Source organism: Melanerpes formicivorus, unplaced genomic scaffold (assembly GCF_026170545.1).
Source record: "Melanerpes formicivorus ecotype bairdi unplaced genomic scaffold, bMelFor1.0.p_v2 SCAF_3, whole genome shotgun sequence".
NCBI lineage: Eukaryota > Metazoa > Chordata > Aves > Piciformes > Picidae > Melanerpes > Melanerpes formicivorus.
Window position 1 is genome coordinate 42655505 of NW_027142355.1, and position 123657 is coordinate 42779161.

General features: G+C 48.8%; 1 protein-coding gene across 9 annotated transcripts; it reads right to left on the bottom strand.

Moving 5' to 3' along the window:
- Positions 1–2078: 2078 nt before the first annotated feature.
- Positions 2079–105132, bottom strand: PPFIBP1 (PPFIA binding protein 1). 9 transcript variants are annotated; one of them, XM_068170861.1, is made up of 30 exons: positions 105031–105132; positions 63138–63236; positions 60450–60655; positions 45428–45514; positions 43689–43802; positions 42984–43115; positions 39213–39305; positions 38315–38407; positions 36537–36651; positions 33951–33983; positions 32670–32731; positions 31530–31614; positions 30578–30735; positions 28951–29015; positions 26265–26318; positions 24500–24560; positions 23123–23152; positions 20768–20936; positions 19387–19419; positions 16330–16471; positions 15265–15393; positions 14289–14439; positions 11423–11534; positions 11202–11290; positions 9579–9701; positions 8667–8792; positions 7185–7373; positions 6036–6215; positions 5674–5739; positions 2079–4907 (listed from the first exon to the last, which is right to left on the bottom strand). In XM_068170861.1, the coding sequence occupies exons 2-30, from the start codon at positions 63199–63201 to the stop codon at positions 4821–4823; spliced, it is 3048 nt and encodes a 1015-aa protein (XP_068026962.1). In that variant the 5' UTR covers positions 63202–63236; positions 105031–105132; the 3' UTR covers positions 2079–4820. The 9 variants fall into 9 exon arrangements, with proteins under 9 accessions (XP_068026962.1, XP_068026953.1, XP_068026963.1 ...); XM_068170852.1 differs by having other exon boundaries at positions 28951–29081; XM_068170862.1 differs by lacking the exon at positions 38315–38407 and having other exon boundaries at positions 28951–29081.
- Between the last annotated feature and the right edge of the window lie 18525 nt (positions 105133–123657).

Consider the following 123657-nt stretch of genomic DNA (forward strand, 5'->3'; position numbering starts at 1 on the left):
CTCTTGACCCCCTGGCCCCGCTCCCTTTGATGCAGCCCAGGGTATGGTTTGCCTTCTGGGCTTCTTGCCCCCCCTTACCCCTCAAGTCCTTTTCTGCAGGGCTTCTCTCAATTTCAGCATCCCTCACAGCATGTATCAGTACTGAGAATTGCCTTGATCCAGGTGCAGGTCCTGGGAGGGGTGAGGAACAAGGCTGCAAATGAAGGGTGAGGCAAAAAAGTTACTGAGTACTACCTCAGCCTTCTCCTCTGCTGACACCAGCTCTGCATTCTCTCCCCTCAGAGGGGAAAAGCTTTCTTTAACCTTCCTTTGCTGGTTGGTGTACCTGTAGAAGTCTCTGTTATTCTTTCTATCCCTTGCCAGGTTCAGCACCAGCCATGCCTTGGCCTTCCTCACCTCATCCCTACACAACCAGGCACTGTTCCTACACTACTCCCAGGGTATCTGTCCCTGCTTCCACTGTCTGTGCAGTTCCCTCTTGCTCTTTATTTCACCAGCAGGTCCTGACATGCCCTGGTCTCTTCCCTTCCTTGCCTGGGGATCAAGAGCTCTTGTGCTCTATGGAAAGCATCCTTGAAGACCTGCCAGCTCTGCCCTCCTGTTTCTGAGGATCCTTTCCCGGGGGGGCACTGACTAACTCCTTGCAGAACTGGAAGTTTGCTTTCCTTAAATTCAGAGTCCTGCCTATACTCCCTGTCTGTCCTGTATCCCTTAGGACTGCAAGCTCCACCAGTGCATGATCACTGCAGCCCAGGCTGCCCCCAGTCGACATCACTGATGAGCTCATTTACATCCATGAGCATCAGGGCCCGTACTGCATCTCCTTGGGCAGGGCTATTACCCAGCCAAAGAAGTTAGTTATAATTGAAGCACTGCAGGAGTCCCCTCGATTGCCTAAACCTCACTGTCAGTGATGTCAGGGTGGTTGAAGTTCCCCAGCAGGACAAGAGACTGTGAGTGTGAAGCCTCCTGTAGCTGAAGCAGGAAAGCTTCACCAGTAGGATCCCCTTGATCAGGCAGCCTGTAGCAGAGCTGAACCATGGCAATGCACTTGGACTAAAGTAGAGTTTTGTCTCAATGGAGAAGTTCAAGCTGTTGCTGCCTGTAACTGGATTATCTCAGGGGAGCTTGGACAGTACCACCATGGATGACTGTCACCTAACCTTACAAAACCCAGCTTCCCTAGCTGCAAAAGCTGAACTGCATTGGTCCTGCTGCAGTGCGAGCCAGCCCTGCTTAAGCTCTGGATGCTGCTGGTGCCAAATGTTGCTGGCTCCACTACGGCTGCTCCACTGGCCCAGGATCTCTCCAAGCTGGGCCCCGTGCTCTTTAACATCTTCATTGATGATCTGCATGAGGGCATTGAGTCCATCAGCAGTAAATTTGCAGATGGCACCAAGCTGGGGGCAGGAGTTGATCTGCTGGAGGGTAGAGAGGCTCATCACTGTCAATAGACAACAGAAGTTTATTACACTCTAGGATTCAAAGTGTTTGTCCTTAGTGTCCCCACTGAAATGCTGAGCTAATGAACACCCCCCTAGAAATTAAGGTCATGAGACAGAAGTTCTGCATTTTCCAGTCTGTTCTGTATGCTACACTTGGCCAAACATGGTTCATCATTTGTAGCTGCACCCCAGCAATATGCAGTGTGGGGAAACTCAGCTCCTGTGGGCAAAGCAGCTGCAACTCTGAGGGCTGGGAGAGCACAGGGAGGGCAGTGACCTAAGACCAAAGAGAGCAAGAAGGGCTAGAGGGGGTCCTTCCTTCAGCAGACTGGGAGGACTCCCAGGGAGGGACACACTGAGCTGCAAGGAAGGGCTCTGTCATCACACCACACTGAGCAACCCAAGATGCTTCAACTCTGGGTTCCAGAAGGAAGTTTAAAAAACCTGGGAGGCAGATGATGGCTTAGCTGTTAACCAAGTCCTTCTGCAGGCTCTGATGATCCAGTCAGCCTCCACAAAACCACCCAAGTGCAATCTCCACCCCCTTCTCCCTGTTCAATAAACCAAACCAAGCTTCCCAGGAAAACCAAAAGGGGAGGGGGATGTTACACAGGACTCATCTGCAGCAGCACCGGCGTTTTCCACAGGCTTTATTGACTTGTATGTGGCAATACACAGAGGAGTTACACTGCCCTCTTCCAACACACACCACTCTGAATGCCCCCAGGCCACCAGCTGTGTGCACGTTGGCCTCCTTACCTCATCACTTGCTTTCATACTGCACCCCATAAAGTGACCCAGGTTCAGGTGAGAGGCAGGTTTAAGGGGATGAGCTGGCTTTCAAGCGGGGCAGAACGCTGCTTACACAGCACCTGAATGAACCATCCCCTGCCATTGTTGGTATGCTTGCTAAAAGCACTGGGGTGAAGTGAAACTGGAGAGTATTTGTGCCTGTTTCAGCCCACACTGTCTCACTAGCAGCCATTCCTCTCCCCTCTGTGAGCATCCAGCTGTGTTCACTAGCCAGCCTCTAGTGAAAGCCCATCTGGAGGTGCTCAGATGCCTGCACCATTTCTTCCCAGCGCTTCTGCAGCATGTGGGGCAAGCAGGGTCTTCTGCTCAACTTTCATGTCTTTAATGAGCATACTGCAAAGTACTCACAGAAAGCAAGCCCTGAATTCATATCCCAAGCACCTGCCTCGTAAAGCTGATGGCAGGTGTTACAAAATAGTATTCTGGCCTGGCTAAAGGAGCTCAGGCAGGCCCAAGGCCGTGGAAGAAGAAACCACACACAGGAAATCATCTGTGGACAGGAAGTAGTCAGGAATACTGGAGACACATCAGCTGTGATCTGTCTGTAGCCAAATGGGAAGCAGCACAAACGGTTTATGCACACATCATGGATTGCTTGCCTGGTTCCAGTTGCTGAAAAGAAAGCAGCAGTGCTTGATACTATGTGGAATGCAACCACAACACATTTTCCATCTTGGTACAGAAACCACAGCCTACGCTGCACAGCCTTCACAGAAGCAGGCAGGTAACAGCTTATGAGGTTACACCAAGAGAATGAAGGAATGTGACTCCAGCCTACCCCAGCATCTGGTGGGATTCCCCTGAAGCCTCTGGAATAAGCTTCCTCTCCTACCTTTGTTAATAGTGTTTCAGAGGTGCCCCCAGAGTCAGCACAGGTCTCACATCCCTTGTGCCACGCTCCAGCAAGGTGTCAGAAACAGTCTCACTTCCAGCAAGGAGAGTGATGAAAGCAGTGACAAAGGCTTTGTGAAGCAACACAGCACCACAAGGAACAATCCCAGCTGTGCAGGCTTTGCTTTGCGAAGCACAGAAGCTTCGTGCCACTCTGCTGAAATCCAGGCAACGTCCAACACCAAGTGAACAACCACCACAAGCAGCAGGAATGACTTCTGTTTGGCTGCGACCCCTCCGACACAATGAGTTCCACTGGCTGTCAGGACTTGTGAGCTGTGATGGTCTTCACAAGCAGAGCAGCTGTGCTGTCAGGAGGTAAAACGCTGAGCAACAGACCGGACACCTGAATTGCAGAGAAGTCCCACTTCCTCTTTACTGTTATGAAACCATCCAGTTCCTGTACATTTCTCTACAGAACTCTTTTGTTCTGCTTTTCCAGCTGCACCACCTTGCCTCCAGGCACAGCACAGAAACACACGTTCCATATGCAGGGAGCACTCTCACCTTTTGAACTCACAGAATTGTCAGGGTGAGCAGGGACCTCAAGGATCATCCAGTTTCAACCCCCCTGCCATGGGCAGGGGCAGCTCACACTAGATCAGGTTGCTCAGGGCCACATCCAGCCTGGTCTTTTAAAGAGCTGCAGGGATGGGGCTGCTACCAGCTCCCTGGGCAGCCTGATCCAGTGTCTCACCACCCTCGTGTCACAGACGTTTGATGCCCATCACCTTGTTTGAGTGCTACGACTGCACCACTGCTGGCAAGCAGAAAGAAGAGGTTTTGCAGATATGCAGTTTCCACATGAGTCACCAGCAGAAGAAAGATGCTTCCTAATGGTCTCATCCCAAGAGGAAGGTTATCAAACTGTGCACTGGGTCAAGAGCAGTAAGAGCAAACAGTTCCCAAGGTCAGCCTGCCTTTCCCGGTAACCAGCTGGCATGCGAGCTGGAATGTTTCTGTTGTTGTTTGTCTGTTTTTCACAACCCTCTCCCCTTCACCCACACTCCCCAGCACTCAGAACTCCTTTTGCATGTACTTCATACACTGCTGCTTTAGTTCTTTATTTTATTTTTGAACTTTAAATATAAGAGTATGAAAACAAGAGCAACAGCCAAGAGCTCCTGGACCTGCAGGCAGGGCACGGATGGCTGAACTCCTGCACTGGGTAACACAGGAAGGGCAGAATTGGTATTTGTGCTGCACAAATGCACTTGGAAAGAAATAAAAAGGACTAACTTTGTGTTTTTCTTCAGCTGAGAGCACAGAGAAAGCTGATTGCACAACATCCACAACCCAATACTGCTACCTAACACCTCCTGTTACTTCAAAACAGGATAAAGCATTATCTGAGGTCACGAGCAAGCAAGAGGAGCAGTATCATACCAGGCACATTTAAATGCAACACTCTTGAAACATATCACCAATTTGTACATGAAATATAGATAAACCCCCACAATTACCACTCACCAGTGTCCAGGTGTTCCTTATGGCAATTTTAGAGTAGGCACCTTGTTTTGTTTGTTAACTCTGCCCCCCAGCCCCCAGTATTACTTCTATCTAACAGAAGCAAGAGCAGTGTAATGTACATAACCTGCTGCCTGTCACTGATAATGATGACTCTTCCTGCACGCAGCAAAGCGAGCCTCGGCCAGCGTCTGGGGCTTGCTGTCACACATTGGAGTCCTCATCTGTTACACTGGTGCTAGGAGAGTGAGCTGCAAAGTCTTTAAACATCTCATCTTCCTTCAACATGTGCTAGAAAGAAAAGGAGGGAGGAGTCAAGGCTCTGCCCCTCACAGCTGAAGTCAGGCACCTGGGCTGCTCCAGCCCTGTGCCTGGCGGCAAACACTGCCAGCAGCCACCGCTTTGCTCATTCAGGAAGAATCAGCTCACTGCTACTTGCTGGCCCAAGCAGCTCAGGCAGCACAGCCTGGGGCTGAGCTTCCATCCAGAAAATGGGATGCAATCCTCACCTGGTAACTCGTTGCCCAAGGGCAACCTGCTAGCCTGCTGCCCTCCCTGGAGGACGGGGAATCAGTGAGAACTGGTGACCACTCCCTGTCAGGATGGGTGTGGTGGGTTGAAATTATCCCCAGAACAGAACTGCTAGACCAGCTCAGCTGGAGCTATATTTACAAGCAGACTAAAATCTCCTCAACCACCCATTTATCTTTTCCCCTCTCCCTGTACAAAACCCAAAGGACCCCAACTGACACCTAGTTTTGATGAGGCATCATAATGCCCATAGTGTGCACAGTATTTTACATGCTTTAGCTCTCAGACACCAGTGGTGCTTCACTTCATCCAAAGACTAGGTCCCACTACATGCTGAAATCAAAGCAATGGTTCCCAACATGACAAAACCCAGCTGCTTGACGGAGCCAGGAACAGCAAGAAAAAGTACTTAGTGTATTTGTATTAAATAGGCTCACACTAGCTACCACTGGTGACTGTCCAGGGGTTTATACCCATCCTACAGAAACAGAGACCTCCTTTCACAGACCCCACTCTTCAGCCTTACTGTTAAGTTGTTGATGCCTTCAGAAAATGCTCCTATTTGCCTCACTGTCCCTTCTGAATCTTCCATCTACAAAAAAACCAAACAGATAATGAATAATGAATCAGGAATACATTCCTTGTGTGTCATGACAGAGTGGCAATTAAGTGTGGCACATAACGTTCCTGAGGATTCCAACCAACAAAGCCGAGCAAGGGAGGATGCCCTGTCGGCAGGGGTGGTCCTAAGAGGTGATGCGTTCACAGCTTGAACCTCTGTGGGCCAAGTGCCAGGAGTCAGGCCCTTCACAGGCCAAAGCAAAAGGAAGGTTTTCCACTCAACCTGACGGCAGAGGCAAGGACTCCCAATCGCTAAAGCTCGCTCACCTGCTCCAGCCTGTCCAGATCGTCATCGTCGTACACTCTGAGATCCAGGCCGGGTTTGAAACCCTTCTTCGAGCCACTTCCAGGCGCACGGCCCAGCTCCATAGGGCACACATACTCCTCTACATCATCTTGCTTCTTCTTCCTCAGGCTCCCAAAATTGCTGAAAGTCAGCTTCTTTGGCTTGCAAGGGAAGAGAAGTTTGACAGGAAGTCGGAGTCAGGAAAGAACGAACAGATCTCTTATGCTTGCTGAGCGCTGAAGGGTCAAAGCCCCACGGCTCTGCTAGACAAAGATCCTCTCTGCTTCACGCTCACTGCTTCCTCAGGAACAAGTCTCCCTTTATTCTACCATGGCTAAGGCAACACCATTTAAAGGATCCCAAATGAGACCAGAATCGCAGTGCATGATGACAGTCTCCCTGCCCGAACTCTTACAGTAGAGACAACACAACCTCTTGTCTGCATGAGAGGCAGAGAGATGGCCTTCATGGCAGACATCACAGGATATTAGGGGTTGGAAGGGACCTCCAAAGATTGAATCCAACCCCCTTGCCAGAGCAGGACCATAGAATCTAGCACAGGTCACACAGGAATGCATCCAGATGGGTCTTGAAAGTCTCCAGAGAAGGAGACTCCCCAACCCCCCATGGGGAGGCTGTTCTAAGTACTCTCTGACCCTCACAGTGAAGAAATTCCTCCTCATGCTGAGGTGGAGCCTCCTGTGCTGTAGTTTATATCCATTGCTCCTTGTCCTATCCCAGGGAGCAAATGAGCAGAGCCTGTCCCCTCTCTTGACCCCCAGCCCTCAGATATTTACATTTATTAAATCTCCTCTCAGTCTTTTCCTCTCCAGACTAAACAGCCCCAGGGCTCTCAGCCTCTCCTCACAGGGCAGTGCTCCAGTCCCTTAATCATCCTTGTGGCTCTCTGTTGGACTCTCTCCAGTAGATCCCTGTCCCTCTTGAACTGGGGATGCCAAAACTGGACACAATATTCCAGGTGTGGCCTCAAACATTTCAAATCCAAATCTGCTGAGTGCTGTTCTCATGCTGCTTTCATTAGCAGCCAGAGCCTTTCCTCAGACCTCACTGAACTATCCCCCCACAGACAGGCCAGAGCAGCACGCCGGGGATCTCTCTGTCTGGACTACCTTGACTTTGGCAGTTGCTGTTAAAAGGACATAGTCTGAGGCCTCCATGGCTTCCCGTTTCTGCTGCTGGGCCTCCTGCCCAATGAGGAGGTTGAAATGCGTGGCCAAGTGCCGCCTCAGTAGCGTCTTGTTGGGTGGGATGTTCAGCAGCTGTGCCATGGTTTCCACATTGAAACGAGGCTCCAAAACCTGCTCACCAAATCACAAAGAAGTCAGCTGAAGCCAGCAGCATGTGGTGAGGTCTCAATGACACAGGCATGCTTAGCTTGGTCATTTCACAAGCCAAAATCCAAAGGCAGCCTTATATTTTAGAGGAAACATACATCAAAGAAGGCAAAAAAAGAGTTAACTAGTTGAAGGATCAATAAAATGCCACCCCCAGGCTTTCCTCCTTCAGTTACACAGTATTCACAGTACATTAGAGGTTGGAAGGGACCTGCAGACATCACTGAGTCCAGCTTGCTCTGCCAAAGCAAGATCACCCAGGGTAGCCTGCACAGGCATACATCCAGACAGGTTTTGAATGTGTTCAGAGGGGACTCCACCACCTCTCTGGGCAGCCTGTTCAGTGCTCTGTCACCCTCACTGTGAAGAAGTTTCTCCTCACGCTGAGGTGAAATCTTCCATGTTCAAGCTTGTACCTGTTGATCCTTCTCTTATTATTGCATGCCACTGAAACAGAGATTGGCCACGTGACACCCACCCCTCAGACATTTATAGACATTGATGAGATCCCCTTCAGTCTTCTGTTCTCAAGACTAAACAGCCCCAATAGAAAACTGAATACAAGTAGAGAGCTGTCAGGAAAGACGAAGGAACAGATGAATCCACTTGTGTAATGTGTGAAGCTGGCACAAAATGCTCACCCACCATCCTCTTTAATTCTGGATAATGTGTCCAGGGGAATGATGGAAAACAGCTGTAAAACCTCTTAGTCACCACAACAAACTTCTGCAGTCTCCTGCCTGCAGTATCTGATGCTGGAGTAAATAAAAGCAGTCCCAGACTGACACTGAAATCACCAGTTTGACAGAAGCGACAAGCCTTCCTCACAACAGAAAAGCACATGCGAGGCCAGGAAGGAAGAGGGTGGCTGTTCAGCACCGTGACAGCAGCATACAGCGTCACAGGACAGGAGGTGGAGAATATCACACCTACTTAAATTGCAAGGGGAATGTGGATTGCTGAATCCATTACTGCCCACACTAATTCTGCCCAAGACATCCGTGTCCTTTGGACTACAGAATCACAAAAGTATTTTGATTGGGAAAGACCTTTAAGATCAGAGTCCAGCCAAGCCTGGTGCTAAACCACGTCCCTCAGCAGAACAGTTGCAGGGTAACAGATTTCAAGAGTGACTTCTTATCAAGCAGAATAAGAAGGTAAGGTGTGGGCAGCGAAGATAATATCAGAACTCTGTTCTAGCAATTCTCAAGGCTATTTTCTTTAAATCAACTAGAAGCAGGCAGCCTAAGACCTCACCATCAGTCCCCCGTGCACACCGCTGCCCCGCAGGTTAGGTGCGTACTCCGCCAGATCAACGGAGCGCAGCCACTCCATCACACGGTGATTGGTCCACAGGGTGACCTCAGAAGGTGTGATGTTATTCTGTGAACAGGAGGGAGGAATGGGCAAGTTAAGAAGACTTCCCAACTGAGTTGTTTCAGCCCTAGTCTTTACTGAAACAGTTCTCTCCTGCCCCTAAAGAATGCAAGCTCACTTTGCACTTGAGAAAAACCCCTTTTGGGATGGCTATCTTGCAGCAGCACCAGTGTGGAGATGTGTCTGCACTGCAGGCATGTCTGTATCATGCTTCAGGTCATTTGATTATTCTCCTATGCACTTGCAATACCTACCAGTAGAACAGAAAATTTCTCTAGGTCCACATTGTGACTCTAAATCCAAGGCTCTGTGTTGCTCCATTATCTGCTGCCCTAACCAGCACGAATCGCCTCCAAAACAGCTAATGGCACTCCCCTGTGTGGTAGCAGGGCTAAACTCCTTTTACACAGAAAATTTTGACACAGTCATCAATTTTCCAGGGAGTTACACAAGACTCAGGGCAGCAGTCCACCGAGTTCAAGCTGATTTATGTTCCAGAGAAGGCATTAGAGATTAGCCACAGCAACCAGCTGCTGGCTGGGAAGAGATGCAGGAGATTTGGTAAAGGGAACAAGGCAGGTGGAGGAATGAAAGTGGTGTCTCAGGTAGTGATGGCAGAGTAGGAGACTGGAAGAACAATGTAAGAAAATGGAAACCAAAACTGAAACAGAATGAAATAGAAAGGAGGAGGCAGGAGAAGAGAGCAGAACAGGAATAGACAGAAACAGCAGGGAAGACACCAAACCAAACCACTACAGAATCCCTCTTGCCAGCTTCACTTTACAGCAGTACCTCATCAGATGGCCTTCTGCGCAGGCAGTTGGGTTCAAAGTTGTTTATTCTCAAAATCTGAATGGCTCTCTTGATGCTAAGATGGTGGAGGACACTGACAACTTTCAAGGACAGCAAGTCATCCTGTTGAGGAGGAAGAGGGAGTTAATAAACATAAATGCACTTATTGGTGGAGCTGGCACCTGACTGGAGAAGACTGCCTCAGATCCTGGCTTAAAATGCAAATCTGACAGGTTCTGAGGTAAGACTTTAACAGATGCTAGATGTGACTGACTACCAACCATCCTTCCCAAGACAAAAGCTTCCTGTTGTGCTGTATTAGCTCCAGGGGGATGCTCTTCGCAAGGGGTACAGAGCTTACTACAAGAAACTCGGGGCTACGAGCAGAAAGGAGGGTCTGATGGCACAACCTCAGCAATCTGATCAGAGGCAGGAGAGCCTTGCAAACAGTGCAGACTCCCCTGACCTTTGCATTTAATTCTGCAATAAAGGTTTTGATGTGACAGAGATCAAAAGAAGTTTCACTGGCTCCCACCAGTGCCCATGGAAAGTGTCAGGCATCTCTCAAGACAGTTTGTGCCAAGCCAAAGAATGAGATGGTGCCTGAGAGGCTGTGCCCCTCTATCTGCCTTGACCACAGGGCACAGACAACTGCTTTTGGCTGGACAGGCAGTTCTCAGATGTCAAGAGTCAGGCAATGACTTTGGGTTTTCTTCACCTAAGCATCCACATGAACAGGGAAGTACATCAAATGTTTGCTCAGAGCATTCTGAATATCCTTTTAGTGGTAGCAATGGCTCTGACACGCTGATGTCCCTCAGCTTTCTCCCTACAATCATGTAGACAGCACAAAGACCTGATCTATGAACCACTCAGCAGCTCTGAAACCATTGTCAGGAAGCCCCATGAGACATGCAAGATCTCAGGCTGTGGGAGGGAAGTCTGCTTTTGGTAGGCTGCTTGTGCATAGGTGGAGCCTCTGCCAAGACACAAAAGCAAGTAAGAGGAAGCTCCCCCTTTAGCTTCACAGAATCAAGGAATGGTAGGGGTTGGAAGGGACCTCTGAAGATCATTTAGTCCAACCCCCCTGCTGCAGCAGAATCACCCAGAGTAGATCACACAGAAGCATGTCCAGATGGGTTTGGAATGTCTCCAGAGATGAAGTCTCCACAACCTCTCTGGGCAGGCTGCTCCAGTGCTCTGACACCTTCAAACTGAAGGATTTTTCTCCTCCTGTTTATGTGGAACCTCCTGTGTTCCAATAGATTCAGTTATATGGGGGCAAAACTCCTATGTGGAGGCAGTGACCATGTAGCACCTCTCCAAAACCTCTAACACAGGCCCAGAGCAATGCAGAGATATTCTCTGCTGGTCTCCAGAGAGGCACAACATTCTGCTCTAGGAAGCTACAAGGCAGATCACTGTGATCCAGCTCTCTGGCTCCTTGTGGACAGAGCCTGCTAGGGCATGGCTCTTGTGCTGTGGGGTATAAAAGCAGCTTGCTGTCTCTGGTTGTGGTGGGTCTCTCCAAGACTCTCTACCTCCATAATGCCTGGAGGTGCTAAAAGGGGAGAAACCAGGACCATGAGAAAGATGTGAGGAAAAGAAGAGCCATTAGCTTACCATGCTCATGTAGTGGAGCATTCGGCCATCCACCTTTCCTTCATCAAACTGAGTCTTATACTGGGGCAGGCCAATGTCATCCAGCCACCCTAAGGCAGAGACAGACACTCATGTTAGTGGGGCAGCCAAGTTACCTAGCACCACTTAGTGGTGTTCTCATTCTTGCACCCCCAAATTAGCCATCATCAGGCCCCCCTGTGGTGCTTCAGCTTGTAACTCACTGGTAACCCAGTGGTAATCCAGTTTTCCATGATTGTTTTCCTCTTCAGATCCAAGTGCTTGCAAAGCAAGCTGCAGCTTCTTCCGATGCAGTGGGTGCTTTATCCCAAGCTCCTGTGAAAGAAAGGAAAGCAGCAAACCTAGAGACAACACTCTGCTATTTCTGCCTCTGCTAAATCACAAATGGTTTCATAGTTACATTCAGCACAGCATTTCCCAGTGGCCTGGCAGGTGCATCTGCCATGTGCCTAACACCAGCATCACTTCAGCACATGTGCAGCACAGTGGGGGAATAATTTCAGAAGGCAGTGGAATTCCAAGCTGTATTAAAATGTTCATAGAATCATAGAATGTTAGAGGTTGGAAGGGACCTCCAGAGATCACTGAGTCCAACCCCATGCCAAAGCAGGATCACCTAGGGTAGTCTGCACAGGTTTTGAACGTGTCCAGACAAGGAGACTCCACCACCTCCCTGGGCAGCCTGTTCAGCGCTCTGTCACCCTCACTGTAAAAAGTTTCTCCTCGTGTTGAGATGAAATCTTCTATGTTCAAGCTTCTTGTTGTCCTTGTCTTATTATTGTGCACCACAGAAAAGAGATTGCCCCCTCCACTTGACACCCACCCCTCAGATATTTATAGACAGTGATCAGATCCCCTCTCAGTCTTCTCTTCTCAAGACTAAACAGCCCCAGGGCTCTCAGTCTCTCTTCACAGGGGAGATGCTCAAGTCCCCTAATCATCCTTGTGGCTCTCTGTTGGATTCTCTCCAGCAGGTCTCTGTCTCTCTTGAACTGGGGAGCCCAAAACTGGACACAGCATTCCAAGTGTGGTCTCAGCAGGACAGAGTAGAGGGGGAGAAGATCCTCCCTAGACCTGCAGGACACACTTCTCTTGATGCACCCCAGGATACCATTGGCCCTCTTGGCCACAAGGACACATTGCTGTCCCATGCAGAACTTGCTGTCCACTAGGATTCCAAGGTCTCTATCCATGGAGGTGCTCTCCAGCAGGCAGCCCCTAACCTGTACTGGTGCCTGGTGTATTTCCTCCTCAGATGCAGGGCCCTGCTCTTGTCCTCATTGAATTTCCTGAGGTTTGCCTTCCCCAGCTCTCAGCCTGTCCAGATCTTGTCAGACGGCAGCACAGCCTGACAGGTGTCAGCCACCCCCCAGTTTGTATCATCAGTGAACTCAGTGAGGGTACTCTCAATCCCCTCACCCAGGTCATTAATAAACATGCTGAACAAATCTGGGCCTGGTACTGATCAAAATACTTGATGGGACTGGATAATGGTCTAAGATCTTAGAGGTCTTTTCCAGACAAAAGGATTTTGTGTTTCTGGAATGACTTCCCTCTCACTTAGGCAGGTAAGGGTAAAAGAATTACGTAGTTCAGAGCATGTGAAGGTCCCAGGAACTTACTGACATTCAGTGATAATTCCAAATGCATGACATCTTCCCCAGTTTCCTTGCAAGTGCAGCTATTCTAGGATCCCTTGATCCCACACACACTGTCACCAAGGCTTGCTAGCTAGTGTTACCTCTGTTACACACTACAAGCCATTACACCATGCCACTACTGCACTACTAAAAGCCATTATGATCAAATCACACTTTTCTTATTCCAGTTGAAGTGTGAACACAACTTTGAATTAGCTCACTGCCTAACTGAGCAAACAGGCTTGCTGTGCAGTGATGAGAGTGACTTTTTTAGCTCAACATGCAAACATTGGCAAATACTGGGGATCCAAAGTCAAGCTGAATCTTTTCCTTCCCCACCTCCTTCTAGCTGTAGGAAAAAAATACCACAACAAATTCTGTAACAATTCAAGACAAAGAGACTGATCATAGATGCCAGTTTTGGGCACCTCAATACAAGAGAGATTGTTCAGCCTGGAGAAGAGGAGGCTCAGGGGAGACCTCATTGCTCTCTACAACTACCTGAAGGGAGGTTGTAGCCAGGAGGAGGTTGGTCTCTTCTCCCAGGCAACCAGCGCCAGAACAAGAGGACACAGTCTCAAGCTGTGCCAGGGGAAGTTTAGGCTGGAGGTGAGGAGAAAGTTCTTCACTGAGAGAGTCATTGGTCATTGGAATGTGCTGCCCAGGGAGGTGGTGGAGTCCCCATCCCTGGAGGTGTTCCAGAGGGGATTGGATGTGGCACTTGGTGCCATGGTCTAGTCATGAGGTCTGTGGTGACAGGTTGGACTGGATGATCTCTGAGGTGTCTTCCAACCTTGGTGATACTGTGAGGTGCCAGAGCAAGTGCAGAGGAGGTCAATGAAGCTGGGGAAGGGCCTGGAGAATAAATCTTATGAGGAGTGCCTGAGGGAGCTGGGGCTGTGCAGTTTGAAAGAGGCTGAGGGGAGACCTCACTGCTGTCTACAATCACCTGAAAGGACACTGTAGAGAGGCTAGTGCTGGTCTCTTCTCACAGGTGGTAAGTGATAGAACAAGAGGGAGCAGTCTCAAGCTGCATCAGGGTAGGTTTAGACTGGACATTAGGAACATTTTTTTCCCATCAAGAGTGGTCAGGCACTGGAATGTGCTGCCCAGGGAGGTGGCTGAGTCACCAGCCCTGGCTGTGTAAGCATTGTTTGGATGTGGTGCCTGGGTATCAGAACCAAGAATTCTATGGATCAAACCAATTCTGTGATTCTGTTCTATGACCACTGTAATAAATCCCCCTCCTTCTCTGAGTGAAATGGCCAGAAAGCACAACCAGTCCAAGCCAGCAGGCTTTTTCCACACACTCCCCACATGCATAAAGTAACTGTGCCACACAGGAGTGCTGAGGAATCAGCTGTGACTGCACAGAGACAGCAGCTTCTCTGCACTCCTAACTGAGAGCACTGCTGCCAGCATTTCCTACCTTTTCCAGATCTTGCTGTGAAGCCTGCAGAAGTGTTTGTCCAGACAGTATCCAGTGTTTGCCATTATTGATGTAAGAGCCTAGCCCCTGGTCCTGGAGCCAATTGCAAACCTGCTCCTTCGTCCACTTTGCAAATGGCATGTCCAGCTCACTGCAGGAGAGTTCAGGGGAAGAAAAGGAGACTGATAAATCCTGCCTCAAATCTCCCATTCTCATACACAACAACAGACTCAAAACCTAAGCCTACTTTAGGAGTATTTTGTGGGAGTGGGGACAATCTCTGGGGAAGAATGTGGATCACAATCAGCTGTTAGGTGAGCCTAGTGAGGAAGAGAGTGTCAGCACCATGAAGTGCTGATTGCTTCTGATCTCATGCCTCTAATCACAGCAAACATGGTCTATTAACACTACTGAAAACAATCTCTTCTGCTGCCTAGTGTTGGTTAAAACAGTGGCCCAGGCTGCCCAGGGTAACAGTGGAGTCACCATCCCTGGAGGTGTTCAAAAGCCTTGCAGATGTGGCACTTTGGGACATGGTTTGTGGGTATGGTAGCACTGAGTTGATGGTTGGACTTGATGATCTTAGAGGTCTTTTCCAACCTTAATGATGCTGTAATAACCTGAAGTGAGACCATAACGTTTCACCTTAGCCTTTAATCCCCAGAAGTGCATGCAGCAGGAAACATACCAGAGGAGTATCTGTCATTGCCACAGGAGGACTCACACCTTGTGTCACACAGCCTGACAGCTGCACTCCTGTGAAGCCCCATGAACTCAGCAGCAGGACTCCACCACCCACCCAACCTCGAACCTACTAAAGCCATCTCTCAAAGGAGCAATCTGCCTGGATCTGCTCATTTCCATTTGCCAGGAGAGGGGACATTTCATGTTGGCACTGCATGTCTTCTGTGGACTCATGCTCAACCTCAGCTGCTGAGAAAGCAAATCCCAGCACACTTGGTACCACTTGTCTTACTTGTGAGACTGCCCCAGGTCTCGAGACCAGCCCAGTCGTGGCCCTGCAGTTGCTCTTGTCCCTCCTCTCTTGAACTCCGTCTCAGACAAGTCATCTGGGTTGAAGGTGGTAGACTGACTCCTTTTAAGCCTAGTTTAAAGGAAGAAAATGTACTCATTTTTGGCTAAGGGTAGTAGCATGCTGCTACTACTGCAACCAAGACCTCCTACAGGGTTTGTAGCTCTTTCTCTACCTGCCATGCTGTGATGGTTTGGCCCGCCAGCATTAACAAAAGCTCATCTCACTCAGTCGATGGAGCACGAGACTCTCAATCTCAGGGTCTGAGCCCCATGTTTGGCACCAATTACTTTGTGTAATGTAATGGTTTGGGACTATACCACTACATTAACAAAAGCTTGGCACACTCAGTTGGGGAAAGCAAATGGAAGCTACATTTACAAGCAAAACTACACTCTACAGTGGAATGCAATGAATATGTACAGATATACAGTATTCAGTATTAGACAGGCATTTACAGGCAGAAACCAGCACAGAAACCCCCCTGAAGGGGGAAAAAACACCCCACTCCCCCCCTAACCTTCCCCCCTCCCTTTTCATCTGTTTAAGTAGAAGAAAATAGCAAAGAGATGTTAGAGAGTCAGAGCTCTTATCTCAAGGTTAGCTGATAAGGTTCTCCCAGTGAAGCAGAGCAGAAAGCAGCATGCCAGTGAAGGAAGGAAGGAAGGAAGGAAGGAAGGAGTGTGGGAAACGAGCCTGCTAAGGTCCCCTTCCACACATCTAGCCAATGAAACTCCTTCAGAATAATCTCTTCTTTCCCTTTTTACACCCAACTGTGGATTTCTTTGTATTTCTCCACTCTTCTGCTCGAAAATCTCAGCTAACTTTTAAAGGCATAGCCTGAAACTGCCACACACCCACCTACGGTGAGCGCTCTCACATGCCACTCTGGCTCTTCCTCTCGAGACACTAAACCATGGAGCCACATGTTGAAGGTGGAAAGAGGAGAAGCAGCATTCCCAGCAAAGCCCTGCTCTAGGGAACAGTCACTGATCATCTTTCACTTACTTTCCAAACAACTTCTTGATCCCTCTGGCCTTTTTCTTTGAGTCCAGAGAAGGTGGCATCATCTGTAGACTATCCATTTCTTTCGGGCGAGGGGGCAAGCCAGCCAGATCCAAGTGGTCTGCAGATCCCTTCTCTGTTTCAGCTATCAGAAAACAAAAGCCTCATCAAAACCTGTTTGTACAGGACAGTACAGATACACTCCTGAACTTGGGACCAACTCTTGCTACAATTATTGATGGCCACCATGTTAAGGATATGGGGCAAAGAAGGCTGGGAAAACACAGGAGAAACAGCACGTGTTCCTCCTTCATGGGCCTGACTGCAAACACTTCAAGGCAATGCTCTGCAGCAGCTAAATGCCTTATGTTCAAGGTGGACAAGAAAAACCCTCATAAATCAAATCACTCAATTAAATCCCAAGTTTCTTTTTCCTCAAGGCATGCTCCCCTACAGTCTTCTCAGACAGAGTGAAGGCATGTGGTGACCTCAAAACAATGCAGTGCCCTTGCAGAGAACCAAACCAGGAGTCTCCAAAGCACAGCAAAATAAGGCATTTCTGTGCAGGCATCTTTCCTAATAACCTGCAGTCTTCCTGAAGTTCCTCATCCAAGCAACTGCATCAAGAAGCAGCTCCTGTCCCAGAAGCAGAGGGGCCCTAGCCCTCTCTCTTCTGCAGACTGGAATATTTCTTCCCTTGCAGAGAAACACCATGGAGCTAAGAGAAACACCACTGAGTTTAAGCTCTGCCTGAACCAGATCTCCTGAATGATGCACAAAGCATCTCTGATAAGAGATCCTGCACATTACCACCCACTCTAAAACCATTACATCTTCATCTCTAGCTGATGCTTTCTGTGACAACAAACCTGAGGATTCCTGCACCCAAAAGGGAAGTTTTCACAAAAAGCTAAACAAGCAAAGAGGACAACCATTTAAAGACCATTTTAAAACACAATGAAAAGGATTGCAGTAGCTACTAGGCTACATAAGCAGAGGTGTGCCAGCAAGTGTCAGACAGCTGAATGAAACTACCACATGGAGTTTTATGCCATTTACTAGCTGGGGAAGAGTGACAGCATGAACTTGTACAGGTGAAGCAGCCACGTCAAGGCAGCCTGCAGCAGGCCGATACTCAGACCTGTAACCACTTTTACCATCTGGTTTGACCCAGTAGTTTGGAAGAAACAACTCTGTGCCTCTGTGAGCTTTTAACATAGCTGTGTTATGAGATGACCATCACTTATTTTCCAAATAGACTCTCAGACTTCCAGAAAACAACCAAACCAAAACCCAACAAGCTACATGTGTCAGGGTAGAGCATGCTGAGGAACAGGGTCTTCGAGTCCCAGAGTTTATGCTGAAGTGGCCACAACGTGGCACGAAGAGTGACAAACCACAGACTTGCCCAGTGTCTCTTTCTGCTGAGCTAACTTTTGATGACTCAGCCAGGACACATTTGAATGTGTTCCATTTTGCACCAATGCTTTAGGTGTTAAACCTTGCAGAGATGCCACAAGGTCACAAAAAGAATTGCTTCTGGGCACTCCGGTTGACCGTACTAAAGACGAGGATCCTGCCAGTAAGAATCAGCACTCATGTCAAACCAGGCTTTTGCATTTGTGGTTTTTGGTTTATTTGTGTAAGAAAAGTGCTAGCTTGGAACAAACCAACACATCTTAACAGCAGGCCAAGGTTGGGTGCATTAGTAGCAGAGATTTGCAGGTGTCGCCAAGTTTGCTTCTCGTGCTCCGCTCCCTGCCATAGCCACGGAGAACAGCTGACATGTAGGGGGCCACATGGGGAGCAGAGAACTTGGTCTCTTCTTCTGCAAGGGGCACACAGGGTGACTTGTACAACCACCCTGACTGACATAGCTCTGCCTGCTACAGCAGAACCCTGGAGGTCTTACCTGCCCTTTGCAGAGCCACCCAGGGAATGCCTACATCACAAGACTGGTTTTTACTATGGGACTGCCTCCATCCCCATCTGCCCCACTTAGGTCTTATTCATTTACTGTATCATTAATGTTGTAGAAAAGGAATTATGGATCTTTCCCCCCAGGAATTCCCTTAATGAATGCCTGGGAAATATACCTCATTCTCTGCTTCATAAAATCATGGAATAATTTTGGTTGGAAAAGGCTTTGGAGATCATCAGGTCCATCTATTGTCTAACTCTTCCAAGTCTGGTGCTAAACTGTGACACTCAGCACCACATCCCTGCCTCTTTTAAACACCTGCAGGGTTGGGGATTTAACCACCCCCCTGGGGAGCTTATTCCAGTGTTTAAGAATCCTTTGAAGACATTTCTTCTAATAACTAACCTAAATTGCTCCTGGTGCAGCTTGAGGCCAAGTTCCTCTTGTCCTATCACTTGTTACTAGGGAGAAGAGACCAGCATTCACCTTGCTCCAACCTCCTTTCAAGGAGTTGTAGAGAGTGAGAAGGTCTCCCCAGTTCCAGCTGCAACTCACCAGACTTGTTCTCCTGCCCCCTCACGAGCTTCCTTGTCCTTCTCTGGACATGCTCCAGCACCTCAATGTCTTTCCTGCAGTAAGGGCCCCAAACCTGAACCCAGTACTCAAGGTGTGGCCTCACCAAATAGGAGCATGGAGGGACAATATCACCTCCCTGGGCCTGCTCGTCACACTATTTCTACTACAAGCCAGGATACTGTTGGCCACCTGGGCACAGTGCTGGCTCATAGTCATCCACCCTTTAGGCAATTCCAGGTGCTCCAGAAGAGATGACAGGACAAAGGCGTGTGTGGTATTTAAACATCCCTGATTCTCACCTGCTGCTGTGGGTAACTCTGTGCTCAGAAGGTACAGCAAAGTCTCTGCAAGTGAACCCAGCATCCCTCTCATCTGTAGCAGTTACTGAGAAGTAGCACGGCTGGCTGCTAGCAGAGAGCAGATGTTACATGAAACTCCTCTTTCGTGAGGGGTGCAAGCGCTCTGGTGTCCAGCCCTTGTTTGGAAAGTGTGTGGCCATAACCAGCTGTTAGCAGCAGTCACAAGACAGCACTGGTGGGGGCAGGCATGCAGGAGTACTATACCTAAGGTAGGTGCACTTGCACTTCGACTGCGATCTTCAGATATCCAAACAACGCACAAACCCACACGCAGCACGACGGGAGAGAACACGCAAAGGGACAAGGTAAAACACAGTTCAAAATGTACATCAGCAAAACACAAGACAAAGGGAGGGAGGTACATGAGACATGCACCACATGCAACACTGAATTCACACAGAGATTAGGACTGCCGCTCCACCCTTCATCCCCTGCTCACAAAAAAGGAAAGGCAGTAAACTGCAGGATGGAGAGGCTAAAACACCACCACAGGCACTTTGGTGCAGGGAGGTGACTTGCTCCTGACACACTGGACAGGTGACTCAACATGGGCTCCTGTGAGGTGACCAGTACCTAGACACAGCTCTACAGATGGAAGCAGTGCAGTCTGGATACCATGGACAATTTACACAGACTCACAGGACTTTGCTCTAGATGGCACATCTTCCAGCTCTTCAGGAGAGCCACAAGTGTAAAACTGGGTACCTGCTCCACGTAAGCCAGCACGTTCCTGTGCTCTATGTCAAAGCTAAACATGGGCAATGGATAACAAATGGGTAGGAGTGTTCTTTTGAACAAAAGTCTAGACTTGTCTTGAAGTAGGGAGAGGAGACTCCTGCTGAACAAAGTAGAAGCTATCCCCCTTCAGCCTTCTGAAAAGCAAAGCTAAGTTCCATAATCTCGTGCATGCCAAAAACTTGCAGTGGATCCAATGCACAGACTCACTTGATGCTTGAACTGGAACAGCAGAAAGACTTCCAAAGGAGAGCAGGGAATGGGACTAGGATTTCAGTTGGTGGCAATAGCAACTTCTGCATTAAGCAGAACATTTTGGTTATGTCTTTGTCATGTGCAAACCCCATCAAATTACGACACCAAAAACTCCCTCTCCATTACAGGTCCAAAAATCAACATGAGGTTGAATAACTTGTCAATCCTGATCCTGTTGTCACCATCTCCTTGGCAAAACTCCTTAGATGCTCATAAAATAGAGAGAAAGACTAAGTGCTGCTGGCTTCTTTCTGTGCATCTGAAAAACCTTACAGAAGATCACCTGAGGATGGAGCCAGGGGAACAAAGAGGCCACAAGTCTCACCTGTGAACTACTATCTAACAACTAGCATCCCCATCTGTGAACTGCTCTCAGACAACTAGCATTTCAAAACAGCAGCAATCCACTACAAGGTCCCAGGGAGGACCACAGCAGAGGCTGAAACAGATCAAATGCTTCATTACAGCAGTAAAGGCTCTTCTTGGGGTTTTCTGTTGCTGTTTGATACTTTCCAAACATTCTACTGAGGCAAGTGCCACCAAGTGACAGGTACAGATGCTGTTGAGTCCCTTGGTGCAGGTGCATGGTACCTACCCAGATTGGGGGCACTTGCAGTCCTCTTGTTGTTTTTCATCTTGAAGAAGCCTCGTCCAAACGAAGATCTGGCTTTACGGGAACCAAAGCTGTCCTCCTCGCCCGCGCCACCGTGAGGAGGAGACTTTGGAGGGAGAGTTGCAAAGTTACCTTCCACAGGAGCTTTAGCCTGCTCAAATTAGGGAAACACACACTCAGTATTGGGTAATCACAACAGGCCTCTTGAGAGAGACTTCAAAGTGACCACTGACAGATCATCCAAAGAGTCCTTCTCATTGGATGTCAGGAAGAAGTTCTTTACCATGATGGTAGTGGAACACTGGAAGAGGTTGCCTGGGAAGGTGGTGGGGGCCCCATCCCTGGAAATATTCAAGATGAGGCTCTACAGGGCTCTGGGCAACCTGATCTAGTTGAGGGTGTCCCTGCTTACTGCAGAGGGGCTTGGACTAGATGACCTTTGGAGGTCCCTTCCAACCCAGACCACTCTGTGATTCATGACTACAAGAAATCAGAATGTAAAAGCCATAAAGAAAAATGTAAACAAGGTCTCAACTGAGTAAGTGGCCAGGCTGCTCTAGTGTGGGGTGTCCCTGCCCATGGCAGGGGGGGTGGAACTAGATGATCCTTGTGGCCCCTTCCAACCCTGACTGATCCTATGATACTAAGTGCAGGACCCAAGATTACTGGCACTACCTTCTAAGAGTAACGTGTCTTCTTGAAGATGTTTCTCAGTTTCTGCAAGGCTGGCTTAAAGGCATGGACAAGGTCAAATCACATTTCAGGAGCACCTTGAACTTTTCCAGCTTTCCCTCACTGGTAACTGTAGGTGCAGCAGGAAGCAGAGAGAGCAGAGGCCCTCACAGTGTATTAGTTCTCTGCCAAGTGTCAGACAGCTTTTTTTGTCTGTCACTCTTCTGCTATTTCAAAACAAATGAATTAGTTGACTACATCCACTGCCAGAGCTGCAAGGAAATTCACCATCCAGCATGGAGTGTACGTGCCCAGACAGGCATCAGACAAACCAGTTAACCAAGATGAAGCAGTCAGTACTTTGAAACTTGCCCACTGTTTCACTGTCTCCTTAAAGGAGGAAACTGATTGACAATTCAAACGACCACACTCCTTTGGACTTTGTTGAATTGATAGAGCAATCACATAGAATAGAGTAGAATAGAATAGACCAGACCAGACGAGACCTTCAAGATCATTGTGTCCAACCTATCACCCAACACCACCTAATCAACTAACCCATGGCACCAAGCACCCCATCAAGTCTCCTCCTGAACACCTCCAGTGATGGTGACTCCACCACCTCCCCAGGCAGCCCATTCCAATGGGCAATCACTCTCCCTGTGTAGAACTTCCTCCTAACCTCCAGCCTAAACCTCCCCTGGCACAGCTTGAGACTGTGTCCTCTTGTTCTGGTGCTGGCTGCCTGGGAGAAGAGACCAACCTCTGCCTGTCTACAACCTCCCTTAGGGCAGTTGTAGAGAGCAATAAGGTCACCCCTGAGTCTCCTCTTCTCCAGGCTAAGCAACCCCAGCTCTCTCAGCCGCTCCTCACAGGGCTGTGTTCCAACCCCCTCCCCAGCTTTGTTGCCCTTCTCTGGACACATTCCAGCAAGTCAACCTCCTTCCTAAACTGAGGGGCCCAGAACTGGACACAGGACTCAAGGTGTGACACAGTACTCAAGGTTGTGGTCTGAGGTATGTAATTTCTGCCCAGTCTTCCTATAGGAAATAACTGTTGCATTCAAAGAATGGCTGTATGGAACCACAGAGTGACTGCTGTGCAATGGTCTAAGTCTTTATAGGAACACAGGTGCTGCTCACAGTAAACAAACTGGAAAGCCAAAGGTTTTTGAAGAGGCAAAGGCAATTACAGAGTCAGTATAATATGTAAGGCTCATTTTGCTCATTGTCTAGTGGTAGAGTATGCTTGGGAAACCTTAGCTTAGATGGCAACCTAATGCTCAACCAGATGGAGAGAAAATCTACATGTGAGAAGACAAGAACGTGCAAGACACTGAAAGCCTTGCCCTGAAGTGCTGGTGACAGCCAGCATATACTCCTTGCTATCTTACATCATATACTCCTTGCTATCTTACATCATATACTCCTTGCTATCTTACATCATATACTCCTTGCTATCTTACATCATATACTCCTTGCTATCTATCTTACATCATATACTCCTTGCTATCTTACATCATATACTCCTTGCTATCTTATCTGCAGGTTTTGCTATTCTCCCTCTGGACTGCATGCCATACTTTCACACAACTCAGCCTTTCAACACCTGCTCACTGTCTGTGTTCCCCCATGTACAGGTGTGAGTTGCACACACAGACATTACCTCTGTTGTCTTCTGTGCAGAGTCTCTGTCCTGTTTGGGAAAGGCAAAAAAAGAGATTTTAAAAGTCATGGTTTTTAGCCAGCATTCTATTAATTAAGGTTACCCTAAATACCCTTGTCTGTTTTGCCTTTCCCCAAACACACATTTCTTCAGAGCTGCATTTCACACATTAATTCCTGCTTCCTTTGAAGTCAGTGAGCTGACATGCAAATACAGTTGCTTTGGTCTACTTTGTAAAGGATTAGCTGTGTACATTAGTGACATGCAATCTGCAAGACACTAATGGGAATGGCTGGTTGAGGGCACCCAAGGCAGGGACACCTCACACTACATCAGGTTGCTCAGAGCCACATCCATCCTGGCCTTAAAAACCTCTAGGGACGGGGCTTCTACCACCTCCCTGGGCAACCTGTGCCAGTGTCTCACCACCCCCACAGTGAAGAATTTCTTCCTAACATCCAATCTGAATCTACCCATTTCTATTTTTGTTTCATTCCCCCTGGTGCTATCATTATCTGACACCTGAAAAAGTCCCTCCCCAGCTTTCTTGCAGGCCCCCTTCAGATAGTGGAAGGCTACAATAAGGTCTCCTCAGAGCCTTCTCTTCTCCAGACTGATAGCCCCAACTCTCTCAATAGCAGAGGAGCTCCAGCCCACTGATCATCCAAGCCAAGTAGACAAAATGTCCACAGCTTCCACTCCATGGCTGTCCAAACATCCCCTAACCCATGAACTCTAGCTCTCATCACCAAACCCTGGTTACATTCTCTGTCCTGTCAACATCCCTCCTGAGCTGTAAGGTACAGCATGGGTATCAGGGAGCCCAGAAGAGAGCAGAGGAATTGCCCTGATGTGATGACACTGTTAGAGGCTAGCTGCTTTTTGTCTCTTCAAAAGAGGCCTAGGGTTCATAGGTATCACCAGATCTACAAAGGCACCTAGAACATACAGGCATTCCAGACTGTATTTTATAATGCATCAATTACATGGCCTTCAAAACTTATTCACCTTAAGACCAGGTAGGAAGTGTCAGTGGGAATTAACTTGCTGCTTGTACTGTATCAGAAAAGCATATCAACCAAAAAACCCAAACCAACAAACAAGCAAAACCAACAAACAACCCTGCCCCCCAAAAGCCCCAACCCAAACCACAAAGCTATCCCATCTGAGGCAAGACACAGCAAGGAGAGTCTCAGGTGAGACAATCTGAAAGATGCCAGGTGCATGTCACCATGGTCAGCACACGGCATGGGAAGCCCTGCCCTGACTCAGAGTTTCTCAGAAGGCAGTAACAGATGTTCCAGAGGGTCAGTGCCACAGCACAAACATCACCTCCCGTTTCTAAGGGGGTGGGAGGAAACAAGAGGCCAAACCAACCGCTTCAGATGTCTCTCTTCTCAAACTGCTCAGGCTGCTGGACTTCTGCAGGGAAGAAATTCTGAAACAGCAACATAAAAACCAAGCCAAGTTACCGAGTTATGTTTGCTGGGATAAACACATTCTAAGTATAAGCTTTAAAGAAGGAGTTCTAATACATGATGAGATTACTAAATCAAGGATGTTTTGAATTAAGGCAATGAATGCCCTGTTGGAGCCCATGCAGGTTTGATGAGATGCAGTAAGAACCTCCATATCACAATTACTGATGGCAGTGCTTCAGTGACATGATTACCTTAGGCTTCTTAATGCTGTGTTTTCAGAACCACAAGCAGAAGTGTCACATTAAGGATAATGTCAGAGAGCCCAGGACTCTTACTGTGACTATTTGCCTCTCTTTCAGATGCTTTCATAAGGGCTTGCTCTGACACAACTCAGAAAGTTAAAACAATCAGATGGTTTAATTGTTCAAAGCAACAGATAGGACAGATGTGTGTTTGCTAGTGATAAATGCAGCAGGTTAGTAAATGATAGGTAACATCTGACAAAGTCCGAGATGCAGACCTTTGCAATAGCTCTGATACAGAGTGGAAATGCAGCCAAAGTTCATCCAGATACTGGAGGCACAGTTCTCACCAAGAAAGGTGTCTCTGTCTTGGATGGAGGAAGAGAAGCACAGCCTGTCCTTGTCTCTCTCTTTCCCTCCCAGACGCTGGCCCATGCTGCAACCCACTACTGGCACTGTTACCGGTGCCCCCAGTGTGTGGGGTTGGAAGGAACCTCCAGAGGTCATCCAGCCCAACCCTCCTGTAGGTGTCCCTCTTGTAAGTTTTATACCTTAGCCCAGGCTGTCCCTGACTTCCAGGTGAGGTTCAACATGGTTTTGATGGGAAAGCTGAGTAACATAGTTGTATATGTTTAGCATGTACACAATTTTCCACATTAGCATATTGAGGGCTGTCAACTTTAACATTAAAATAGCAGTTCATCAGGCAAAGGTCTTTGCCCAGGCACCCTGGCCCTCAGAACCTGCTTTGAAGTTGGCTGGTTACATTATATGAGCCCTGCCTCATCAGTTTTAGTCAAGAGAGCCATCTTACCTCCATAAGACTCCCTCCTTCAGCTCTTTTCCAGGCCAGATTCACAGATCCTCATCTAACACAAACAGCTGCTGAGTGGAAATCACTTTGGTCCCAAAGCTACTAAATCAACTTGCCTCCCTGTCCCATAGTAAGCTAGGTGGTCTTACCACAAGAAGCCACACAGACAAATGAAGTGATATAAGCAAAAGCTATGAAAAAACAGGAATCTGAGCCATAGGCTTCTGACCAACTTCATCCTCAAAGAAGCCAAATGTTTTAAGTTACATGTGTGTATTAGTGTTTTATTTTCAGTTCTATTTTCCCTTTCAGACCAGTTATCCTCCCACTTCTGGTGGGCTTTCCAGTCTGGACTGAAGTCTGGATGAAGAGAGGCTTTCCCACAACCAGGTATACATTAAAGAGTCACTGCACTGAAGTTTACAAAGTTATGTATTTTAGTATCAGCATAACAAGAGGTGCAGAATTTGTGTTTGGGAATATCCTCATAGCACTAAGTCACTCAAAATAAACACACCTGCTGAGCCTCACACTTGTCTCAGCTAGAATTAGCTGGTATATTTGAGTGTGTGTGGAAAATGTGTGTGTGCATCTGTGCTGGGGGGGCTTCAAGTCAACAGTCACATACAAATAAGTTTCCTACCCATTTTGATGGTGATACTTACACTGGGCATTCAGAGAGATGAGTTTCTGGAGAGGAACCTGTTGATCTTCCTTCACTGTAAAACAAACAAAAGGTAGGATCCCATCCACAAACCCTGTCATTTCAGCCTGCTTCAAGTCTGGTTTCACTTCTCCTTTCACAGTACAAACACATGGTAAATTTTCCCTTCTCCAGTGGCGACTCATGTAAAGGACAGAGGACACTGCTGAGCTGAAGAGCCCCAGGACAGAGAATGTGCACAGCAAGTTGAAGACAATAATGCACTGTTCATCTTGGATAAATGCAGAAGCTACAGCATGTGCAGTGTGCAGCAGCACCAAGCAGTGCAGGTCACTGCCTTTCTGTCAGTGCATTTTGTTGCAGTTTAGTGCTCGCTTTGTTGGGCTTGTCCCCAAGATGGGACCACAGATGAAATCCCTGCTGCTACTGGTTAGAGTTGCATAAGGTATAGCACAGCAGAAGGCAAGGAAAGCCAGTCTTCTGGATAGGAACTAGAGAAATCTCACATCAAATTGTGCTGGCACTGCTGGCACATCAAGACCAATGATGGTTTTGAGATAACAAGACTGACTTACCTCTGGATTCTTAGCATTGGACACTCACTTAGATAAAGCCAGGAATTTGGACAGAGAATAAAAAAGCCTAGCACAGGGACCATCTAGCTGAAAGCTTTGTGTGCTTTTTAGGAGTCACTGATTCACACAATGGATTGGATTGGAAGGGACTCTGAAGATCATCTAGCTCCAGCCCCCCTGACATGGGCAGGGACACCTTCCACTAGACCTGGTTGCTCAAGGCTTCATTGAACCTGCAGTGCCAGTCCAGATCTGCAGGGCTGGGGTTAGAATCATAGAACTGTTATTAGTTGGAAATAAACCTTTAACATCATACAGCCACTGTCTAGCTCTACCAAGTCTGGTGCTAAACCACGGCCCTCAGTACCACATTTCTCCATCTTTTAAACAGCCCAGGCATGAGTATTCAACCACCTTTCTGGGGAGCCCATTCCAGTGTTTCCTCAACTGGACAAGGAGGGTGCAGACTGAGAAAACTGGAAGAAGCTGACTGTCGTTTCTCACCCAGGAGACTGCCAGTGGGTTCAAGCAAGGGTTCCCCTGGGTGCCACTGATCAGCCAGGGCCCTGGGGTGCAGCAACATCTCTCTATGTTGTGTTCCCTGGGACACTGTGCCTATAAATATTTTTCAGTTTTCAAAGCCTAAGGCACAGCTCTCGTAGGAGTGAGCATTTCATCATGCCAAAGGACAGCAGCAGGCCTCTTTCTGTGATCTCCTGAAATATTGCCTGCCTGCCCTGCGTTTCTTTGGGTTCCATTAATAGCTCAAGATCAGCTGTGGACAGTCCTTTTGTTGCAGTTTTGGCAGTGTCTTACAGCAATCTTTTAGCAGCTTTGGAAAATGTCCCAGTTGCAAATCATCAGGAATGCAGCATTTGTGCTACTGCAACCAATGCTATTTCAGCTAGACATACACACCCTACTCAGCCTTTCCCCTTCTCATAGGATTTAGCCAGCTGAATCTGAGGATGAGTATTCAAACCCATGCTGACCTCATGCCACCTTTGAAACAGAAGTGCTGGCTGGAGCAAAGTATCATGAGGCTTGGAGGTCAGATTGTAACACAAGAGGCTGCCTGTTCCACTTGCTGCTTCTGGTTTCCAGTTTTGGGTGGTTGGTCTCTTCTGCTGGGCTGGCTGTAGGCTTGGGAGGTTGTTTTGTCATTGGCTCCTGCTGCCACTTCTGCTTTTGTTGTGATTTTCAGCAAAACAGGCTAAGGTAATTGTACAGTGTGCTGTCTTAAACCAGTACACCCCTGTACTCAGCACTGAGGCTACACCTTGAGTATTGGGTTCAGTTTTGGGGCCCCATTACGAGAAAAACATTGAGGTGCTGGAACATGTCCAGAGAAGGGCAATAAAACTGGTGAAGGGTCTGGAGAACAGGGCTGGTGAGTTGCAGCTGAGGGAACTGGGGTTGCTTAGTCTGGAGAAAAGAAGGCTGAGGGGAGACCTTCTTGCTCTCTACAACTCCTTGAGGAGTGAGCTATTAGCCTCCTCTCCCTAGTAACAAGTGAGAAGGTGAGAGGAGACAGCCTCAGGTTGGATATTAGAAGAAACTTCTTCACTGAAAGGGTTCTCAAACACTGTAGGCTCTGCATGGAGTTGGCTGAACCCCTGTCCCTGTTTTTGGATGATAGGTTGGACACGATGATCTTGAAGGTCTCTTCCAACCTGGTTTATTCTATTCTAAAAGAGGCAGAGATGTGGTGCTGAGGGACACAGTGTAGCACAGACTTGGCAGAGTTGGAGAGTGCTTGGATTCAGTAATCTTAAAGGTCTTATCCAACTGAAAAAATGCTATGATTCTATGATGTAAACCTAGATAAAAATAAAGCTTTTGTGTCCTTCATTAGTCCAGTTTTTCCCTTCCTCCTGTTAATTTCTTGCACAGCACAGAGTGGTGCTACAAGCAAGAGCAACTAAACTGATGCTTGCTGAAAGTGCAGTGGAGTTCATGAGCATGAGCTCAGCTCACTCTAGCTAGGCAAGTGAAGGCTAGCCCTTTTTACCTGACTGACTTGACAATGCAGTAAATGAGGAGATCAGTACTCTTGTTGAACACCACAGGCTGTTTGATTTACAACTGAAAGATACATGGGAGCAGCAATACCTCATTTCACTTGCAGGATCTGGCCGTGGCTGGGGTTTCACTTTCTCGGCAGCGGCTTCCGAGCTCTTGGATGTCGATGAAAAAGAAGGGATTGAAATCTGTAAAATACTGGTGTGGATCTGCAGGGAATTCTAAAACCAATAAAGAACATATTGAACTATTCTGAGCTGAAATTAAGCAGTCATAGATGAAAAACAAAAGTCACAGATGAACTGTGGAAAGAAGGATCTGCAATAAGATGATTTTTTTAACTGAGTTTTTGACTTCTCTTGTGCAGACAGTGAGTTAGTACTTGAGAGGCAGCACTGAAGATAAAACGTGACTCACTGCACAGAAGCTCCAGCACAGACAAAAGTCTCACAACTCTCCTAAAGCTGCCTGCTAAATCTGCCTGCTAAATTCCCCCTGTACACTGCACTGGTTAGGCCACACCTCGAGTCCTGTGTCCAGTTCTGGGCCCCTCAGGTTAGGAAGGAGGTTGACTTGCTGGAAGGAGTCCAGAGAAGGGCAACAAAGCTGGGGAGAGGTTTGGAACACAGCCCTGTGAGGAGAGGCTGAGGGAGCTGGGGTTGCTTAGCCTGGAGAAGAGGAGACTCAGGGGTGACCTTCTTGCTCTCTACAACTACCTGAAGGGAGGTTGTAGACAGGCAGAGGTTGGTCTCCTCTCCCAGGCAACCAGCACCAGAACAAGAGGACATAGTCTCAGGCTGTGCCAGGGGAGGTTTAGGCTGGAGGTTAGGAAGAAGTTCTACACAGAGAGAGTGATTGCCCATTGGAATGGGCTGCCTGGGGAGGTGGTGGAGTCACCATCACTGGAGGTGTTCAGGAGGAGACTTGCTGGGGTGCTTGGTGCCATGGGTTAGTTGATTAGGTGGTGTTGGATGATAGGTTGGACACAATGATCTTGAAGGTCTCTTCCAACCTGGTCTATTCTATTCCATTCCATTCCATTCCGTTCTATTTTATCTTATTTCTATCACAGACCCCATGATGATTAAGCTGACTTTTCAAGTTTACTCCTGTCCTCAGCCACTCACAAAACATGAAGAAGCTGTTAAACATTTGATGCAGTTTTCTTCCTCGTGTGGTCTTAGTGTTTAGTTCAGTAAGTGGAATCCCGGCTTTGACGTGAGAGATTTGAGAGATCTGCAATGTTATTACTGGAAAATGTGATTGCAGACATCACAGCCTGGCCCACGACCTGCTTATCATTTAACTGAATGGATGTCACAATGGTTGCATTCTTTTAAATATGACAGGATATAGTACGTAAGTCATAGTATCATAGTATCACTCAGGGCTGGAAGTCCAACACGTTTGCTGCAATCTTCTGACAAATTAAATGCCTGTGTTTCTTATGAAGAGTAACTTCTATGTTTGACAGTAAAGTAGGTTAGACCCATCCCCATGGCAAATACAGCTACTGCTGACTCCTGAGACCCCATCTGATGTTTAAAGACTGGTAAATTTAACTGAATTCCAATGAAAATCTCAGCAGCTTTCACTACACTCTTCCAAAGGGGATGGGCCATTACTGTGTCACCCAGAAAAAGTCCTTCTCAGATACTCGTGTTCGGACATCTGCAGTATGAATCCAGCACGAGCAATAAGGAACAAACCCAAATACCTCTTCATGAATATTCATGTTAAACTCATCATGGACTGGAGATGCTGTTACTGGGGTTGGGGATGGGCTTTTCTCTGGGTCTGTCAGGCTTGGTGTGTCCAATAAAACTGTGGAAACAGACCCTGAATTCAAGAAGTCTTCACCGTCGCTTTCCTTGCCTGAAGGAAGAGAAGATGGAAACTTGTTGATTTTCCTTCTGCATAGATGGTGACCTACTCAAGGCACAGGCAGCATGCTCATTTAGGGGCCAAAAAATGGAAGAGGCAAGGATTATTAATTTTCCAGGACAGACTACACTGAGGAAGAGAAGTCATTTCCAAATGTCACTTCCTAATTCAACCACCATAAGGCAGCATGGTTGGAGCATAGGTAGGACATAGTTTGTGCATGTAGTGGTTTGTGAAGGCTTCACTACAGCATGCCAAAGACATGGTGTGCCATGACAACCCAGTCCTGGCAGCACATCCATTTTGCTACAGATATTTTTGCAGGATTGCCAATACAGTGTGTGCAGACCTGGGGTGGTGCTGGTTTGACTTGTAGGAATGTGCATGTTCAGCCACTGCTCTCCTCAGCTACCAACCCCTCCCCAAGAACACATGCAAGAGAGGGGCACAGCCTATTTTAGCTGTGGTAGCAGCCAGCCCTGAAAGGCAGTTCAGAGAGTTATGGCAAGAGCCTGACAGATGATCACATTCAAAGCAATTTTATAAAGAACAAGTAGGCAACAGGACAGTAACAGTTTCTACTGGGAGATGGTAAATTACACAGCACCCAAATGTCCAGCTGCCTGAAGTGAAAAGGCAGTTTATCAGTTCACACCAGTTGAAGAAGTGGCTCTTGCTCTACTCAAGACATGCCTCCACAGACACTAAGTCTGAGAATTGATACAACACTACTACAGTGCACCCAGAGTTTAACTGAGAGTAGAGTTTTTGTGATGGTACAATACCTTTTTTACCTTGGGCCAGTATCACCATGTCTTGAACCTTCTTGTACCTGTTCAGAGACTGCCGGAGCTCTTCTATCTTCTGATCCTAAAATAAAGGGCAGTGTTGACTGTGCTTCCTTCTCTCAGCAAATAAAAAACACTAGATATTCTTCAGTTTAACTGGTTGCAAGACTAAAAGAAACTGGAAGCATGGATGGGGACAGGGCCCAGAACTCTGAGAGGCTTTGAAACAGCAAAACTTGTATTTAACAAACCCCACAACCCAGGTAATCATCAGAATTGCCCAGCCTCGAAGAGGACTTGGGCTCCCTCATTAAGTCAAAGGTAGAGTATAATTCATTTGACACGTTCAAAGAAAGCAGCAATCAAAGGGTGCAGGGCTTTGGGGATCAAAAGAAAACATCCCACAAAATGCACATGCATATGAATGCTCAAAATCATACATGGACACAATTCTCCTTTACAGAAACCCCTTTTGGAAGCAGCCTGTGGTACTTCACAGGGCTTGTACGCAGCTCTTCACATGCTCAGAAGATGGTGGCAATTGCAGTTGCACCAAATTGAATGACACAACAGTTTAAGGACTCTCTGTACATGCAACAGAGCTCATAATGCTTAATTATAGTCCCTTGAGTGCCTCTAACTAGAGTGAATCACTCCAGTTCATATCTGAAGGAGACCTACAAGAAAGCTGGTAAGGGACTTTTTAGGATGTCAGGTATCACAGTATCGCTAAGGTTGGAAGAGACCTCAAAGACCATCAAGTCCAACCTGTCATAAGACTAGGGGGAATGGATCCAAGCTAGAGGAGGGGAGGTTTAGATTAGATGCTAGGAATTCTTCACCATAAAGGTGGTGAGACACTGGCACAGGTTGCCCAGGAAGGTGGTGGAAGCCTCATCCCTGGAAGTTTCTGAGGTCAGGCTGGATGTGGTTCTGGGCACCCTGATCTGGTGGAAAGTGTCCCTGCTCAGGGGAGGGGGCTTGGAACTAGATGATCCTCAGGGTCCCTTCCAACGCTGAAAATTCTGTGGTTCTTACATATCTGATTTCTGTAACTGAATTGTGACAAGTTCATATGCAAAGATTTCCTTAGGTTTCATCTGAGGGATGGTTACCGAAAAAAAAAGACTTTGCTACCTTTTCTTCATTTGCTGCCATTAGAGATTCTACAGCCTTCTTCATTTTCTGTACCTCTGTATCTAGAAACACAACACAGTTCTCCAAGTCAATTTACCTACCAGTGTAAGGAAGCCAGACCAAAAACCCCCAAGAAGTTACTTGGTGATATACAAAAGTAAATTCACAACTTAAAAGACAAAACATTAGCCACTTGAGTTCCCTTTTGGGTGGAAATACACAGAAGAAATCTCTTTCCATCAAACCCTTTTTTCTGACATTTCTATCAAAGAAATGATGAAAGTCACAACATTGCCTTACAGCCTTAGGAAACCTGCAAAGACAGGGGTAGAACTACTGCTTGACTTTCACTATCCCCACCTTTCAAATAATCAAGTGATTGCAAAACATCAGATACTCCATTTGGAGTGCACCAAACCCCATCCTCATGACAACAGCCAACAAACAGCCCACATGGCATCTCAAAACCCCACCACACAAAGCAACACCATCGATGGACATGATGAGGAAAGTTTTGTGCAGTGATGCTTAGTCTTAATTCAGGATGGATATAGAAATGGGGACAGCACAGTGCAATGATACAAATACTTGCTGTGATGAGCAGTCATGCTAGAATGTAGTTTAGGCTTGGAAAAGGTCCCTGTCACAGAGAGCAGTGTTCTGTGCTTCATCTATAACCCTTACTTACAAAAGAGTGTAAATGCCTGAAAACATCTCTGTTTTAACAGCCCAAAAGAATGGAAACAGTTTCCATCTTTGCTAGAAATTTGCCTTGGCTAAACAGAACAGACTTTGCACTTCATTACAAACAGTCAGGTGGCCAAACCCACAGGCACATTATCTTCTTGTGACTTTCTGACAGAAGACAGAGTGGGCAGAACATTTTCCTCCTTAATGAAACACAAGAAAATAAGCTTCCTGGCTGGCTTTCTTAGATGAAAGATACTTAGACACAGTGGGCTGAAACAGCACCTGATCCAGTTCCAATGATTGTCACTGAGTTGTATTAACTGCAAATCTGGTTTACAGGAGTGTAACTGCATTTGTTTGGTGAGTCTCCAGGAGACCAAATCTGTCTTTGGCTACCTGCTTTTCTTCAGGAAACTCTGTATTCCAATCCCCACCCTTACTCTCAAATTGGACTCTTAAGTGTAACTAAGAGTTACAGATGATGCAAACTACCAATGTTTGTCAAAGCAGTCTTACAAATGCATGCAAAAAGCCACTCTGGAAAGCACTTCTGAAATGCAAAGGCTTGTGGCAAGACAGGAGCAACCTTACGTTTATCTTTGAGCTTCTTTTTACAATTCTCATCTGTGCAGGAAAATCCATTGGATTTGAAATTAGCATGAGGGTTATCACATCAAATAACCTTTAAGACAACACTGCTACTTAGGGAGTCAACCATTCCTTGTGTATTATTCATTGCAGAAGCAAGCAATCCCCCGCTTCAACCTGCACTCCCCCGATGCTCACGGTTTTGATGACTGGTCTCATACACAGCTCCCTGTCTTGAAGATATCTTCTTCAACTCTGCCAACAGATTACTCTCTAATCCTTTACAGCCAAAAGCCAGCCCAGTAACAGTCTGTGCTAATGGGGCAGAAAACCTGTATAATCTGCCAGCAGCATTAACATTGGGCCCAGGCAGTAAGGACATGATTCAACATGGTGGATCTCCTGCTGAGCTACACTGTACACTAAAGCTCAAAAACAGAGGGTAATGGGAGCTTGATGGACATAACAGCCCCCAGGAAGCAAAGCTCTGGAGGAGTAGTAGCCAATGCAATGAACACAGACCTTGTTCAATCTCCATGTTCTAGAAAAAAAAAGCCAAGGAACCACAGTTCCATGTGAGCACTTTCAGTGACCTTCATAGAATCATTAAGGTGGGAGAAGACCTCTAGGATCAAGTCTAACCTTCTACCAAACCCCTCCATGACCAAGAGACCATGTCCCAAAGTGCCACAAGTTTTGAACACCTCCAGGGATGGTGACTCCAACACCTCCCAGGGCAGCCTGTTCCAATGCCCTACCACTCTGTCAGTAATGAAATTCTTCCTAATCTCCTATTCTCTTCTCTTCTAAATGTGACAGCCATCTACAAGAAAGGCCAGAAGGAGGATCCAGGATATTACAGGCCTGTCAGCCTGACCTTGGTGGCAGGCCTTCATTCAGCAGATCATCTTGAGTGCCATCACACATGGGGCAACAAGATGATGTGGTCCAATCAACAGGGGTTTATGAGGGGCAAGCCCTGTTTGGCCAATCTGATCTCCTTCTGTAACAAGGTGACCCTCCTGTTGGATGAGGGACAGGCTGTCGATGTTATCTACCTTGACTTTAGTAAGGCCTGCGAGTTTCCCACAGCATCCTCCTGGAGAAACTGTCTGCTCATGGTTTGGACTGACTCAGGCTTTGTTGGGTAAAATACTGCCTGAATGGATGGGCCCAAGGAGTGCTGCAAAATGGAGTTAAATCCAGTGGAGAAGGATATGGAGGCCGTTGATTGACAGCCAGCTGAACACAAGCCAGCAGTGTGCTCAGGTGGCCAAGGTCAATGGCATCTTGGCTTGCATCAGGAATGCTGTGGCCAGCAGGTCTAGGGATGTGATTGTCCCCCTCTGCTTGGCACTGGTGAGGCCACACCTCAAATACTGTGTTCAGTTTGAGACCCCTCACTAAAGGAACAACAGTGAGGTGCTGAAGTGTGTCCAAAGAGCAACCAAGCTGGTGAAGAACCTTGAGTCCAAGTCTTATGAGGAACAACTGAGGGAACTAGAGTTGTCCAGTCTTTAGAAGAGAAGGCTGAAGGGACACCTCATGGCTCTCTACAGCCATCTGGAAAGAGCTTGTAGTGAGGTGGGAGTTGGTCACTTCTCCCATGCAACAAGTGACAGGAAAAGAGGAAACAGACTCAAACTGTGCCAGTGGAGGTTCAGGTTGGGTATGAGGGAAAATTTTTTCACAGAAAGGGTTACCAAGCATTGGAACAGGCTGATGGGGGAGTCACTATCACTGGAGGGAATTAAAAGATGTGTGGAGGTGGTGCTTAGGGACCTTGTTTAGTGATGCTGGCTTGGGATTGCGAGCTCCAGGTGAGCAGTTGCAGGCAACGATCTCAGAAGTCTCTTCCAACCTCAACACTTCTATGACTCTATGCAACAGGTCAAGAAAGCCTGTGGAAATCTCTTTGTGAGGCTTTAAAGGAAAAAAGTCTACTTTTAACTATGTTCCCAAATCTAAACTTTCCCAAAATAAATACTGATTTTGCTGCTTCTTTGGAAGCAAATAAAAGAGCTACCTGCCATGTGAAATTCCTGTACTAATTCAAGCTCAACTAAGCTTTAGACTTAACCAGTGCACAAATCTGAAACCAGTCCTCAGTTTCACCTACTTAGGTGGTGAGGACCACAATGAAGTTTTGCTGGTACACATCATACTTCAGTTGGCAGTGTCATTTTTCTCTTTCATTACCTGTAAGGAGGGCACAAGCAAAGCCCAGTATAGATACCCAGACAGAAAGTTTTCTTCTCAATATAATCTTTTGGGGCCACTTGTTGAAATGACCTTAACATTTTCTTTGTCAATATAAACTGTCTTTTGAGGCACCATGCAATCTGTGGAAAGAACTAACTAGGGATTACTTAGGCTACTGTAATGTTGATCAAGAACTTGCTATGGCAGCAGGTTCAGCAGCTGCATCATGAACACCCACTGAATGTATTAGTAGTAGTAAACACACAGGCAGGAGTGCATGAAAATGGAGGCTTTGATCTGTTATTACCTGTACAACCATTTATGGAAATATAACCTCAGATGAGCTGCCTGAGGAGGACATGGTGAAAGAGCCTCCCTTCTTCTTACCTCTGTCCAGTATTTCAACTCCTTCTCCTTTCAGCTTGCAAACCAATTTTTCTTGCAACCTTTTTACCTCAGCTTCCTTCTGCTCTAGTTTCTCTTTCAAGGCTGTTAGCTCATCCTGCAACAGACAAAGAATCACTCAGTGACAGCTTCCACATACATCTGAGATGTTGCCAACATTTTCCCACGAGGCACAGTGGATGGCTCCTCAAGTGGTGTAAATGACTGAAGGCCCCCTGACACGTGCACGGGCTGAAAGTACACCCACCAGACTGACTGCGACCGCCACAACAGACCACACGATGGAACGAAAACAGGGGGCATACGGTCCAGCTGTCACTCCCATATAAAATTAAAAGAGATTTTACACCTAAATTTAAAGAGTAAAGCAAAACAAAAAAGCAAACAAACAAACAGAAAGAAACCCCAAACACCCCAAACAAAATAGCCCAACCCCCCCCAACACTCACAAAACCAACCAAGCAAAACAAACCAAACCAACCCCAAAAAGAAAGAAACAAACAAAAAAAGCAGGTTTCTTTTCTTTAACCTCACAGGGACAGAAAAAGGCCCTCTGAGGAAGCTGAATACCACAATTTCCAAACACTTATTTTGTTAATTATGGGGCATTCTGAATGTTCAAAGCTGGACAGCTTTTGAGCTGTGCTTACAGCAGGACGAGGACAGCTTCAGGAATAACCACTGCCTCTAAGACAGAAAAGTCACTCACAACACCATCAAGCACAGAAACACATACTGGAAAGTGGAAATGTGGTACCTCTGCCAAAGTCTGGGTTTGCTGATCGAGCATCAGGAAAGGAACCTCAGAGCTGAGATTCATGGGAACAAGACAGATGGTGTTTGGGGGAGTTGGGGTGTATAGATAAATGCTGTGGAATTTTAACTTAGATCTAACCATCTGCACTAGCAAGTGACTGGCAAGGCTCCAAGCATTTAGATTTTAAAACTCTGAGTCAAATCCTACCCAGGATGCCTTTGATGTCCAAGGATACCTTGTGCAACAGCCTCATCAAGGCAGGACCCTCAGTGTATAGGTAGCAAGCACGTAGAGTTTCATTTGTTCAGCTTGTGAGGAGCACAAAACCAGTCAAGACTTGTAATTTGGGCATGTACGGCTATGGGCCATAGAACTGAGGGTCTTGACATTGGTTCCCAGTGCTCTAAAGCATCATTGAAAGACAGACCAAACCTAAAAATTGCCAAGAAACCAAATTTCCTTCCAGAAGAATGGTTGGGCAACACCATCCTCCAGTGCTCTAACCTGATACTGATTTTGAGGAGATTTCTGCCAGTTTAAGAGCCATGTTTCTCCTAAACAAGATACATCTTGGTCACTGGAGAAACTGCTGTTATACCCATGGGCAACTGGAGTGGCACAGAGCCTTTTATATGTGTTTCTTACCCTGAATTTGGATCACAGCATGTCAATTTACATGTGGGCGAGGGGACAAAGCAACAATTGCACTGTTTGCTAGCTAGTTTGCAGGAATAAATGATCTCTCTCAAAGTAAGGAAAAAAGTCTCTTTAAATAACAGAGACAAGCTACAGAAAAGGCTTCCCTTGGAAGGGGGATGATTTCAAGCCATCCAATAGAAAAGCTGTTCACAGGGAAGAGCTTTACACTAACCTAGGGGGCAGGGGCACACACAGCAATTAACGGAGAACAGAGCAGGACAGCACGATGCGAGACGTCATGACACACCGGCGCGACGCGAAGGATGGCGAAACGAGCCCCAGCGTGACCCAGAGACTACTACACCTTCAACATTTGGCTTTTCTGCTCCATCCGCTGCTTTTCATACTGCATCTGACCCACTTTGATTTTCATGCTAGAAAGTTTGGCCATTAAAGACTGGTAACAGAGACAGAGGAGTGAGAGAAAACTAAAGATAGAAAAGAGACAAGGCTAAATGGCAAAGAGCAGTTAGGCACAGAAACAGGCTGCTAGAACTCAGGAGCTGAAGGCCTTCTCTTCTGAAGTGGCTCACTTTCAGCACATTTAAGAGAAAAGAAATGCTCAGCTCTGGTGTCACCTATGATACACACCTCACATGCTGCAACTGTTGTTTCTTGACACACATATGAAACAAAAGTCTAAGCAGGTAATAAATTTACTGTTAACAGCCAGCTGCAGGGTTCACCTCTCTCGACAGCTCCCTGAAAGAAGACTTCTCCCAAGTCTCTTCTTGCAATCAACAAGTGATATGGCAAGAGGGAATGGCCCTAAGGTCACACACCAGGGGAGGTTTAAATTGGGTATTAGGAAAAACTGATTTACTGCAAGTGTGGTGTGGCACTGGAACAGCCTGCCAAGGGAGGTGGTGGAGTTGGCATCCTGGAGGCGTTAAAATAAACAACATGTAGACATGGCACTTTGTGACATAGTTCAGTGGGCATGGTGGTGTTGGACTGATGCTTGGGCTCAATGATCCTAAAGGTCTTTTCCAAACAAAACAGTTCTGATTCATCCTTCATAAAAAGTCTGTCTCAAGATCTGAAAATCAGAGCCTGAAAATCAGAAATCACTTAGCTTGTTGCTAAGCGAGTGCTATAAAATTCTGGGGTGCTGGGATTCTGCAGGGTGCAGGCAAGGCTTGGGGCAAGGAGACCAAACTCCTCAAGTCCCATTTCTGCTGCTTCTCCTTAGTTCCACTTACTTTGGTAGTTTTCAGTTTTTTTTCATACTGGAGTCTCTCATTGTCCATTTCTCCAACTCTCAACCGCAACTCATTTATTTCCTGGACCAAATCCTGATTGAGGGGAAAAAAACACAAGACCAGAAGCAAGAAAATCAGCAAATAAAGCAAAACAGTTGCCCAGCAACAATATGCACTGCTCATGATTGGTTACTGCTTCTGTGGTTATCTACCTCCACAAGCAGTCACTCGGACATCTGGACCATGTTTTATTGTGTGCTGATTTGACACAGTTCACTTCTCGGTCACATCTGGAACACCCGGCTGGTGTCCCGAAGGGATGGACAACAGAACACAGCAGTCTGTAATGTTTGACACACTGACTTGTGCCAAAAGGGTTTAAATAAAGACCTTTGTTACTTAGAAAAAAAAGGCACGAGACTCTCAGGCTGACTCCTGAAGCCTCACCTATGGGTGAGACACACCATGTAGGACTTTCCTAGTTACCTAGGATCTCCCAGGGTCAGCTGCTGAGGGGCTTCCCAGCTGGAGTGCAAACCTTTTGGTGGTTTTTTTTGAGGTGGTAATTGGTGATGTATCCTTTTCTTAATCACAGTACCACAGTATCACCAAGGTTGGAAGAGCCCTCAAAGATCACCGAGTCCAACCTGTCACCACAGACCTCACTGTACTACTTGACAGTAATGATCTGGTGCATTGCTGTTTTGCTTCTCTTTCCTTTGTGATTATTACTGATATCTGTATAAAAGTACCTATGTATTAAACCCTTAAAACCTATTAATTGATTACACTGGAGTCTGTGTTTTCACTTGAAACACTGCTGCTGAGCAAAACAAACCTGAAGCTGCCCACCTTGCTTATGACCTGAACTGCTCTGGGAGCAGTGTGACGCTTGAGGTGCACACGTCTGTGTGGCACTCAGGGTGCTGTACAGGTTCATCAGGATCTGAGACCAGACCAAAAACCTCCTGAGTTCCCTAGCTGACCTGAGTGAATCAGAAGTAAAACCACAGGGTAGCTAGTGCATGGCATCTGCTTTGCTTGCATTTAATATACCTCCTCTTTGGGCACACAAATGGGTTGAAATACCTGCCACAGGCATAACATGCTACTGTCTTAAAAAACCTGCACAACAGGAAGGAGCTATGAAATGGTCCTCTCCTGATTCAGAGTCAGATTCCTCCACACAAACACTCAACAGCTGGTCCTTGCAACGATCCATGAATGGATCTGCATACAGACCAATATTTCTCAGTGCCCTTTCCTTCCCCACCCATAGCACTGGAGGCTCCTCATAGCAGGGCTAGGGATGCACAAAAAAAGCAATGACAACTTTAAACTTTGAGGGTCAGAGGCTTCCTTAGTGGCATCAGAAACACAAACTGCTTTGCTGCACTCAAACTCAACTGCAGAAAGAAGACTGATGGTATTTAGATTATGAAGGATTCCCCGTGAGTGAGACAGTTTACCTTCTGGCTGCTGCTTCAAAGACCATGTTTAGTTATGGACTCCTCCCTAAATAAACTCCCTTGTAGGATATTTCCTTATATAAACTCAGCCCAACTCAGTCCACCTGTGCTCCTTAAGAAAAATAATACTGGTGCCTCCTGAGAAAGCAGAAAGACTGGAATAATTTCAAGAAGCACACATCTCTATTAACCATGCAATTAGCTATGAAAAACCTAGGTCCTTGTGAGCATCTAGACAGTAAAGTCCCAGAGCACAAAGGGAAAAAAGCCTACAGATCTAAGGAAGTGTCTGTCTTGAGAAGAATGGGGAGTATGAGAAACCCACTAGGCTGGAATGGGAAGCTTCAATAACAGACATAAATGAAAAGTGTGTAACATGAAGGATTTAAGCTGAATGGAAATTCTGTAGGAGACAGCAGCTCCACAAGAATTGTTTTAAGATGTCAATGGTTGCATTTTTTTCTTTCCCTTTCCTTTTCCCTAAACAAAACAAAACAGGGATCAGTGTTGGGCCCCATCCTCTTTAACATCTTCAGTGATGATCTGGATGAGGGCATTGAGTCAGTCATCAGCAGATTTGCAGATGACAACAGGTTAGGAGCAGATGTTGGTCAGTGCTCTGCAGAGGGACCTCGGCCGACTGGACAGATGGGCAGAGGCCAACAGGATGGCATTCAACAAGTCCAAGTGCTGGGTGCTGCACTTTGGCCACAACAACCCCATGCAGAGCTACAGGCTGGGGTCAGAGTGGCTGAGAGCTGCCAAACAGAGAGAGACCTGGGGGTGCTGATTGACAGCTGCCTAAACATGAGCCAGCAGTGTGCCCAGGTGGCCAAGAAGGCCAATGGCATCCTGGCCTGCATCAGGAACAGTGTGGCCAGCAGGAGCAGGGAAGTGATTGTGCCCCTGGACTCTGCACTGGTTAGGCCACACCTTGAGTCCTGTGTCCAGTTCTGGGCCCCTCAGTTTAGGAAGGACATCGAGACTCGATGATCTTTGAGGTCTCTTCCAACCTTAGTGATACTCTGATAAATACAAATAGAAGCAATTCTTGTTTTTCTCTGTCTCAATTTGGATCTATTTTTCCCTTTTGAACACTGCATATAAAGACCATGATGGGTTTTTACATTACAGCATTTTAAACACTCCTTTAAAGAGTTGGCTCTGCTGAATTAATTGCCCATCTACTAATTTAAACAGGAACATAGCTGGATCAACACTGAATAAAACATTGTGTCATTCTGAATCACTACTGCCTCCAAAATACCTGTGGGGAGATTCTGCATGGCTGAGACCCTCACAACTAGTTAACCGTTCATTTGTCCACTGAACAACAATGGAAGTTAAGACTCATTAGCCCTTGATGCTTGCAATAGGTATGAGGAACAACATTTCACTGGAGAAATACATAGGAAACTGGAAAGAAGTTGGTAAATCACTGATTGAAGTAGGAAGGGAACATTTTGCCTCCTGTGATGACATTACGGCTTCTTTTCTTCTGGAGATTAATGATACTTGGAACATGCATAACACAAACATCTGACTCACTTATGACCCCAGAACTGACCATTTTGTTCTGCTTCCTCAGCAGACTCCAAGGTATTTCTGATAGGGAGTATATATCAACACTGGCAGCAAAGCTCAGCCTGATCCTTGGAGCCTCCTGGGAAAACTGGGTTTGCCCAACTGCTTTCAAACATGAGCAAGGCTCAGCTGCACAGATCTGTGGCACCCAAAGAAGGGGGTGCAGAGCCCCAGGAGAGCAGTGTGAGGAGATGGCAGCCCCTCCTGGCACTGTGTAAAACTGGATTTGAAGCCAGGCAGAGATAAGTAACTACTGGTCTTTCAGTGCTGGGCTTTGAACTGAGGCTTCAGGCTGCCCTCACACAGAGTCACCTCATCCTCTTCATTACTGAAACCAGAAGTTATATGTTTTAGTGTGCTGTTTCTTTGCATGTGTGTGCTCTTTGTACTTGCAATAGGCTTAAGCATTTGCCTCAGACATGCCTTTCTAAGTCAGAAGACAACAGTTTCAGGTTGGGACAGGAGAGTGCAGCCTGTTCATGACTTTATTTGAATCCTTCCTAAATGCTATCCTTCTCAAGGTGTGATGGCAAGAATCAAAAAATGGTGAACCCAAGAGTTTACCAAAGAGCATGCTTTGTGCTTTAAGAGATACAAGTTTTAACCTTCAAGATGAGTTCCCCTCTCAAAAAAACCAAGGACAGGAAATTCACAGAAACTTTTCAGTTTTTCAGGTAATGTGAAGCCTCCACAATTTCTTCAGTTGGCTTTTACTCACCTCGGTGTCTCTGAATCTGTCTTCATAGTCCAGTCTATCCTTCTCCACAGATGTAAGCTTTAACTTCAGAGTGGAAATCTCTGCCATAAGATCCAGTTTCTGAGTTTCAAGGGTTGTTCTGCTTAAAAGCTCCTGATTGAAGATAAAAAGAGAACAGACTTATTCATCCAAGGGAAAGAAATCACTAATGTACTTCTACAGCTAAAGGCCTCTTTGGTGGAGAAAAGCATCACCCTCTTCCTTGCACTATCCAAAGCCCTGGGACAGAGCTATTGCCCATCTCTGACAGACTCCTAGACACCTAGGATCCATCTGACATCGTGGGTGCATTATCATGGGTTAGGTGCCAAGACAAGACAAAAAGCTTCTCTGTCATCACAGTTGCTCTGGGAAGCAAGGAGCTTTGAGGGAATCCACCCATCTTGCCAGAGGCTTCAATGCAAGTCTCTCTGAAGCTTTTTGAAGTTCAGGAAAGGCTCAAATAAGAGCAGAACTAGATTCCTACAGTGTAAAGCAGCACTGACATTACTGAGCATGACGACTTTAAAGCAGACAGGGTGGAAAGTTATCACTTGGTTAAGAGACATCAAGGGGTGCAACACCTTGAGGTGCACTGCTGTCCCCAAAGCAAAACCTCAGTCATTAAGATGGCACAAAGACAGACAGGAAGACAGACAGCAAGACAGACATGGGGCTGTGAAATACCTGCTGCAGCATCTCTTCTGTGGCATTCAGTTTCTCCCTGTGCTCCTCTAGACAGAACTCCAGATCCCGAATTTTTTCTCCCTGGGCCTCCACCTGGTCTGTAAGCACACTTACCTGCACAGCAGAGGAAAAAAAACAGCTAGACATTTAGTCCCCTGTAACTCTGCCATATGTCTCACCTGAAGAACTGTGTATGAGTAACAGTGCCAGACGGGCCAAAGATTAAAGGGGACCATAGAGAGAGGAGGAGGAGCCATGGAGGAGCTATGCAGTGGACACAAGGCACGGAGAGAAAGCTCTCTCCTCACACTTACTGGAATTTCAGCCAAAGTTCTGGTGGACACATTGCAATTCTGTGCCTTACCTCCTGACTTGTCCTGGGAGCGTTCACAAGGGGTGCCTGCTGCATTTTACAGCCAATAATTATGCCTTTGCTGTGACACTACACTAACCAAAACCCTCTGGCTGCTGCTGAAACAACCAAAGGGCTAAACCTCACTGTCTAGAATTTATTTTCCTTTCCAAGTGATTGCACACAGTGTACCACAGCACACAGCTTCTCCTTCTCAGCTCAGAAGAAGCAAAGGAAGTTAAAAGACACATGCAAGCCCAAGACAAGACCTTTGAGACAGCAGAACGACACTTCTGCTTCCAACAGACTCTTCCAAGGAAGTCTGCTGCACTGCTGGGAAAGAGGACAGGCTGCCTAGAGCGGTGCTCACTACTGTCACAGCTCTTTGGCCAAGTCCACATCAGAGGATGGCAGGGTGCCTTTGTTTAAAGAGCAAACAGGTATCATTTTACTCCCCCCACAAGTGTAAAATAAAACACTCTTGTTGAATTGGAAACACAGAAACTGTATTCAAAAACACACCTAATAGGTATTCCAAAACCTACAGGACACCTCCCCAAAACCTTCCCCCCAGCCAGATTCAACCAAAAGCCCCAGTGCTCCTTTCCTCCCTGCCACTGCCTCCCTTCCACGAGGCCTGAACAGGCCCAGGCTGCCCAGGACAAGTGAGTCAGGCCTCTGAAGGCCACAAACCAGCCTGAGACTCCCCTCCCATGTTACCAGATAAGGGCTCCTGCCAGAGGGCAGAAAGCAGGGAGAAAAGAGACAGACACTAACTCTGCAGCCAAGTTCCCAGGGATGGAGGGATTCTGGGAACGGAATGACATAATTTCCTGGGCCCACCCAAGGCACAGGACTCTCCTGACCTCCTGAAGGTCTGTAACTTGATGGTTCTTTAAAGCACCCATGTCAAACCAGGACACAGGATGCCTGGGCAGACCAAGAGGTGCCAGGTAGCCTCAACTCCAATGGCAAGAGTAAGGCAGCTGGTAGGCTGATCCAGCCCACCTCAGCAGCAGATGAGCTCCAAGGAGCTGCTTGTCTCCAACCATCCTCTGGCCAGTCTTGCAGCTTTGGTCACCTTTCATAAGGGCAGGACATATGCCACCTGATGTAGACAGCAGGTCATGGAAAATGCCAGTCTTAAGGACATACATGAATCTGAAAGCCTGCTCATCTAACAGGATGCAAAAAGAAAGCCCTTTAGATGTTTCCTATCACCTAATTTCACACCTGTTCTTCATCTGGGTTAACTCTCAGGTACTAGCAAGCCTTCTGAACTCTGCCCACAGTGACAGATTTGCAAATAAATCCCCAGAGTTTTATCACATATCACCAGAACACTTTGTGAATGCAAGAGCAAAAATTAATTAGAGCAAACACTCACTTGCAGAACAAGAGATTCCTTATCATTTTCCAGACGAGCCAGCCTTTCTTGATACACATCTCCATTCCCAGGTATGTGTCCATTAGTCTGAAAAAGACAGCAAATACTATCACAGTATCAGTCAGGGTTGGAAGGGACCACAAGGATCAGCCAGTTCCAACCCCCCTGCCATGGGCAGGGACACCCCACACTAGATCAGCCTGGCCAGAGCCTCAGCCAGCCTGGGCTTAAACACCTCCAGGGATGGCACCCCAACCACCTCCCTGGACAACCCATTCCAGGGCTTCACCACTCCAGCTGTTGTGTCATAAAAGTTATTCAATGTTAGCAACACACTTCAGGAGTATTTTTAGTCTGCCTAGCTCAAGAACACATTTGAAGTATTCTCTAGTCCCCAAAGGGTTACAAATCAGACTGTCAAGAAAGGACATGTGACCACCATTCAGGAGAAGGATTGTTCAGGGGCTTAAAGAGGAGAAAGGAAGAACCTTCCAGTGACCCAGTTCTGTGAAATTCACTTACTGTGTATTCAGCATTTTGCTCACACAAACATGGCCTCAGTGGTGCCCTATGCTAAGCCACACTTGCAAACAAATGCCCTGAGACACTCAGCAAGCGATAAAACATCAGCCACAAGATGTGTATTATGCTGCTCTCAAGTCAAAGGGTTTTTTTCCTGAACACACAGTAAGAGGCATTCGTTCAGATGGGGCACAATCTGCTGGGTATGGGTGAACATCTGCACTCCAGACACATCTCTTTGTAAGGCTGCCTGAGGCTAAAGTGAAACAAGAATGCATGCTAATGCTATCAGAGAGTTCAGAGGAATCAGCAACTTTCTTTTTCCATAATAACTCCAATGCTCTTGAGCAGCAAGGAGGATTTTACTCTATCCATATTCAAAGCTGTCTCAAAGCACTTTTGTGATGGATGCCACAATCATATCTAGGCTCTGAAAATACATTCTTCTTGCCATCATGGCTTAAATCACTCAGAGGAGGCTGAGAAGCTGCTCTGAAATCCAGGGTGCTCAACAGAGACTTCCACCAAGGTTGAGCAGCTTTGATTTCCTTCTCAATATGTGATGGGGAAAAGAAAAGAAGAAAAAGGCAACTGATCCTCAAGTCCCTGTGAGTCTGCAGCACAGCCCTGCCTTGACAGGCCACCACCACTTAGAAGCTGCAGGCCTCAGGCTCCTCCTTTGAATCTCCCTTTCAAGCAGCTCATCTCCCCCCATAGCAAAGGATGCCTCAGGAAACCTGCTGGCTAAAAACTCCTTTACTAAGTTACATGTCTGACCTCTCTGAGGCAGGGGAAACTGCCTCATTTGAAATGGAAAGAATAAGACTCCCATCAGCACCACTGAAAGGTTAGACACAAAGCAAACAGAAGGGTACACAGTATCTGACCCCACCTTAGTGCTCTCGAGAAATCAGGCTGTGTCCTGTTAGCTTTTAAAACAGTATTAAAAGAGGCAGAGATGTGGTGTTGAGAGACAGGGTTTAGCACCACCAGACTTGGTAGAGTTAGAAAATGGTTGGACTAAATCATAGTATCATAGTATCAGTCAGGGTTGGAAGGCACCACAAGGATCAGCCGGTTCCAACCCCCCTGCCATGGGCAGGGACACCCCACACTACATTAGGCTGGCCAGAGCCTCATCCAGCCTGGGCTTAAACACCTCCAGGGACAGGGCCCCAACCACCCCCTGGACAACCCATTCCAGGGCTTCACCACTCTCATGGGGAAGAACTTCCTCCTCCCCTCCAGCCTGAATCTCCCCACCTCCAGCTTCATCCCATTCCCCCTACTCCTGTCACTCCCTGAGCAGCAGTAAATCACTAGGCCTTCTGACCATCCAGACACTAAGCACCAAGGCAGGAGTACTCTAAACTTCTGAATTTGCCCTGGTTTTCCCCTGACCTCTATCACCATTTAGTTCATGTCACAGGATTTCCAGTGGAGACCAGTGAGATTTTAAGCTCTGTAATGCTTTAATTTAGGTGAAAGAAGTTGAAGAGCTTCCGAAGCAAACACATTAGCTGCTCAATTAGCAGATGATGCTTGGAATTTTGTAACTTGACTCGGATGTGAAGCACAAAGCCAAGGCTTTTGCATACGTTTGTTATTATTTTCTCATTTTAAGTGATCCAGTACATCTCAGGCACTCACTCAGCCTCCAGAAGAAGTGTCTGCATTTTGCAACATAAACCACGTTATCAATCCAGCATGTGTGTCTGATACAGGAAAGCTATGTTCATCCCTCATTACAAGCAGGCTGCCAAGGTGCAAAGACATCCCCCTACCCTGCCAGGGCCAACAGGAAAGTCCTTGTCAAAGCACAGACTCAACTTCCCAACTCCCACCCCCTACATCAGCACCCTAACCACTGAACTGTCTGATACCTCTATTCAGCTGAATCAGACACAAATGAGCTAAAACCAAAGACTGCATGAAGAAAATGTGAGGAAGTCAGTACTGGTTTCACAGCACAACAAAAATAGCTTTACTGTGCTGTGAAAAGCAGCAAGGTGTTAAAGCAGAACGTTAGTCACCGCACGCAGCACCACAAAGACACGTTTGTTGTTAAACTCGGGTCACATCTCTCAAAGCATTCCTTACTCTGCTCAGCACAGCATACTTGGCCTTAAAACAGAAGCATTTAGTGAGAGTTAGGGCCACAGCTGCATATTGAAAGAGGGAGAAGGTGACAGGAATCCCAAAAAGGACCCTAGTAAGAGTAGCTCTCCCACAAATCTAACTACACAGATGTCTTTGCTGGCTGTTGCCAGAAATACTGTGTAAAATCAGCACAAAGGGAGAGGGAAGATGCCCAAACACTGGATATGGGAAAGCAGTGCATCAGGAGGTTGGTCTCTTCTCCCAGGCAGCCAGCACCTGAACAAGAGGACACAATCTCAGGCTGTGCCAGGGGAGGTTTAGGCTGGAGGTAAGGAAGAAGTTCTACACAGAGAGAGTGATTGCCCATTGGAATGGGCTGCCTGGGGAGGTGGTGGAGTCACCATCACTGGAGGTGTTCAGGAGGAGACTTGATGGGGTGCTTGGTGCCATGGTTTAGTTGTTTAGGTGGGTTGGATTGGTTGATGGGTTGGACATGATGATCTTGAAGGTCTCTTCCAACCTGGTCTGGTCTATTCTATTCTATTCTGGAGATAAGGTGCAGGGAACCCCAGTGGGAGGCTGCAAGGAGGTCTGAAAGATGCCAGGAGACCTGGTGTGTGCAAACCCAGGTGAGCAACACCCAGTGTGTTCTTCAGGAAGAGTTTCTCTCCATCTGAGGACTCACAGCCTCTCCTGTGGTCTGGCAACTACTCACCCTGAAGAGGAATGGCTCTGATTTGAAAAACAAGAAACAGAAACAAACCAACCAACCAAAAAAAGGGAAAACAAAACACAAAGGAAAAGTATCTGATCCAACAGCAACTGCCAGCATATCTGGGGCACTTGGCAGTTCTTCATCCAATTTGTACCATCAGAGTCAATACAGGATTAACACACTTTACTAGCTAGGTATGACAAGTGCTGCCATTTTCCAAAGAGGGCTTTTTTTCATCAGCAAACTAAAATCTCTCTTCAGTTGAGCAGTTAGACTTTGTATGTGGTTTAAGGGCTTAACTGCAAAGCACCATATGGGAAGAGAATGCAGATTTACCAACGCTGATCTGAATCCTAAAAACAAAAGGACAGTTTGCACCACGCCACCGAGGCTCCACAGACATTTGAGTTCAAGCATTGATTTAGAGTGCCTTGGAAGAGCAGACCCAGAGCTCTTACAGACCTGCAAACATCAGTCTGGGACTAATCTATTACAGACCTGAGCAAGCTTTGTTTGCAACCACCTAAGTGTAAGAATCCACCCTCCTCGGGAGGGAATTATTCCTGTAATGAGTAGATGCATCACCAAACTTTCACACTTTGCCTGCCCTCAGTCTTTAACCCTTTCTCCCTGGAAGTGAGCTAGCATTCCAAACCACAGGAAAGTTAATAACAATGATAATAAAACTCATTTCCTCTCAATTGCTGAATTCTCCTTCAAAATACAACTACTCTTTAGCCTACTGCAGCTGATAGCTGCATTTCCTTTCCTTTCCTCTTCTGCTTTGGAGATGACATAAGCAGCAAACCCCACACTGTTCTTGCTGTAGATGCTATCTGACTTGCATAGAAGGAGCTGCCACTCCACAGCTTTATTTTGTCTGGTAAACTGCACTGACTGCGTTTTGACCACCACAGTTTAGTCGACAGCTGGGCAAAGTGAGCTGTCTCTGACATCTCTTTCCTGACCGTGTGGAGTTAATTCAGAGATCATTAACATGCTTACATTGTCCAGATGGTTATCATACAAATTACCTATACCTAGTTAACAGATACCACTGCTGCTCATATTCACTCGGTTTTGGAGCCTCTTGCAAGGAGGCTTCACCAGCCATCAGCTACCTCAACATCACTTGGTATGCCACAGGCAGAGCCTCCTGGCTTTTCCAAGCAAAGCATTCACCAGCCTTTCCCCTGCAATACGGAGCTGTAGCAGCTTTACCCTCTCTGCTTAGCCATTCTGTCCCAAATACACAGTGGTCAAATCTGCCCGAGTGCAATCTGCACCAGGTTGGGTGGGAGCCCACTGCTGTCATCCCAAACCAGCACCTCCTGTATTTCACGCCTGCCTACTGAATATCTGCAGCCTGCTCCACATGCTCAGGCAGCAGGCAGACGTGCTGATAAGTGTTTCCAGAAGTTTACAGATTAGTTCCTCCTTAGACAGTGAGCAGGATTGAAAACCAACCAAACCAACCCTCCCAAAGCAACACAAACCCACTCAGCCTCCCCCAGATCGGATCTTAAAGCCTGTGCTATGAGAACAGTGGATTCTGCAAGGAGCCCAGCTTAAGGCAGACCTTCCCTCCGAGGAGTTTACCTGAGATATTTTCAGTACATCAATAACATGGCTGTTGAACAGCGAGGCTGCAACCATTTCAAAACAGTCTCTTTCTCCTACAGCAGCTCAGCTGCTAGCTGCTAGAAAAGCAAGCCAGAACGCTTCTTTCCCTACCGGCATTGCCCAGCTATGGCTTGTCACCGGGAGAAACGCAAGAGCCAGCCCAAACCCAGGCAGCCTTACCTTATTTAGCCAGACACAGTGCCCATGGATGTCCCAGCTATACTCCGTGCTGGTCATGACTATTTTCACGCAAGTGACTCTGGCAGGCAGCCGAGGCTGAAAGCTGCAGCCCCAGCACCACAGGTGCCTGCCGTGCTGAGCTGCAGACCCAGGCGGAGAGGTGAAGCGGCGGCAGCTCTCCTCACCTCACCGCCCTTGGAGGCGAACGTGGCAGCAGAGCAGGAGATGTGGGAAGCTGAGCGGAGCAGCAGCCCTCCTCAGGCGGAGCAAGCAACTCCTCCGGGGAATTAACACATCAAAGCCCAGGAAGGATCAACTCTTATTCCAACCCGTGTCTGCCGATGGAATTCCAACATTCCAATCCTCCTGAGCAAGGCAGAGGATGATTCAGGCTGTGTAAACCGAATCTGCAGTAAGGTCAGCCCCACGCAGGGGGTAGCTGGCCATCGCCACCCTCACTCCTTGCTGAACAGCACAACCCCCTCCTGTGCTCTGCAGAAATCATCCAACCCCAAAACACAAGGAAAAAGCAATCCTGATCCTTTTACCTAGCTAACAAGGCAAAGAGGAGGGCATTTTCCTTGCTTGATAGGACATTGCCAAAGCCAGAAGAGCCCATGTAATTCACTTGGAGACACTCAGAGGAAGGAAGAAGTTGACTCAGTTGTCTTCTGAGTGGCTCATCTCAAGCTTATGTGATATTGATTGATGTAAAACACACCAATAACAGCCAATCTCTGTCCTCACATTTAAGTTTCAATGTACCCAGGACTTCAGGCCACAGAGCTTAGCTCTGGGAGTCCTGCAACTGCCTGGAAAACCACAGCTTTTATTATTAAAAAGAAACGTTTTTGCCTACTGCTGATAGATCAGAACCTCAAACACGTGACTACTGACTGACCCAGAACAAAGAGCCAAGCAAAAGAGGAGCAGAAGCTGTGCTGCTTAAGCCAGACTGGAAACTGGGAGTTTTTGATGGCTCTGCCACTGGGGCTGCCCTGCACTGCAGCGCAGAACCACAAACTGCTCTTGCTGCCAGTGAGCTCAGCCACAACCTGTGAAGAACATCACACTGAGATGTGCTACAGGATCACAGAAAACATTTGGTTGAAAGAGACCTCCAAGATCATCCAGTCCAACCTTCATCCCAGCACTGAAGGGTCAACACTAAACCATGTCCCTAAGCACCAGGTTCACATGCTCCTTAAATATCTCCAGGGACAGTGACTCCACCACTGCCCTGGGCAGACCATTCCAATGTCTGAGAACCCTCTCTGTGAAGAAATATCTCCTAGCATCCAGCCTGAACCTCCCCTGGGACAGCTTGAAACCATTTCCTTTGGTCCTCTTGCTTGCCACCAAGGAGAAGAGGCTGCCCCCTCCTTGCTCCAACCTTCTTTCAGGGAGCTGCAGAATCATAGAATCAACAAGGTTGGAAAAGACCTCAAAGATCATCAAGTCCAACCTGCCACCCGACACCTCATGACTAGACCATGGCACCAAGTGCCACATCCAATCCCCTCTTGAACACCTCCAGGGATGGGGACTCCACCACCTCCCTGGGCAGCACATTCCAATGGCTAACAACTCTCTCAGTGAAGAACTTTCTCCTCACCTCCAGCCTAAACTTCCCCTGGCACAGCTTGAGACTGTGTCCTCTTGTTCTGGTGCTGGTTGCCTGGGAGAAGAGACCAACCCCTTCCTGGCTACTACCTCCCTTCAGGTAGTTGTAGACAGCAAGAAGGTCTCCCCTGAGCCTCCTCCTCTCCAGGCTAAGCAACCCCAGACCTCTCCCCAGCCTTGTTGCCCTTCTCTGGACACATTCAAGTCTCTCGATGTCCTTCCTGAACTGAGGGGCCCAGAACTGGACACAGGACTCAAGGTGTGGCCTAACCAGTGCAGTGTACAGGGGCAGAATGACCTCCCTGCTCCTGCTGGCCACACTGTTCCTGATGCAGCCCAAGATGCCATTGGCCTTCTTGGCCACCTGGGTGCCAAGAGAGCAATGAGGTCTCCCCTCAGCCTCCTCTTCTCCAGACTGAACAACCCCAGCTCCTTCAGCCCCTCTGTGTAGGCCATGTGCTCCAGGCCTGTCAACAGCCTCACTGCTCTTCTCTGGACACACACCCACGGCAGAACCTGGGCCCCTCTTGTAGTGAGGGCCCAGAACTGAACATAACACTCGAGGTGTAGCCTCACCAGTGCTAAGTACTGGTGAATGATCACCTCCCTGTCCCTGCTGGCCACAGTGTTTCTAATGCAAACCAGGATGCCATTGGCTTTCTTGGCACCTGGGCACACTGCTGACTCATGGCCAGTCCACTATCAAGCAATACCTCCTGGTCCCTCTCCAAGTTGCAGCTTTCAAACCATGTATCTCCAAGTCTGTAGATCACCATGGGGTTGCTGTGATCCAGGTGCAGGACTTGGCACTTGGCCTTGTTAAACTTCATACAATTAGTCTTGGCCCATGGGTCTAATCTGTCCAGGTCCCACTGCAAAGCCTCCCTACCCTCTAGCAGATCAATATAGCCACCCAGCTTGGTGTCATGTGCAAATCTGCTGAGGGTGCACACAATCCCCCCATCCAGATCATTGATAAAGATATTAAAGAGCTTATTATCAATGAGCCTGTGTTACCTTGCAGTGTTAAAAACACACCAGTCTGGATGATCACAGAATCATCCCCTGCCAGAGCAGGATCACCTCTACCAAATCACACAGGAAGACATCCAGGTGGGTTTTGAGTATCTCCAAAGAGGGAGACTCCATAACCTCCCTGTGCAGCATGTTCCAGTGTTCTGTCACCCTCACAGTGAAAGGATCCCTTAGCAAGAAGCAGGGTCCCATGCTTCAAGAACTGAGAGGTAGATCTCTCACAGACAAGAAGTATTACTGGGAGGCAGCTTATGATGAAGAGGCTGAAACACTCTCACAAGGCCTTTTGATAACTAGATCACCATAAGCAGAAGCTGAGTCAAATGAATGCACTGCACACCCACACTAAGACGATCAAACAACAGCTTTTGGTTTGAAGGCAAGTTTGTTTCCATCAGTAAGAAATACAAGATTATTTCTGGCTATCCAACTCACTTCCTCCACTTGGGAATCACCCTGCTGTCCAAACAGGCCAACATACTCTGTAAGGTAACAAGCTATGTGTACCTAGCCAGGAAAATGTCTCTCTCAAATCTAACAGCCCCTCAGTGTTAACTCTCATTACTCCCAGACTTGTGGAAGAAGTGTCAGAAGCTGAGAGATGTCTGCAAGATGACAGATCTACTGTACACAGCAGCAACACTCTGGCTTGCACAAGCCACTATGGGTACCACAGCTCAGATGAACTATTGCCTCCAAGCGAGCTGAAAATGTTCCTCAAGAAAGCTTTGGAGGCCATGAAGTTTGTTTTCCTTTAAAGATCTTCCAGTCAACTTCAAAACCGCACTTCTGCACAGGGGTTGGACTAGATATCTCCAGAGGACACTTCCAACCCCTGTGATTCTGAGTGAATCAATTATTATATCTAGCTACAGAGAGAGATTTGAATACAAAAAGTCACTTCTAACTCAAACTCACATTTGCACTGCCTATGGATCTTAAATCAGCTTGGCTCTTTCTTTCAAGGAGCATATCAAGACTCACACACAGGTCAGATAAGGATCCTGGGGAAGCTGGCTCTGAGGTGTAGGAAGGGAGTGCCCAACCACTTCTATCTTCCACCCTCATTTTTAACAAGACACAGACAGTTTCTTCTTTCTGGGAGACTGCTGCATAACACAGAAAACCACTGCTGGCCTCACTCCTGTGACTGGGAAGATCATGGAACAGATCCTCCTGGACGCTATGCTGAAACACATGGAGGACAAGGAGGTGATTAGAGACAGCCAGCACAGCTTCACCAAGGGCAAGTCCTGCCTGGCCAACTTAGTGGCTTTCTACAATGGAGTGACTACATCAGTAGACAAGGGAAGACCAACAGATGTCATCTGTCTGGACTTCTGTAAAGCCTTTGGCAGAGCCCCCACAACATCCTCCTCTCTAAGCTGGAGAGAGATGCATCTGATGGGTGTACTCTCCAGTGCATGAGGAATTGTTTGGATCATCGCATCCTAACAGTGGCAGTCAAGGGCTCAATGCCCAGATGGAGAAGGGTAACAAGTGGTGTCCCTCAGGGGCCAGTACTGCTCAGTATCTTCATCAATGCTATAGGCAGCAGGACTGAGCATGCCCTCAGCAAGTTTGCTGATGAAAACAAGCTCAGTGGTGCAGCTGCCAGGACTGAGGGATGGAATGCCCTCTGGGGGACCTAGACAGGCTAGAGAAGTGTGCTCAGGTGAATCTCATGAGGTTCACTAAGGTGAAGTGCAAGGCTCTGCACCTGGGTCAGGGTAATCCTCAGTACCAGTACAAGCTGGGGGATAATGAGATAGAGAGCAGCCCTGCAGAAAAGAACTTGGGGGTACTGGCAGACACGAAGCTGGACATGAGCCAGCACAGTGCACTTGCAGCCCAGAAGGCAAACTGCATCCTGGGCTGCATCAAGCGTGGCCAGTGGGTCAAGAGAGGTGATTCAGCCTCTCTGTTCTGGTGAGACCTCACACAGAGTACTGCATCCAGCTCTGGAGTCAACACAGGAAGGATATAGACCTGAGGGAGCAGGTTGAGAGGAGGGCCACGAGAATCATCAGAGGGCTGGAGAGCCTCTCCTACAAAGACAGGCTGACAGAGTTATGATAGTTCAGCCTGGACAAGAGAAGGCTCCAAGGAGACCTCACAGCAGTATTTCAATATCTGAAGGGGGTGTGTTGGAAAAGGGCATGGAGGAATAGGCCCCATTCCTGGAGACATTCCAGGGCAAACTTGATGTGGCTTTGAGCAACCTGGTCTTGTTAAAGATACCTCTGCTCACCGCAGGGTGGTGGACAAGATGACTTTGGAGGGTCCTTTTCAACCTGATGCATTCCATGACTCTAAAATTACAACCAGAAAAAACCTCTCCCATTTGTTTCAAATGAAGCAAAACTGGACCAACATTCACGACTGGCAACATGGGCTCTGAAAACTCCTCCTCAAGAGCTGTATCTATCAACTCCCAGCTGGACACGATAAGGCTGCCTCAGACTTGCCAAGGGCAGAGCTTCATTTAAAATGGTCTTGTTACTGACAGTGATGTTAGAGATTACTCACACACTATCTGTACTGCAGCCAGAGGCTCCATTTTCACACAGTGCACAGCACATGTTTCACTAAAGCACCCATCAGAATACACTGAAGGTTTCTGTGGGCAGGAGAAAGCTGCAAAACCTCAAACTTTGTAGCAGCTACGATCTGGCTACGGATTTCAGGTCTTGCTGAAAGTGAAAGCATACAACCAATTACATGAGCTTCAACAAGACCAAGGGCAGGCTCCTGCGGCTGGGGCGAGGCAATCCCAGGCACAAATCCAGGCTGGGCAGGGACTGGCTGGAAAGCAGCCCTGGGGAGAGAGACTTGGGGGTGCTGGGGGAGGAGAAGCTCAACAGGAGCTCTCAGTCTGCACTTGCAGCCCAGAAAGCCAACCAGATCCTGGGCTGCAGCAGGAGAAGTGTGGCCAGCAGGGCAAGGGAGGTGATCCTCCCCCTCTGCTCAGCTCTGCTGAGACCCCACCTGGAGTACTGCCTCCAGTTCTGGAGCCCCTATTCCAAGAGGGATCTGGAGGTGCTGGAAGGTGTCCAGAGAAGGGCCAGGAGGATGAGCAGAGGCCTGGAGCTGGACGTGTGCTCTGGGGTCACCTGGCCATCTGGCATCCACCAGTGGAAAAACCAAACGAACAACAACCAACCAGCATCAGGCATTCCAACTCGTTGGCCCTTCTGAGTGCTGGCAGGGACTTCCCTAACACCCTTGAGAGAAGCACAAAGTGGTCATGAAGAAGCAGTATGTGGACACAGAGCACCCAGCCCTAGCGTGGCAGAACTGAATTCTGCCTCATTTTACACAAGTGAGTAAATATGGGAGACTGCTGCCAGAGCCTTTTCCCAACTAGGGCATCAGTGCCTTCCCTCCAGGGGCCAGGAAAGGATTTTTCTCTTGTGACACACTGTGTGGCAGCAGCAAACAATTATGTTTTCCTCTGAGACATGAGAGGCTTGCTTACAGCTTCAGATGGGATCTCACACACCAGCTCCAGCAGCTTGGAATAGCCTGGTAGATGCAACTTCAGGCACAGAGGATTACATCGATTTCAAATCAAGAACTTGTCTTCTCTTCTTCGGTAAGGAGAGGTACATCACCTAACACCTTCCTGCTCAGACAGGAGCCAGCAACACTAGTGACACCTGTAAATCCCATCCTTGTAGGACAGCACTCAGTGTCATGTTCAGTCTTTCCTACTAGGAGTGCTAAGGCTGCCAGAGGGAGCAGGAGAATCACCTGAGGCAGGCTGAGCAGAAACACAGGTGACTCTTTGCTGCCACTCTTGGTACACACAACCCCTGTGCGTTGTCCAGTGCTGAGGAGGCACTAAGCTGATGGCACAGCAGTGCCTTTCCTCTCACAGGTTCAGCCCTTGGCTGCAGTGAAAACTGTCTTATTGCCCTGTGGTGACCCACATCATGTGGGTCTGAGTGACCTTGTTCCAGATTCTAACAGCCAGGCACCCCTAAGCTGCACATCTGCCATCACAAGGGACGGTGACTGGCCTTCCCCTCATTCACCTCAACAGGCACTGCAGTCTCCGGCTGTGCTGCTGGGCTCCTTTAGTCCAGAATCCTAGAATGGTTTGGGTTGGAAGGGGCCTTAAAGATCATCTAGTCCAACCCTATTACCAGATCAGGGTACTCAAGGCCCCATCCAAACAGCCTTTGAACACTGCCAGGGCAGGAGCCCCCACAACATCTCTGGGGAGCCTGTTCCCGTGCCCCACCGTCCTCATGGTGAATTTCTTCCTAATGTCTAACCTAAATAGAGCTTCTTCCAGTTTGAAGGCATTATCAATCACCCTATCACCACATGCCTTTGTAAAAAGTCCCTCTCCATCTATCACCAGGTCAGTTGCTGAACAACATGCAGCTGATCAGCATCACTGAGCATGGCCTACTGATGTCTATCCACACCACGGGGAGGGCTCCTTTTCAAGACTGCTCATTTGGCAGCTGAACACTTCTGTGCTTAGGAAGGCCACAGTTGCACAAAACCTGTTCTGCCCCTTGATTTCTGCTCCACAGAGCAGAGACTAGTTACAGCAATGTGCACTGCTGTATGTTATGCAGGGAGGAAACGCTGAGGGTAGCAGGAACTCCGTGCTTTAAAGATCTGACTTGAATGTCACTCCTACCTCTTATTCCTGATCTCAGCCTTGGCTGCCACGCTTTGGCAGCAGGAGTGAGATCCAGATCCCTCTGGAGGCAGTGGGAAAGCTCCCACGTGCTTCATTAACTTTCAGATGTTTTCAAAGGAGTAGCTTGTAGCAAAGAAGGGAAAAACCCAAGGTTCTTCCCTCTAATCTTGCTGCAAGTGCTACAGAAGAAAGCCCAGCTGTGCTAGCCCAGGTCCCCACAGCCCTGGGGGGTACACCTGTCATGGTAGGGCCAAATGGCCCCAGCAAAAACCCAGACAGACACTAAGGTGTCTAGACATGGCCCCACTCTCCCCTGTCCCTCCTGCAGAGAGCCAGGGTAATGCAGGAAAAGGAACGAAGGGGGCAGGACCATGTGTGTCTGGTGAACAGCCCTGTACCTATGGTAAGGGTATGGGTGCTGGCCACAGCCTGGCAGAACCCTTCTTACTGGGTAGCTCTGTGATGGTTTAAGTGCCCTATTGGTCCAGCTGATCTCGGGCAAGATTTATATACAGGCTGATTTCTAGTTGCCTGAGCCTTGCTCAAGCCTTGCTGAAGCCTTGCTCAGCCTTGCCTGCACCTTGCTGAAGCCTTGCTCAGGCCTTGCTCAGCCTTGCTGAAGCCTTGCTCCAGCCTTGCCTGTGCCTTGCTCCAGCCTTGCCTGTGCCTTGCTCCAGCCTTGCCTGTGCCTTGCTCCAGCCTTGCCTGTGCCTTGCTCCAGCCTTGCCTGTGCCTTGCTCCAGCCTTGCCTGTGCCTTGCTCAAGCCTTGCCTGTGCCTTGCTCAAGCCTTGCTGTGCCTTGCTGAAGCCCTGCGTGCTTAACCCTGCTTGGACCTGGTCTGGCTTGAAACTGCCTCGAGTTGCCTCACCTCGAGTCGCCCGGTTCAGCGCCACAAGCCTACACACTGCAAGCTGTGAGAGGAGCCACGAGCTTAGGAGTCAGAGCCAAACCTGCTTCCCCTTGTGAGCAGGATTTTGCTGGGCCTCAATTCACCCAGGACAAAGCAAGTGCCCATCACAATGGTGTCATTAACAGCCTGCCATCTGCTGAAGCCAGACCAGCCAGCGACGACCGCGTGGCACTCCTGCCGGCAACCTGCCGTGCCTGCCACAGGACTACCCCAAAGCCTCTAATACACAGCAGCAGCAGCACTCCCTACCTGGGTACAACCAGCTGTGAGTGATTAGTTCACTGCCTCTTTGGCATAATGGTTCCTGTGGAGTCTCCCCCTGCCTCACTGTGGTCGAGCACCATTTCGCTCCCAGGGTATTCTCTTTCTGTTCTGTTCCTCCCAGTTTGCATCAAACAGTTAAACTGTTATAGCTGCCCAAACACTGTACACTCCCATTGTAAATATAGTCTGACCACACCCCACACCTCTGGATACCTTTGCTTATGTTCATACTAATAAAAGGTTATTCATATTTTGATTAATATTGCCATATCATTTATCAATAAAGGGAATATTATTCCCTTTAGCAGCACCACAGAATCATGGAAGGCTGGAAAAGACATCTAAGATCATCAAGTTCATCTATCAATCCAACATCATCATGCCCACGCTGGGTCACTTTATGCCAACCCCACACCTGGCCCACACGCCCCAGCCATGGGTTTGACAGAGGCAGTCCTGCACCAACTGGTCTGGGCTGCAGCTGAGTGCCGAAATGAATTTGGTTATTGAGATGAACATGCTTTAGGTACCTAGTCATAGGATAGAATAGACCAGACCAGACCAGACCGGAAGAGACCTTCAAGATCATTGTGTCCAACCTATCACCCAACACCACCTAATCAGCTAACCCATGGCACCAAGCACCCCAGCAAGTCTCCTCCTGACCACCTCCAGTGATGGTGACTCCACCACCTCCCCAGGCAGCCCATTCCAATGGGCAATCACTCTCTCTGTGTAGAACTTCTTCCTAACCTCCAGCCTAAACCTCCCCTAGCACAGCCTGAGACTGTGTCCTCTTGTTCTGGTACTGGCTGCCTGGGAGAAGAGTAAAATCAAGTCTTGGGGAAGGAACAGCCTTGGCAGGTGTATTTTGATGACAGAAAGTGGCCTTCACAATTGTGGAAGATAAAAATTGAGTTGGTATTCAGGTTAAAGGGATGCTGAGCTGCTCTCCCTCGCTCCTGTCATAAGCCAGGCAAAAGGAAGCTCAGTGACACTGTCACTGCAGAAAAGATGTTGCCAAAATGACTTTTAGTGACAAATTAGTATTGAAAAGAATTCTTTTTTTTCCTCACCATCTAAGCCTCTGATTCCTAAATGTCTTCTCCCAATGCCCTGAGATGAAATTCCAATTACCAGAAATGTTTTGCTCTCTAGGTTGAGGCACTCTGGCACATCAAAGGAAGGAGAGACCAGCTCAGTGGAAGAGCTCTTCCGAAGCTGCAGAGCAGCATCCCCAAATCACAACCTCTCTCCTTTGATCCTTCCCTCGAAACCTACTCTAAAACTTGTAAAGAGTCCATGAAACACAGCCCTGTGACCTGAGCTGGCCTTGCTGGCATTCACACCAAGCACATGCCGGGCGAAACAAGGCAAGACCATACCTACCATTTGACTTTGGAGCCATATGGTCAGAGCCTCAGCCGTGGAGTCGGGGATCTGGCAGCGCAGCCCCTCTCTCTCATCTGCATCCATCATCTCCAGCAAGCCCCGCAAATCCTCCACCAGGTGCAGAGCCCGCAGGCCTCCCATGAAGGGGGAGGTGGGGGACTGGCAGTCAAAGATGCCATTGGAGTATTCCAGTGCCTTTGAACCTGGAGGGAACAAAATCACAGATCACAGAATCACCTGGTTGGAAAAGATCTTTAAGATGATGGTGTCCAGCCGTTCTCTAACTCTGCCAAGTCTGGTGCTAAACCATGTCCCTCAGCACCACATCTCTGCCTCTCTGAAACACCTCCAGGGATGGAGATACAACCACCTCCTTGGGGAGCCTATTCCAGGCTCTGAGAACCCTTTCAGAGAAGAAGTTTCTTCTAACAGCCAACCTAAACCTCCCCTGCTGCAACTTGAGGCCATTTCCTTTCACCCTATTGCTTGTTACAAGGGAGAAGAGACGGACACCCTCTGTGCTCCAACCTCCTTTCAGAGCATTGCAGAGAGTGAAAAGGTCTTCTCCTCAGCCTCCTTTTCCCCATTCTGAACAACCCCAGGTCCCTCACCGGCTCCTCACAATCTCATAGCATAAGGCCTGAGTCGAAGAGGTCAGACACCCAGGGGAGCTGAGAAATGCAGGGTGGCATTTGCTCCCAGCAGGCATTTATCTGAACTACACTCAGTGCCAGGACTCCACTCTGCCTGCACCATGCAGGAACTTGGAGAAGGGCGAGCCCTTGCTGGTGTGCCACAAGAACAGCAGCTCCAGCAGGAGGGAAGTGGGCTGATCCTACAGAGGACATGCATGCCACAGGTGTGCCCATGAGTTTAAGATCTGGGCTGGCCTCCTGCTCCCCAGGGTGCATAGGAGGTGGAAAGTCCTATGGGGGTGGGGCTAACAGGCCCTGACTCGGAGCTAGCCTGCAGGGACTGCATGGTCCAGGGTCAGGGTGCTCAGGACCCTGCTCTGCACTTTCACTGTTATGCTGCTCAGAGGCACAGGTGTTTTTTAAACAAGAATAAAGATAAATAAAATCAGATGAAAAAAGAAAGACCAAATCACTTCCACATGAGAACAAATGCTAAACCCAGCAGCCTGACATGGTAGCACTGACATTTGCATGCTAATAAAGAGAAAAATCTCTTATTTGCATAAACTCACAGTACCTATGTTTGACCTACATTAAAAGCTGCTATGTATTAAGGAAGGGAACTATAAATTCAGGATTAAGGTTGATTTAAGTCAAGCCAGCTAATTCCAACTATAATTTCCCTCAGCACAGTGATTTGTGTAGTTAATACTGTAAATGCCTTGGCACAATGAGAGGTGCTCATGACAGAGCATCGTGTGTACTGACAGCTTCTGAAACCTCTGTGTGCCATATACTGCATTTCCCTGAACTTCCATTCACCTCCTCTGCCAAGTCACAAAAATTCAAGTGTTCTGTTAAGTGCCTTTAAAAAAAAGGAAGGAGGAGGCAAAAAGTGAATAACCCCCTCAACAGCACAGGATTATCTTATGTTGCTTTATAGGTCTGTCCAGACATTTGGGTAAAAGAAGTCTGTGGAGACTTAACCATCCCAACAGCTCATTTTATTTTTATATGAAACTCAGGAGGCCACAAGTAACTTAGGCTCCTGGAAACCCAGAGAGATGGAGCAGATCCAGATACCAGTATCTACTTATAGGAGTTACTAAAGTCACAGCTTATTTTAGAGACCATTAAGACCCCACTGAATTCCTTTACACATGCTCCTGCTAGGTGCCTTTAATATCTTTAGGAACACTGCAGAGAAAAGCCCTTGTTCAAACAAAGCCCCCTCCCTGCAGATGTTCAAGGCCAGGTTAGATGAGGCCTTGAGTAAGCTGGACTAGTGGGAGGTGTCCCTGCCCATGGCAGGGGGTTTGGAAGTAGGTGATCTTTAAGGTCCCTTCCAACCCAAGCTATTGTATGAACCTAAGAATTTGTATGATGACTTTTTTTCCCCTGAGTGGAGCTATGAAAGACTTTGTGACTGTGTTGCTGTCCTTGCAGAGTATTTTTCTCAGTTTGGGTAGCTGTCTGCATTGCTCTGCTGGACTAGGACTAAGCTATTAACTTTTTCCTGCTTTGCTCCTCTGTGCTGTGTACCTATACTGTTATCTAACTCACTAGACTCAGAAGCAGTATACTTTGTGATGCCCCTCCTTGCTCCACCCAAAATTCATAGGTACTTTGAAAAACTCAAATACTCAAGACAGTTCCTAACCAAGTATTTGGACCCAGAGCATTCCAGTTTTGAATAAAAGGAAAGTCAAATTTACATGTTACCTCTCCAGGGGTGAGAGAAGTTCAGAGCAGCCACTATTAGCCAGCTTACTCCTGCCTAGCAGCAGCTCTTTAAATACAGCCAGCCCGGGCCTGAAACGTGCCTGGTTCTTGGCTTTCATGATGCTGTGTGCAACAGCTGAACTGCATCACTCAACCACTTTGAGCACCATTTTGGCAGAGGCTGCATGGGAGTCTGCAACCTCTCCACTCCATCTATTTTAACTGGTAACCTAGAGAAGACGACATCAAACACAACTACCACCACACTCCCTTCTCTGCCCAAAACTCCACCCTCCAGGTGGAAGAAAGGGAGATGCAAAGAGTTTACCTGCAATAATGCCATCCATCTGCTCCAGCGCCGCAGCGAGCATGTCACTTGCATCACTCATCATCTTCTCTCTTCCCAGGAACAATCACCAGCTGCACCCTAAGGAGCAATAAAACACTGAGAGTGTGAGTTGGGCTGGGAAGTCTTCAAATTATTCTGCAAAAGAGACTTTATTTTCACAGTATCACCAAGGTCGGAAGAGACCTCAAAGATCATCGAGTCCAACCTGTCACCACAGACCTCATGACTAGACCATGGCACCAAGTGCCACATCCAATCCCCTCTTGAACACCTCCAGGGATGGGGACTCCACCACCTCCCTGGGCAGCACATTCCAATGACCAATGACTCTCTCAGTGAAGAACTTTCTCCTCACCTCCAGCCTAAACCTCCCCTGGCACAGCTTGAGACTGTGTCCTCTTGTTCTGATGTTGGTTGCCTGGGAGAAGAGACCAACCCCTTCCTGGCTACAACCTCCCTTCAGGTAGTTGTAGAGAGCAATGAGGTCTCCCCTGAGCCTCCTCTTCTCCAGGCTAAACAACCCCAGCTCCCTCAGCCTCTCCTCACAGGGCTGTGCTCAAGGCCTCTCCCCAGCCTTGTTGCCCTTCTCTGGACACCTTCAAGTCTCTCAATGTCCTTCCTAAACTGAGGGGCCCAGAACTGGACACAGGACTCAAGGTGTGGCCTAACCAGTGCAGAGTGCAGGGGCACAATGACTTCCCTGCCTCTGCTGGCCACACTGTTCCTAATGCAGGCCAGGATGCCATTGGCCTTCTTGGCCACCTGGGCACCCTGCTGGCTCATGTTTAGGTGAGAGGTAAAATGGAAGAGGAAGACAAATCCTTTAAGCCAAACAGTTGGAGATAATGCAAAACCCCAATCCCATTCCCCCAGTTACTTGGTCTGAAAGACGCGCACTGCAAACCAGCCTGAAACAGCACATCCTGCTCTGGCCACCCTCCCAGCACAGTGCAGCACATCCAGCAGAACAGAAAATTGCTGGGATAGAAAAATAATATTGGAAGCATTCCTCACCAGCAAGGGCATAGAACTGTTTTTCTTCTTTCAATGCCATCACCAGAATGTGGGGAACAGATGGAGAGGGGGGAAGTCAAAGACCTCACACACCAGTGGAGCAAAGAACAAACTGTGTGAAGCAAGCAAAGACAACAAACTGCAGGTGGAATAAGGTGGGAAGAGAGGTGCAGAGGGAGTGACACAACACAACTACCAGACAGAAGTCATGAATCAGTAGCCTTTTATGGATTATAGGAAAGAGGACAACACTGAAACACCAACAGATTGTCCTTCAGCAGATGCAGAAGTTACCAAGACTACCTCTGACTTCACAGGCTTTGAGAGGAGTCCCAGCTCAACACCAATATGGCTTTGGTCTAACAGAAACCAAACCCCAGTGCAAACTCAAGGCTTTTGGGTTTTTTGTTAGCAGTGACTGAAGGAAAACCACAGAGTCAGGTAACATGAGTGAGAGTGCATCCTGGAGAAGGGCAACGGACCTTCCTAGGGAAAATACGGAACAGCTGACGTTGCAGATCACGGCACACAGCCACAGGCAGCATCCACTCAGGAGAGACCTCCGAGGTCACCCACTCCAACCTTCAACCCAGCACTGAAGGGTCAGCACCAAACCAGGTCCCTAAGCACCAGGTCCACACGCTGATTGACTGCCTCCAGGGAGAGCGGCTCCACCACTGCCCTGGGCAGAGCATGCTGATGTCTGAGAGCCCTCTCTGGGAAGCAGCATGTCAAGCAGTTTGAATTCCTTTCAAGCACAAAAGCAGACACTAACACAGACAGATCTATGGAACAGCAGGTGAATACGAAACCAAGATGCTCACAGGAAACAGAGCCATCAAATCCACCCCAGCTCCATGCCTCAGAGAGTACACCTAAGGTACTGTCAGTGCTTTCCTCCTATCTGCCAGATCATTTAAAGCAAGTTTTCCCTCGTTTTCCAGGGAATGCCCACACTTACCTGCCTGTGTGCACAGTCTGTGCAAGACAGGGCGGGAGGGGGCTGGGTGTGTTTACAAGGCAGATCCCCGTTTCAGAGCTCCCAGCTGAGGATCTTGCTCATGCTGACGAGAATCAACACTGCTTCATCAGGGCTGTATTTACAATCCACTGTTAAGCACAGTAAAATGAAATACAAAAGGCAGCTATCTCCACTCTCAGTTAGGATTAACCTTATCCCTAGCTGGCATCCCTACTGCATGCCTCGCTGCTACAGAGACAACAGGACGTGTTTAACGTCCCTTCCTCCAGTTCAAGCACACCAGCTGGTTGCTAAGGCTGTGCTGTTCACTCTTCAGTAGGTGGAGATTTTCTTAGTTTTATTTTTGAGTGCCATACAAACCCTCTGGCTACAGAGCTTGTGAAGATGTATTCTAAACAGCTCAAAACCCTGCCCAGCAAAGAAATTCAAGGAAAGATGGGGGGGAGGGGGGGAAGGGGGAACAACAGAAAACAACCAAGGGGATTTGTGAATGGGAACTGCAGTCTGCTGGATGCAAAGGGGAAGCTGCCTGAATGGGGCTTTGCTAATCAGGTATTTAGTGAAGATGGCAGACTCAAAACTGCTGAAGCATTTTACACACGTAGGAACTCACAGTTCCTCCACCCAGAGACTTTCTTTCCTAGATCAAACAACAGAGAGAGAGAGATCTAGAAGCAACATCTTCAGGTCTATTCTCTTTCTATTTTGAGGCGGACTCATTCTGAATGTCCACCCACAAAAAACACATCACACTTTAAAACTCAAAGGTTCACAGAGCGGAGGAGAATCAGCATCTGCCAGCAAGGCCAAGAGGACTTACCACAGCCTGCGTGGAAGCTCTTCAAGGAAGGGCAGGAGCTGGCCTTCCGTCCCACTCCTTCTCCTCTCTTCCCAAGTGCTGAGCATGTGCACAGAAAGCATCAGCTGCTGATTATTTTTATGATATGATGTAATAGGATGGATGACTGGAGTTTCCCAGCTCTCCCATCCCTGTATAACACTCCATAAAGCAGGAAGTTTGGAGGTACAGAAATGACAAACGTTGCTGAGGGCTTGTTTCTGAGGGCTGTGAAAGGAATCCCAGGAGCAGGCTGTTACCCCCAGGGAGTCTACCACAAAAACACCATGAAAAAGCCAATAAATTGAAGTCATCTTTTATGGGTAGGGCATGGGAAGAGAATCTGTAAGACAGACCCAAATTTCATCTTGCTGTCAAAATTCACATCCCTGCATCTTTGGTCCTGCCTCTTCTGGATTCCTCTCTCTTGCCTCACAACACTAAACCAACACATTCTTAGCAATGAACTTTTGACTTTTGTGAACAGAACATAGAATAAACCAGGTTGGAAGAGACCTTCAAGATCATCAACAATGAATCTCCTGCCAATACAGAACTGCTTAAACCTGGGGGAAAAGCTTTAGTCAAATCACATTCCACCTTCTGCACTTTGCCACAAAATCTTGGGGGCAATCACAGTGCACCTGCAGGACAGCCAAGGGCTCAGGCCCAGCCAGCATGGATTTAGGAAGGGCAGGTCCTGCCTGACCAACCTGATCTCCTTCTATGATCAGGTGACTGCCTGGTGGATGTGGGGCAGGCTGTGGATGTGGTCTGCCTGGACTTCAGCAAGGCCTTTGACACCGTCCCCCATAGCAAACTCCTGGCCAAGCTGTCAGCTCATGGCTTGGACAGCAGCTCTCTGAGCTGGGTTAGGAACTGGCTGGAGGCTGAGCCCAGAGAGTGGTGGTGAATGGTGCCACAGCCAGCTGGCAGCCAGGCACCAGTGGTGTGCCCCAGGGATCAGTGCTGGGCCCTGTGCTCTTTAACATCTTCACTGATGATCTGGATGAGGGGATTGAGTCCATCATCAGTAAATTTGCAGATGACACCAAGTTAGGAGCAGATGTTGGTCAGTTGGAGGGCAGAAGGGCTCTGCAGAGGGACCTCGACCGACTGGACAGATGGGCAGAGTCCAACAGGATGGCATTCAACAAGTCCAAGTGCCAGGTGCTGCACTTTGGCCACAGCAACCCCATGCAGAGCTACAGGCTGGGGTCAGAGTGGCTGAGAGCTGCCAAACAGAGAGGGACCTGGGGGTGCTGATTGACAGCTGCCTAAACATGAGCCTGCAGTGTGCCCAGGTGGCCAAGAGGGCCAATGGCATCCTGGCCTGCATTAAGAACAGTGTGGCCAGCAGGAGCAGGGAAGTCATTGTGCCCCTGGACTCTGCACTGGTTAGGCCACACCTTGAGTCCTGTGTCCAGTTCTGGGCCCCTCAGTTTAGGAAGGAGGTTGACTTGCTGGAACGAGTCCAGAGAAGGGCAACAAAGCTGGGGACAGTTTGGAGCACAGCCCTGTGAGGAGAGGCTGAGGGAGCTGGGGTTGCTTAGCCTGGAGAAGAGGAGGCTCAGGGGTGACCTCATTGCTCTCTACAACCTGAAGGGAGGTTGTAGCCAGGAGAGGGTTGGTCTCTTCTCCCAGGCAGCCAGCACCAGAACAAGAGGACACAGTCTGAAGTTGCACCAGAGGACATTTAGGCTCAAGGTGAGGAGAAAGTTCTTCACAGAAAGAATTATTTGCCCTTGGAATGTGCTGCCCAGGGAGGTGGTGGAGTCACTGTCCCTGGAGATGTTCGAGAGGGGATTGGACGTGGCACTTGAAGCCATGGTTGGGTGAGAGGTTGGACTTGAATATCTCTGAGGTCTTTTCCAACCTTATTGAATCTATGATTCTGTGAAGTTCTCCTCCTCCTCCTCTACTCTGCCCTGGTGAAGCCACACCTGGATTACTGCACCCAGTTTTGGTCCCCCAGTTCAAGAGGGCCAGGGATCTACTGGAGAGAGTCCAACAGAGAGCTTCCAGGATGATTAAGGGACTGGAGCACTGCCCTGTGAGGAGAGGCTGAGAGCCCTGGGGCTGTGCAGTCTGGAGAAGACTGAGAGGGGATTCAATAAATGTTTGTAAATGCCTGAGGGCTGGGGGTCAAGAGGAAGGGGCCAGGCTCTGCTCAGTTGCTCCCTGGGATAGGACAAGTGGCAATGGATATGAGCTACAGCACAGGAGGTTCTACCTCAACATGAGGAGGAACTTCAGCAGTGTGAGGGTAAGGGAGCACTGGAACAGGCTCCCCAGAGAGGTTGTGGAGTTTCCTTCTGTGGAGACTTTCAAGAGCCATATGGATGCGTTCCTGTGTCACCTGTGCTATGGTCCTGCTCTGGCAGGGGCGTTGGACTTGATGATCTTCAGAGGTCCCTTCCAACCCCTAACATCCTGGGAGTCTGTGAACAGCATGACTGGAACATTTGGATTTTGCCCTTTATTAAAGCTTTGGACAGTTACAAATAGCAATCTTCTGTTTCCTGCAAATGCCTTAAGGAATTGCCTTTAAATGCCTCGTGTTTTCATGAACTGTCACTTCCCCCTGCTCCACTTGCCTTGCAAGATCTGCCATTTTCAGGACAGAAAGCAGCTTCCTGAGAAATGTCAAGGATACTAACTTGGCATTGCTGTGCTCTGGCTTTGTTTCTTTTGGTTTTTTCCCTTCCCCTAATAATCTATTTCAATTGCCTTTCAAAAACCCCAGTGGCATGCTACCCAGGATCACTTGAAAGTCTATTGTTGTGCAGACTACCAGAGCCAAGCCAGTCCTGCCAGCTAACTAAAAACCTTCACAGAAGCAGAGCTTTAAAAAACCAGACAGACAGGAAAATAATGTGAGCCAGACAACTGCCATCCACTTTCCCTAAACCAAGCCTCAGTAATGACTGAAACAAGTGCTGATGTTCAGTCACACTTTTGACACTTTGGTGCCTGTTCTGAAGCTTCTGCAAACCTACTTTGGTGTTACCCAGGTAAAATTTTCTTGTGATTTCACAAAATCACAGAATGCTCTGGGTTGGAAAGGACCTTCAAAGGTCATCCAGTCCAAGCCCCTCTGCAGTAAGCAGGGACATCCTCAACTAGATCAGGTTGTCCAGAGCCCTCTTGAGCAGGGATGGGGCCCCAACCACCTTCCCAGGCAACCTCTTCTAGTGTTCCACAACCCTCATGGTGAAGAACTTGTTCCTAACATCCAATCTAAATCTCCTCTTCTCTAGTCTGAAGCCATTGCCCCTCATCCTATCACTGCAGGCCTTTGGAAACAGTCTCTCTCCATCCTTCTTGTAGGCCCCCTTCAGGTACTGGAAGGCTGCTATTAGGTCTCCCCAGAGCCCTCTCTTCCCCAGGCTGAACATCCTCAGCTCCCTTAGCCTGTCCTCATAGCAGAGGTGTTCTCTCTGATCATTCTTGGGCCCTCCTCTGGACCCGCTCCTTCAGGTCCATGTCCTTCCTGAATTGAGGGCTCCAGAATGGGAATGTCCTTGTTTAAGGAAAAGAAACATTAACTTGCTGTTGCTGCACTGCAGTATCAACACTGTCCTCAGCACTGGGAAGCATTTCAAGTATTGGTCACCCCCTTCTCACTCAGCACAGCCAAAGACAAATCCTGTGTCTGGTGTCGATGCTGCTGCCGCAGTGTCGTGGGTTTAGCCAACTGAGTCTGTGACTCCTCAGCACACCCTGCTCACACCATGCCTGCTTTAGAACAAAAGTGCTGGGTGCAGTGAAGTTCTCGTGGGGCTTGTAGTTCAGATTGTAACATGGAGAGGCTGCAGGGTTCTAGTTTTGGGGTGTTGGCCTTCTCCACTGGGCTGGCTGCGGGTTTTGGGGCAGGGGAAGCTGTTTGATCACTGGCTGCTGCTGCTGCTTCTGCAAAACAGGCTAAGGTAATTAATTGTACATTGTCTCATCTCATTAAGCTCTTTACCTCAGCTGAGGGAGGGGGCTGGGGGTGGCAAAGAAGGTTTGTGTCACTTTCCCTCCTATCTTTGTGAGGGGGGCTTGCTTGTGAGAACAGGATGTCTTAGAGCAGGACAAGCAGGTTCTGGCTGTGGCAGTGGTCTCACTGGGAAAAGATGCCACCACTGCTGAGGGGGTTTGCTGCAGAGACTATGCTCCCTTGTGGTATTTACTGCCTAACTGCTGAACCAGGAGGAAACAGAGCCAGAGGATGTCCAGGTATCTGAAACAGGGGATCCAGCAGTGGAAAGGCAAGGTCAGCTTCAAAGAGGTGACATTCCATGGAGGGAAGCAATAGAATCACAGAATCATTTTGGCTGGAAAGGACATTCATGATCACTGAACTCCAAACATCATCTAACTCTACCAAATCTGGGGCTAAACCATGTCCCTCAGCACCACATCTCTAAGGCTTTTAAACACCTCCAGGGGTGGGCATTTAGCCACCTCCCTGAGGAGCCTAATCCCAGTGTTGGAAAACCCTTTCAGTGAAGAACTTTCTTCTGATACCCAATCTACACCTCCCCAGGTACAACCTGGGGCCCTTTCCCTCTTCTAATAACTTGTTAGTAGGGAGAAGAGACCAACGCTCACCTTGCTACAACCTCCTTCCAGGGAGTTACAGAGATCAAAAAGGTCTCCAGTCAGCCTCCTTTTCTCTAGTCTAAGGAGTAGACTAGAGTAGTACATGACAGTGTACTCAGCAGGGAAGTGACCTGAGTAAGGTATGAAGGAGTTTCCCAACACCATGTGCCCCAAAGACAGCCTGCTCAGTAAACAGTCAACAAAGCCAATCTGATCTGATTGTGTGCCTGAGGGGCCTCAGGTCACATTCAGCATTGACTCTACAACCAGTGACCAGCAAAGGGACTTCTGCCCAGAGGGTAGCACTCTGGGTACTAGGGCAGCCCTGGAAGCCTGCAGGAGGAAGGGAAACTGACAGCCCCTGAGACAAAGGACTTCCTCAGTAATGGTTTCAGCTCTGCAAAGCCACTGCCACGTAGGGGCGATTCTCCTCCCAGCTAGAGGAAACATTTTCAGATGGTTGCACATGAGTTCCCAGGCCACCAGTACTCCTCAGGCTGTACTGAGCAGCAGTTCTGGCTGCTGAGACCATCTTCTCTGTACTCACATGACATCTTGCACCACAGCAGGGTGGTCCTACAGCAGGGTGGTCCTAGGCAGGTAACTTCCAGCTTAGGTGATGCCATCCATTTTGAACACTCACACAGCAGTCTGCCAACTCACAGAACAGGTCTGTGCTGTGAAAAATCCATTCTTTTCCTAACCCTGGCTGCCAAACTCAGGAGAGCTAACCTGACTTAAGACAGACATGAAGTTTAACTAGGCACTAAACCAAAACAAAGGGCATAGCAAACCCAGTCATCCTGGGGGCCGTAAGTCAGAAGGTGCTCACCTGAGCTTGGACTCCCATTACTCGTGCCTATTTGAATGGGTTAGCTTACCTGAGCACAGCACCTTCACCTGCCTCTGCAATATTCCCACCAGTAGGAACTTCTTCATGGGAATCTCGTCCCAGCAGGGAGAGAGGCAGCACTCCCCACGGGGAGCATCCAGGAATCCCAGGCACAGCTTCGCACTGCTGCTCGTGCCACACTTCACAGGGATGGACACTCAGCTTGTGACTAACCATTCATTACCTTGTAAATAATCAACAGTGTATCTGTCTGCAGACCTCAACCAATTAATCTCCAACTCATTTAGAACTGGGCACAGGATGAGGGAGAGGAAAATCAATCCTATTGCCTAGGAAATACTACAGTGCTTTCCTGACGCGAGAAAATAGCGAGTACGGCTAAAGGGAAACGCAGCAGCACGCACGCATGCCTCTGCAGCAGCAGCCTGCTCCTTGGAGCCTTCTTGCCCAAGAACTGTGACTCAGCCTGGTGCTCCTTTGCTTGCAAGAGCTGACAAGATCCCAAGAAGCTGGTGTGCTGTAGGCCAGTGACCTCGTGCTGTGCCGTGCTTCAAAGACAGGTGCAAGTACCTAAGGCAGGTACCATGACCGCACAAAGCTTCCTAACCTGCTGCAAGGCCAGCAAGGCTCCAAACTTGCTCTAGATAATACAAGAGAGAGAACTCAGATGCATCTCAGTGCTCCACAGTTGAATCCTGGCATTCACTACAGCTGTCACAAGGCACTGTAATTTCTACAGTACACACTCTACAATGCAGACCTCAACACTCTCTACATGCTTTCTAGTAGCAGAAGCTAAGAGGTGCTGACAAATGATCAGAGGGCAGAAGTTTTAAAGGAGACAGCCCACCACTGCTATGTGTGCACAGGCTTTCTTGACATCAAAGCTGACTACACTAAGTTTGCTATGATGTAGCAATGTTACAGGGCTTTTATTCCCCATCCTCACAACAGGCAGTTATTTCAGTTGCTCAAAGCAGAGCTGCCTCTACCTTTAGTGACTGGCTATGGGCACTGGCTGACAACACCCTGCTGAACATGGACCCACACCTTAACACTAAACTCCAGCACCAAGAAGCCCCTTGGCACCAGGCATCCCTGACTGAGATGAGCACTTGCAGAAACTGTTCAGAGAACACAATACTGCATTTGTGCTGGTCTGTGCATATCCATCTCCCCAACCCCCTGCCCAGGGCACTGCAGCCTGACTGGCAGAGGGCTTGTGAATAGGAGCACAGCTACAAAGAATGAAACCACAAGACAGGCTACAAAGGAGCAGGGACATTGAAATGCAAAGCTAGCTGCTCTGGATGCTGTCAGGATGCAAAGGTGTTAACTTCCAACAGTGTCCAAAACTGCAAGAGAGGCAATGAACTGCAGCAGACTGTTGTAATGAGAAAGACCAGAAGCAGGAGGAGGAAAGGGAAGGCAGCAAGAAAGAAAATTCTTGCCAAGGTGAAAAGCAACAAATCCACCAAGGCTTCCATGAGTATTTGCAAGTTGGCAATCAGAGATTGTCCTCCTTCCACTGACAGACTGTTTTAGGGCTGAAACACTGACAGTCAACAAGGCTCTCCCCTAGCTAGCCAGAAATGGGTCAGCGGGTGACATCCCTCACCCGTCCTGTGCTAGGAGCCAGGAACAGGTGCCAAAGAGAGCAGAGCAACCAGCTCGGGTGTCCCTTTCCCAGCAGTGCTGCTGCAGCACCTGATGGGATGCCCAGCCCACACATGGACAGACATGGCTGCCTGCAGTCCACATGGCAGAACCACCATGGCTGGTTTACCACTGCCATTGCCTGGCAGACCTCAGGTAGAATGACACCCAGGACACATCAGGTCTCGACCACCCAGCATCGAGCCACCACCTCTGTCACCCAATCCCACTGCAGAGGGGAATTTTCCTTTCTTAACAGCTCCTTATCTGCAAAGCAGCTTCACACCAACTCAGCATTTCACAGTGTTTAGAATCTGCTCCCCTTAGATTGGATGGATGACCTAGCTGAACCACAGCCTGAAACAGAGACAGGATCTTTCCAGTAAGACCCATCCAGCCTGGGACCAGCAAGCTGGGTAAGCCCACATCTGAAAGCAAGCTTGCTCTTAATGCTAGTGAAGGGACTGGTAGTAGAAACGTGCTTAATGCTGCTTGCCTGTTTGGATGAGCCAAGCAGGACCTCAAAATGCAGATCTTGGCAGCACTGTACAGCCTGTGGGTGTTTTCATCAGCACTCTGTTGCAAGACCCAGAGTAAAGCATCTGCCTTTCTCACTTTGACTGACTAGTCCATCAGCTGCCAGATGTGACCTCTGCAGAAACCAAACCAAAGCATCCACATCTTTATGGCTAAAAATCTTCCTTCTTTTTCCACTTAGAAGATACCACCAGAGCACAGCTGCAGTGGATGAGGGAGGCAGTGTCTGGGCCCATGGGAAGCACCAAAGTTACAGAAGTCCTATCAAGTCCAGGACAAAATCATGTTGTCTTGCAAGATTAATCTTGCGTCAGATCCCTCTGGTTCAACATTCACCAGCAGCACACAGAAACTCAACCTCTGTACCAAGATAATTCACCATCTAACATAGCTGCCAGCACAGAAACTTGGTGGGGTGACTGACACAACTTGAGGGCTGCATTGGATGGCTGCAATCAGTTCAGATGGGACAGGCAAGGAAGGAGAGGTAGTGAGGTAGCCCTGTATGTTAGGGAGTGTTTTGACTGTCTTAAGCTTAATGATGGTGACAATAGGGTTACCTGTTTATGGGCAAGAACCAGAGGGAAGGCCAGCAAGGCAGATACCATGGTGGGAGTCTATTATATCCCACTCAACCAGGATGAAGAGGCAGACAAAATATTCCACAAGCAGTAAGGAGAAGTGGTAAGAATCACATACAGAATCAACCAGGTTGGAGGAGACCTCGAGATCATCAAGTCCAACCAATCACCTAACCCCATCTGATCAACTAGCCCATGGCACCAAGTGCCTCATCCAGGCTCTTCTCAAACACCTCCAGGGGTGCTGACTCCACCTCCTCCCTGGGCAGCACATTCCAAAGGCCAATCTCTGGGAAGAACTTCTTCCTATGATCAAGTCTAAACTTCCCCTGGCACAGCTTGAGACTGTCTCCTCTTCTTCTGGTGCTGGTTGCCTGAGAGAAGAGACCAATCCCCTCCTGGCTACAACCTCCCTTCAGGTAGTTGTAGAGAGCAATGAGGTCTCCCCTGAGCCTTCTCTTCTCCAGGCTAAGCAACCCCAGCTCCCTCAGCCTCTCCTCACAGGGCTGTGCTCCAGACCCCTCCCCAGCCTCGTTGCCCTTCTCTGGACACCTTCCAGCAACTCAAGGTCTTCCCTGAATTGAGGGGCATGGTCCCATGATCACAAATCTTGTGGGGCACTTCAGCTTATGACATGCATCTGCTGCCAATACACCATGGGGGGAAAGGAAATAGTCCAGAAGGTTCCTGGAGTTTGTGTGTGGAAGAGAACTTCCTGACCCAACTGGTGAGCAAGCCCTCTAGGGAAGGCTCACCTCCTAGGCCTGGTGTTTGTGAAGAGAGGAGGACTTGGGAGTGGTGTGATGGCTGGAGGCTGTCTTGGGCATAGCAGTCACAAAAGAATAGAGCTTTCAATACTCAGAGCAGAAAGGGGGTGGTCAGCAAAACTGCCAGCACGGCATTTCAGAGGGCAGCTTTGTGCATGGCTTGGTGACTGGCTGACAAGAATCCCTTGGAGGGCAGTCCTAGAGGACAAGGAAATCCAGGAAGCCCAGACACTGTCCAAGAAGAGATCTTAAAGGCACAGGAGCTGGCTCTCCTCACGTGCTGAAAGATGAGCCAGCAGGGAATTAGACTAACAGAGGTTTGGCTGGAACTCAGGGAAAGAAAAGGAGAGTTTGTGACCTTTGGAAGAAGGGGCAGGCAACTCAGGAAGAGTACAAGGATGTAATGAGCTTAGGCTGGGAGAACATTAGAAAGACCAAAGCCCCACTAGAGCTTAGTCTGGCTACTACCACAAAAGACAACTAAAACAAATGTGTCTATAAATAGCTGAGCAACAGAAGGACTACAGAGAAACTCCAGCCTTGATTGGATGTGGGGGGACACAGCAAGGAAGGCTGAGGAAAAGGCTGAGGTGCTTAGTGCCACCTTTGCCTCAGTCTTTCACCCTAACACCAGTTGTTCCCCAAGTGCCCAGCCCCTTGAGCTGGAAAACAAGGAATGGGGGCAGAATGAAGCCCCCCACAACCCAAGAGGAAATGGTTAGTGACCTGCTGTGCCTCATCAAGACACACAAGTCTACAGAGCTGGATGGGATGCAGGCAAGGACACTGGAGAAGCTGGGCAAGGGCCCACTAAGCCACTTTTGATCATTTAGCAACAGCCAACACTTGGGAAGTCCCAGCTGAAGATGTTTAGCAAATGCACCCCTCTACAAGAAGGGCCAGAAGGAGGATCTAGGGAACTACAGGCCTGTCAGTCTGACCTTGCTGCCATGGAAGGTTATGCTGCAGATCATCCTGGGTGCCCAGCACATGGCACACACAGAAAACCCAGGCAGTCAGGCCTGGGCAACACAGAGTCATGAAAGGCAGGTCTTGCTGGACTAGCCTGATCTCCTCCTATGACAAGCTGACCCACTTACTGGATGAAGGGAAAGCTGTGGTGTGTGGGGCTTTGTATTCTTGGTTTTTTCCCCCCCTCCCATCCATCCTTGCTCCTTGCCCTTGTGAACCTTACCTGTTAGTGTTGTATATATATTGTTTAAACCAAACTCTTCACCTCTCTACTTCCAGGCCGTCTCCAAATTATTGCTTGGTGGATTTGCTCCTTCCCTTTCCTTTTTTTCCCTCTCTGTTGGGAGGGAGGAGGGGGGAGCAGGGGAGAGATTCTCAGCCTTGCCCCCATCTGAGCTCTTACCTCCCAGTTAAGGCTCAAACCACTACAAACACAGTTGGATTGGATGATCTTGGAAGTATTTTCCACCCCTAATGAGTCTACAGTTCCGTGATGCAGAGCTCCTGCCACAGGCCATCTCTAGCTGTAGCCAGCACCACTTCTGCTGCCCCTGACGCCAGAAACCTCGGCACAAGTACTAGAGCCCTGCAAGCTAAGTGTGAAAGCCTTCACACCAGCTAGTCTGCTTACTGCTGCACGCTCCAGGTTCCCACCCAGACCCGAGGGCTCCTCAAGCCCAGTGAGGGAAAAACCATCCAGATCTGTGCAGAGTCACAATCAGCTCTGCTCAGCATTGGGAGAGAGCACATACAAATGAGGTACCAGCTACCTAAGATATTCAAAGGTGGAGACAAACCAACCCAACCCCAACCATTCACCCACAACCAACCAAAAAAACTGCTTAAAATACTTGCTGCTGCTGTCCATCTTTGAAAGGCTCATTTAAGCATCAGGGTAGCTGTTCCACTCACTAAATAAAAACTGAATATAACCTTGCAGTTAAATCCCAAGCCCCTAAAACAAGCTCAGCAAAGTTTTGCATCCCCATGGAGAGCACATGGCTGAAGACAGCTGGACTGGGTGAGGCACTTGGTGCCATGGGTTAGTTGATCAGATGGTGCTGGGCGACAGGTTGGACTCGGTGATCTCAAAGGTCTTTTCCAACCTGGTTAATTCTGTGATTCTGTGCCCTGACCCAAGTGCAGGACCTTGCACTTGGCCTTCTTGAACTTCATGAGGTTTGCACAGGCCTACCTCTCTAGCCTGTCAAGGTCCTGGTATTCCTTCCCTCCAGCATATCACCCACACCACACAGAGCTGGTGGTGTCAGTAAACTTGCTGAGGCTGCACTTAACCCTACTGTCCATGTCACTGATAAAGATATTTAATAGCATGAGTCTCAACACCAACCCCTGCAGAACACCACTTGTCACTGACCTCCACCTAGACACTGTGCCACCAACCTTAAGAAATATCTACTTCCAACCCCCCTGCCATGGGGAGGGACAGCTTCCACTAGCCCAAGTTGTTCCAAGCCCCATCCAACCTGCCTTGAAAACTTAGCTCTAAGAAGGCAGAAGTTCACTACTTAGGGCACTCACCTTTTCTGTGTCATGCAATACAATTAAGGGTCTTGTCAGTTAATTAAGCAGCTGTGAACCAAGCACTACAGTGTAGTGCAGTTGTATAAAGTGATTTCTGCCAATGTGGTGATACCAGACACCACTCCAAGCCAGCAATTTCCACTAGAGCCCATGAGAGGGGAAATAAAAAGCCAATAATCCTAGCATGCCATGTGGTAGATGAGTCAAGAAGGATTAGTTTCTATCCATGCCATGTATTAACTGTGGCCCCGTTTAGGGGGGCTCCTCTTTCCCATCTCAAGATGGAAAACATGACAGGGAAGAAGTATTTCCAAGTACTGCAGAAATGCTCTTCCCTGCTTCTAGCTCAATAGGGACAAAAAAGGAAGGAGCAGAGAGATCACCCAGCCAGCAGCCAGCACCACTCTCCTCAAATTGTTAACTACACATTTAGCAAGCTCAGAAAAGACCACTAAAGGTGAACAGCTCCCAGGACCAAGCCTGCCTGCACACACACCAGGAGCTCAAGTTTATTTTGTTCCTCCTTTCACAGCTTAAGGCCACTTGACTATTTGTTCACTTCCACCTCATCTGTGAAATGGGGCAAACAATCATGAGGAACTACCACACAGTGTTCCAGAAATCATTCAGTTCATACCCATGGAGCTCTTTGGAGATGCAAACAGAGTGCCAAGCATTATTACTAAAGGATGAAATGATTTACTTCCTCCCCCAGGCTACAGAGAGGAAGGAAAAAAGCAAAGCAGCCAACTCTATTGCCTAATACTCAGCTGGCAGTACTCAGAAAGTGGGACATCATACCAGACATTGGACAATCTTCTCCCAGCTAATGAAGATTATTCCCAATACATAAATCCCACAGGATTATAAATGGAAGAAAAGAAACATATCATTGGGCAGGTTCCTGCAGCCAACACAAGCTGGTCTAAACAAGCAGGGGGAAAGCACATGATCAGCCTTGAAGAGAGCAGGAAGCATTTCCTCCAAGGAGCAACTGCAATTAGATTTGAAAGCTTTGTGGGGGATGAATTCCTCTTTTCTGAATATAAACCAACTGTCAGGACTGGGAAAGGCAATGACACCAAAAGGACTGAATGGAGGCAGGCAGGGAAACGCCGTGTGCAGCACAGAAGTCATGTGCTAGACAGAGGGCAATAAGCCAGGCATGTCCAGACAAATGCAGCTCCTCCTCTCTCTGTGCAGAGATTTAGCCTTACTAGAGAGCCATGCAAGTGTACTCTGGGTGAGCACAACATGAAGCTACATGAGTGTTAGTCAAACCTCGCTGGTGCAAGGGGAAAGGCAGGAGAGCACAGTACAGGAAGGACATCACGGCAGCGGAGCGGCACCGAGAAGGCCGACTGAGCTGGGGAGGGCCTGGAGAACAGCCCAGTGAGCAGCCCCTGAGCAAACTGGGGCTGTTCAGGCCACAAAAAAGCAGGCTGAGGGGAGACCTCATTGCCCTCCACAAGTGTAGAGAGGTAGGCACTGCTCTATCTTCACAAGCAACTCAAGACAGAACGAGAGGGAATGGCCTCAAGCTGCGCCAGGGGAGGGTTAGGCTGGACAGGAGGAAATGTTTTTTCCATAGAAAGGGTTGTCAGGCACTGGAATGGGCTGCCCAGGGAGGGGGTGAACTGCCACCCCTGGCCACGTTTAAAAGCCATAGACTGATGCCTGGGGACATGGTGAAGCAGCAGACTTGGAGGAGTGGGTGGCAGGGCTGGACTTGATGATCTCAGAAGGCCTTTAGAGCCTGGATGATTCTGTGACACCACAAAAATCATACAATCATTTTGGTTAGAAAGGATCCTCAAAGTCATGGTCCCCTATGTCTAACTCTCCCAAGTCTGCTGCTAACCCACACCCCTCAGCATCACATCTCTGCCTCTTTTAAACATCTCCAGTGATGGTGACTCCACCACCTTCTGGGGCAGCCTGCTCCGAGGCTTGACCACTCTTTCAGGCAAGAATCCTGTCCAAATAGCCAACCTAAACCTCCCCTGCTGCAACTCCAGGCCATTTTTTCTCATCCTCTCACTTGCTATTAGGGAGAAGAGACCAACACCAACCTTGCTCCAACCTCCTTTCAGGGAGCTGTAGAAGAGCAAGGAGGTGTCCCCTCAGCCTCCTGTTCGTCAGACTAGAAGCACAAAAACCAAACCAACCAACCCTAGTTCCCCCAGCTGCTTCTCACCAGGCCTGCTCTCCAAACCCTTCACCAGCCTCATTGCCCTTCTGGGGACTCACTCCTGCACCTCAATGTGTTTCTTGTACTGAGGGTCCCAAAACTGCATCCATTATTTAAGGTGTGGCCTAACCAGTGCAGAGTCCAGGGGCACAATGACTTCCCTGCTCCTGCTGCCCACACTATTCCTAAGGCTTTAGAAATGAGCCTTAAGAGAGACAGCCAAATGTGAGGACCACAAGTAGCAGACCTACAGGACCAGAGGAAGGACTGAGCACCTGCTGCTGCAGCCTAAGATGGACGCAGACACACACTCCATGTCACGAGCAACAGTGCCAGTGACAGGGGTAGGGAGGAAGGCAGATTTACATCCCAAGATTTCCACTGCTCCTGGGGAGGGGAAACCAGCAGAGCAAGGGCAAGATACTCTGCACAGTGATGCCAGCAGACTGACAGTCTGCAGACACACATCCAGCAGCATGTGGCTACCACCCAAGGTTGGACTTTCAACAATGTTTTTACAACTGTGACCGACTCAAATACATCTGAGTGCGGGGCCAGCTGGAGCACAATGACAGCAACTGTGACAAGCAGCATTAAAGCTGGAAATACATTATCAGAAAGGGAGACAATATGTGCTGATCACCCCTGGAGCCAGCAAGCTTCCTGTTAAAAACTCAGGGAAACACTTCGCACTACTTTCCGTGTCCAGTGAGACCTCAGGCAGCCTGTGAATCCCAGGGAGAGCTTACACACCATAGTTTTGTGAGAGAAGGATCAGAGAGTCAAGAAAAGGCACTCCAAAGGCTAAATAAAGTGAAAAGGGAACTAACACTACAAATGAGACACCAGTTCTTGCACACTGCAGGCCTGGAGGGAGGCCAGGGATTATTGAACCTGGGGGAATAGAATAGAATTAACCAGGTGGAAAAGACCTTCGAGATCATCCAGTCCAACCTATCACCCAACAGCATCCAATCAACTACACCATGGCACCAAGTGCCCCATCCAGGCTCCTCTTCAATACTTAAAGTGATGCTGACTCCACCACCTCCCTGGGCAGCACATTCCAACAGGCAATCTCTCTTTCTGGGAAGAACTTCTTTCTAAGATCAAGCCTAAACTTCTCCCTGCACAGCCTGAGACTGTGTCCTCTTGTTTTGGTGCTGGCTGCCTGGGAGAAGAGACCAACCTCTGCCTGAACAACCCCCCTTGAGATAGCTGCAGACAGCAGTAAGGTCTTCCCTGAGCCTCCTCTTCTCCAGGCTGAACAACCCCAGCTCCCTCAGCCTCTCCTCATAGGGCTGTGCTCCAAACCCCTCCCCAGCTTCATTGCCCTTCTCTGGACTCGTTCCAGCAGCTCAACCTCCTTCCTAAACTGAGGGGCCCAGAACTGGACACAGGACTCAAGGTGTGGCCTAACCAGTGCAGTGTACAGGGGCAGAATGACCTCCCTGCTCCTGCTGGCCACACTCTTCCTGATGCAGCCCAGGATGCCATTGGCCCTCCTGGCTGCCTGGGCACACTGCAGGCTCATGTTCAGCCTACCATCAACCAGCACCCCCAGGTCCCTCTCTGCCTGGCTGCTCTCAGCCACTCTGACCCCAGCCTGTAGCACTGCCTGGGGTTGCTGTGGCCAATGTGCAGAACCTGGCACTTGGATGTGTTCAATCTCCTGCCCTTGGACTCTGCCCATCTGTCCAGCCTGTCAAGGTCCCTCTGCAGAGCTCTCCTGCCCTCTAACAGAGGTGGCACACCACTGGTGCCTGGCCACCAGCTGGCTGTGGCACCATTCACCACCACTCTCTAGGCTCAGCCTCCAGCCAGTTCCTAACCCAGCTCAGAGAGCTGCTGTCCAAGCCATGGGCTGACAGCTTGGCCAGGAGTTTGCTGTGAGGGACAGTTGTTGGCTTGGGGCAATAGAGACCAACTGTAAATATCTAGGTGCAAACTAGAATGGAGAGAACACAGCCCATGCACCACTGGGAGATGAGCACAAAAAACCAGCCCCAAACTGAAAGAAAGCAAGCAGCAGTTCAGGTCTAGATCCTGAAAAGCTCCAGAAGATGTTCTCAGGGCACACAAATGATTGGGTGTTCATTGCTGCTCAGAGCAGTTTTTTAGGGGACATTTAACACAAACATCAAGGGAGACAACTCCCAAGACGACAAGGACCACGGGCATGAGCCTCTGTGAGAGCAGACTCAATCACGAGGCTGGGACTTCAGGCTATGGCAGTGGGATGACTGTGCCCTGAGCCCTGCACAGCACAGAGCAGATGAGGGGGAAGAATACAATCCTAGGTTTCTAGAAAAGGCACTGCAGAATGTCATATATGAAACCACAGAGCTAGGGGCAAGAACTCAGCTAACAGGTGAAGTCTGCTTGAAGTAGTAACAAGGGCTGAAGCAGAAACCCTACAGTTTCAAACACCCAACTCCAACTGAATCAGACAAGGCTTAAAAATTGAGAGGATCTTTGGGAATCCCACTGCCCAAGCTGCCAGGACCCACAGGCTGCAGGGAAGGAAATGTGGAGCCCAGTGGTTGTGAGATTAGGACACTGCACCCTGCTGCCACCTGCTTACTGCCACAGCTGGTCGGCCTCTCTTGATACCCACTTCAGAGGCAGGCAACAGTCTTGCCCTGATTTCCTGACCACCTTTGTCCACCTCAGGAAAGCCCCCACAGCTTTTCAAGAACAAGGTTCCCTCCGGCCCTGCTGTGTCTCTGCCCATCTTGAAGCACAGGAGAGCCACACTCCATGGTACTGCTGGAGAACTCACAGGATCATAGAATTGTTTTGGCTGGAGAAGACCTTCAAGATCATTGAGTCCAACCACTAACTCTGCCAAGTCTGATGCTAAACTGTGTTCCTCACTATCACATTTCTGCCTCTTCAACACTTCTAGGGCTGGGGACTCAACCACCTCCCTGGGGAGCCTGTTCCACAGTTTGAGATCCCTTTCAGTCAAGTTTCTTCTAATGTCCAATCCAATCCTCCCCTGGTACAACTTGAGGCCATTTCTTCTGGTCTTGTCACTTGGTACCGGGGTCAAGAGACCAACACCCACCTCACTACATCCTCCTTTTGTGAAGTTCTAGAGAGCAAAGTTTCCCCTCAGCCTCCTTCCCCCCATCCTGAACAACCCCAGCTCTCCAGTCCCTTCACCAGCTTTGTTGCCCTTCTCTAGACCCTCCTGAATATCTTTCTTGTCTTGAGGGGCCAAAACTGAACCCATTCCTCACCAGTGCTGAGGCCAGCAGCACAATCACTGCCTGGGTCCTGCTGGTCACACCGTTACTGACGTAGGCTGGGAGGTGGTTTGCCTTGGCCCCTGAGCACACTGCTGGCTCATGTTCAGCCAGCTGCCAACCAACACCCCAAGGTCTTTCACTGATGACAGTGTTACAGCCACTCTTCCTCAGGCCTGGATTGCTGCAGGAGGCTGTTGTGTGCCAAGTGCAGGACCTGGCCTTGCTGAATCTCATACAGCTGGCCTCAGCCCATCAATCCAGCCCGCCTGCAGAGCCTTCCCCCTCTCAAGCAGATCAGCTGATCTCCGATTGATTTGCTCTTCCCCAGCAGCACCACAGCTATTCCCAAGCCTCTTCCCATTGCTATTTCAGCAAATGAAAGATGTTCTTTGTTACCATGATTTGACAGAAGGTTTAGTCATTTCCTTCCCAGCAGAGTCAGAGTGAGACATGCACAGCCCACACCTCAGGCAAGCTGCAGGGCTGCTGTAACTCAACAAGGCAGGGAACGTTTGCATGTGCTCTGTAAAGTGAGCTGGTTTAAACTATCTTGTCACCAGAAAGATTCAGTTTGCTTCAAAGGCTGCTGGGGAAGTGGTCTACATTTTCCCCACACCTGCTTCCTTCCATGCTCAAACTCAGTTTAATTACACTAATGAGCTTCCTCAGAAACTCCATTAAGTTCAGGCCAAGTTCAGTTTCAGAAGTTTCTATTTAAGGCCCTCCTCCCACCATCCCCTCTGACCCCAAGGCACACACAACAAGCCTGAGCTGAACATGAGGGACAGTCCTGCTTGATTACCATGTTGTGTAACTGGACCATGTGCACCTTGAGAACATGGTCAGACTAGCAGGCAAGTCACCTAGGCACCAAAGTGGCGATGTGCAGCACCAAGGAATCACACAGGAAGGAGAGACCTGGGCATGAAGGCTGTCACTGCTGAGGACAGCATCACTCACAGAATCATTTTGGTTGGAAAAGATCCTTAAGATCCAGACCAACCATTCTCAAGCTCTACCAAGACTGGTGCTAAAGGTGTGCCTCAGCATCACATCTCTACACCTGTTAAACACTTCCAGGAATGAGGGTTCAACCAGGCCCCTGGAGAGTCTATTCCAGTGTTTGAGAACCCTGTCAGTCAAGAAGTTTCTTCTCACAGCCAATCTAAACCTCCTCTCATGCAACCTGAGGCCATTTCTTCTCATCCAGTCACTCATTACTAGGGAGAAAATACCAATACCTTTGTAGCCTTGCTACAAATTCCTTCCATGGAGTTGCAGAGCAAAGAGGTTTTCCCTCAACCTCTTTTCCCCCAGGCTAAACAACTCCAGTTCCCTCAGCTGCTCCTCACCATACCTGCTCTCCAGACCCTTCACCAGCTTCTTTGCCCCTCTCTACCACACTCTAGCACCAATATGTCTCTCTTGTAGTGAGGGGCCCAAAACTGAACCTAGTACTCAAGATGTGGCCTCTCCAGTGCCAAGTCACTTGCCTGGTGCTGCTGGTCATACTGTTCCTGACACAGGCCAGGATGCCATGGCTTTCTTGGCTACCTCAGCAGTCTGACAGCAAAGCTCAGCCTGACCTTAAAATCTTCCAGGGATGGGGCTTCCACCACCTCTTTGGGCAACCTGTTCCAGTGTCTCACAACCCTTATAGTGAAGAACTTCCTAACATCTAATCTAAACCTCCCCTCCTCTAGCTTGGATCCATTCCCCCTAGTCCTATCACTACCTGACACCCTAAAAAGTCCCCCCCATCTTTCTTTTAGCCCCCTTCAGATACTGGAAGGCCACAATAAGGTCTCCTTGGAGCCTTCTCCTTATTGCTCTCTACAACTATCTTAAGGCAGGTTGCAGACAGGCAGAGGTTGGTCTCTTCTCCCAGGCAGCCAGCACCAGAACAAGAGGATACAGTCTCAGGCTGTGCCAGGGGAGGTTTAGGCTGGAGGTTAGGAGGAAGTTCTACACAGAGAGAGTGATTGCCCATTGGAATGGGCTGCCCAGGGAGGTGGTGGAGTCAGCATCACTGGAGGTGTTCAGGAGGAGACTGGATAGGGTGCTTGGTGCCATGGGTTAGTTGATTAGGTGGTGTTGGATGATAGGTTGGACGCGATGATCTTGAAGGTCTCTTCCAACCTGGTTTGTTCTATTCTGTTCTACCTGTGAGCTTCTCACTCAGCTCAGTCCTGTTAACTCTCCTACTTTACTCCCCCAGTTTTCACTCTCATGGAAGAGCAAGCAGCACTAGTCACCAAAAGAGCCAAGCAGAAACTCGTTCAGTGACAGCAAGTTTCCTATTCCATATGAAATGCAAATAAATATTTCATCTGTGATTGATTGATTGATTGGTTTAGTGGACAGGAGGTTGCTTGTTATTTTTAAAGAAAGAGGCAAACTTTACCCAGGTTCTAAATGGATGCTGGATGTGAAATAGCTACTTACCACATGCTGAAGAAAAACAAGTGCACCATTGTTTGTGTTGTGCCTTCATTTAGAAGCCACCTAACAGCCATCTTTTCCATGAGGCACAGCTAATATTAGCAGTCACATGCATCCTGCACAAGACTGTCTCTATTACACATCCTACCACAAGGACACTCCCAGAATCCCCTACAAGTCTCCTCAACAGCTTGTTTAGGTAGAGTGCTTTATAACAATGTTTTCCACCAGGTCTGCAGGAGCTTTGAGGACTTCAGCTGGGATTTCCCACGTGGCAACCATGCAATCCAAAGAGCCAAAATGAGGTATGACCCAATTATGGTTAAGTCAAGAAACTCACAGAATCATAGAAGGCTGGGGTTTGGAAGGGACCTCCACAGATCAGAGTCCAACCATCCTGCAAAGCAAGGCCACTGAGAGCAGGCCACGTAAGGAGTGCATCCCGGGGGGGCTTAAACCCTCCGGAGAAGGAGACTCCACAACCTCCCTGGGCAGCCTGCTCCAGGGCTCCATCACCCTCACAGTAAAAAAAGGATTTTTTTCATGTTGAAATGGAATTTCTTGTGATGAAGTTTGCATTCCTCACCCCCAGTCCTATCACTGGGCATCATCAAAAAGAGAGACCAGCCCCATCTTCCTGACAGTCACCCCTCAGATGCATGCGGGCATCCAAAGGTCCTCTCTCAGCCTTCTCCTCTCCAAACTCAACAGCCCAGGTCTCTCAGTCTCTCCTCATCCTCACAGCCCTCCACTGAACTCTCTCCAGTAGTTCCCTGTCCCTCTTGAACTGGGGAGCCCATATTCCACCATATTCCAGATGTGGTCTAACCAGTACTGAGTAGAGAGGATGGAGACTCTTCTTAATGCACCCAACTGTACTGTTGGCCTTTTTTGCCACCAGGGCACATTACTGTCCCATGGATAACCTACTATCAACCAGGACTCCAAGGTCCTTCTCTCTGGAGCTACTCTCCAGCAAGTCCACCCCTAATCTGTACTGCTGCACGGGGTTGTTCCTCCCCAGGTGCAGGGCTCTGCACTTATCCTTGTTGAATTTCATTAGGTTCCCCTTTGCCCAACTGTCCAGACTGCCCAGGTCTCACTGGATGGCAGCACAGCCTGAGAGGGGGTCAGCCTCTCCTCCCAGTTTTGTCCCATCAGCAAACTTGATGAGGGTACACTCCATCTCTTCACCTAGGTCACTGAGGAAGATGTTGAACAAGACTGGACACAGCACTAACCCCACTTGCCACAGGTCTCCAATGGGACTCTGCACCACTGATCATGACCCTCTGGGCTCTGTTGTTTAGCCATTTCTCAACCCATCTCACTGCCCGCTCTTAGCCACGCTTTCTGAGCTCTCCTGTGAGGGTGTCATGGGCAACAGTGTCAAAGGCCTTACTAAAGTCAAATTAAGGGCTCTTTCTACAGGGTTATAACAGTGACTGAACTGAGCACCACTGAAATATCCACTTCCTTGAGGCCAAGGCTGGATTAGTCCCAGAAAGTCAAGTTCCAAGCTTATACCTGCAGATCATGAAAGCAGAGGGAGGAAGTGCCAGGACAGGGCTAAATCAATGTTGTTAGTCACAGATCCTACCTAGTCAGAATGTGAAAACACAGCCTAGTCACAGACCCCAAGAGAGAAAGACCCAGATGTATGTGTATCTAGTTCAGCATTCAGACACTGAAACCATGCACTCAGGCAAGCAGCTGAAACTAGTCCTCAGATTGTCCAAAAGGGCAGGGTGGGGTGGGAAAAGTGAAGAAGACCCAAGAAAGAGATAGGGGCCATGTGGCAACCCAAGAGCACCCCCAAAGAGGCTCTCTCTGACATGGGCTGCAGGGAGAGGCTCTCCCTCACACACAGCTGCCCCATTGCTCTCCTGCTCCTGCCTGCCCAGGGAGGCAGAAGGGCTGTGCTGCAGGCACACATACCTGGTGAGTAGGTCCCATGGGCAGCCACCAGCACTGGAGGGATGAGATAACCCTTGGACAGACAGGGCAGCAGGGAGGTCTGCTGCAACTCCTCTCTGGTCATCCCTCCAGCTTTGCTGGGTCTAAATTCCACGAGGCTGATCATCCCAGCAAGTACCTGCATCAACATGAACCTAAAGCCCCATCTGGTGGGAAAGCTGCAATGGCTAGGAACTGATTTTGGCTAAGCAGAGGGCTTTCTGGAGAGAGGTGCCAGGAAAGCTATACAGACAGACCTGCTTGGTTTGTTTCCCTGATCCTCCCAGTAGCCATTTCATTACATCACTCTTTTCCTACCTAATAAAGGCCAAACTATAAACTGTACATGTATAGTTTCTCTCAAATGAAAAGTATTCTTATGCCAGGAAGATGTAAAAAGATTTCTTTGCTCTACAGACAGTGCAGCAAACAGTTCAGAAAGGAACATAAAGAAACCATTATTTCCCTGTCTGTTTTAAAAGGGAGGAAACAGGGAACAAGAAGCCAAAAGGGCCTCAAGTTGCAGCAGGGAATATTTAGATTGGACACTAGAAGAAACTTCTTGCCTGAAAGGGTTCTCCAGCACTGTAATGGGCTCCCCAGGCAGGTGGTTGAACCCTCATCCCTGCCGGTGTTAAAAGAGGCAGAGGTGTGGTGCTGAGGGACGTGGTTTAGCAGCAGCTTTAGGAGAGCCAGACAGTGGTTGGACTCGGTGATCTGCAAGGTCTTTTCCAAGCAAAATGATTCTGTGATACCAGCAGCCAGAAGGAATAACAAATCAATCAAGCAGGCAGGCTGGCTATTTGTGAGAGATGTGACAGTGGTACAGTTAGTTTATGACAAACTACACTTCTTGCTGGAAAAAGCACCTGAAAATTGCACAAGCAGCTCTGCACAGATTTTATCATGCACACCCCCTGAGGAACAGCACTGGATGCACTGCTGACAGGCAGCCACTTCTGAGGCCAGACACCGGAGAAGGACAGAACAGGAACGGTGACCTGCTGCAGGACTTGCATGAACAGGCTAAGTATCTCAGAGCTTCTCTACACTACCAAAATTAACTCAAGTGTGGCCTCTAACCTGGCCTCCCATCTACATCTTTAGTTAAAAGACTGCACTTTGGACTGGAGATGGTGGGAGAGACAGGCCTGAGTTCGATTACACACCCTCAAGCAATACCTAAGCACCAATGCAGACCACACTCACGGATCCCTACATCCCCCAAGCCTTCCCTGCCACGGGCACAAACACACCACCACCACACCCTGTGGACAAAGCCAGAAAGCAATGCTATTTTGTAGCACAGATTTTTATAGACAACCCCACACACATTTAAAACACAGAAGTATGTCACAAGTTTGGCACTATATATAAACACAGCAGAGCATTCAGACTCCCTGGCATCCTGCAGGCACAGCTACTGCTATCTAAAGGAATACTGCTATCTAAAGCAATAGCCCTCCTTCAAAGGAAGCCCAGGATCACTTGAGCTCGACTCATTCCAGAGGAGCCAGCCCTGCTGGGATGCACAGCTGGGACCACCTCTCCCCTTTTCAGAGACTTACCAGGGCAGGGGTGGCAATGAGAACACCAGTCAGTATGTTGGGCACACAATCTCTTAATTGCTAGCAGGAGCCACTATCAAGCTCAATAATCATGGTCAAGAGAGCTAGGAGCACAGAATCACACAGTCACAGCTGCTAAGACACTGGTTTTGTTCGTGGCCAGCCATGCTATGCAGATCTCCACAGCGGCAAAGGTCTTGATCAGCTTCAAGCTAGTCAGGCCCTGAAGCTAGGAGGAATGAAAGCCAAGGTAATGACCCAAGCTGGCCAACAGAAGTATTTCATCTGATAAATGTTACATCCTCCATGAATTTGAAAGTTTGCTGGAGATAGTGTCCCCTTCTCCTTCCCCTCTGCTCTGGCCTGATGAGGCCGTACTGGGCATAACGTGTCCAGTTCCGGGCTCACCAGGTCAAGAGAGGCAAGGAACTACTAAAGAGTCCAACAAAGGGCCACAAAGATGGTAAGGGGGCTGGACCATCTCTCTGGCAAGGAGAGGCTGAGAGACCTGAGGCTCTTTAGCCTGGAAAAGAGCAGACAGCTGCCCAGGCCACCCTTCCTCTCCACCACCCTCAGAAGAGGCCAACAGTACAGACGCTGCTGGCCTCAGCCAGGCAGTAGCACAGCGATGTGGGCTTGCAAGAGACAGCTGCCACGCTGAGGACTGGCCAGCTAGCCAAGCAGACCCAGCCCCAAAACATCACTGCCTGGAAGGCTCATTTTTGTCACTTCAACAGCAAGCAATGCTGTTATGGACCATGCTGGTGTATCCTCAACTGGTGATTTCTAAATCCCCCAGCCAGCTGGGTCGTTTGCCCTGCTGCAGCTGGTTCTGGAGGAACTCTCACCACCCAACAAGCCCATCTCTACCCCCACCAGCAAAGCCTAATCCTCTGGGGCACCTGTTTCCTTGCTCCTCACTTCCACACCCAAAGACTTCAGCAGCAGAGACCCCCATGCAATGCCCACCATGCAATGGGGGCAGCAGGAGGATGGCCCCCTCCCTTGCCTAGCTTCTCTCCCTAATGGCTCACCCAAACAAAAGAGACAACAGCTAAGACATCTCCACTTGAGCCATAATCGTGTGGATCTCCATCCCCACAAAGCTGGGAGGGAGTGTTGATCTGCTTGAGAGTAGGAAGCTTCTCCACAAAGACCTGGACAGGATGGATCAATGGGCTGAGGCCAATGGTATGAGATTCAACAAGGCCAAGTGCTGGGTCCTGCAATTAGGTCACAATCCCATGCAACACTCCAAGCTTGAGGAAGAGTGGCAGTAGAGATGTCCAGCAGAGAAAGACCTGGGAATGATGACTGACACCCAGCTGAACATGACCAAGTAGTGTGCCCAGGTAGCCAAGAAGACCAACATATCCCAGCCTGTCTCAGGATTAGTGTAGCCAGCAGCACAAAGGGAGTGATTGCCTCACAGACTCAGCACTGGGGAGGGTATACCTTGAGGACTGGGTTCAGTTTGGGGGCCCTCACTGCAAGAAAGACATTGAGGTGCTGAAACAGGTCCAGAGAAGGGCAACAAAACTGGTGAAGCATCTGGAGAACAGGTCTTGTGAGCTGCAGCTGAGAGAAGAGGCATGGTTTAGTCTGGAGAAAAGGGGGCTGGAGGGAAACCTCCTCACGCTCTACAACTCCCCGAACAGAAGTTTTAACAACGTGGGTGCTGGTCTCTTCTCCCCGGTAACAAGTGACAGGATGAGAGCAAATGGCCTCAGGCTGCAGCAGGGGAGGTTTAGATTGGATATGAGATGAAGCTTCTAGACTGAAAGGATTCTCAAACCCTGCAACAGGCTCCACAGGGAAGCGGTTGAATCCCCATCCCTTGAAAGAGGCAGAGATGTGATGCTGAGTGATGTGGTTTACCAGCAGACTTGGAAGAGTTAAATAGGGGTTGGACTCAATGATCCTAGAGGCCTTTTCAAAGCAAACAATTCTATGATTAACTTCTCTCCTTCCAGAAAAATATGAGAAGTTGCACAATGCCAAGCTGAGGCCTCACTAGAAACAAAGTGGAACTTTCATTGCCTCTAGCTGGCATTTCGGGCACTGCATTGTCATTGCTTGTGGCAAGTAACATCTTAACCACAATAACTCATGGCAAAGGGAAACAGCAAACCCAAAAAGGTTCAGAGGAAAGGCAGTGAGCCCCCATTCCTTCCTCTTAACACAGAAAAACAGAGAGAGCACCCCCCAAGACCCATTTTAGCTCCTGGATGCACACTGCTTGAACACATCTGCATCTGAGCAGGTGCAACAGTAATGCCAGGCCCCAATTACCTCACCCACAGGAAAAACTATATAGCACATTGTACAGATTCAGCCTGTGTCTGGGGCTAAACTGTGGCATTTATCACCCAAAGAACCCTGCCCAGCAGGGAAGGGAGATGAGCAAAAGGAGCAAAGCCCCACAGCTTGAAAGGAAGATGGATTTAACACAACAGCCAAATTAACACCCATGCCAATACCAAGCAAATACTGAGCCCAGCAAAAGGGCAGCAGTCACAATATGCAGAAGGCAGCCTTCAAGAGCAGGAGAGGATGAAGAGAAGGTGAGGAGGAACCCAAGCAGAAAGCTCTGGCAAGAGGCTTCCCTCTCCCCAGCCAACTCGCTCCTTTGTACTGCGATGCACCTGAGCGCCAGCTCCAGCTGGCTGTCCTGGCTGACTCACTACTGCTGGTGACCTGCAGCCCCTGGCTGGCCTGGGACCCTGCCCCAGGAAAGCCAGGATGCACACACAGTAAGCAGAAGAACTAATTGCAGTATCACAGCCAAATCCCAATTTTGCATCAGCAGTCCAGCTGGACATTCTGTCCTCAAGGAAGGGCAACAAGGCTGGGGAGAGGTCTGGGATTTTTTAGCCTGGAGAAGAGGAGGCTCAGGGGAGACCTCATTGCTCTCTACAACTACCTGAAGGGAGGTTGTAGCCAGGTGGGGGTTGGTCTCTTCTCCCAGGCAACCAGCACCAGAACAAGAGGACACAGTCTCAAGCTGTGCCAGGGGAAGTTTAGGCTGGAGGTGAGGAGAAAGTTCTTCACTGAGAGAGTCATTGGCCATTGGAATGTGCTGCCCAGGGAGGTGGTGGAGTCCCCATCCCTGGAGGTGTTCAAGAGGGGATTGGATGTGGCACTTGGTGCCATGGTCTAGTCATGAGGTCTGTGGTGACAGGTTGGACTCCATGATCCTGGAGGTCTCTTCCAACCTTGCTGATTCTATGATTCTATGATCAGTTAGCAAAGACTAAACTATTGCCACATGTGCTGCAGCTTCCCTACCCCCTTTAGTCCTTCCCAATAAGTACATCAAGGCAACTCCCTACAGAAACATCACCTGGTTTCACCTACTGCATTTACAGCTGCCTGACAGTAAGCTTAGTCTTGCCTAAACACAGCAGGCTGAACTCTGCAGCCTGGTACTGTCATGTCCTGCTCCAAAGTGAGTGGAGCAGCGTAAGGCAGGATGCATGCCAAGCACCGCCTCACACGGGTTTGCACAACCCCATTTCTCACACCCGTGCTGGGCTTCACCAGCAGCAAAGTGACTTCTCAGGACAGCCTGTCAAACACCTTCTCTTCATGGAAACACAACATGGCAAGATATTTGTACCAAGAAAAGTCAAACACCACAACTTCTGCTCCTCACATCTCTGCAATACCTTCAGTGATCAATAAATCACCATTCACACCAAGGGCAAGATTTCCAGTTAGAGATCATTTACTTCCACCTCAGTCACAGGGGCTCTGGCAAGCTAGCTCAGGATACAGATGATGTGTGCACCAAGCAGCCAGTGCTCCCATGCTGGGAACTATTCAAACAGGAATAATTCAATCTTTTAGAGTTCCACTCTGGCTAATTTGCCAGAAGCTGTCTCTTTTCAGATGTTACATGACACAGGAAAACCCCAAACAAAGCAAGATGGATTGAGCTGGTACACTTACAGTCATGACTGTGAGCTCAGAACCATTCGTGTTCTCCACAGAAAAATCATTTTTTTGCAGCTTGACAGGGTTAAAGGAACACAAATTGATTGCAGTAACCAAACATTTCTCATAGACAAGTGTGCAGTGCTTACCTAACTACTGCAAACAATTGCCAGGCTCCATGCAAGGAATGTATGAGATAATTGTAGAGCACTCTCTTCCCCTGGTATTTCACAAGGACTTTTTAGGTAGCTATGGAGACATTGCAGCCTGTTTCATCTTGCTGTCATAACTAGATAGCTATTGACTGCTTGGTAAAATTCCTTGGAAGGCTGCAGAAAGATGAGGGAGTCTTAAGTACTGCAAGGTCTGGAAGCAAGAAGCTGAATAAAACAGAAACAGATTTCAGATGGAGACAGAAGCATGGAGGTTCCTTGCAGGAGGTCCTCGTTAGGACTTCAAGTCAGGAGGTAAACATACAGCACTGTACAGTGTGCAGGCAAGAGAAGGATAGCCTCCAAAAGGAAAAGCATTTCCAGCCACTACTGCCATCACCCTGCACAAAAAGAGGCACTTTCCAAGGGTGTGCTGTGGTTTTGCCCCCACACAAAGCTCTCTGGAGACATGGTGGGACTCCATCCTGGCAATCATTCTGCTGGGCCACGTGATGCTCCCCTCTTCCTCTAAGCAGTTTATGTGGAAGATTCATACCCAGAAAGCCCTGCAGGTCACCAGTGCCTCCTCTCTACACTCCTCAGGTATTAGAGCCTTGGCAGAGACTGATTAGACAATCCTACACTTCACTCTCCTTCCAACAACAGCTTGCTGTAAGCTGAACAAATGCTGGTCATCAGCAACCAACTCTAACATGATGCTTCCCACAGGAAAAGCCTTTCACCACATCGACACCTCTATGATCAGAAACTTCTACATACATGGATTTAAGATCATAGGATCACAGAATCAGTCAGGGTTGGAAGGGACCACAAGGATCAGCCAGTTCCAACCCCCCTGCCATGGGCAGGGACACCCCACACTAGATCAGCCTGGCCAGAGCCTCAGCCAGCCTGGGCTTAAACACCTCCAGGGACAGGGCCCCAACCACCTCCCTGGACAACCCATTCCAGGGCTTCACCACTCTCATGGGGAAGAACTTCCTCCTCCCCTCCAGCCTGAATCTCCCCACCTCCAGCTTCATTCCATTCCCCCTAGTCCTGTCACTGCCTGAGATCCTGAGCAGTCCCTCCCCAGCCTTCCTGTAGCCCCCTTCAGATACTGGAAGGCCACAATGAGGTCACCTGGGAGCCTTCTCTTCTCCAGACTGAACAGCCCCAACTCCTTCAGTCTGTCCTCACAGGAGAGGTGCTCCAGCCCTCTGCTCATCCTCCTGGCCCTTCTCTGGACACCTTCCAGCACCTCCACATCCCTCTTGGAATAGGGGCTCCAGAGCTGGGTCACACATCGTGACAAGCAGGCCTGAAATGCAGGGTACCAACCTAAACAAGTGTGCCCCACAGGTAAGGACAGCAACTAACTGTGGATTTGGGCCCATTCAGAACCCCTTCAGTCATGGGAACAACAGATCAGGCTCTTAAGAGAGGTGTCCCTTTGGGTCAAAGGGAGAGGAAAGGCTGTGCAACCAAAGTGTCTCTCTGAAATGCACCTCAGGCCTACGCACAGCACCGCAGCCAGAACCGCCAGGACCCTCCCTCCCTACCGCCAGGACCCTCCCTCCCTACCGCCAGGACCCTCTCTCCCTACCGCCAGGACCCTCCCTCCCTACCGCCAGGACCCTCCCTCCCTACCGCCAGGATCCTCCCTCCCTACCGCCAGGACCCTCCCTCCCTACCGCCAGGACCCTCCCTCCCTACCGCCAGGACCCTCTCTCCCTACCGCCAGGACCCTCTCTCCCTACCGCCAGGACCCTCTCTCCCTACCGCCAGGACCCTCCCTCCCTACCGCCAGGACCCTCTCTCCCTACCGCCAGGACCCTCCCCACCGCCCAGCCACACCAGGTTTACCAGCGCCGCCCTGAGAACACCTCGCAGCCTTCTCACCCCCACACTGCACTGAGCGCCTCGTGGCTGCTCCCCAGAAGGATGCTCTCAAAGACCCCTGCAAGTGGAGGAGAGCAGGTCGCTGCGGCGGGTAGAAGCTCGTGCAGCCACAGCAGACCTGCTGCCATGCCTTGCGGGTAGGGCCCTTCCTCCTCTGCAAGCACAGCACCACTACTGCTTCACTCATTTGTGTGAAGGCTTGCAAGGGGGGGAAGGTTTTGTCATCCTTTAGGCTCCCAAAAAAGCTGGCTGAGGAGTGCCACTAATGCCCTCAGGGTGCACTGGTGTCACCAGCTTCTGTGGGTGGAAGCAGGCAGTCAAGACAGCACAGAGAAGCTTCCTCCACTCCAAGTGACAGTCAATGTGGCCAACATTCACAACGCCCTGGGCACAGCTTTGCCATGTGTTTTTCTAGCTGGCACTAACAGCCAGCTACCAGCAAGGCCACCCAGCTCCAGTCCTCACCAGCACAGGGCTGTACTGTGAGTGGGGCAAACTAGCCAGAGAGGCAGCCCCACTGGGCATCCCCAGACTCATCACATCCCACATCTAGCTGCTCCTGGACGTTTCTGCCACCACAATGCTGCCAGCAGCATCCCAGTTCTGTGGCACCACCACCAATCCAGTCACATGCCCCACCAGGTGCCAGAGGCACACCACATGACTGCGGCACTCCCACGCTGCGGGGCACAGCCCAGCCTCAACCCAGTGCCACTGGATGGCTACATGCCTCTCCCCAGGGTAATGGGGTGGAAGGGAGGCACTGCTACACCCCAACCCAGCAGCAGTCCTCCTGCAGAAAGAGAGCAGAGCCACCCCTCTCCCTGGAGCCCCACAGCACAACGGCCTCCAGCCCTCCCAAGCTAGAGTCATGGGAAGACACGTGCACTCCCCCGTGGTGCCTGAACTCCTGCTAAGTGCTGCACATCCCAAGGACACCCAGAACTCACATGGCAGTCCGCCACCACCAGAGGTTGCAGTGGTGCTGCTCAGCGCTACACAAGAAGTCCAACACCAGCTCCAGGGTGTGAAGCTAGCTCTGGTGGGGCCCTTCGGTTAGAATCTGTTACTCACATGTTTTGCATCCAGGGGAAGGCACAGACCAAGGTAAGCCACGATGTGCTCTTTGTGGAGAGGGAACCACAGCCCCAGATTAATCAACCCAAACAGCCAAAAACTAAACAGAATCCCCACCTAAGACAAGAAATTCTTCTGTACTGGAACAAGAAAAACGAGTTCTTAGAGCCAAACTAGGCTCAGCCACCAAACACAAACAGCTGTTTATGAACCCTCCCCTGCTCTTCCCTTCACAAAGGTAACAGACTGAAAGTGCTGCCACAAGTTAACAGAGGCTCAGTTAACTGGAGAGGACAAACCCAAACACACACCAAACACGCTGGATGGCTCCCAGATCCAAAGGCCAAGTCTTCTCAGGTCTGCTCCGAACCAAAACCAACTTCCCAGAGATTTAAATCAAGAGTAAAGAAACCATCTCCTCTGCTTCAGGCTGGTTTGGAAGCAGGACAAAGGATACTACAAGACTGGCACCTGAACCCACCAGGAGGCATCCAGCTACCATAGGCCTTTCTTGGAGATGAGTTGTTCAACACACCCATCTCTTCTTGAAGAAGACTTGCTCCACTGTGTGTACAGCTGTGAGCAGCAAGTGGGAGCACTGGAGTGTGCCTTGGCTGCTCCAACACGCCCTTACATCCCACCCTCTGCAGAGAATCACAGAGAACATCTGGTGGGAAGAGACCTTCAAGATCATCCAGTCCAACCCTCAGCCTAGCACTGAAGGATCAACACATGTCCCTAAGCACCAGGCCCACACACTCCTTCAATCCCTCCAGGGATGGTGACTCCAGCACTGCCCTGGGCAGACCAGTCCAAGGTTTGAGAACCCTCTCTGTTAAGAAATATTTCCTAGCATCCAGCCTGAATCTCCCCTGGTGCAGCTTGAAACCATTCCCACTGGTCCTGTCGCTTGCCCCCAAGAGGATGCAAGCCACTAACCTGCTGCAATTGTCTGTAACACAGCAGCTGTCCAGAACCACCATTTGAACTTGGATCCTGCGAGAAGCCACCAGGGATGGCTACTTCAGCCTCCAGCTGCAATCTGAAGGCTCCTCCCTCACAGCACAGGAATCCCCAGCAGGCAGGCTGCACAAAGCACCTCTCACCTACAGTGTGCAGCACCCTGCATTTTCATTTTAACAGAGCTCTGGAGAGGATGACATTTTTGTCTGGTTCTGGACAGAGGAGCTCAAGGTACCATCCCACCCCTCTCACTTAGTGACAGTCTATCAGAGATGCTTCCAGAGCAGAAGAGAAAGCACAAAGGTCTCAGCTGAGCAGCACAGCCATCACACCACCAGCTCTCACCATGAAGTGTATTTTCCAGCATGGACACTTAGATCAGGAAGCCAATGCAGATCCTAGCACCAGGAACACTCCCTCCTCCCACACAGCCACAGCTTCATACACACCCCAGACTTCACCCCTGCTCTGCCCTGCACACAGCAGCTGTCAGAGACAGCACACTTACCACAGAATCATAGAACTGAGACCTCTGAGATCATTAAGCCCAACCACTTGCCTGGAGCACACAGTCCCATTACTCCCACCAGGCTCACTCCTAACATTCCCCTGGGATGGGCAAAGGTGAACTCATACTACATTTCAGCAGAGTTTTATAAACCTAAAGCAGATACTTTGAAGACCCTTGCAAAAGAAGCCATGACAACACCATCATAAAGCAGACATCTACAAATACCCACTCCTGATCCAGCTGAAGAGATCTCAGGGGCTGTATGCTCCCTCTCCATGACAACATCTTGTCTCCATAACACTTCTTCATAGGAGTAGACTACCTGATCCAAGCCTGAGGCAAAACAGATTCTGGCACTCTCCATATGGCAAGAGTGATTTTTACAAATCCATGGCAGCTGTGTGTGCAGAACCCAAATGCTACACCCATGTGGGACAAGCAATCTTCAGAAACACAGAACAGCTGAGCACTGCTTCACAATGCAGATAGCTCTCTCCTGATCTTCAAGGCAGATCACAGTGTCACCAAGGCTGGAAGAGACCTCCAGGATCATCCAGTCCAACCTGTCACCACAGACCTCATGACTAGACCATGGCACCAAGTGCCACATCCAATCCCCTCCTGAACACCTCCAGGGATGGGGACTCCACCACCTCCCTGGCCAGCACATTCCAATGGCCAATGACTCTCTCAGTGAAGAACTTTCTCCTCACCTCCAGCCTAAACTTCCCCTGGCACAGCTTGAGACTGTGTCCTCTTGTTCTGGTGCTGGGTGCCTGGGAGAAGAGACCAACCCCTTCCTGGCTACAACCTCCCTTCAGGTATTTGTAGAGAGCAATGAGGTCTCCCCTGAGCCTCCTCTTCTCCAGGCTAAACAACCCCAGCTCCCTCAGCCTCTCCTCACAGGGCTGTGCTCAAGGCCTCTCCCCAGCCTTGTTGCCCTTCTCTGGACACCTTCAAGTCTCTCGATGTCCTTCCTAAACTGAGGGGCCCAGAACTGGACACAGGACTCGAGGTGTGGCCTAACCAGTGCAGTGTCCAGGGGCACAATGACTTCCCTGCTCCTGCTGGCCACACTGTTCCTAATGCAGGCCAGGATGCCATTGGCCCTCTTGGCCACCTGGGCACACTGCTGGCTCATGTTTAGGCAGCTGTCAATCAGCACCCTCAGGTCCCTCTCTGTTTGGCAGCTATAGATGTTATTTTAGATGTTATTGATCAGCATTACACTCTGCAGAACCTCTGCTTGATCCTACAGACACCTTCACATGCCAATTGCATGATGTCCATAGGCAGGGAGACCAGCTTCCAAAGGGCCAGTCTGGGGTTTTTCCCCATCCCTTACATTCCCTATGGCCCCTAGATCTAAAGAGCTAATCCTTTTCAACTGTGCTTACACCTTTCCCATGTTGTGCAAAGGCTGTATTTTTGTCTGAACTTCATACATGGTTATAGCTAGAGAGTGAGAGAAAATACCAAGACTTCATTAAAACCCCTATCTGGACATTCTGGATTCTTCTGCATCCTCTGAAGAGACTTGAGCTTCCTCAAACTCTGGAGGCAGTCAGAAATTAAACTTTGCTCAGATCAAAACCTATGCCCTAGAAAGACACTCAGCAGCACAGGACAGTCTGAGCACGCTCTGCAAATACAGCACATCCTCAAAGCAGCCTGAAAGGAGGCCAGGGTGAGGTGGAGGGTCAGTTTCTTCTCCCTACTAACAAGTTGCAACAGGAAATTACTGGACATTAGAAGCTTCTTTGCTGCAAGGGTTCTCAAACACTGCAGTAAGCTCCCCAGGCAGGTGGCTGAATCCCCAGAGCTGGAGGTGTTTAAGAGGCAGTGGTGCTGAAGCACACAGTTCAGCATGAGATTGGGTCGAGCAAGACAAAGGCTGGGCTCCATCTTGAAAATGTTTTCCAAAGAGCACAATTCTGTGATCAGAAGAGAAGGCCTTGGAAAGACCTTGCAGGAGCCTCACAGTACCCAAAGGGGAGTTACAAAAACGCTGTAGAGGGATTGTTTACAAGGGCATGTATCCACTAGGAGCAGGGGCAACGGCTTAAAACCACAGAAGGGAAGATTTAGATTGGATGTTAGGAAGAAGTTCTTTAGTATGAGGGTGGTGGAACACTGCAACAGGTCACCAAGGGCCCAGTCCTAGAGACATTCAAGGACAGGCTTGACAGGGCTTTGAACAACCTGATCTCACTGGGGATGTCCCTGCTTCATGCAAAGGGGTTGGACTAGAAGATATCTGACAGGTCCCTTCTAACCCAATGTATTCTGTGATAAACCTTAACTGCACCTTACTCAGGTTAGACATTTCCTGTGCCAAGGGGAAAAGGCCAACAGCACAGCCTCTGAGTCACTCAAATCACTCTACAGCAAGGACTAACCTCATTACTATTATTATTAAGGACTTCCCTTCTGAAATTAATTACTTAAGTCTGAAATCCTTAGAATTGCTCTGTGCTAGGTTGAACCTCCTGACCCAGGATTGCCCAACCATGAACCTGGGAGAAAACCAGACTCCCATGACCATGCCTACTGATAGAGCACATGGACAGCTGTGTGCACAGCACCAGAACAAGAGGACACAGTCTCAAACTGTGCCAGGGGAAGTTTAGACTTGAGGTGAGGAGAAAGTTCTTCACAGACAGTTGTTAGCTGTTAGAGCAGGCTCCCCAAGGAGGTGATGGAGTCCCCATCCCTGGAGGTGTTCAAGAGGGGATTGGATGTGGCACTTGGTGCCATGGCTCAGTAGTCATGAGGTCTTGGGTGACAAGTTGGGCTTGATGATCTTTGAGGTCTTTTCCAACCGTATTCATTCTGTGGTTTGGTAGGTGCATGGGTGGGGTTTTTCTGTCCTTCATAGAAGAGCACAACAGGGAAAAGATTTGAAAGTGAGGAGGTTGAGCAGGTTGGTTGGCAGTTTGTTTGTTTCTACAGCATGAAAGCTATTTTCCTGTTAGCAACTAAAAATTACATACATTTTCTCTCCCTTCACAACCACCTTCATGCCCACAGCCTATTTGGGGTTACAGACAACATTCATATATGAAATATGCCCTGCACTTTTTTCCTAGATTCTTGTTTCAGAGTTTATCACTCCAGGAAAAGACAGGCAAGACCAATCCATCACCATCTCCTCTTATTTTGACACATCATGACAGAACAAGAAACTGAAGTTGCTCTCCCAAATGTTGCACATTTGGAGCCACAAGAACTCTTTGATTTAAAATGTGCTGATTCACACTAGCAGTTATCAGATTCCTCTTGCCTGAGACACAACACCACAGCTGTCTCCAGCAGCACAAAGCTCCTCCACTTTAGAGCTCCAATGCTGCAGCAGCCAGCTCAAGCCTCAGACCTCTGTTTGCACTGGTATCTAGGAAAAAGCCTATAAAGATGCAAGTACAAATTAACTCTTGGGTCACTGGACTTGATCTTGGTGCCTCTTGTTCACCCGTGGCCTTTGATGGCATTTTAATCACTCCAGAGTGTGCCCACTGGAAGTGTGATGAGCACCAAAATGTATGCCAAAAAAAAGCCACTTTTTGTCATTTTTCTCTTACCTCAAACACCACGAGCTAGGGACTGCCTGTATGACTTCTGGCCCTGGTCCTTTGACACAGCTTGCACTGCTAAATGGTGCAGAGCATCCCTACCTTAATGCAAACTGGGACATGGGTTTCCAGCCCAGCGCTGGCCAGGAGCTCTCTCAGGAAGCCATCTATGCCCACAGTAAAGGGAACACACATCACAGGCAGGCAACTGCAAATCAAGTGTGACAACTGAATTATCAATGGAAAATCCCAGCCTCGAAGCACCACACTGGCTGAAGCAACACAAAGTTTAGTTTGTGAGAGAAAGGGGGTAGGAACAGGGGGAAGTGGATGCATCATTACCTGCACCTTGAGGAGTGTTCACAGCTGAGCACCCACACTCAGAAGGAGAGATCCAAAGCAAAGACACCACCCAGAAACCCACCAAGGTAGATGATCAACTGCTGAAGCTGCCTGAAGGTGGAAACGTGCCACAACCGCAGATAATTATCCAACGGCAATAAAAACACTGCCCTAAAAAGAGGGACCAGGCTTTCATTCTGGGCTGGATGCTGTGTCTTCCACAGACTGAGCAAGAGATGTAATCTCTCAGAAACAGCATGGAGCCTTTCCTACATTACACAAAGATCAATGCTTGCAAACCTGCCATCTGCCCAAAGCTTCCCTGAAGAAACAACCCCACCGATTCCTGACAGCGCCATTCAAGGGCAGTCACAGACCACCTGCTGAGCAGGCAGCTCCTCAGCGCTGGCTGCGGCTTTCTCACCAAGACACAGGAAAGGCTGATGCCCTGGTCCCAGTCAATCAAAGTCTGACAAAGCAAAAGTCCTAGGCACGGTACCTTTGCTAAAGAGACACCGAAATTACCACTGAGGTTCTGGGCACATAAGCAAGTTCACAGGAGGGCAAGAGAGGGTAAGAGTTTATACAAGGGGCTAAAGAAACACCAGCAGTAAACCATGCAGCAACGCAATGTGGTTTACCTCCCCCTGCCTGGATCCGAGAGCAAAGCTGCTAATGGGATGGCTAACAGGATCTCACCATTGCAAATGGGCAGGGGGAGGTGGGCTACTGTTCAGCCTAAGCACAGGAAGATGCTAAGTGACTTTATTTATGAAAGTATTAAGTGTTTTTATGTACTCTTCATGCACATCTGTGCGCACAAGCTCCACCCAAGAAGAGTGAACACAACACCTGAATTGTCCAATCGATCTGTGCCTTGCATTTACACATTTACAGGTTTGGCTTGGCCAGACAGAAATAGGTCAGATCATAATTGTATGACCTTAAAAAGCAACATAACTTGAGTTTTGAAAAGAGAAAAGGCAGGTATGAGAACACACTGGTTTAGGTACACCAACCTAGCTCATGTGTCAGTTCCACTTACGAAGTGAGGCAGCACTCAGCAGCACCTTAAGGAAGGGTACATAGAGTTAGCAGTGGAACAGGAACTGATGTCCTCTAACACTACACCTTTACAGAAAACACATAATGCAAAGCATGACAATGGAAATTAGTCACTTATTCAAATGAGTTTACAGCAGCACTATCTTGTCCTGAGTAAGCTGAAGGGATACTTTGATGCAATCACATCAGTGTCAAGAAAGTGACTAAACTTTATTTGCTTTTAAATCTCTTGAAGGAAAGGATTTTCACTTCACTGAAACTGTTCCTGGAAGCAGTGAAAGAAACATCACACGAGCCCCATTTTGACAGACTCAAGAAACACAAAGCCTCCTGAAGGACGCTGTACTGTGTGCCTCATAACATGCAGCAATGCCTGTCCTCAGGCCATCCAGACCTGAACAGGGACCAGATTTTGTCCTCCTGTCCTCATCACAAGTGAGCAACGGGACCAGAAAGGCTGCCAGCACCACCTGGGAAGCTCAGTCTCCTGAGAATGGTTGTAATGTCAGGAATGTTAACGTGGCCTATTAACAGAAATGTTATCCTCAGGTTGACACAGGCCACAAGCAAAGTCTCACCGTACACCTCCACAGATGTTTTGGTCAGGACCCCACTCCTCCCTGCAAGGTGTTCCACACTGCACAGAATATGCAACCCAAAATGGAAACAGGACTTACAACTAAGTAGGGGGGGTGGAAATATAACATTTCTCTGCATCTTTCTGCTCTGTGTGGCATCCCTGAGCACAGGGTACTCCCTGCCTCGTGTTTCAGGGACAAGCAGAAATGTTACTCACGGACTGCGTCCAGAGCATGGATTTGCTGCAGACCCATGTGCACAGGACACATCTCACTACAGCAGAACTGATCCAGCAAGCAGATGAAAACCCAGGACAAAACACCCTGAAGCTGAGAAAGTGCTTGACTATGGAACCATGCATTTGGACTTGTGGCCTTGCCCTTATCCTTTGTAAGGAGGTTTCAGTGGCTGCTGAATATCTAACAGTACCTTGTTCAAAGGCTGAAATACTATGGAAGATGGAACCCAGCTCCTAAAAGCCCCACTCCACAGCCAAGCAAACAGGTGGAGCTCTCACTGCCTTTGGAAAGGACAGAAACATCAAGTTCATACTCCTGGCACCGGAACACTGACCTGAATTGATGACCAATGCAGCACACCAGTGACAGTCCTTCCCACCAGCAAACAGAACAACTCCCTCTGCCTCTGGGAGCTGATCCAATACAGCTCTTCAAGACGCCACACTAAATCCTATTGTCACAACTTCCCAGGGACAGGTACTATGCCAAAGCATGGAGCACTTCAGCTCTTAGTTCTTATTGGTTTGAAGAAGTTGTGACCAAAAATCCTTGCTGTGTGTGACAGAGCTGAAGCAGATTTCACTTTTCCTAGCTTCCAGGATGCCTCTTGAAGCAATCTGCCATGCCAGCTCACTGAGAACAGAGGTTTTACTGAAACCCATACTCATGGGCTTATTATAATTACAAGTCCCTTTTGTCCTACACAAATATAAATCCTCAAGCTATAGGTGCTGCCTCTAACAGAAGCAATAAATTCAGAGTTAACACCAAAACATCTTGTTCTCAGACACTCCTTTGTGTAAGCACAGGGAACAGTCTTCATTCTGCGAGGTTTTTGCTGTTTACTTGTTGGAATGCTCCTATTGCTCAATCCTGCTGCCGTTTCACGTTGTGCTGTGGAGAGCACCAGCGCTTGGGCCAAGCTAAGGAGAGCCAGCAGAGCCCCTGAAGGCTTTGCCACAGACAAATCCGAGTCCAAAACATTCCATCTGTGCGAGTGCTGCACCCCCACAAGAGAGCACATACATGCTGCTACATCCCAGCCATGTGTTTAGCAACTGAATCTGTATTTCCGCCCACAAAAAACAGCTGCATAGGCGCTTAAAGCACCTTTGTAGTGCGGCGGCTGCACCTCAGCCAGGCTGGGAGCTGCTAGCGGAGCTATTTCAGTCTTTCAGGAGTCACAGACCTGTAAGAAATAATTACAGGATGCAGAGCCCAGGCCTTAAATCAAAACCCGTTTGTTAGCTGAGCTCTCCGCTGAAGTTTCGCAGCCCGTGTGAAGCGAAGCGCGGCTGCGGTATCCCACTAGAGCCTGCCTGCAAAGGCTAAGTCGGAGCTCATCCTGCCCCAACACTTCCCGAAAACTCGTGTCGGGTTCCAGCACATAAACAAGTTACAATACGTCAAGACCCTCCCTTCGAAAGCACTCTCCTTCCCCCTTCCAGCCCGGATGTGGCACACACCACGGAACACCTTAAACCCCGCCCGCGGAGCGAGGGCCGGCGAGTTTCCAGCGCGGGAGAAGCCGCCCGTGCCCCCTGCGCCCGCAGCAGCGCGCCCTGCGGCCGTGCCCTGCCCGAGGCGCTGGGCTCATGGCGCGCTCCCGCCCAGCCACTCGCTCCCCGGGGCGCATACACCCGGCGGGACGGGCGGCCCCGGCCCACGGCGCTGGGGAGGAGTCAGCTCCGCTACCGCCGCCGCCAAGGTGGGGAAAGGCACCGCGGAGGGCTCAGCCGCCGGGACACGAATCCGAGCAGCCAGGCCCCGCGAACTTACGGGGACGCCCCTTACCTGCACCCGAATCCCAGCGGGCCCCTCCCGCCACGGCCGCAGCTCTGCCGGCTCCGGGCGGCCCTCCCCTCCGCTCCCCTCCGCTCCGCTCGGCTCGGCGCCGCTTCGCCGCCCACCCGGTCCCTGCCGGCCCCGCCCGCACACCGCCCCCCCCTCGCGCACGACAAGCGGCACCCAGCCGGCCCGCGCGGGGCGTTCGCTTCGCTCCCAGGGGCGGGCGGCCTGATTGGACCCCGCGGCAGTCATTCGGCGCCGCCGGCGAGAGGAGGGCGGGCTCGGCGCTGGGTCCCCGGCCCGGGTCGGAGTTCCGCTCCTCCACGCACTCAGCCTCGGCCCTGCCCACAGCCAGGCGCTCTCCATCAGGCGCCGCCCGCCGCCGTGGCCCGGGGTGGGGTGAAAGGCACGGCCGGATTCCCGCCGGCGCGCTGGGGAGTTGGTGCGGCCGCGAGTCCCGTGGGCTGTTCGCAGGGAAACAGCCAGCCCTGCCCCGTACCCGCCACACTCAGTGCGCACCTCGCGACAGCAGCACCCTCTGACGCGGGGCTGAGCGCAGTGACCCCGAGATTGCTGCTTAGGGAGGGAAGGAGAGCCACGGCCCCCACGAGGAGGACTCCCGTTCCCGCAGCTCGAAGGCGGCATCTGCGCCCACCGCCGGGCGCCGGGCACGCTCCGAGGGTTGTGCCTCAGGCAGACAACGAATATCCCTGCCTTGGTGTCTTGCGTGGCAAAGGGTCGGCAGAGGCACTGGAACCCCAATAGGCTGTGGAGATTCCACCTCTGGAGGCATTCCAAACTCTCCTGGACGTCTTCCTGTGTGATTTATTCCGGGTGATCCTGCTCCAGTGGGAGGTTGGTCTAAGATGGGCTTCAGCGGTCCCCTCCAGCCCCTGCGATTCTGTGATACTGCTGTTCCAGGAGCAGCACCGTGCCACCCCTGAGACACAGCTCGGCTGGGGGGCCAGGTACAGCCACACAGCTCTTCATTTTGTTCTGAGTTAGACAAACATTCTAACACCAGAGCTCTGCCTCCCATTTCCTCGCTAAAGGCTTGGTTAGACAAAACTCTAACGTCTTTGTGGGGAAAAAAAAGCCTTAGCTGTGCTCTGTTTTTGATCACAATTCCTGAAACAGCGGCAGTTGAAACGTTTGGATTGTCAGCAAAGCGGGCAAGGTAGCGCTGCCGTGTAAGCACAGCTGGCAAAGATCGAGTTGGCCAGCAAACTTTGGTGGCTAGAGATGAGAGCTCACAAAGGAGGCAGAGCCACTGACAAACAGACTTCTCCCCACCTGGCCCAGGGGTATCCTGTAGCTCTTCCCTAGTTTTGGATCTGAATGTCTGTCACTTGGATTTGAGGTGAAACCTCAGCAAGGAGAGAACTGGATGCTATCAGTCTTGGGCCCTCAGTCACCATTAAAGCTGTGGCTGCACACTTTTGCAGACACTGAGGCCAACTCCTCGCCACTGCATCTAACCTTTTTTAGTCTGAGGGAATGGTATTTCTAGAACTCCTTGGGCCCTTTCTGCATCGGTACACCACAAAACTTCAACCAAAATATGTCTCAACATTTAACCTTCTTTTCCACCATCCAGGCCTTGTTTTCAGATATTCTAATCCCCTGTTTTAGTTTGAGAAATAAGCAATTCCACCATGGCTTCTTCCACCACCTCCCCTTGCTCCCCTGTCAGAAGCAAGTCATCCCCACGCTGCAGTGACCTGCTCCCTGGGGGTGGAGCAAATGCTCTCAGTATTTCCTATGAAACTTGCCCCAACAGGAGCGGTGCCTCTGCATAACCCTGCGAAAGGGCTGTCCAGGTCAGCCTTTGCTTTCCTGTTTTTCCTTTTTCCTCTTGCTCCCATTCACAGGCAAAGTACTGTTTGCTATCCTCTGTGAGTGAGCATCCCCAGCAGTACTTTAGTGGTGTGTATAAGGTGGTGGTTAAGGATCTGGGACCATGGGATGCCTCGGTTTAATAATCTAATTTATTATCCTTAAGTCTTGTGCCATCCTATGGGTCCCTTAAAGCCATTTATTATTAGATGACTAGCTCTGTCAAAATCTTTATTTCATTCCCCAGCTTATCTAGGACCAGAGGATTAGCTAGGAGATCATTCCAACTGCTTCCTCTGCTCTCTTTCCTTGTCCACCCAAAAGACACAGTGCCCCCCAGCCCCCTTCTACAATCAGCACAGCCAACATTCCCTCTGTGACCTCTACCTCTGCCTCTCAGTTGTTCTCTGCCTCTTTCTGAAGCTTTCCTCATCCTTTTTCCTTGTCACCCTTCCTGATACGAATTTGCATTCCCCATTTAGCCACTGGATCCCTTCCCAATAGATTGCAGTCACAATTAAGGGCAGATCAAGAGTCATGCATTTAGAATTTATCTCCTCTATCTATTAATAGTGGCTGGATGAAACATACCCATTCATCCTTTACACTTAGCCCCTGAACTTTCAAAGATCCTTTTGACAGTGGTCCCTTTTGGCACAGAATCCAAGACAGATCGAGAGGCTCCAGTACCTGCTAAGAAGTGCCCCTCCTCTCCATTTGGACCCACTCGCTAAGTTTTCAAGGGCTCCAGCGTGGTGGGCCCCCTGCTATAATGGCAGCCCCTGACACCCCTAGCAATCCATTCCCATCAACTGGTGGACTTCCTTCTCACAAGGATCCACTTGAAGGTGTCCAGAGAAGGGCAACAAGGCTGGGGAGAGGCCTTGAGCACAGCCCTGTGAGGAGAGGCTGAGGGAGCTGGGGTTGCTTAGCCTGGAGAAGAGGAGGCTCAGGGGAGACCTCATTGCTCTCTACAACTACCTGAAGGGAGGTTGTAGCCAGGTGGGAGTCGGTTTCTTCTCTCTAGCAACCAGCACCAGAACAAGAGGACACAGTCTCAAGCTGTGCCAGGGGAGGTTTAGGCTGGAGGTGAGGAGAAAGTTCTTCACTGAGAGTCATTTGTCATTGGGATGTGCTGCCCAGGGAGGTGGTGGAGTCCCCATCCCTGGAGGTGTTCAAGAGGGGATTGGATGTGGCACTTGGTGCCATGGTCTAGTCATGAGGTCTGTGGTGACAGGTTGGACTTGATCTTTGAGGTCTCTTCCACCCTTGGTGATTCTGTGATTCCAATATCCTTCTTTCCTGTGAATGGCACACTGATTTTTTCCCTAACCAAGGCCCTGATTGCCCCCTTCCTATCAAGAAACTTTCTCTGCTGCCTTATCCCAGAAACAGACTCCAGCAGAGCCTGTATAGCTCTCCTTAGGACTGTAAATAGTCCTTACAGCTCTAACAGCACCATACATGCATATACACCAATTTCCCCACGTTCTTCTCAACAGCAGACTGAAAGTTCCTTCCCCACTAAATGATTTTCATTTTGTTGGCCAGGGGTACAGGGCTGCCTGCAGTCAAAAGTAGCTGCATTTCACCAAAACTACTGAGACAAAGCTAAACAACAAATATACACAGCTTCAAAACAGACTTTTCAGACTAAAGTGCCTGAGCCTTTGCCTAATTAACTGCAAACAAATGTCAGTTTGCACCCCTGTGCTACTCAATCTTCAAGTCATGCCAAACATCACGTAGAAAGCAGAGACACCTGGAGCAGAATGCAGGGATACAAAAACCCAAACAACAACAGAAGTCTGACCATTGCAAGATGAGGACAGTTGAGGGGCTAGGGTCTTACCCCCCAGGTACCAACCACACATTCAACACACGGCCGGCCGGCATTGTTGCTACCACAGTTTGGCACCACAACAAAGATTTGCACCCCAGCCCTAATTTCACAGTTAGTCTTGCCCATCCTTATGCAATCTCCATGAAGTGTTCACAGTTTGCTGTGGGCTGATCAGTGTCAAATCACAGGATCGTGCCAGGGTAGGGTTACCTTTGTTATTAGAAGAAACTTCTTCATTGAAAGGCTTCTCAACCACTGGGATAGGTTCCCCAGGGAGGTGGTTGAATCCCCATCCCTGGAGATGTTTAAAAGATGAGGAGATGTGGTGCTGAGGCATACGGTTTAGCACCAGGCTTGTCAGAGTTAGATAATAGTTAGACATGATCATCTCAAAGGCTTTCTCCAAGCAAAATGATTCTGTGATTCCACCCATTCCTCCAGAAATGACTGGAGCTGAACTTGCCCCAATACAAGCACTCCAACGAAGATTAGTCCCCACTGAGAGCCAGTAGTCATCAGCCATTGTTTTCCTAAGTGGCTGATCTGTTGATTCCTTTTTTCAACTCAGAAAGTGAAGATTCTTATTCAAGAAGCTAATGCAGAAGGACTGTGTTAGTCAGGATGGTATATGAGCAAGATTGATCTGAGAACAAATCTGAGATGACAGGACATTTCAAACAAGGTTTGGATTCTTCCATCAAAGCAAATACCTTTGCAAGTTAAGACAAATCTCTGATAAGGCTTTCTGGCTTCTCATCTCCCAGAATAGCTTAGCCCTTTTTGCTCCAGGATGATTTGCAAGGAAATGTTGATTTTTCTCCACCTTCCTGAAGGCACAGCAGCCTCTGAGACGGTAAACATCTCACTTGTCATTCTCCTGAAAGCTGGAGGAGGTTACAGGAGTAAGAGTGTTTTCCAGTGCTCCCTCACTGCTTGAGGTGAAAAGCTTTCCCTCACCTTGCAATGGGAAGATGTACCATCTCCATGGTTACAACTCAATCAGTGGCATTAAGCCTAGTATTGGGGGATCTGTCAAAGGCATTTTGAAGGCACAGCATCTCTTACACAGTCTTCTTTGAGCGGTACTTCTACTCTGCTGTGTGTCCAAGGCACTGTACAACGGGGGATACGGTGTCTTGGTGCAGTCACTCTTTCCAGCTGGATCTGCAGCGTGAGTAGACACACTCCAAGCCTCTGAGACCGCTGGCACAAAGCGGGCGCGTCCGCGTGTCGGGGTGGAGGCACGAGCAGGACCGTGCCTCCCACTGGCAGTGAATCTCATAGGAAGCTCCTTGCAGACCAGCAGTGAGTAACACTCAAATCTTCAATGCAGCTATGCCCTGGGTTTGCCTGCACCTCACTGCTGAGTGACAAACATCACAGAGTCATTTCATCTGCGAAAGACCTTTAAGATTGAGTCCAACCTAACTAACTAACCAACCAACCAATCTAACTGTCAGGTCTGGTGCTAAACCACGTCCCTCAGCATCAGTGCAGTTCTTCATGCAGTTGTCCATTCTCACAAGCATTACTATCTCATTACATGCAGTTTAAGCAACTTGGTTAATTGGGAGTGTTAATGACTTGCAGTGATCCTCTGGAAGACACCGGATTTGAACAGTGTGATGGTCATTAGCCCCCTGCCTCTCTGTCAAGCAGGGCACAAGCAGTGATGTACATTACAGCAAATTTTTAGTTTCCTTTTGAAACTCCAGCCCTTTATTTGGCCCTGGATATTTTCCTTTTGACCAAACCCACTCCCCAAAATACAGCAGCTGAAAGAGCCCTGAGATGTCCTTCTCAAAGGGCCACGATTTCACACCCTGGCTGTGCATCTCTTTCATTTCAGGACAGCTCATAAAGTGGATTCTATGAGTCAGTTCCTTTATTCCTAGCCAGGTGTTAACCCCAAAGCTGTTTTCAGATCAGGTCTCTGCTACTGTCTCAGCTGGAGTGGTGGTAAGATCCTTTGAAGGCAGAGCTGTGCCAGCAGAAGCACCTCGTGCAGATGCAGGTATTAAGCAGGGAAAATGGTGCTTTTGTCCTGGTAGCTTATTTCACTCAATAAACCTGGGATTTACTCTCTCAGCTGTCAAAGCTGTCCTGGCTTTCAACTACCTGAAGTATCCTAAGTGTCAAATAGTCAACAGGGCTAACTGTCTCAGCCAGAAGCTCAAGCTTCGGTATGATGCAGTGGTCAGTCCTGGGACACAACATTGAACAAATTGTTCTAGCTGTAATCCACAGAAGCTGAAGTACACAAATGACCCCAAGCAGTACCCCATAGAAGTGCCAAACTTTTGATCTCTATGTTCCCATCCCTGAGTTGTCCTATAGTTTTAAAACACCGTAAGAAAAGCCCTGCACAGAATGTGCTCAGAGGAAAGCAGGCATGGCAGATGCAGCAGGGCACAACCACCCTGCCAGAAACCAACGCTGTAAAATCTGCCCAATCCGGAGACTTTTCTTCTAGATGCAGTCAAATTCATCCCTTGTAAAACTCATCTTGTTAATCATGTCTGACCTCATCACCTCACTGCCTATGCCTCACTGCTGATGACACCCTGTACCTAAACTTCTGTGCCCCAACCACACGGATAACTTACAGTTATCACTTCCCGCTGATTCTGAGCTCACACAGCGTTGGTTTGTCTAGCAGTAGCTACACAAAGACATGACGTTATTAGCATTTTGTCCCTTTCATAATGACTTTCACACTCCTATTCCCTTGGAAAATGGGTGAATTTTTTCCTTAGTTTTGTCCTCAGTTTCTCAGCTACTCACCCAAGCACACCTCTTGCTCCAGCTCGTGCTTGGCATCAACTTCTAGACTGCACTGGAATGAAGAACTGCGGGTGCTCCCGAATGCAGTTGTTCTAGGAGTCTGCTAAAACCAGGCTTAGAGGCACACCCAGAGGCTGGGCTCTACAGCCAGTAAAGTACTCACACAGCAAAACAGTGCCTTTCTTAGGAGACTCTCACATACTGCATCCTACCATGTGGAAGCTATTCTCTCCACAGTGCAAATAAAGAAAACAAGAGATGAAAAGGTGAAGGGTATCACAGTGTCACTAAGGTTGGAAGAGACCTCAAAGATCATCCAGTCCAACCTGTCACCACAGACCTCATGACCAGACCATGGCACCAAGTGCCACATCCAATCCCCTCTTGAACACCTCCAGGGATGGGGACTCCACCACCTCCCTGGGCAGCACATCCCAATGACCAATGACTCTCTCAGTGAAGAACTTTCTCCTCACCTCCAGCCTAAACTTCCCCTGGTGCAGCTTGAGACTGTGTCCCCGTATCTCAGTTCTCAGTATACTATCATACAGAGTCTCCTGAAGAAAGCTCTAAGCAAGGCAATGCATTTGTACAGTGTAGAGTAGTTGAATAGCTGCATTCAGACCATCCAGCCCCTCTGCCACACAGCTGGCAAAAGCGTCTGTGGTGCAAGCCTTGCTTCCAGAGCTGCAGATGTCTCTGCCTGGCATGCCATAGACATAACTCCAGAGCACACAATGAGTCAGTGTCAAAGCTAGCTCAGTCAGCTGGCCTCTAGGCTCAGGCTTTATCTTGCCTTGGGAGAGAAAAACAATGCCTGTGGTTCAGGCATTCCTTAATGCTAGGGCTGAGAGGGCTGTGGGAGAAGGTGACAGCTTCCTGCCTTGATGAGAGCAGGAACTGCATTTGCTTCCCATTTCCCAGAGCCCAAGATACGTGCACCTTGTTTGCTGCTGGACTGGCGTCTCTAGACATGTGCTTTGATGGTGGCTGACTGAGGTGGGAAACAAGGCCAGGCCCCTCAGCTGAGTCACCCTGTTGTGTGCAGGGTAGGAAGGGATGCTGTTGAGTGGCAAGCACCAAGCAAGTTGATAACTTGAAAATACTAAAATCTTCTGCTCTAGAGGAACAAGGGGCAGTAAGCAAAATCTTAGGGGCCGACTGGGATGGTCACTCAGCTGTCTTACTGTGTTAGTCAGCAAAGTGATGGAAAGCTGTAACATGGGGATTGGTTTATTCTGAAAGAAGGAAGAGAGAAACATGGAAAATACTGGCAAGAAGGAGCTGAAGGAGATGGTAACCACCAATTTAGCCACTCTCACTTCTGTTCCCCCTCCATTTCAAGAGATTTTACACTCTAGAAATGAGGAGAGAGAAACCTTTATTTCGAGGAATGGATCTATGTTTCAGGTTAGAAGAAACATCCAAATGATCCTTGCTCTCCACATCACTTGTGAGCCCTGTCTGTTTGCATTAAGGATAAGCAGAAGAAGAGACAAAGGGATTTTGTTTAAGTAGGGAGTCAGTCATGTCTGAGTTGGTGTGGCTGACATGAACAGTTTATAAATAGAATTTTAAGCCCATAGAGTTGAGAAACACTGACATTGTCAGCCTAAACCAAACTCTTCATGGAGAGAAGCAATGGGGAAATCCCACTTCTACACTCCTGTCAGAAGATATGCAGGCTGAACTGAGACTGAGTTCCAGTTATCTGTTGGTTAGCAGACAAAACAGTTGCCTTGTCCCTTTAGACGTGCCTGAGTGCCTCACAGAAGCTACTATATAGACAATTTAAATCTAGACATAAAAGTGCATTTTCAGATTGAATTTGCTCAACAGCATCTCAGATTAAAGTTTTAACTTCCACCTCAGCCAAAATACTGGTTTCAGCTTTTTGAGAGGAACAGAGCAATGCCTGTGGGATGAGGAGATGACTATTTCAGAGCTTCATGAAATGAAATGTTCCAAGATCAAACAGTGTGGCCAGCAGGAGCAGGGAAGTCATTGTGCCCCTGGACTCTGCACTGGTTAGGCCACACCTTGAGTCCTGTGTCCAGTTCTGGGCCCCTCAGTTTAGGAAGGACATTGAGAGACTTGAAGGTGTCCAGAGAAGGGCAACAAGGCTGGGGAGAGGCCTTGAGCACAGCCCTGTGAGGAGAGGCTGAGGGAGCTGGGGTTGCTTAGCCTGGAGAAGAGGAGGCTCAGGGGAGACCTCATTGCTCTCTACAGCTACCTGAAGGGAGGTTGTAGTCAGGAGGGGGTTGGTCACTTCTCCCAGGCAACCAGCACCAGAACAAGAGGACACAGTCTCAAGCTGTGCCAGGGGAAGTTTAGGCTGGAGGTGAGGAGAAAGTTCTTCACTGAGAGAGTCATTGGTCATTGGAATGTGCTGCCCAGGGAGGTGGTGGAGTCCCCATCCCTGGAGGTGTTCAAGAGGGGATTGGATGTGGCACTTGGTGCCATGGTCTGGTCATGAGGTCTGTGGTGACAGGTTGGACTGGATGATCCTGGAGGTCCCTTCCAACCTTGGTGATACTGTGAGACTGTGATCAAATGAATAGAAAAATCAGAATGTCAATACTTAGCCATTCCATGGGGATGCACAAGTGTCCATCCACCACTGAGCCTGGTGGAAGCAGTGCTGACCAAGCAAGGCTGTGAATGCTGGGCTGGATGCACAGTGGCAAAACCAAATGGCACAGAAGTACTGCCAGTTGTGGGGTCACTCTGTCTTCAGAGCTGCACTTCATGCATTTGTTTTAGGTATCCTGCTGCCATTGCAGCTCCTTCGCAGGGGCAAGACTGCTGGGTGCAATGCAGGTTGCAGAAGTGAGTGGGCTTGGGAATGCTGAAAGAAAAAAGCAAAAAGCAAGGGACAGAGAGCAAGAGGGCATAATAAAACAACATGAGGGTGGCCAAGCAAATGTGCATCTCGGATGTGTTTGATCTTGCTTGAGGATGGAAGGCTCACCTCCTCTGGCAGCTTGGTTTCATGAACCCACCTGCAGCTGTCATGTCTCATTGGCTAAATGCCATTGTGCAGAAATGGGTTTACTAGTCCTGTCAGCTCATTAATACACATTTGCTAATTACACAGACACAAGGGCCAGGATCTTGGATCAGTGGTCCTGTTGTGCCATTCTCTCTTTGGGCCAAAAGCTTCTGAAAATCTCTTTCTAGAGACAGTTCTTCTTTAACTGGGGTAGGAGTGCACCACGTGCTGCAGGTTTCAACAGCTGCCAGAGGAGAGCTTTCTCAGCAAGAACAGCTATGCCCAGCTTCTGTAACAGTCTCCTTGGCTCCCACAAATATTTTCTCTTAAAAAGGTTTGTAGAGAAAGTTCTGGATTTAAGTGATCAAAGTTATCTGTGGCTATTTCCTGTAACCCTGGGCTCAGTAATGAACTGTTTGAGCACTGACACTGCCCTATCTGGACACAAACTGCCTTAAAATTCAAACAACATTTCAGGAAGTTCAGAGCTGAGTCTTTTAATTCACATGCAAAGGACATGCAGGGGATCCTCAAAAGCAGCTTCCACCCATCTGAGGCATTCGAGGAACGATGTCTTCACATTTCAGATAAAAAGGGGTCAGCAGTAAGCAGCACCTGTTGGCAAGTGTTTTGCAAACATAGATGTCCCCCTTAATCTTTGGAAACCCCAACATTAGACTGCATGACATTTACAAGTCTTGTTTAGGTTTTTTGGTTGGCTGGTTTTAAATATATACACATATAGAGAGTCACAGAAAGCATCTGATTGGAAGAGACCATCCAGTCCAACCTTCGACCCAGCACTGAGGGGTCAGCTCTGAACCACATCCCTGAGCACAGGTCCACACTCTGCTTAAACACCTCCAGGGATGGTGACTCCATTGCTGCCCTGGGCAGACCATTCCAATGTTTGAAAACCCTCTCTGTGAAGAAGTATTTCCTAGCATCCAGCCTGAACCCTCCCTGGGGCAGCTCAGAACTATTTCCTCTGCTCCTGTCACTTGCCACCAAGAAGAGGCTGCCGCCTCCTCGCTCCAGCCTCCCTCGGGGAGTTGTAGAGAGTGATGAGGTCTCCCCTCAGCCTCCTCCAGGCTGAACAATCCCAACTCCCTCAGATGCTTCTCACAGGCCATATGCTCCAGGCCCTTCAACAGCCTTGTTGCCATTCCCTGAACATACTCCAGAACCTCAATGTCCCTCTTGTAGTGAGGAGCCCGGAACTGACAACAGTACTCAAGGTTTGGCCTCACCAGCGCTGAGTACAGGGCGTGATCACCTCCCTGTCCCCACTGGCTGCAAGGTTTCTAATCCAAGCCAGGATGTCATTGGCTTTCTTGGCCACCTGGGCACACTGCTGACTCATACTCCATCAACTATCAAGCCATACCCTCAGGTGCCTCTCTGAGTCACAGCTTCCCAAGCACATATCCCTAAGTCTGCAGCTTACACTAGGCTTGTAATATAATGATTTTATTTTGTTTTAAATCAATGACATTAAACTCAAGGTGAAAACCTGTGCCATAGAATCATAGACTGGTTTAGGTCAGAAGGGACCTTAAAGCTCATCTAGTTCCAACCTGCTGGTCATGAGCAGGGACACCTTCCCCTAGACCAGGTTGCTCAAGGCCTTGAACGCCTCCCAGGGGTTGAGGGGGAGGGGGAGGGGGGCATCCACTACCTCCCTGGGCAACCTGTTCCAGTGTCTTCCTAATACCTAGTTTAAATCTACCCTCCCCAAGCTTCAATCCATCCCCACTTGTCCTGTCACAACAGGCCCTTGTCAAAAGTCCCTTCTTGGCTTTTTTGTAGCCTTTTGTACCCTTTCAGGTACAGGAAGGCCACTATAAAATCTCCCTAGAGCCTTCTTTTTCTCCAGGCTAACAGCTCCAACTCCTGCAGCCCCAGGTAAATCTGCAGTTCCCAAGGGGTGTGTTTTGGCTACACAATTCTTCTCAGGGAGACACTAAAGCCTCCATGGGCTGGACCCATCTGGATGCATTCCTGTGCAGCCTGCGTTAGATCCTACGGTCCTGCTCTGGCAGGCAGGTTGGACGCTGTGCTCTCCGGAGGTCCCTTCCAGCCCCTAACATCCTACATGAATGGTGGTGATGGCAAAGCTACAGCTGCCATTGGCACTGTGCTGCACTGCAGAATTACATCTTCTGTTCATTAGTACCCAGAGTTGAACATTCAGCCATAGAGAAGACATCTGGGTGGGTTATTGTGAGACAGGAAATACTATAGATAGCAGCACAGCGTCACATTAGCTGTTAGCACCCAGCTCATCCTTATGTGCTGTTGTCTCCAAAAGCTGAAGAAGAACAAAATAAAATCAAGTCACAGTAAGAATTCAGACTTAACCATCCATCTGGTGGGACTGAAATATAAAGAGTGATTGCTACAACAGAAATTTAGGGCTAATAGGTCTTATTTTCTTCAGTCATAGGTCAGCTCCAGAGGCTGATTTTTCAGTCAAAAAGCTGTGGCCCACCTATCAATTTAATTTTAATGAATCAAGTGAGGATAAAACCCAACACATACACACAAACCCCCCCACACACACAAAACCCCCACACCCCAAAACCCAACCAACCAATGAACAGCCCCCCAAAAAACAAACACCAAAGCCACCTGGAGCTGCTGCTCGCCCGTGCAGCCTCCCGTGTGCATCTCAGCTTGGGCTGACCACGCTTGCTCTGCTTCTCAAGGGCAATCAACAAAAGCATCACTTTAAGGCTGCATCAGCAACTCCTTACCAGGCCAGGAAAGGTAACAGCCAGCAGCAATGGACTTCTCAAGGTCTCGAAGTCTGGCCACTCCCGTGTTGTCTGATACTCCTGGGTTTCTCCTAATGGCACATTAATTCAGACTGGCAAGAACTTTCCACCCCACACCTGAGCGACACTCCAAGCTACAACATGGTTTTTCTTGCCCAGGTACAGCATTAGCTAGCTGTACAGTATTCAGAAACACCACCTTAGCTTGACAATAACTACACTTGGCAATTATTAACTCTCTGTATGCACTGCCTTCCCAGGCAGCAAAGTATCACTAATGCATGGTGTTCCTCTGCCTTGTGCACTTCAAAACTAATCATCCTACTGTAACAGGAAAGCAATTATCCCCAGAAAAAAGGTCACTGAAGTGTGGAGTTCTTTCAGCCTTGATTTCACAGGTGGGAAACAAACACCTGTAGTAAGTGAAGCACAAAGGGCACACGGGTTGCCTGCAGCCAAGCAGCAAAACTAGACACAGATATGCCAAGCAGCAGGCTAGTGATTTAAAATGCAGTTAAACTCAGTATCCTCTTAAAAATGATGTAATGTAGAATAAAAATAGCAGTGGCAGCACTCCCTCTTATTTTCTTGCTCTTTCAGGGGTTTTGTCAGGGGTTCACCTGCCTGTTTCCTACAACACAGAAGTGAGGGAAAAATAACACACAACAGAAAGCTCCAGGCTAAGATAAAAAGAGCTTAATGTAAACGAGATCATGTACAATTACCTTGGCCTGTTGCAGAAGCAGTGTGGCAGAAAGCAGCAGCACAAAGCAGAAAAAGCAGAGAGCTAACCAACTCCCACCCATCCCACTGCTCTGCCCACAGAAAAGAGCCAACACCCAAACCCCAGAACCCAAAAGCAGCAACTGGAACAGGAAGCCTCTTGTTACAATCTGAACTTTAAGCCCCATAATACTGTGCTCCAGCCTGCACTTTCATTTTGAAGCTGGCATGAGGCAGGATGCTTTTGAATAACAGCAACAGATTTTCAACTCAGCAGGGTTACAGAAATGTCTGCTGCAACATACATCTTCTGCTGCAAAGTAAGTTTAAAGAGCCTTCCCTAGCTCCTGACGAGGTTGAGGGGAAACTCTCAGCAGCCATCATGAGGGCAAATGAATCTGCAGACACTAATGCTAACGCACTGGACTTCATCGATCTCCCCAGGTTATTGTAGCATTAGCAAAAGATGCCAACCAACAATTAGTCTTCATTTTCCTCACAATTAAATGTATACACCTATTTGGAAGGAAAAAACCACCCAACTTCATCAGTGAATGCTCAGTTCTCATCTCGAGCTAGCTGGTAAGTACTGTAGCCCTTTCGGGAGAGGCTCATTCACTCTCCGGAACCAAAGTGTGCTCCCTTCCTCCATCTCCTTCTGAAGCATTTCCACAGTCCTGTACAGTAGCATGAGTTCCAACAGGCTGGCCTAGAAAACATTTGAACCTCAGTTTACAGGCTTCAGGAAAATAATCTCATTGCAATCATCAGAACACCTTGCCATGGCTTAAGTTGAACCTGCTGCTGTTACTCATACCGTGCCGCTTTCCAGAGTGAAAGCACTAAGTGGAGCAAAGTATGACAGGGCTTGAAGTTGAGATTGCAGCATGGGAGGCTTCCTGTTCTGGTTGCTGCTTAGGAGTGCCAGGTTCTTGGCTCTTTCCTCCAGGCATGGCAGCAGAATGGGTGGGAGTCAGGTAGCTTTTGGGTTTGGCTTTCTGTTTTATGCTGGCTTTTCTCCCCTGTATTTCACTGTGCTGCTTCTGCAAATAGGCTAAGTTAAGGTACCCAACCCAGCTTCTTGCTGCAAGAAGTTTAATTACTGGACTCCAAGTCAAATCTTCCAATTTTTTTCTCCAAAAACACCTGAACAACTTTGACTCTGTATTGGAGTGGGAGAATCATCCAGGCTGCTAATGTCTCAAACCCAAGTCTTGAAAGCTCAGTTCCATGCTAGCCCGTCTGAACGCCTTAGCTGGATAAAAGCAAGGCACCAAACCCAGGCTGAAAGCAGCAAGATGAGGAATTAGGAAAGGTAACTTGCAGGCCTTCTAAAAAGTATCACATTTGCTAACACCAACAAGCCTTGCCAGCAGTGCAAGGCCCAGCCCTGTGCCCAGCTCCTTCCAGAGTGGTAAGGTGAAGCTTCACAGTCTGTTTATACAGTCCATAGAAACCTAAACAACCTTGAAGTGCATTTGATTATTCACTGTCTGCCTGAAAAGGCAGAAGTTGCATTCAGGCCTCAGCAGGAAAAGAATCAACTTGAAAATATTTTCCCCTCAGACTGCTATCAGCAATTCTCCTTCACTGTTTTGAGAGTTACCAACCCCTGGTGCTTATCACCACCCCTGAAACACCATTAGAGTGATAGTGATAAAAAAAAGTAGTCTTACAGAATCAGTAAATACTTTGTTGAAACACAGCAAACAGGTGGATAACAGGATAAACCACCCAGCCCCTTTGTCTGATCACAAAGGAACTGATAGAGCAGCATGCCACAGCCCCACGTGTGCAACCACCTTGCTTGTAGCATGGCTCAGAATTTCATTTGAGATCACAGTACCACTGAGGTTGGAAGAGACCTCCAGGATCATCCAGTCCAACCTGTCACCACAGACCTCATGACTAGACCATGGCACCAAGTGCCACATCCAATCCCCTCCTGAACACCTCCAGGGATGGGGACTCCACCACCTCCCTGGGCAGCACATTCCAATGACCAATGACTCTCTCGGTGAAGAACTTTCTCCTCATCTCCAGCCTAAACTTCCTCTGGCACAGCTTGAGACTGTGTCCTCTTGTTCTGGTGTTGGTTGCCTGGGAGAAGAGACCAACCTCCTCCTGGCTACAACCTCCTTTCAGGTAGTTGTAGAGAGCAATGAGGTCTCCCCTGAGCCTCCTCTTCTCCAGGCTAAACAACCCCAGCTCCCTCAGCCTCTCCTCACAGGGCTGTGCTCAAGGCCTCTCCCCAGCCTTGTTGCCCTTCTCTGGACACCTTCAAGTCTCTCGATGTCCTTCCTAAACTGAGGGGCCCAGAACTGGACACAGGACTCGAGGTGTGGCCTAACCAGTGCAGAGTCCAGGGGCACAATGACCTCCCTGCTCCTGCTGGCCACACTATTCCTGATGCAGCCCAGGATGCCATTGGCTCTCTTGGCCACCTGGGCACACTGCTGGCTCATGTTTAGGCAGCTGTCAATCAGCACCCCCAGGTCCCTCTCTGTTTGGCAGCTCTCAGCCACTCTGACCCCAGCCTGTGCTTGTCCAGCCTGTGTCCCCACCCTGGGATGGGGGGAGGGTGGGCAGCAAAAAAAGGTATTCCTCCTGCAACTACATCTGGAGTTTCACTCCAGTTTGATCTGTTTATCTGTTTATCTGCAAACTCCCACAACATGGGAGTGTTTCTCATGGCTTCCTGCCAAAGCCGCTGAGAACTCTGGAGTAATGACCTCTTCATTCCTGAAATAGTCACACTGGAAACTTCTAGCTCCTTACAGAACTGGGATACAGAGTGCCCCCAAGAGACAGACAGTACTTCAGGAGCCTAAACACATGGGTTGGTGTTTGTTTTTAAGACAATCTCTGAGAAGGCTGTACATTACTGTCCTAAAGCACAAGCAAGAGAGCTCTGCAACACTGCCTGATTTAAGGAGTTTTAAAGCTGGGAGTTCCTCAAGGAGAGCTGTCATACATACCCAAGTAGTCAACAGCAGCACAAAGACAGAAAGAACAACTGTTTGCTGTCTCTTCCAGTACCAGAAGCAACAATCCACAGATGAGGTAGCAACCTGCAAGTGAAGCTAGCAGGACCCAGGAAAGGGAAAAGTGGTGGTTTGTTGCTTTACTTTCTGCAATAGGGAGCTGGCTCGTGGCCAGCCCTACACAAAACAGTGAACACAAGTTTGTGTGAGCTCAGTGGAGGGGTGGTCAAATAGACACACAAAATGAGCCTTGCTCAGTGTTTACCAAGTGGATAAACCAATTCAGGCTCAGCCCTGAGCTGAAGGAAGAAGCAGCTGCTCTGCTTATCCCATGCTGAACATACTCTTTGGAGGGTGGCTCATGTCCATCACTTCCCACTACAGCATGGGCAGATTGAACACCAGAGCTGCTCCATGCAGCAGGAAGTGCAGCCAGAATGGAGCCCTTCAGAACTGTTCAGCAGCTGATTGCATCTTCCTAAAACAACAACAGATTCCCCTGCCTGTTCCTGTGGTGTCTGTTGGGGGTTTTGTTAAAAGGGGATTTATCATCTCTTCGATGATAACAACATTATCTGATAGTGCAGCGGGGGGAAAACAAAAAAAGAGCATTCTTAAACCCCTGGCAAATCAAATGTGTATAAAATACGAGGGACTAAAGAAATCAATTTGCTTATCAGCTTATTTTGACAAGACAAAGTCTAAAAATGGAACCACTCCCATCAAAGAATTGTTACCAGCTCCAATGATGTTGCCAAAACACCGAAGCCCCAGCAGCATTGTCTTCTCTACAGTACAGCCCTACCAGTGAGGTTTATGGAAGCACCAGCCTTTGAAGTTTGATTGATTGTTTATATATTACCTGAGACATTGCTGGGCCCCACGCTCTTTAACATCTTCATTGATGATCTGGATGAGGGCATTGAGTCCATCAGCAGTAAATGTGCAGATGGCACCAAGCTGGGGGCAGGAGTTGATCTGCTGGAGGGTAGAGAGGCTCTGCAGAGGGACCTGGACAGGCTGGACAGATGGGCAGAGGCCAAGGGCAGGAGATTGAACACATCCAAGTGCCAGGTTCTGCACATTGGCCACAGCAACCCCAGGCAGTGCTACAGCCAGGCAGAGAGGAACCTGGGGGTGCTGGTTGGTGGTAGGCTGAACATGAGCCAGCAGTGTGCCCAGGCAGCCAGGAGGGCCAATGGCATCCTGGCCTGCATCAGGAACAGTGTGGCCAGCAGGAGCAGGGAGGTCATTGTGCCCCTGTACACTGCACTGGTTAGGCCACACCTTGAGTCCTGTGTCCAGTTCTGGGTTCCTCAGTTTAGGAAGGAGGTTGACTTGCTGGAACGAGTCCGGAGAAAGGCAACAAAATGGTGAGGGGCTTGGAGCACAGCCCTGTGAGGAGAGGCTGAGGGAGCTGGGGTTGCTTAGCCTGGAGAAGAGGAGGCTCATGGGAGACCTCATTGCTCTCTACAACTACCTGAAGGGAGGTTGTAGACAGGCTGAGGTTGGTCTCTTCTCCCAGGCAGCCAGCACCAGAACAAGAGGACACAGTCTCAGGCTGTGCCAGGGGAGGTTCAGGCTGGAGGTTAGGAGGAAGTTCTACACAGAGAGAGTGATTGCCCATTGGAATGGGCTGCCTGGGGAGGTGGTGGAGTCACCATCACTGGAGGTGTTCAGGAGGAGACTTGATGGGGTGCTTGGTGCCATGGGTTAGTTGTTTAGGTGGTGTTGGATGATAGGTTGGACACGATGATCTTGAAGGTCTCTTCCAACCTGGTTTGTTCTATTCTAAATCCACATTAGTTCAACCTCCCCATTTCTATTTTTAGGAAACAATTCTGGGAGTATTTCACATTTAATTCCAGTATTGATTGCCAGCAGACTAACAGCAGTGCATCAAAAAACCCATTGCATTCACCTGATTTAACCACAGCCTCTGAAGAAAATAAAAATGAAAGCAATCTGTCCAGAGCTTATTAGAACTGTGCTGTTATGGAGTCAGAAAGAAGCACAAACCAGCTCAACTGGACTAAAGAGTGTTGATTTCATCACTAATATTTACAAGGGACACTTTCCTTTTGAAACTCTTTTAAACCAGGAAAAAAAATCAATCAATCACAAATAGTAAAGAGAGAGTCTAATTGATGAGTCGAGAGCCAGGAGATTGATCAATGGCTGTAAAAGACTCCAAGTTACATTTAAATACTTGTTGTTTTTTTGTATTTATTTTTAGGGGAATCCAAGAAGAATCCAAAATAGTGATTTGACTCTGGAGGGTTATGCAAATCTCCTGAAAGAGTCAATATGTTCCTTCAGTAACAACATTTGTACCACTTGCAAATGCTTCCCTGAAAAAAGAACCTGGGCTGTGGAAAGCCTCTGGAATTTTAACTGATTTCCTCACTGACCTATGTTAGGATGCCTGAGGTTTTATTTGGAATAGATTCCTAGACTAAAATAGTAAGACAAAAAAATACCTCACAGTGGCAAATGCCTAAATTCTCAGGTTTCATTTCTACAAACAGACGGCTCTCAATTAGACTGGAACAGAGCAGGTTGGGAGAGACCTTCAAGATCATTGTGTCCAACCTATCATCCAACACCACCCAAACAGCTAACCCATGGCACCAAGCACCCCATCAAGTCTCCTCCTGAACACCTCCAGTGATGGTGACTCCACCACCTCCCCAG

Coding starts and splice junctions, on each gene's coding strand:
- PPFIBP1 (XM_068170852.1), bottom strand. CDS start 63,201: ATGATGAGTGATGCAAGTGACATGCTCGCTGCGGCGCTGGAGCAGATG. Junction 16,472..19,386: donor TGCAAGTGCACCTACCTTAG/GTATAGTACTCC, acceptor GTTTTCTGATAG/CTGAAACAGAGAAGGGATCT. Junction 15,394..16,329: donor ATCAAGAAGTTGTTTGGAAA/GTAAGTGAAAGA, acceptor CCTTTAAACTAG/GCTTAAAAGGAGTCAGTCTA.